The sequence below is a fragment of the Nerophis lumbriciformis genome, linkage group LG26 (genome assembly GCF_033978685.3).
Source record: "Nerophis lumbriciformis linkage group LG26, RoL_Nlum_v2.1, whole genome shotgun sequence".
Lineage (NCBI taxonomy): Eukaryota > Metazoa > Chordata > Actinopteri > Syngnathiformes > Syngnathidae > Nerophis > Nerophis lumbriciformis.
The window spans coordinates 40,050,737-40,173,715 of record NC_084573.2 but is presented as its reverse complement, the minus strand read 5'-3'; the positions used below and the strand labels follow the sequence as shown (position 1 = coordinate 40,173,715).

General features: G+C 39.1%; 3 protein-coding genes across 6 annotated transcripts in view; 1 reads left to right on the top strand and 2 right to left on the bottom strand.

Moving 5' to 3' along the window:
* Window positions 1-15,410: 15,410 nt before the first annotated feature.
* On the bottom strand, window positions 15,411-51,481 carry dglucy (D-glutamate cyclase). Of its 3 annotated transcripts, none has more exons than XM_061986883.1 (15): window positions 51,391-51,481; window positions 48,982-49,054; window positions 46,668-46,821; window positions 42,770-42,835; window positions 33,725-33,860; window positions 33,473-33,617; window positions 33,277-33,399; window positions 32,463-32,696; window positions 30,275-30,392; window positions 27,281-27,423; window positions 24,887-24,986; window positions 21,486-21,634; window positions 21,011-21,130; window positions 19,525-19,703; window positions 15,411-15,766 (listed from the first exon to the last, which is right to left on the bottom strand). In XM_061986883.1, exons 2-15 carry the CDS (start codon window positions 49,043-49,045, stop codon window positions 15,617-15,619), a joined length of 1,881 nt encoding a protein of 626 aa, XP_061842867.1. In that variant the 5' UTR covers window positions 49,046-49,054; window positions 51,391-51,481; the 3' UTR covers window positions 15,411-15,616. The 3 variants fall into 3 exon arrangements, with proteins under 3 accessions (XP_061842867.1, XP_061842869.1, XP_061842868.1); XM_061986885.1 differs by having other exon boundaries at window positions 19,525-19,682; XM_061986884.1 differs by having other exon boundaries at window positions 48,982-49,051; window positions 51,391-51,456.
* A 1,061-nt stretch (window positions 51,482-52,542) lies between these two features.
* tube1 (tubulin, epsilon 1) lies at window positions 52,543-97,651 on the top strand. 2 transcript variants are annotated; one of them, XM_061986700.1, is made up of 13 exons: window positions 52,543-52,586; window positions 54,028-54,179; window positions 56,013-56,086; window positions 62,892-62,944; window positions 63,035-63,086; window positions 67,738-67,853; window positions 69,800-69,921; window positions 78,058-78,245; window positions 78,314-78,483; window positions 86,321-86,455; window positions 89,369-89,509; window positions 92,955-93,129; window positions 97,394-97,651. In XM_061986700.1, exons 2-13 carry the CDS (start codon window positions 54,119-54,121, stop codon window positions 97,544-97,546), a joined length of 1,440 nt encoding a protein of 479 aa, XP_061842684.1. In that variant the 5' UTR covers window positions 52,543-52,586; window positions 54,028-54,118; the 3' UTR covers window positions 97,547-97,651. The 2 variants fall into 2 exon arrangements, with proteins under 2 accessions (XP_061842684.1, XP_072772251.1); XM_072916150.1 differs by lacking the exon at window positions 97,394-97,651 and adding an exon at window positions 93,232-93,597 and having other exon boundaries at window positions 92,955-93,199.
* A 9,996-nt stretch (window positions 97,652-107,647) lies between these two features.
* ccn6 (cellular communication network factor 6) overlaps window positions 107,648-122,979 on the bottom strand; it is a 17,429-nt gene continuing 2,097 nt past the window's right edge. Inside the window, exons 2-6 of the mRNA XM_061986886.1 lie at window positions 119,427-119,540; window positions 115,657-115,810; window positions 113,566-113,790; window positions 108,032-108,225; window positions 107,648-107,965 (exon numbers count right to left, since the gene is read on the bottom strand). Coding sequence (XP_061842870.1) covers window positions 107,681-107,965; window positions 108,032-108,225; window positions 113,566-113,790; window positions 115,657-115,810; window positions 119,427-119,540 — 972 coding nt within the window. The 3' untranslated portion in view covers window positions 107,648-107,680. The remainder of the gene's footprint in view (window positions 107,966-108,031; window positions 108,226-113,565; window positions 113,791-115,656; window positions 115,811-119,426; window positions 119,541-122,979) is intronic.

Below are 122,979 nucleotides of genomic sequence, written 5' to 3'. Positions count from 1 at the left end.
GTAACATACACACTCATCATATACATATATACAGGTAAAAGCCAGTAAATTAGAATATTTTGAAAAACTTGATTTATTTCAGTAATTGCATTCAAAAGGTGTAACTTGTACATTATATTTATTCATTGCACACAGACTGATGCATTCAAATGTTTATTTCATTTAATTTTGATGATTTGAAGTGGCAACAAATGAAAATCCAAAATTCCGTGTGTCACAAAATTAGAATATTGTGTAAGGCTAATACAAAAAAGGGATTTTTAGAAATGTTGGCCAACTGAAAAGTATGAAAATGAAAAATATGAGCATGTACAATACTCAATACTTGGTTGGAGCTCCTTTTGCCTCAATTACTGCGTTAATGCGGCGTGGCATGGAGTCCATGAGTTTCTGGCACTGCTCAGGTGTTATGAGAGCCCAGGTTGCTCTGATAGTGGCCTTCAACTCTTCTGCGTTTTTGGGTCTGGCATTCTGCATCTTCCTTTTCACAATACCCCACAGATTTTCTATGGGGCTAAGGTCAGGGGAGTTGGCGGGCCAATTTAGAACAGAAATACCATGGTCCGTAAACCAGGCACGGGTAGATTTTGCGCTGTGTGCAGGCGCCAAGTCCTGTTGGAACTTGAAATCTCCATCTCCATAGAGCAGGTCAGCAGCAGGAAGCATGAAGTGCTCTAAAACTTGCTGGTAGACGGCTGCGTTGACCCTGGATCTCAGGAAACAGAGTGGACCGACACCAGCAGATGACATGGCACCCCAAACCATCACTGATGGTGGAAACTTTACACTAGACTTCAGGCAACGTGGATCCTGTGCCTCTCCTGTCTTCCTCCAGACTCTGGGACCTCGATTTCCAAAGGAAATGCAAAATTTGCATGGTTGGGTGATGGTTTGGGGTGCCATGTCATCTGCTGGTGTCGGTCCACTCTGTTTCCTGAGATCCAGGGTCAACGCAGCCGTCTACCAGCAAGTTTTAGAGCACTTCATGCTTCCTGCTGCTGACCTGCTCTATGGAGATGGAGATTTCAAGTTCCAACAGGACTTGGCGCCTGCACACAGCGCAAAATCTACCCGTGCCTGGTTTACGGACCATGGTATTTCTGTTCTAAATTGGCCCGCCAACTCCCCTGACCTTAGCCCCATAGAAAATCTGTGGGGTATTGTGAAAAGGAAGATGCAGAATGCCAGACCCAAAAACGCAGAAGAGTTGAAAGCCACTATCAGAGCAACCTGGGCTCTCATAACACCTGAGCAGTGCCAGAAACTCATCGACTCCATGCCACGCCGCATTAACGCAGTAATTGAGGCAAAAGGAGCTCCAACCAAGTATTGAGTATTGTACATGCTCATATTTTTCATTTTCATACTTTCCAGTTGGCCAACATTTCTAAAAATCCCTTTTTTGTATTAGCCTTAAGTAATATTCTAATTTTGTGACACACGGAATTTTGGATTTTCATTTGTTGCCACTTCAAATCATCAAAATTAAATGAAATAAACATTTGAATGCATCAGTCTGTGTGCAATGAATAAATATAATGTACAAGTTACACCTTTTGAATGCAATTACTGAAATAAATCAAGTTTTTCAAAATATTCTAATTTACTGGCTTTTACCTGTATAGTTTGAGTTTGAGTTTGAGTTTGAGTTTATTTCGAACATGCAATCATACAACATGATACATCACAATCTCCAGTTTCTCTTTTCAACATGTTCGAAAAGGAGTAGGAAGAAGCAGAGCTTATTTAATCCTACCCCTTTTCTTTTACATAACAGTTGCTAAAACTTTTGTTCACTTCCTGTTCTCAATTTATTCACAATATACTCCATAAGCAATCACAATAAAAATAAGTAAATAAATAATCATTGGTGAAGTAAGTTACATTTCATATGTTGAGATAAGTAAGATTATTTTGTGAGTGAAAGAATGAAAGAATGGATGAGTTAAATAAATTCAGAATGTTTATCATGGTTCTTCTTCTTTGTACTTTGTAAACACTTTAAGTTTGAAGAGTTTCTTGAAGTGGATCATATTAGTACATTGTTTGATTGCTTTGCTTAATCCATTCCATCATTTAATTCCACATACTGATATACTGAAGGTCTTAAGTGTTGTACGTGCATTAGAGATGCGCGGATAGGCAATTATTTCATCCGCAACCGCATCAGAAAGTCGTCAACCATCCGCCATCCACCCGATGTAACATTTGATCAGAACCGCACCCGCCCGTTGTTATATATCTAATATAGACGATGCAAGGCATTAGTGAGGTTATAAAGCTTTTGCCTGTTAAAGAAAGGAGACTGATCCAATGCAGCACAGACATTCGCGTGCCACGCTGTCACGACCCAGACGCACACCAGTGCGCAATCATATGGGAGCCGCGCTGAGCGCACCTCCAAGCGCGTCTCGCTGCCGGCGACGGCCGGGTATGGGCCCGACGCTCCAGCGCCATCCATTTTCAGGGCTAGTTGATTCGGCAGGTGGGTTGTTACACACTCCTTAGCGGGTTCCGACTTCCATGGCCACCGTCCTGCTGTCTATATCAACCAGGGTGAGCCCCACCCCTTTCGTGAGCGCACTGCGCGCGGAGTGACCCCTGTTACGCGCCCCCGGCAACGGGGGTGGCGGGCAGGTAAGCTGCGCGGGCGGAGCGCGCGGAGTGACCCCTGTTACGAGCCCCCGGCCACGGGGGTGGCGGGCAGGTAAGCTGCTTACCTGCTGCGCGTGACGCCAGCCGCGGCGAAAGCGGACGAGGCGGGTTGTCGGTGCGGTGGGCGCGGTGGTGACCCTGGACGTGCGTCGGGCCCTTCTCGCGGATCGCCTCAGCTACGGCTCCCGGTGGGGCCCTCTCGGGGGAAGGGGCCTCGGTCCCGGACCCCGGCGAGGCGTCCCTTCTCCGCTCCGTAAAAGTGTCCATCTCTTTTTTTTTCTTCTTCTTCTGTTGTGGCATATGCTGCAGGTGCCTGCTCGTTTTTCGTATGTGGGTAACAACATTTAACTATGTATATATATTTACCAATTGGTTTAACTGCCACCCGCCTGAATCTATTTAAAATCTTTTTTTTTTTTTTTTCAACCGCCCGACCCGACCCGCGGATAAAATCTAATTTTTTAAAATTTCATCCGCCCGATCCGCGGATAATCCGCGGACTCCGCGGTTGTGCCCGCAAACCGCGCATCTCTAACGTGCATACAAATGTTTTAAATTACATTTCTCCCTAAGATTATATTTCTCCTCTTTTTTTGAGAAGAATTGTTGTATATTCTTGGGTAGCAGGTTATAGTTTGCTTTGTGTATCATTTTAGCTGTTTGCAAATTCACTATGTCGTAGAATTTCAGTATCTTTGATTCAATAAATAAAGGATTTGAGTGTTCTCTATATCCAACATTTTGTATTATTCTAACTGATCTTTTTTCCGAAAAGAAAGTCTGTCGAAAAGCCTTAAGAATGTCTGCTCGTTTCTTTTTTTTCCTATTCTGAACCATTGAAGGACCATATGTGGGTGAGAGTTGAATATATGGTCGGGCTGACCATTCTACAAAATGTTTTGATTGTTTGTTATGGCTAAAGGATTCATGGAGGTTGCAGAATAAACATTTCGTAGCCAGAAATTGTACTCAAGTAAGAGTACTGTTACTTTAGAGATTTATTACTCAAGTAAAAGTAAGGAGTAGTGTTGGAATAATTGTTTGTAAGTTATAACAAAAGAAAAGTTGTATTATGAATGCTGTATTTCGAGGCCTAACAAGAGGAAGAATGCTCGTGAAACGCCACTGTGATTTCAACACGGACAGATGGCAGGATCTGCTCAACTCCCAGAGGAACTCTCTTTGAAGTGTTAAACGAACTCTCTTTGAAGTATTTCACAAACTCTCTTCCAACTATTTGGTAACTGAAGTCAACGCTATTTACGACCCGCTGCCCTCTTGAAGTCCCTGTGGTCAGGAGACGGGAGGGGTTATCCATTGTCCTCCAACACCTGCCCCAGCTGGATCCAGGAAGAGCCCAAGCCCGAGAAATCCTCTTCTTGGACTTCAAAGCGACCGAAAACAATGACTCTTTTACACACTTACCATTCCTGCTGTGACATATGTTGGTGCGTGAACATGGAACATCTGAATTAAAAGAGGAGACGAAAACCTTCTTCGTCAGAGCGTGCTAAGACACTGTAAGAGGTTACAGGTTGACGCATGTCTCTCCTCAATTGAGTCCAAATTGAATTCTGTCTCTGTTTGATTCCTTGCCTTTTGTCTTGTTTAATAGATGTCCTGTGTTTGAACGTGACAAGTAGTCACCCAAATATTTACTTGAGTAAAAATAAAAAGTATGTTGTGAAACAGGGGCGTCACTAGCTTTTAAGGACAGGGGGGGCTTTGCCCCCAGGAGATGCACTTGATGCGAGCGAACGTTACGCACGAGCACAAAACTTCACAAACGGCTAACAAAGACTTAGAAATTATTCATTGTTGTTATTATTATTTTTTTTTAAAATGCACGGGACGAAATGAAATGCTCCCCGGGACGATGGCTTTTAACCATTTTTTTCTTTTTATGTATTTATTCATTTTACATTTTATATCAAATGTCTTGGTTTTTCCTCCCTCTGAAAATCCTATGAAATGTTTAACAAGCCATCCTATAATAATACAACAGCTATTAATGTAACAATACAATAAGACAAATATATTTAATGATGCTTTTTTCATTATTTTAACAATAGGCTAATGTATATTACTTTATATAGATTCTACAAGAAACACAAAACTTAAGAACTGAATGATTTACAATTGCACACACAAGGTTTCGTGCAGCTTCACTCATTGTAAAGGAAGATAATGTGCTTTGTACACCTGCAGGACCGCAAGCAAGGTCGCAGAGAAAATGCGGACTGGAATTTGAGTGATGTGGGCATTTTCTATATGAACAAGTGGAATGGATTTATTTTATATTGTTTTTAATTGTGTTTAATATTGTTGTGCAGCACTTTGGAAACATTTTGTTGTTTAAATGTGCTATATAAATAAAGTGGATTGGATTGGATTGGATTGGATACCGACGCACTAAAGGGGCTCTCTACCTTACGCTACGAAGTGAGGGGAAACTGAGTGAATAATAACAGGTTATATGATTATTTATTTAAACTCATATTCGGGCCACTTTATAATGAATATGTGTTTGTAAAAAAAAAAAAAATATTTAGGGGAGCTTAAGAATATTTTAGGGGGGCTCGAGCCCCCCTAAAATAGGCCTAACAACGCCAATGATGTGAAAAAACTACTCAAGTACTGAGTAACTGATGAGTAACCTGTTAAGTTTAATTATGACGGCAACAAATAATGCACAAAAACAAAAAAATAGCAATGAGCAAATTCAGAGCCAGGAATATCTCTTAAGCAACTAAAACAATAATATATATTAAATAATAATACATTAACATAAAAAAAAACAAGGCAAATTGAGCCACAATAACTTAACAGCACCATATGCGGTCCTCTCCAAGGTTTCTCATAGTCATTCACATCGACGTCCCACTGGGGTGAGTTTTTCCTTGCCCTTATGTGGGCTCTGTACCGAGGATGTCGTTGTGGCTTGTGCAGCCCTTTGAGACACTTGTGATTTAGGGCTATATAAATAAACATTGATTGATAGGCTCAGTAGGCAGAGATTACAAAGGAAAATAACAAGTTAGCCTTTACGCAAACCATAAGCTCATAGGTGTGGGCTGCACCTGAGAACACACTGTGCACTTCTGATTGGTGTTTGTATGCATGCGTGAGTGTGTGTGTGTGTGTGTGTGTGTGTGTGTGTGTGTGTCTATGAGGCTGCAGTGCGTTAATAAATGTCCCCACACGATGTACATTTGACAGTGATTCATAGCAGGGAAGCTAACATCAGCCTACGGTGACAGCCAAAATATCTACTAACGTTACTTACCGCCATGTGCTTCCTCAAATTTGACGTTGAGTTCATGTAAGCTTAAGCTTGTTGTTGTTTTGCCGCTGAAACTTTATGTTTTAGTGGCGGTCACATGACCGCCTGGCTCTGTTTGATTGGTGAAACGAAGTCAAACGTCACCAGTGACTGCATTTGATGGTGAAACGGAGTCAAATGTTGCCAAAATTCAGGCGGAGCTGGAGGCCACGCCCCCTCCAGCTCCATGCGGACCTGAGTGACGTGACGTCAGCCTGTTTTCACGTTCGCTTTCCCACAATATAAACAGCGTGCCTGCCCAATGACGTTATAACTGTAGAATGATGGAGGGCGAGTTGTTGGTTTCTTATGTGGGTTTATTGTTAGGCAGTTTCATTAACGTCCTCCCAGCGCGGCAACAACACACAACAACAGCAGTCACGTTTTCGTCTACCGTAAAGCAGTTGGTCTGCCGTAAACAGCAATGTTGTGACATTCTTAAACAGGACAATACTGCCATCTACTGTACATGCATATGTGACAATAACATCTAGGGCTTTTAGAGAGTGCAGTGCACAACAAGGAGACGAAGCAGAAGAAGGAGGAAGATACAGCCGTGGCGACGCAGACAAAGAGTAAGATGAAGAAATACGCTTGTAAGTTCCAAGCCGCAGCTGCGATTGGACCTGGATAGCCTCTGGGAAGAAGTAGTGGACTACCAAGTGCTTGGCAGTGAAGATCTTCCACAGGAAGCAAAGATTGACCGGTTTTGGGCCATGCTAGGGAGAGATGGAAGATTCCAGACTCTAGTGCATTTGATGAAAGCACTTTTGTGCGTGCCACACAGCAATGCATCATCAGAGAGGGTGTTCAGCATGGTTAGAAAAATAGTGACAGAGAATAGAACAAGGATGGACAATTCAACCCTTAACTCAACAATGAGTAGATGAGTGTTATGTGTGTGTATATGTGTAAATAAATGAACACTGAAATTCAAGTATTTCTTTATATATATATATATATATATATATATATATATATATATATATATATATATATATATATATATATATATATATATATATATATATATATGTATATATATATATATATATATATATATATATATATATATATATATATATATATATATATATATATATATATATATATATATACATATATATATATATACATATATATATATATATATATATATGTATATATATATATATATATATATATATATATAATAAAATAAATATATATATAGCTAGAATTCACTGACAGTCAAGTATTTCTTATATATATATATATATATATATATATATATATATATATATACACACACATATAAAAACACATATATATTTACACACACACATTATATATACACACGTATATATACATATATATATATATATATATATATATATATATATATATATATATACATACATACATATATACACCTGTACATATATATACATATATACATACATACATATATATATACAAACCCCGTTTCCATATGAGTTGGGAAATTGTGTTATATGTAAATATAAACGGAATACAATGATTTGCAAATCCTTTTCAAGCCATATTCAGTTGAATATGCTACAAAGACAAGATATTTGGTGTTCAAACTCATAAAAAAATGTTGTTGCAAATAATCATTAACTTAGAATTTCATGGCTGCAACACGTGCCAAAGTAGTTGGGAAAGGGCATGTTCACCACTGTGTTACATGGCCTTTCCTTTTAACAACACCCAGTAAACGTTTGGGAACTGAGGAGACACATTTTTGAAGCTTCTCAGGTGGAATTCTTTCCCATTCTTGCTTGATGTACAGCTTAAGTTGTTCAACAGTCCGGGGGTCTCCCTTCTGCTATTTTAGGCTTCACATTTTCAATGGGAGACAGGTCTGGACTACAGGCAGGCCAGTCTAGTACCCGCACTCTTTTACTATGAAGCCACGTTGATGTAACACGTGGCTTGGCATTGTCTTGCTGAAATAAGCAGGGGCGTCCATGGTAACGTTGCTTGGATGGCAACATATGTTGCTCCAAAAGCTGCATGTACCTTTCAGCATTAATGGTGCCTTCACAGATGTGTAAGTTACCCATGTCTTGGGTACTAATACACCCCCATACCATCACACATGCTGCCTTTTACACTTTGCACCTAGAACAATCCGGATGGTTCTTTTCCTCTTTGGCCCGGAGGACATGACGTCCACAGTTTCCAAAAACAATTTGAAATGTGGACTCGTCAGACCAAAGAACACTTTTCCACTTTGTATCAGTCCATCTTAGATGAGCTCGGGTCCAGCAAAGCCGACGGCGTTTCTGGGCGTTTCTGGGTGTTGTTGATAATCGGTTTTCGCCTTGCATAGGAGAGTTTTAACTTGCACTTACAGATGTAGCGACCAACTGTAGTTACTGACAGTGGGTTTCTGAAGTGTTCCTGAGCCCATGTGGTGATATCCTTTACACACTGATGTCGCTTGTTGATGCAGTACAGCCTGAGGGATGGAAGGTCACGGGCTTTGGCTTTCTAAGAGAATAAAACCTGCTGACAAAGGCCTTTAGTTTGACCCTGAAAAAGAGAATAATGAAGGCGGTGGTGTGGAGAAGATGGCTGTACGCTGCAGAAACATGGACACTTGGCAAAGAAGAGACCAGGGTTAGATTCAATAATCACTCCAATGGGAGAATTTGCCTTTCAAATCTATTTTATGAATGAAAAATGTAGCTTGCAACAGAATAATATTAATAATAATTTCTACGTTGCTATCGTCTATAAAAAAAAATGCAAATGTAATCTCTTCTCCATTAAATTGGGAAATCTCCATAAATGTCTCCCAACCAACTTCTTATCTCCTCCCAAAATAAATGTACATTGTCCCATTCCAAAAATTAATGACTCCCATTTCCAATATTATTACAAATATAACAGTTGTCAACCATAATGTTGTTATTAATATTAATAATGTCAAGTAGATATGGCGTACATCACAGGTGTCAAACTCAATAGTGTGTGTCAATAAAGTTCACTCATTCTTTACATTTGACAGCAAAACATGCAGTTGTTTAAGTTTTGTAGTATCTAATAATAAACAATATATTAAAATGTAAATAAATACTTAAAAATCTACTTGACCTATATTAACGATGACAATAGTTGTAGGTCAGTCGCCAGAATTTTACCGTAAAAAAAAAAAGATTTATTTTTTATTTTTATTTTTTTTGAATGGTGTATGTAAAAAATATACAATAAAAACGTACACAATCGTGTAATATTATAATGAGGGGCGTCCTTATTCATTTCTATTGGAATATGATTGAGTTACAAAGGTCCTTCCCTCCGCTCCAGCAGGTGGCGCATGCACATACTAACGTTGGTTGTCACGCGTTACAAAACGACGAAGAACTTAAAAAAAAAAAAAAAAAAAAAAAAAACATTTCCGGCGGAAGCAGCCGTCATCTGCGTTGTTGCATTTATCAGACTTCCTGTTTTGGACGGCAGTTTAAGTTTATATTACAACAATTCATGCTTTCTTTCAAAATACATTCAAACATGCACTTTGTATCACAAAGGAACTTCTTTTATTTAACGACTTAATGGTCCAAGTTTGTTATCAGAAGAAAAGTGACCGAAAGTGTGTCTCCACTGTACAATCTTACACACACACACACACACACACACACACACACACACACACACACACACACACACACACACACACACACACACACACACACACACACTCATATTTACTGTACATATTTACACACACACACACACACACACACACACACACACACACTCATATTTACTGTACATATTTACACACACACACACACACACACACACTCATATTTACTGTACATATTTACACACACACACACACACACACACACACACTCATATTTACTGTACATATTTACACACACACACTCATATTTACTGTACATATTTACACACACACACACACACACACATTCATATGTACTGTACATATTTACACACACACTCATATTTACTGTACATATTTACACACATTCATATTTACTGTACATATTTACACACACACTCATATTTACTGTACATATTTACACACACACACTCATATTTACTGTACATATTTACACACACATTCATATTTACTGTACATATTTACACACACACTCATATTTACTGTACATATTTACACACACATTCATATTTACTGTACATATTTACACACACACTCATATTTACTGTACATATTTACACACACATTCATATTTACTGTACATATTTACACACACACACACACACACTCATATTTACTGTACATATTTACACACACATTCATATTTACTGTACATATTTACACACACATTCATATTTACTGTACATGTTTACACACACATTCATATTTACTGTACATATTTACACACACATTCATATTTACTGTACATATTTACTCACACACACTCATATTTACTGTACATATTTACACACACATTCATATTTAATGTACATATTTACACACACACACACTCATATTTACTGTACATATTTACACACACATTCATATGTACTGTACATATTTACACACATATTCATATGTACTGTACATATTTACACATATTCATATGTACTGTACATATTTACACACACATTCATATTTACTGTACATATTTACACACATTCATATTTACTGTACATATTTACACACACACTCATATTTACTGTACATGTTTACACACACTCATATGTACTGTACATGTTTACACACACATTCATATGTACTGTACATATTTACACACATTCATATTTACTGTACATATTTACACACATTCATATTTACTGTACATATTTACACACACATTCATATGTACTGTACATATTTACACACATACTCATATTTACTGTACATGTTTACACACATTCATATTTACTGTACATGTTTACACACACACTCATATTTACTGTACATGTTTACACACATACTCATATTTACTGTACATATTTACACACACATTCATATGTACTGTACATGTTTACACACATTCATATTTACTGTACATATATGCACACACATTCATATTTACTGTACATATTTACATACACACACACACACACACACACACACACACACACACACACACACACACACACACGTCACATTGACTTCCATATGTACAGTGACGATACAAGTGTTTAGATGATGATATCACAGCAATATCAATCAGCCTTCTGACACGGACATCAATGTGGACAGTCTTGGAGACACTTGTGACTAGGAGCTATGTCGATACATCATCGACCGATTGATATCAGCACAAGTCATACTTGTATTGTCAATATAGTAGGCAGGTTTCTATATCAACACATCATTAATTGATTGATATCAGATGATATTTGTATCATCTATGTTGTAGTCAGGCTCTCTTCTAATTGGGACTTTTGAAGAATGTTGAATGATGATGATGATGATGATGATGATAATGATGACAATGATGATGATAATGATGATGATAATGATAATGATGACAATGATGATGATAATGATGATGATAATGATAATGATGACAATGATGATGACAATGATGAAGTGCACTTCCAATAAGGCTTGCAGTGATAAAAGGTGTGTTGAGCATAGCCAAAAAGCAAGGTGCACTCCCACTTCACGACAGCAGGTGGCAGCATTGACCAAGTTGTCAGAGTGATGGCACACCTGAGTCTTTGTTTTCTGACTCCAGCAGCAATGAGTCACTCACTGAAGTGACTCGGGTGACTTGAGTCGCTGGTCACAAAGCACACTGAATGAGTGCTACATACGTTACAAAGTATGAGAATGTGTGAGCTGCTGCCTGCTCTTCTTTACTTATACAATACCTTTGGATGACATCATTTCCATGTCCATCCATCTTTACAATGATACATACATTGGAATATATGTCATATATATACACAAACCCCGTTTCCATATGAGTTGGGAAATTGTGTTAGATGTAAATATAAACGGAATACAATGATTTGCAAATCATTTTCAAGCCATATTCAGTTGAATATGCTACAAAGACAACATATTTGATGTTCAAACTCATAAACTTTATTTCTTTTGCAATTAATCATTAACTTAGAATTCCATGGCTGCAACACGTGCCAAAGTAGTTGGGAAAGGGCATGTTCACCACTGTGTTACATGGCCTTTGCTTTTAACAACACTCAGTAAAGGTTTGGGAACTGAGGAGACACATTTTTGAAGCTTCTCAGGTGGAATTCTTTCCCATTCTTGCTTGATGTACAGCTTAAGTTGTTCAACAGTCCGGGGGTCTCCCTTCTGCTATTTTAGGCTTCACATTTTCAATGGGAGACAGGTCTGGACTACAGGCAGGCCAGTCTAGTACCCGCACTCTTTTACTATGAAGCCACGTTGATGTAACACGTGGCTTGGCATTGTCTTGCTGAAATAAGCAGGGGCGTCCATGGTAACGTTGCTTGGATGGCAACATATGTTGCTCCAAAAGCTGTATGTACCTTTCAGCATTAATGGTGCCTTCACAGATGTGTAAGTTACCCATGTCTTGGCCACTAATACACCCCCATACCATCACACATGCTGCCTTTTACACTTTGCGCCTAGAACAATCCGGATGGTTCTTTTCCTCTTTGGTCCGGAGGACACGACGTCCACAGTTTCCAAAAACAATTTGAAATGTGGACTCGTCAGACCACAGAACACTTTTCCACTTTGTATCAGTCCATCTTAGATGAGCTCAGGCCCAGCGAAGCCGACGGCGTTTCTGGGTGTTGTTGATCAACGGTTTTTGCCTTGCATAGGAGAGTTTTAACTTGCACTTACAGATGTAGCGACCAACTGTAGTTACTGACAGTGGGTTTCTGAAGTGTTCCTGAGCCCATGTGGTGATATCCTTTACACACTGATGTGGCTTTTTGATGCAGTACAGCCTGAGGGATCCAAGGTGTGTAATATCATGGCTTACGTGCAGTGATTTCTCCACATTCTCTGAACCCTTTGATGATATTACGGAGCGTAGATGGTGAAATCCCTAAATTCCTTGTTGAGAAATGTTGTTCTTAAACAATTTGCTCAGGCATTTGTTGACAAAGTGGTGATCCTCGCCCCGTCCTTGTTTGTGAATGACTGAGCATTTCATGGAAGCTGCTTTTATAGCCAATCATGGCACCCACCTGTTCCCAATTAGCCTGTTCACCTGTGGGATGTTCCAAATAAGTCTTTGATGAGCATTCCTCAACTTTATCACTCTTTTTTGCCACTTGTGCCAGCTTTTTTTGAAACATGTCGCAGGCATCAAATTCCAAATGAGCTAATATTTGCCAAAAATACCAAAGTTTGTCAGTGTGAACATGAAATATCTTGTCTTTGCAGTCTATTCAATTGAATATAAGTTGAAAAGGATTTGTTGTATTCTCTTTTTATTTACCATTTACACAACCTGACAACTTCACTGCTTTTGTGCTTTGTAATGTAAAAGATGTGTGTGCACGTCCAACACTTCAAACATTTAGCATGTCAGGATGTGGAATGAAATGATGGAATGGATGAAGTAAAGAAATGAAAGAAAGCAGCAATATGATTCACTTTAAGAGACTGTTCAAAGTACACACAACATCAATTATGATCAACATCTTCTATTTCTGGGGCTGAGGTTGCCGAGGTAGTTAAGAAGCTCCTCGGTGGCAAGGCCACGGGGGTGGATGAGATCCGCCCGGAGTTCCTTAAGGCTCTGGATGCTGTGGGGCTGTCTTGATTGACAAGACTCTGCAGCATCGCGTGGACATCGGGGGCGGTACCTCTGGATTGGCAGACCGGGGTGGTGGTTCCTCTCTTTAAGAAGGGGAACCGGAGGGTGTGTTCTAACTATCGTGGGATCACACTCCTCAGCCTTCCCGGTAAGGTCTATTCAGGTGTACTGGAGAGGAGGCTACGCCGGATAGTCCAACCTCGGATTCAGGAGGAACAGTGTGGTTTTCGTCCTGGTCGTGGAACTGTGGACCAGCTCTATACTCTGGGCAGGGTCCTTGAGGGTGCATGGGAGTTTGCCCAACCAGTCTACATGTGCTTTGTGGACTTGGAGAAGGCATTCGACCGTGTCCCTCGGGAAGTCCTGTGGGGAGTGCTCAGAGAGTATGGGGTATCGGACTGTCTGATTGTGGCAGTCCGCTCCCTGTATGATCAGTGCCAGAGCTTGGTCCGCATTGCCGGCAGTAAGTCGGACACGTTTCCAGTGAGGGTTGGACTCCGCCAAGGCTGCCCTTTGTCACCCATTCTGTTCTGAACTTTTATGGACAGAATTTCTAGGCGCAGTCAAGGCGTTGAGGGGATCTGGTTTGGTGGCTGCAGGATTAGGTCTCTGCTTTTTGCAGATGATGTGGACCTGATGGCTTCATCTGGCCAGGATCTTCAGCTCTCGCTGGATCGGTTCGCAGCTGAGTGTGAAGCGACTGGGATGAGAATCAGCACCTCCAAGTCCGAGTCCATGGTTCTTGCCTGGAAAAGAGTGGAGTGCCATCTCCGGGTTGGGGAGGAGATCTTGCCCCAAGTGGAGGAGTTCAAGTACCTTGGAGTCTTGTTCACGAGTGAGGGAAGAGTGGATGGTGAAATGGACAGGCGGATCGGTGCGGCGTCTTCAGTAATGCGGACGCTGTATCGATCCGTTGTGGTGAAGAAGGAGCTGAGCCGGAAGGCAAAGCTCTCAATTTACCGGTCGATCTACATTCCCATCCTCACCTATGGTCATGAGCTTTGGGTTATGACTGAAAGGACAAGATCACGGGTACAAGCGGCCGAAATGAGTTTCCTCCGCCGGGTGGCGGGTCTCTCCCTTAGAGATAGGGTGAGAAGCTCTGTCATCCGGGGGGAGCTCAAAGTAAAGCCGCTGCTCCTCCACATGGAGAGGAGCCAGATGAGGTGGTTTGGGCATCTGGTCAGGATGCCACCCGAACGCCTCCCTAGGGAGGTGTTTAGGGCACGTCCGACCGGTAGGAGGCCGCGGGGAAGACCCAGGACACGTTGGGAAGACTATGTCTCCCGGCTGGCCTGGGAACGCCTCGGGGTCCCACAGGAAGAGCTGGACGAAGTGGCTGGGGAGAGGGAAGTCTGGGCTTCCCTGCTTAGGCTGCTGCCCCCGCGACCCGACCTCGGATAAGCGGAAGAAGATGGATGGATGGATGGATCTTCAATCCTTTTTTTTGGGAGATAAAGATTATTTATGTATTTAATATTAGTTTACTTAGTATGTTATATTATTTATTTATTCACGGTACAGAGAACAAGAAAGTGCTGTGCTATGAGAAGAGGTAGGAGTAAATAAGCTCTGCTTCTTCCTACTCCTTTTCACTGGTGCTGTAATGACAGAAGTGATGATGTCATTGTAGTTGTAGGCGTGGTCCACACTCAACTCAACTCCTGAGTCAATATTTGGCAGAGTAAAAAGACATGAAGACACACACAGAAAGTTCAATGTTCTTTAATGCAGGAAATCATTGCTAGTTAACAAACATCAAAATAACTCCAAATCATACTTGATATATTCACTTTGTATTGGTGAGGAGGGTCAATTCTCTCCTAACAAGGCTGCAGTACAATTAGTGTACATAAACACGTCAATGTGCTCCATCAAAGGCAATCAGACCTCAAACTGTTTATTTATTTATTTATTAGTCTGAGTCCAAGGTGACCTCCAGTAGTTTGGTGATGATGTCAGAATGTGAGGGGTGAAAGGTCAGACCATCCACCTCCATGGCCAGGTTACCACTTTTACCACTTCGAATGCCAAAATCCACCAGCGTTGACAAGATAGACTCCTCCTGAAAGATAAATCATACTTGACTCCAGTTTCAATACACTTTCAATTACTAGTGTTGTCCCCATAACATTATCTTAGTACCAGTACCAACATCTATTTACATACTTTTATAAATAAAGGGGACCACAAAAAATGTCATTATTGTCTTTACTGTAACAACAAATGTTAGTGTACATGAAACATATGTTTATTATTGTCATTTAGTCCTTCAATAAAATGTTGAACATACAAGACAACTTGTCTTTGTCAAGACTTGGTTCGGGGTGTGTGCTTTTCCAGGATGCAACGGAAAGTTGGCTCGTGCGAGACGGGAATGAAGGTACATGATTTATTATTATCAAAAAAAAGGAATAAATGAAAGCGCGCACAGTGGCGGAGAATAAACTATGAAACCAAAAGACTATAGCAAAAAAAGTACAAACAAAAAACACGCACAATGGCGGAGAACAAACTATGAAACCAAAAAGACTATAAATATGGAACAAAAACTTACTTGGCTTGGACAAAAGTCGTTGCTTGAGGAATTGACATGGAAAGAAGTATCAGGCATGAACATAGCATAAATGTGTTGTGAGGTCGTCAGGACGAACAACAGAAAATGAATGAACTTAAATACTATGGACATGATTAACAACAGGTGCGTGACTCAAAACAGGTGCATGACATGACAGGTGAAACTAATGGGTAACTATGGTGACAAAACAAAACAAAAGTGCACAAAAAGTCCAAAAATAAAACTTGATCACACAGACATGACAGTCTTTTAGTAGTAAGTAAACAAACAAAGACTCCTAATTAGTCTATGCAGTAACATATTGTGTCATTTATACACCTATTATTTTCTACACTTTATAAAGGACAAACTGGACAATGTAAACAAATGCCATGGGTGGATCTACACCTGACATCCACTGTAATGATACCAAGCACAAGAGCATATCTAGTCGATACTACTACTTATTTTTTATCGTCACAAAACCTTTTTGCCTTTTTAAAAAAATTTATATAATGTTTATAAAGTCAGTAAATATGTCCCTGGACACATGAGGACTTTGAATATGACCAATGTATGATCCTGTAACTACTTGGTATCACATCCATACCTAAATGTGTGGTATCATCCAAAACTAATGTCAAGTATCAAAGAAGAGAAGAATAAGTGATTATTACATTTGAACAGAAGTGTAGATAGAACATGTTAAAAGAGAAAAGAAGCAGATATTAACAGTAAATGAACAAGTAGATGAATAATCCATTTTTACAGTTTGTCCCTCATAATGTGTACAAAATAATAGGTGTATAAATGACACAATATGTTACTGCATAGACTAATTAGGAGTCTTTGTTTGTTTACTTACTACTAAAAGACAAGTTGTCTATTTTATTGAAGGACTAAATGACAATAATAAACATATGTTTCATGTACATTAACATTTGTTGTTACAATAAAGACAAAAATTACATTTTTTGTGATCCCCTTTATTTAGAAAAGTATTGAAATACATTTTGGTATGGGGACAACACTAATATATACATATAGTTACTTTACAGACACTTTATGGCTGATAGTATCAGCCTCTCTCTGATAGTATCAGCCTCTCTCTGATAGTATCAGCCTCTCTCTAATAGTATCAGCCTCTCTCTGATAGTATCAGCCTCTCTCTGATAGTATCAGCCTATCTCTAATAGTATCAGCCTCTCTCTGATAGTATCAGCCTCTCTCTGATAGTATCAGCCTCTCTCTGATAGTATCAGCCTCTCTCTGATAGTATCAGCCTCTCTCTGATAGTATCAGCCTCTCTCTGATACTATCAGCCTCTCTCTGATACTATCAGCCTCTCTCTGATAGTATCAGCCTCTCTCTGATAGTATCAGCCTCTCTCTGATACTATCAGCCTCTCTCTGATAGTATCAGCCTCTCTCTGATAGTATCAGCCTCTCTCTGATACTATCAGCCTCTCTCTGATAGTATCAGCCTCTCTCTGATAGTATCAGCCTCTCTCTGATACTATCAGCCTCTCTGATAGTATCAGCCTCTCTCTGATAGCACAATCAAAGCAAACTTGGATCAGGCATCTTGTTAGTGTGTTGTTATCCTATTGTTATTGTGTTGTTATCCTGTTATCGTGTTGTTATCCTGTTATCGTGTTGTTATCCTGTTATTGTGTTGTTATCCTGTTGTTATTGTGTTGTTATCCTGTTATTGTGTTGTTATCCTGTTATTGTGTTGTTATCCTGTTATCGTGTTGTTATCCTGTTGTTATTGTGTTGTTATCCTGTTATCGTGTTGTTATCCTGTTGTTATCCTGTTATCGTGTTGTTATCCTGTTATCGTGTTGTCATCCTGTTATCGTGTTGTTATCCTGTTATTGTGTTGTTATCCTGTTGTTAGTGTGTTGTTATCCTGTTATTGTGTTATCCTGTTATTGTGTTGTTATCCTGTTATTGTGTTGTTATCCTGTTGTTAGTGTGTTGTTATCCTGTTGTTATTGTGTTGTTATCCTGTTGTTATCCTGTTGTTATTGTGTTGTTATCCTGTTATCGTGTTGTTATCCTGTTATCGTGTTGTCATCCTGTTATCGTGTTGTTATCCTGTTATTGTGTTGTTATCCTGTTGTTATTGTGTTGTTATCCTGTTGTTATTGTGTTGTTATCCTGTTGTTAGTGTGTTGTTATCCTGTTATCGTGTTGTTATCCTGTTATTGTGTTGTTATCCTGTTATTGTGATGTTATCCTGTTGTTATTGTGTTGTTATCCTGTTGTTAGTGTGTTGTTATCCTGTTATTGTGTTATCCTGTTATTGTGTTGTTATCCTGTTATTGTGTTGTTATCCTGTTGTTAGTGTGTTGTTATCCTGTTGTTATTGTGTTGTTATCCTGTTGTTATTGTGTTGTTATCCTGTTGTCGTGTTGTCATCCTGTTATCGTGTTGTTATCCTATTGTTATTGTATTGTTTTCCTGTTATCGTGTTGTTATCCTGTTATTGTGTTGTTATCCTGTTGTTATTGTGTTGTTATCCTGTTGTTATTGTGTTGTTATCCTGTTGTTATTCTGTTGTTAGTGTGTTGTTATCCTGTTATCGTGTTGTTATCCTGTTATTGTGTTGTTAGCCTGTTGTTATTGTGTTGTTATCCTGTTGTTAGTGTGTTGTTATCCTGTTATTGTGTTATCCTGTTATTGTGTTGTTATCCTGTTATTGTGTTGTTATCCTGTTGTTAGTGTGTTGTTATCCTGTTGTTATTGTGTTGTTATCCTGTTGTTATTGTGTTGTTATCCTGTTATCGTGTTGTCATCCTGTTATCGTGTTGTTATCCTATTGTTATTGTATTGTTTTCCTGTTATCGTGTTGTTATCCTGTTATTGTGTTGTTATCCTGTTGTTAGTGTGTTATCCTGTTGTTATTGTGTTGTTATCCTGTTATTGTGTTGTTATCCTGTTGTTATTGTGTTATCCTGTTATTGTGTTGTTATCCTGTTATTGTGTTGTTATCCTGTTGTTAGTGTGTTGTTATCGTGTTATCCTGTTATTGTGTTGTTATCCTGTTGTTATTGTGTTGTTATCCTGTTAGTGTGTTGTTATCGTGTTATTGTGTTGTTATCCTGTTATTGTGTTGTTATCCTGTTATTGTGTTGTTAGTGTGTTGTTATACTGTTATTGTGTAGTTATTGTGTTATCCTGTTGTTATTGTGTTGTTATCCTGTTATTGTGTTGTTAGTGTGTGTGTGTGTGTGTGTGTGTGTGTGTGTGTGTGTGTGTGACCTTGTCCACAGACGGCAGGTTGGCGGTCCAATGGCGTAACTCTTCAGAAGTCACGTGATCCTTTCCCAGTCCTCTGTGCAGATATCGCTGGTGTGTGGCACAGGTGTGCAGCAGGTAGAGGCCACACGCCACAGCGTAACCTCCCCAGTTGGACACACCTGATGAGGAGAGGAGGGTCGCTGAGAGAAGGCATCAGTCATACACACACACACAGGCACGTGCACACATAGGGCCCTATGGGTGCTTGAGCCCCTGCCCTTTTTTGCCTCGTCTTAAAAAGTGCCCTCTGCCTGTGTGTGTGTTTTTTTCCTTCTTTTTTTTTTCTTTAAACAGTAATAAATTCCTGTCAGGGATGTAAAAAACAAAACAAAAAAAACAGCGGTACAAAAACTCCACGTTTTCTTGTAATACCGGGTTGTTTAAGCCTGCCGCTTCCGCCCGAAAGAGATAGAGAGGGCGAGTGAGTGAGTAAGTGAGAGGAGAGAGAGCCAACTGCGGCGCTGAGGAGACGTGACAGTGGAGCAACTTGAACCTGTGAGTTATGGTCTAGTCGCCGTCCACTTATTCAGCATCTAATATGGGTCATATTTCAGAAAAACGCTGTATTATTCTATTATTCAGCGTGTCAGCTTCTGTTTTTGCCGGACGTCGGAGCACGGCGCATCAATTGAGCACGGCACATCAATTCCGCACAGAGCAGAGCGGATCGTGCGGGACAGGAAGTAGTGTACAAAATACAAAATAAAACACCGGGTTAATTTTCAAAAGAAAATGCACTGTGTCTAATAATAAACCAGTATTTTGTTGCTTTTCATGTCTTCCAAGACTATGATAATGTGAATTAACTCATTATGACAATAATTTGTTGACACAAAAGAAATGGCAATCACTTTTACCTACAAAGGACACACAGCTAAGTAGTTAGCTTCCTATTAGCAAATTTAATTTTACATTAATTTCCATATTGTGTAAAGGACCAAAAAACAATTTCCTTGCCCTTTTCTGACATTGAGCCCCTGCCCTTCTTTAATCATGTGCACGTCCCTGCACACACACCTGTATCATACACACACACCTGTATCATACACACACACCTGTATCATACACACACCTGTATCATACACACACACCTGTATCATACACACACCTGTATCATACACACACCTGTATCATACACACACACCTGTATCATACACACACCTGTATCATACACACACACCTGTATCATACACACACCTGTATCATACACACACCTGTATCATACACACACACCTGTATCATACACACACCTGTATCATACACACACCACCTGTAGCTTCATGTGTCACTCTGCTCATGTGGAACAGCCAGCATGAGCAGAACATGAGCAGAACCTTTTCTTTCAAGGCCTGGTGCAGAACCCTGACTAGACAAGGCATCAGGACTAGATGATGATGATGATGATGATGATGATGATGATGATGATGATGATGATGATGATGCACACCTGCAGTGATGGCGTAGTCCGCAGGAACGTCACAAGCTATCAGCTCCCCCTTTGGCATCAGGCTTTTCACCTTCTCCTTCACTTTGCCCATCCCCAACTCATTGCCTCCATCACCAATTCCTGCAGGACAGAACATCTACTGCATCTTACAAGTAGCATTATCACTGGAGGACGAGGAATATCTAAACATGCTTCACTACACAGCGTAGGAGGATACAATAGCTCACCACCGTCACAATGTAAACAAATGCCATAGGTGGATCTACACCTGACATCCACTGTAATGATACCAAGTACAGGAGCGTATCTAGTCCATACTACTATGATTACATCAATATTTTTTATTATCCCAAAATCTTTTGTCATTTTTTTTAATTGTTTATAAAGTCAGTAAATATGTCCCTGGACACATGAGGACTTTGTATGATCCTGTGACTACTTGGTATCACATCCATGTCCCTCAGGTGTAACATACCTGTAGTTGTCATTCCTGCCAGCTTGTCTGCAGCAATAAACAAATCATCAATTGGGTCCACGAGATGTTTGATGTTTATTCCTCTCATGTTGTAATAGTTCCCATCCGCAGCTCGCCCGCTGCGCTCTATCGCCACCATGTGGTCATACCTGCAACAAGTCCATAGTTCTTACAAACTATCGCCACCATGTGGTCATACCTGCAACAAGTTCATAGTTCTTACAAACTATCGCCACCATGTGGTCATACCTGCAACAAGTTCATAGTTCTTACAAACTATCGCCACCATGTGGTCATACCTGCAACAAGTTCATAGTTCTTACAAACTATCGCCACCATGTGGTCATACTTGCAACAAGTTCATAGTTCTTACAAACTATCGCCACCATGTGGTCATACCTGCAACAAGTTCATAGTTCTTACAAACTATCGCCACCATGTGGTCATACCTGCAACAAGTTCATAGTTCTTACAAACTATCGCCACCATGTGGTCATACCTGCAACAAGTTCATAGTTCTTACAAACTATCGCCACCATGTGGTCATACCTGCAACAAGTTCATAGTTCTTACAAACTATCGCCACCATGTGGTCATACCTGCAACAAGTTCATAGTTCTTACAAACTATCGCCACCATGTGGTCATACCTGCAACAAGTTCATAGTTCTTACAAACTATCGCCACCATGTGGTCATACTTGCAACAAGTTCATAGTTCTTACAAACTATCGCCACCATGTGGTCATACCTGCAACAAGTTCATAGTTCTTACAAACTATCGCCACCATGTGGTCATACCTGCAACAAGTTCATAGTTCTTACAAACCATCGCCACCATGTGGTCATACCTGCAACAAGTTCATAGTTCTTACAAACTATCGCCACCATGTGGTCATACCTGCAACAAGTTCATAGTTCTTACAAACTATCGCCACCATGTGGTCATACCTGCAACAAGTTCATAGTTCTTACAAACTATCGCCACCATGTGGTCATACTTGCAACAAGTTCATAGTTCTTACAAACTATCGCCACCATGTGGTCATACCTGCAACAAGTTCATAGTTCTTACAAACTATCGCCACCATGTGGTCATACCTGCAACAAGTTCATAGTTCTTACAAACTATCGCCACCATGTGGTCATACCTGCAACAAGTTCATAGTTCTTACAAACTATCGCCACCATGTGGTCATACCTGCAACAAGTTCATAGTTCTTACAAACTATCGCCACCATGTGGTCATACCTGCAACAAGTTCATAGTTCTTACAAACTATCGCCACCATGTGGTCATACCTGCAACAAGTTCATAGTTCTTACAAACTATCGCCACCATGTGGTCATACCTGCAACAAGTTCATAGTTCTTACAAAAAAGCACAAAGAAAAGAACATTTTAGTTAAATGTAAGTTGTGTCTTGGATCACAGACCCCATCTAATGCCCAAAACAGCAATTCAAATCTGCTGAAACAGCTACAAAAGCAACATGCTTCGGCGAAGCTAATAAAGAGGGACACAGACTCCATGCCACTTGCCCTCCACCTCCACCACTTAAGGATTAACTCTGCCTCTGCTCATCATTCAGCACTGAAGGTACACACTCTGTCAATTCTCTTATATACTCTTTCATTCTAGACTTTTAGAGTGTTTGATTATCACATCACTCTAAATGTATAGACTATAAAGTTCACAAACATAAAGAGGGATCCTAGTGGGCCAGGCTAATCTTTCCTTTTCTCTAAACTAAAACTGGGGAAAAGTGTAGAGTGTTCTGGGCTTAAGACATAATTTTATTTCACAATTCCTTGAGAGAAAAAAAGGCCTGGTTAGTCTTTGTGTATGTAGTGTGTGCCTTCCTTGCTTTACAGCTATGTTGTTATTATGCTGTTTGTTACTTATACATGTTACATTGTTTGTGTGTTGTATGTAGAGCACATTGTTTGTGTGTTGTATGTAGACCACATTGTTTGTGTGTTGTATGTAGACCACATTGTTTGTGTGTTGTATGTAGACCACATTGTTTGTGTGTTGTATGTAGACCACATTGTTTGTGTGTTGTATGTAGACCACATTGTTTGTGTGTTGTATGTAGACCACATTGTTTGTGTGTTGTATGTAGACCACATTGTTTGTGTGTTGTATGTAGACCACATTGTTTGTGTGTTGTATGTAGACCACATTGTTTGTGTGTTGTATGTAGAGCACATTGTTTGTGTGTTGTATGTAGACCACATTGTTTGTGTGTTGTATGTAGACCACATTGTTTGTGTGTTGTATGTAGACCACATTGTTTGTGTGTTGTATGTAGACCACATTGTTTGTGTGTTGTATGTAGACCACATTGTTTGTGTGTTGTATGTAGACCACATTGTTTGTGTGTTGTATGTAGACCACATTGTTTGTGTGTTGTATGTAGACCACATTGTTTGTGTGTTGTATGTAGACCACATTGTTTGTGTGTTGTATGTAGAGCACATTGTTTGTGTGTTGTATGTAGACCACATTGTTTGTGTGTTGTATGTAGACCACATTGTTTGTGTGTTGTATGTAGACCACATTGTTTGTGTGTTGTATGTAGACCACATTGTTTGTGTGTTGTATGTAGAGCACATTGTTTGTGTGTTGTATGTAGAGCACATTGTTTGTGTGTTGTATGTAGAGCACATTGTTTGTGTGTTGTATGTAGACCACATTGTTTGTGTGTTGTATGTAGACCACATTGTTTGTGTGTTGTATGTAGACCACATTGTTTGTGTGTTGTATGTAGAGCACATTGTTTGTGTGTTGTATGTAGACCACATTGTTTGTGTGTTGTATGTAGACCACATTGTTTGTGTGTTGTATGTAGACCACATTGTTTGTGTGTTGTATGTAGACCACATTGTTTGTGTGTTGTATGTAGAGCACATTGTTTGTGTGTTGTATGTAGACCACATTGTTTGTGTGTTGTATGTAGACCACATTGTTTGTGTGTTGTATGTAGACCACATTGTTTGTGTGTTGTATGTAGAGCACATTGTTTGTGTGTTGTATGTAGAGCACATTGTTTGTGTGTTGTATGTAGACCACATTGCTTAGCAGAGTTGAGTGATGCAAATGCATGTGAAGTTGATGAACAGATTGTATTATTGTCCAGTGCAATAACAGTACTGACATGAAGGCTAAAAGGGCATTAATGGGAGCTTTAAAAAAAAAAGAAGAAGTAACTAAATAGTTACTTTTCACAGTAACGCATTACTTTTTGGTGTATGTAACTGAGTTAGTAATTGAGTTACTTTTGAAATAAAGTAACTATATATATATATATATATATATATATATATATATATATATATAGCGCAGTAGCAGCTTAAATGAAGTGAGGACTAACATGTCTGGTGCAAGTCTCATTTTCAAACCTGGGCTTGGTCGGGTCGCCATGGTGACACAGAAAATGAAGTGCAGAGTTTGGAGCACTTTCTTCAAAGGTGACCAGTGGAATTGTGCTTTTCAGAACACCTGAGAGTGAAAGTACACAATTATTACTGTTGTGTGAACACTTTCACACGGTCTCTTCTGTCATGTCTGTGTAATCATGTTTTGTTTTAGTCATGTTTTGTTTAGTTATTGGACTCTTTGGTTTCTGGCTTTTCACTCCCTTGTCTTGTTTCCATGATTACCCCATTAGTTTCACCTGTTCCACGTTTGGACTCATTGTGCATTCTTGTTTGTCACCATAGCAACCCATTAGTCACGTCACACACCTGTTTCACGTTTTGAGTCACGCACCTGTTTTCGTTAATCATGTCTGTAGTATTTAAGTTCATTGTTTTCAGTTTGTCTTTCTGGTGACATCCCCACAATTACGCTCTACACACTCTTCATCCTCTTAGATCCTGCTTCATGCCCCATGCCAAAGTAAGTTTTTGTTCCATGTTTATAGTCTTTTTGGTTTCATAGTTTGTTCTCCGCCATTGTGTGCGCCTTTTGTTTACTTCCTTTTTTTTGTAGTTATAGTGTTTGAATAAAAATGTACTTACATTCCCGTCTCGCCCGAGCCAACTTTCCGTTGCATCCCGGAAAAGCAAACACCCAGGACCAAGTCATGACATCTTCTTATTGAATATAGTACTTGGACCAAGTACAAACAAATAATGGTGTAAGAGTATTCCATAATAGTACTTTTATGTTATACAGTAGAAGCAATCAGTGTTGATAACTTAGCCATTTGGTTGCTATATTTAATAGAGCTAAACTATTCATCAAAAATACTCATTTAGACTTTCAAACGGACATAAAACTGCCATGCCGGTATTTGTATATGTTCCCTCCTAGACCGGCGGTCAGCAACTCACGGCTCTTGAGTGCCGCCCTGGTGGCTCCATAGAGCGTCTACAAAAATGTATGGAAATGGGGAAAAAAATGGGGTGAAAAATATATATTTTGTTGTAATAAGGTTCGTGTAGGAGGACAAACACGACACAAACCTTCCTAATTGTTAATATGTTTAATATGTTTGTGTTTATGCATTAACTGATGACACTATTTGGCGAGCGCCGTTTTGTCCTACTCATTTCAGCGGCCCTTGAACTCACCGTTGTGTGGACTGTGACTCAACAGTTAGTTTGTTTACATGTACAACTTTCTCCGCCGCCGCCACAGAAAGACGTGTTTTATGCCACTCCTTCTTTGTCTCATGTTGTCCACCAAACGTTTTATACTGTGCGTGAATGCACAAAGGTGTTTGTAGCTATATTTGAGCTCATTTAATATCCTTTACTTATGTCCTCTGTGTATTTAATTTATATTTGCATGTTTCATGACACATTATCTGTATGTAATATTGGCTGCATTTCTGATAGTTGTTTGTGTGCCATGTTGTTCCAGACCACAGCAAATGTTACCCAACTTGCAAAGATTGTAATAAATCCATTAGACACACACATCTCTACCTTTGGCCATTCTAAGGACTTATCTCACCCTCTGAGAAGTTTTACTAATAGTAGGCTAATATAGACACTTACATCATGTGTTGCCATCATTATAACAATTATATAAGACTTTTAAAGTAATTTTGATAGTAGGCTAATATAACTAATATAGACACTTACATCATGTGTTGCCTTCATTATAACACTTATATAAGGCTTTTAAAGTCATTTTGATAGTAGGCTAATATAGACACTTACACCATGTGTTGCCTTCACTATAACACTTATATAAGACTTTTGAAGTCATTTTGATAGTAGGCTAATATGGACACTTACATCATGTGTTGTCTTCATTATAACACTTATATAAGACTTTTAAAGTCATTTTGATAGTAGGCTAATATAGACACTTACATCATGTGTTGTCTTCATTATAACACTTATATAAGGCTTTTAAAGTCATGTGTTGTCTTCATTATAACACTTATATAAGACTTTTAAAGTCATTTTGATAGTAGGCTATAGGGTTGGAATTGGGGGTTAAATCACCAAAATGATTCCCGGGCACGGCCACCGCTGCTGCCCACTGCTCCCCTCACCTCCCAGGGGGTGCTCAAGGGTGATGGGTCAAATGCAGAGAATAATTTCGCCACACCTAGTGTGTGTGTGACTATCATTGCTACTTTAACTTTAACTTTAACTTTACCACTGGCTTGAAAGTTTGCTGCTGTTTTTAAAAAGGGCATGTTGCATGTTCCAGTTGTGGGGTTAAATAGTTTTCAATGAATTTGAGTGGGCGGGGCTGCTTGAAGATAGGAGAGTTAGGAGGAACACAATGTGGACGTACCACTTCAATCTCAATCTTCACCACTAAACTCCCACCTTTCTTCACAGCTTCATCAATGATGGCCTGGTTCATCTCTAAGGCTCTCCTGTCCATCACCATCGTAACTTTCTTGCCCAGGGAAAGGAGCATGGTCGCCATGGCAATAGCTCCAGGTGGGCCATCAGTCTCATCCGGAGGGCTGAAGGCGAAAAGTCAAAACAAAGTTATAGCGATCGTTAACATTTTAAGACTATGAAGCATGCATCATAATTTGAATTTGAATTGCAAATATACAAACCCCGTTTCCATATGAGTTGGGAGATTGTGTTAGATGTAAATATAAACGGAATACAATGATTTGCAAATCCTTTTCAAGCCATATTCAGTTGAATATGCTACAAAGACAACATATTTGATGTTCAAACTCAAACTTATTTTTATTTTTTGCAAATAATAATTAACTTAGAATTTCATGGCTGCAACACGTGCCAAAGTAGTTGGGAAAGGGCATGTTCACCACTGTGTTACATGGCCTTTCCTTTTAACAACACTCAGTAAAGGTTTGGGAACTGAGGAGACACATTTTTGAAGCTTCTCAGGTGGAATTCTTTCCCATTCTTGCTTGATGTACAGCTTAAGTTGTTCAACAGTCCGGGGGTCTCCCTTCTGCTATTTTAGTTACGGCTCAGGCTTCTGCCAACGCCGCTCATCCGTCTGTGCGCACCTCGGGACACGCCCACGGGTGCGCACATCCAGGGACGCGCTGTGCGCGTCCCCGCCCTGCAGCAGCCACCAGCTGCAATCACTCGCCCTCATCAGTTCCAGGTGTGATGATCACACCTGGAACTGATGAGGGCGAGCTGGTTAAAAGACCAGTGGACCCTAGGATCGGCGCGGGAACTTAGTTTTTCTCATGGTGTACCGTAAGCAACAAGCTTTATGCTCTATTTGTGTTTCCTCTCCGTGCCTTGATTTGTCCCTTGTCTTCTCCCGTGTCCCCGCAGTACCCTTCGTCACCTGGAAAGTGAGCTGTGCGTCTCACTTTTTCCCTGGATCTCCCTCTGGACTCTGACTGCCTCCTTCGTTCCTCGACCTCTTGCTCGCCCCTGGATTCTGACGTCTCTCTCTGCCCCCGGATCATCTGCCTGCCCCCTGGACTTCCTTGTATCTCGTTCAACACGTTGGTAACACTCACTTCAGTTAAATTCTACACATAGTCTTACACCATTCCCTTTTGGATATAGTTCACACTCCATTTCTGTTTATTATTATTATTATTATATATATATATATTGAATTATTATATTTATATATAAATAATTGTACATACTGCCCCCTGGTCTCTGTTTGCCGTCACCTCCCCTCAGTAAACACAACAATTTTAGGCTTCATAATGCACCACACATTTTCAATGGGAGACAGGTCTGGACTACAGGCAGGCCAGTCTAGTACCCGCACTCTTTTACTATGAAGCCACGTTGATGCAACACGTGGCTTGGCATTGTCTTGCTGAAATAAGCAGGGGCGTCCATGGTAACGTTGCTTGGATGGCAACATATGTTGCTCCAAAAGCTGTATGTACCTTTCAGCATTAATGGTGCCTTCACAGATGTGTAAGTTACCCATGTCTTGGCCACTAATACACCCCCATACCATCACACATGCTGCCTTTTACACTTTCACCCTAGAACAGTCCGGATGGTTCTTTTCCTCTTTGGTCCGGAGGACACGACGTCCACAGTTTCCAAAAACAATTTGAAATGTGGACTCGTCAGACCACAGAACACTTTTCCACTTTGTATCAGTCCATCTTAGATGAGCTCAGGCCCAGTGAAGCCGACGGCGTTTCTGGGTGTTGTTGATAAACGGTTTTCGCCTTGCATAGGAGAGTTTTAACTTGCACTTACAGATGTAGCGACCAACTGTAGTTACTGACAGTGGGTTTCTGAAGTGTTCCTGAGCCCATGTGGTGATATCCTTTACACACTGATGTCGCTTGTTGATGCAGTACAGCCTGAGGGATGGAAGGTCACGGGCTTAGCTGCTTACGTGCAGTGATTTCTCCAGATTCTCTGAACCCTTTGATGATATTACGGACCGTAGATGGTGAAATCCCTAAATTCCTTGCAATAGCTGCTTGAGAAAGGTTTTTCTTAAACTGTTCAACAATTTGCTGACGCATTTGTTGACAAAGTGGTGACCCTCGCCCCGTCCTTGTTTGTGAATGACTGAGCATTTCATGGAATCTACTTTTATACCCAATCATGGCACCCACCTGTTCCCAATTAGCCTGCACACCTGTGGGATGTTCCAAATAAGTGTTTGATGAGCATTCCTCAACTTTATCAGTATTTATTGCCACCTTTCCCAACTTCTTTGTCACGTGTTGCTGGCATCAAATTCTAAAGTTAATGATTATTTGCAAAAAAAAAAAGTTTATGAGTTTGAACATCAAATATGTTGTCTTTGTAGCATATTCAACTGAATATGGCTTGAAAAGGATTTGCAAATCATTGTATTCCGTTTATATTTACATCCAACACAATTTCCCAACTCATATGGAAACGGGGTTTGTACAAAGCAATTAGCTACCTGCTGCCACCTACTGATATGGAAGAGTATTACAGGGTTACTCTGCCCAGCTCTAGACAGCACCGACACTCAACAACAACACATCATTTGCAGACTAGAATTACTGCTTTGCAAATAATATTTTCAACCCAAATAGGTGAAATTAGATCATCTCCCACGGCACACCAGACTGTATCTCACGGTACACTAGTGTGCCGCGGCACAGTGGTTGAAAAACACTGATGTAGATTACAGTAATAACTCCTAGAACACTCAAAAGTGCAGATTTCAACTATTGAAATACTTTCTATAGTTGAAGACTTAGTCATTTAAAAACATCATAATGACAAATACACTTTTCATCTTAAAGCTGTAAAAAAATAATGTAGAACGTCCGATTGAGAATCTTAATGCGGGCCCTATTTTGCTCAGGTCTGGTCTAGATGTTGTAACGGGATGATTGTGAAAGATGCATGTACCTGTGCATGTAGTGTGTGGGAAAGCCTGTTGTTATGGCAACAGATGACGCATGGGAGAGCGCCAGACAGGAGCGGATGAGTTCATCTTGGATGAACAAAGCTTTGATTCCTCGTTGACCTGTTTAAAAAAAAAAAAAAAAAGGTTAACAAAAGCAAACATTTACACTCCCTTTCAGAGTCGCCAATTCACCTAACATGCATGCTTTTTGGAGGTAGCATGAGTACCTGGAGAACACATGGAGAGGAGGTGCTTAGGGCACGTCAGACTGGTAGTAGACCACGGGGGCAGACCCAGGACACGTTGGAGAGACTATGTCTACCAGCTGGTCTGGGAACGCCTCAGAAAGACATGGACTAAGTAGCTGGGGAGAGGGAAGTCTGGGCTTCTCTGCTTAGGCTGCTGCCCCCGCGGCCCCACCTCGGATAAGCGTAAGAAGATAGATGGAAATATGTAAAAAATATACATACTGTATTTTTCGGACTACAAGGCGCACTTAAAATCCTAGACCATAGAGCACATGTGCTCTATGGTCATGATCACACATGTGCTCTATGGTCATGTGGGAGGGACTTAAATTTTACGCTTCAATCATTTTGCTTCATTAGCATTTACCAAAAAAAAAAACATTTTAAATGTCATTTGAATACAAAAAAAAAAAAAACAAGCGTTTTCTGGGTCTATCACGATAATGATGGTGAAGCAGCAAAGTTATTGAGACACAGACTTTTTAAATATTAGTCCGTGACTACAAATACTGCTACAGTACTACAAAGCCCTAAAGCAGTGAAGTTGTCAGGTTGTGTAAATGGTAAATAATAATAATCCTTTTCAACTTATATTCAATTGAATAGACTGCAAAGACAAGATATTTCATGTTCACACTGAGAAACTTTCTCATTTTTTGCAAATATTAGCTCATTTGGAATTGAATGGCAGCAACACATGTCAAAAAAGGCATTTTTACCAGTGTGTTACATGGCCTTTCCTTTTAACAACACTCAGTAAAGGTTTGGGAACTGAGGAGACACATTTTTGAAGTGGAATTCTTTCCCATTCTTGCTTGATGTACAGCTTAAGTTGTTCAACAGTCTCCCTTCTCATATTTTAGCCTTCACACATTTTCAATGTCTGGACTACAGGCAGGCCACTCTAGTACCCACACTCTTTTATTGTGAAGCCACGCGGCTTGGCAATGTCTTGCTGAAATAAGCAGGGGCGTCCATGGTAACGTTGCTTGGATGGCAACATATGTTGCTCCAAAAGCTGTATGTACCTTTCAGCATTAATGGTGCCTTCACAGATGTGTAAGTTACCCATGTCTTGGCCACTAATACACCCCCATACCATCACACATGCTGCCTTTTACACTTTCACCCTAGAACAATCACCATGCTTCTTTTCCTCTTTGGTCCATGGTTTCCAAAAACAATTTGAAATGTGGACTCATCAGACCACAGAACACTTTTCCACTTTGCATCAGTCCATCTTAGATGAGCTCGGGCCCAGCGAAGCATTTCTGGGTGTTGTTGATAAATGGCTTTGGCTTTGCATAGTAGAGTTTTAACTTGCACTTACAGATGTAGCGACCAACTGTAGTTACTGACAGTGGGTTTCTGAAGTGTTCCTGAGCCCATGTGGTGATATCCTTTACACACTGAAGTGGCTTTTTGATGCAGTAGCGCCTGAGGGATCCAAGGTGTGTAATATCATGGCTTACGTGCAGTGATTTCTCCACATTCTCTGAACCTTTTGATGATATTACGGAGCGTAGATGGTGAAATCCCTAAATTCCTTGTTGAGAAATGTTGTTCTTAAAAAATTTGCTCAGGCATTTGTTGACAAAGTGGTGACCCTCGCCCCGTCCTTGTTTGTGAATGACTGAGCATTTCATGGAAGCTGCTTTTATAGCTAATCTTGGCACCCACCTGTTCCCAATTAGCCTGCACACCTGTGGGATGTTCCAAATAAGTCTTTGATGAGCATTCCTCAACTTTATCACTCTTTTTTGCCACTTGTGCCAGCTTTTTTGAAACATGTTGCTGCCATTCAATTCTAAGTTCATGATTATTTGCAACAAATAATAAAGTTTGTCAGTGTGAACATGAAATATCTTGTTTTGTTGTATTGACCATTTACACAACCTGACAACTTCACTGCTTTTGTACTTTATAATGTTACTAAACTTACCTGGATCTTCTCCAATGATTGCTTCCAACTTCCTGATCTTGGACACGGCCCTCTGTGATGCCAAACTATAGAACAAGGGATTTGGGGATATCAGAAAGCAGAGTGGCGTCAGCTCCGGAGGAAGACTTGTGACTTCAGACCCCATGCTGTGAGGGGGAGGCCACATTGGGGAGCTTTCCCGGGCATCTGTCAAGTCCACACTGCCTGGTGAGTGAGTGAATGCCAAAGAAGGTTCTGAAAATCAGAAACATGAGACAATTTTGATCAGTTTTTTGAATGTTTTGCATCACAAACCAAGCAACGAGGGTTTGACTTGAGGAAGTGTGCTGCACAAAACTCAAAGTAATGATGAATTCTTAGCACACAAAACTGAGAAGATCACCATTTGTTTTCATTTAATAATTAAAAATATTATAAAACCGAATTTGCCTAAAATATAGTGTTTATTTTTCACTAAAAAGTGTCAGATGAGATGTAGAAAATATACTATTTACTGTACTTAATATAAGAATCCTAACAAGTCGGTCTGCTAGCTTCACCCTGAGATGTATTCACTTATTATAACAAATACAAAATGTGTTACACACAAATTAAACCAACTAAACCTGAAATCAGAGTCCTTTCATTGAATAAAGACATATTTCAAATTGACCTCTGTTTTTTCTCAAATAAATCAATAAATTGGTTTGGTTGAGCTTCCAGCGGATGTTCTTCTGGCTGAAAGATGCAGACTTTATAGTATAATGATAGTGTTGGTTATCAGTTACCATAGCAACACACATGAATGTAAGTGTTGTACTTAAGTGACACTGACTGCTGCTGATTATTGCTTCCTCAGCTGTCACGCCGCAGGCCCAGAAGACGGGAATATCCGCAGGCTGCAACTCAACTGGATGTCCATAATCTGGTCTGGATAGATCTTGTATGCCAAGCAAATCTGAACATGCACAGTCAAGATGTACATACTGTATATTTCAAACAATATTGTCTTAAAGAAGTCTTTTTCCTACCCGCATCCCCGATGTGCACAGGGGCTCCATGTGGGTGATGGTGCGTGCCTTGGACCGCTGCCTGGAGCGTAGCTGCTGGAATTGGACACATGGAGACCACAAGAGGGCAGCTGAAAACACCAACTTGAATGCAGGGAACTGCAGTCTGGACAAAGACGTGGAATCACCATCATGGATAGGACCTGTTTTCTTTGGAAGCGCTTACAAATAACCAAATGAGAAGCAGTAGAGAACATCTGTTCCATGCCATACCTTGTACATGCTGACCTTCCTGGCTGCGGCCAGAGCTTTCTTCAGGCCGGCCTCAAAGCCAAAGCTGGAGCCCAGATAGAAGCCCACCATGTCTGACCACTGGACTTGACGCCCACTTGACTGCTGTGATGCACTCCTACAAACAATTACAATCCATTCAAACAATTACAATCCATTCACCTCGGGATAGAAGCGCTTCACCTTCTGACTTTTCCAGGAAACATGCTGACTATTAGTTATACCTCAGGTTCAGAGGTGGGTAGTAACGCGCTACATTTACTCCGTTACATCTACTTGAGTAACTTTTGGGATAAATTGTACTTCTAAGAGTAGTTTTAATGCAACATACTTTTACTTTTACTTGAGTATATTTATAGAGAAGAAACGCTACTTTTATCTACATTCAGCTCGCTACTCGCTACTAATTTTTATCGATCTGTTAATGCACGCTTTGTTTGTTTTGGTCTGTCAGACAGACCTTCATAGTGCCTGCGTTTCAACAAATACAGTCACTGGTGACGTTCACTCCGTTCCACCAATCAGATGCAGTCACTGGTGACGTTGGACCAATTCAAACAGAGCCAGGCGGTCACATGACCTGACTTAAACAAGTGTAAAAACTTATTGGGGTGTTACCATTTAGTGGTCAATTGTACGGAATATGTACTGTACTGTGCAATCTACTAATACAAGTTCCAATCAATCAATCAAAAGTGTGAAGGAAAAAAGACCCTTTTTTATTTCAACCGTACATCCCGTCAAAAGCCTAAAGACTGACTACACAGTTCCTGTCTTCACAATAAAAGTGCCGCTCCATCGCGCCTGCGCTTTCAAAATAAGAGTCTCCGAAAGCCAGCGCAAACAAGCTAGCAAGCTACGGAGTTTGCCGCCAATGTATTTCTTGTAAAGTGTATAAAAACGAATATGGAAGCTGGACAAATAAGATGCCAAAAACCAACCACTTTCATGTGGTTTAGACAGAAAGGAGGAACTTTTTTTCTCCTCCATTTGAAAACGTGGACGTTATCATCACTACTGTCTGATTCCAATCAATGCAAGTCATCAGAATCAGGTAATACACCAACTTATATTCTTGTCTTCACGAAAGAAAGGAATCTATATGTGTTAAACATGCATGTATATTCATTAAAACACCTTTAACATGTAAACAAAAACGGCAAAATAAATAAATATAAATTATATACTGTATATATCAATGTATGTATGTATATATATATATATATATATATATATATATATATATATATATATATATATATATATATATGATATGTGTATATATATATATATATATATATATATATATATATATATAAATGATATGTGTGTGTATGTTACTCATCAGTTACTCAGTACTTGAGTAGTTTTTTCACAACATACTTTTTACTTTTACTCAAGTAAATATTTGGGTGACTACTCCTTACTTTTACTTGAGTAATAAATCTCTAAAGTAACAGTACTCTTACTTGAGTACAATTTCTGGCTACTCTACCCACCTCTGCTCAGGTTTGCAAGCAAAGATTCGGGTTGCAAGCCTCTCCACCGCTAGTTAGCGTAGAGAAGGCCACAATTTACCTCGTAAGATTTGACCAAAACATTCAGTCTTGCTCACAAGCATTAGGCTTACATCAGGCCTGCGCAATTATTTTGCCAGATTTAGAGGAAAAAAATGTGTCTGGGGGGCCGGAATATCTACTGTATGTTTAGGAACACTAGAACAAAACCTCACAATAATGTCTGATTGAATGCTAAAAACATTATGACAGACCGCCTTAAACGGAATGGAATTTTAAAATTTTTTTACTGAATGAGACACCCAGAATGTAGATGAAAATAAAGAATGTTACAATATTAACTATGAAGGATAAAACACTGAATATTGACAACAAAATGAACGTCACACCCCCTCTCCATCCACATGTTTTACAATCAACAAAAATGCAACAAAAACAGTGAAATATGAACATGAAGGGTAAAAATAAACCCACCTACAATCTGATACATCTGATCACTAAGCTTTAGAACTTTGTTTTAAAAATCTCCTTCCACGTCTGTGGAAACGCTCCCCACCCACACTGCTTGGTGCCTCGTCTGAGCTGCTGTCACTTACATGACCATAGTAACTAATTACATGACCATAGTAACTAATTACATGACCATAGTAACTAATTACATGACCACAGTAACTAATTACATGACCATAGTAATTAGATGACCATAGTAACTAATTACATGACCATAGTAACTCATTAGATGACCATAGTAATTTATTACATGACCATAGTAATTAATTACATGACCATAGTAATTACATGACCATAGTAACTAATTACATGACCATAGTAACTAATTACATGGCCATAGTAATTAGAAGACCATAGTAACTAATTACATGACCATAGTAACTCATTAGATGACCATAGTAATGAATTACATGACCATAGTAATTAGATGACCATAGTAATTAATTACATGACCATAGTAATTAGATGACCATAGTAACTAATTACATGACCATAGTAACTCACTAGATGACCATAGTAACTCATTAGATGATCATAGTAACTCATTAGATGACCATAGTAACTAATTACATGACCATAGTAACTCATTAGATGACCATAGTAATTAATTACATGACCACAGTAATTAGATGACCATAGTAATTAATTACATGACCATAGTAACTCACTAGATGACCATAGTAACTAATTAGATGATCATAGTAACTAATTAGATGACCATAGTAACTAATTAGATGACCATAGTAACTCATTAGATGACCATAGTAACTAATTACATTACCATAGTAACTAATTAGATGGCCATAGTAACTAATTAGATGACCATAGTAACTCATTATATGACCAAAGTAACTAATTACATTACCATAGTAACTAATTAGATGACCATAGTAACTAATTACATAACCATAGTAAGTCATTAGATGACCATAGTAACTAATTAGATGACCATAGTAACTAATTACATGACCATAGTAACTAATTAGATGACCATAGTAACTAATTAGATGACCATAGTAACTCATTATATGACCAAAGTAACTAATTACATTACCATAGTAACTAATTAGATGACCATAGTAACTAATTACATTACCATAGTAACTAATTAGATGACCATAGTAACTAATTACATTACCATATTAATTAATTAGATGACCATAGTAACTAATTACATTACCATAGTAACTAATTAGATGACCACAGTAACTAATTAGATGACCATAGTAACTAATTACATTACCATAGTAACTAATTAGATGGCCATAGTAACTAATTACATTACCATAGTAATTAATTAGATGACCATAGTAACTAATTACATTACCATAGTAACTAATTAGATGACCATAGTAACTCATTATATGACCAATGTAACTAATTACATTACCATAGTAACTAATTAGATGACCATAGTAACTAATTACATTACCATAGTAATTAATTAGATGACCATAGTAACTAATTACATGACCATAGTAACTAATTAGATCACCATAGTAACTAATTAGATGACCAAAGTAACTAATTACATTACCATAGTAACTAATTAGATGACCATAGTAACTAATTACATTACCATAGTAACTAATTACATGACCATAGTAACAAATTACATTACCATAGTAACTAATTAGATGGCCATAATAACTAATTACATTACCATAGTAACTAATTAGATGACCATAGTAACTAATTAGATGACCATAGTAACTAATTAGATGACCATAGTAACTAATTACATTACCATAGTAACTAATTAGATGGCCATAGTAACTAATTACATTACCATAGTAACTAATTAGATGACCATAGTAACTAATTAGATGGCCATAGTAACTAATTAGATGACCATAGTAACTCATTAGATGACCATAGTAACTAATTAGATGGCCATAGTAACTAATTACATTACCATATTAACTTGTATATCCAAGCATGTAAAGACTTAGTATGGTTGAAGGTCATTATAAAAGATGAGTGCACATCATAATGGCAGCTACACTTTACATCTTAAAGATCTAATATAATGATTTGGGAATGTCCGGCGGGCCAGATTGAAAAGCTTAACGGGCCGCATGTGGCCCCCGGGCCTTAGTCTGCCCAGGTCTGGCTTACAGCAAAAGATCGACATCACTTGGTTTTAACAAGCGTCTCTAAAAGTAAATGTAATAGACTGTGCTAAGAAGACGATGTTCTTTTAAGGGTCTGTTTGTGATTGTGTTAAAAGTGTTGACTAAGTGTTGTCCGGCCTGAATACAAGGATTAGTGTTTAAGGTGCTCAGTCACCCGGAGCGCGTGCACACATACGTACAAAAACAAAAATAGTTCAAGAGAAGCAACGAAGAATTTGCAGTCATGTTGTTGTTGTTATGATAGAATATACTTCCACTGATTAACCTTTTAAAATGTCTCAGAAACATGTCTCCATGCTAAAAAACAATATCAACATAAACACAACCAACAAGAACGGAGGATGAGGAGCTGTGTACGTGATGAAGAACCTGAACTACAAAGTGGTAAAAAAACATGTCATTTGCTATTGATGCAAATTAAATCAATAGCAAATTCCCACCGAGGCCTTCAGTGATGTCCTACTTCAATAAATACCTCTCAAAATGCCATCATTTATGTCGCCACATGATAAATACTATAGAGAAACACAGGTGTGCACTGCTGGCCATTCAATCACCTCTATTTGTCACTAGTGTACAAAGCGGGCTATTTTTTGGCACATTTAAAAATCAATAAAAGTGCATCGGAGGTGGTACTGTCAAAACTAAAATAATTGTAAAAAAAGGTATTGAATGTGAAAAAATATATTTGAACTCACAATTTGTAACGGCCATTTGATGGCGTATAAGCCAGGGGTCGGCAACCCAAAATGTTGAAAGAGCCATATTGGACCAAAAATACAAAAACAAATCTGTCTGGAGCCGCAAAAAATGAAAAGCCATATTACATACAGATAGTGTGTCATGAGATATAAATTGAATTAAGAGGACTTAAAGGAAACTAAATACAGGTAAAAGCCAGTAAATTAGAATATTTTGAAAAACTTGATTTATTTCAGTAATTGCATTCAAAAGGTGTAACTTGTACATTATATTTATTCATTGCACACAGACTGATGCATTCAAATGTTTATTTCATTTAATTTTGATGATTTGAAGTGGCAACAAATGAAAATCCAAAATTCCGTGTGTCACAAAATTAGAATATTACTTAAGGCTAATACAAAAAAGGGATTTTTAGAAATGTTGGCCAACTGAAAAGTATGAAAATGAAAAATATGAGCATGTACAATACTCAATACTTGGTTGGAGCTCCTTTTGCCTCAATTACTGCGTTAATGCGGCGTGGCATGGAGTCCATGAGTTTCTGGCACTGCTCAGGTGTTATGAGAGCCCAGGTTGCTCTGATAGTGGCCTCCAACTCTTCTGCGTTTTTGTGTCTGGCATTCTGCATCTTCCTTTTCACAATACCCCACAGATTTTCTACGGGGCTAAGGTCAGGGGAGTTGGCGGGCCAATTTAGAACAGAAATACCATGGTCCGTAAACCAGGCACGGGTAGATTTTGCGCTGTGTGCAGGCGCCAAGTCCTGTTGGAACTTGAAATCTCCATCTCCATAGAGCAGGTCAGCAGCAGGAAGCATGAAGTGCTCTAAAACTTGCTGGTAGACGGCTGCGTTGACCCTGGATCTCAGGAAACAGAGTGGACCGACACCAGCAGATGACATGGCACCCCAAACCATCACCCAACCATGCAAATTTTGCATTTCCTTTGGAAATCGAGGTCCCAGAGTCTGGAGGAAGACAGGAGAGGCACAGGATCCACGTTGCCTGAAGTCTAGTGTAAAGTTTCCACCATCAGTGATGGTTTGGGGTGCCATGTCATCTGCTGGTGTCGGTCCACTCTGTTTCCTGAGATCCAGGGTCAACGCAGCCGTCTACCAGCAAGTTTTAGAGCACTTCATGCTTCCTGCTGCTGACCTGCTCTATGGAGATGGAGATTTCAAGTTCCAACAGGACTTGGCGCCTGCACACAGCGCAAAATCTACCCGTGCCTGGTTTACGGACCATGGTATTTCTGTTCTAAATTGGCCCGCCAACTCCCCTGACCTTAGCCCCATAGAAAATCTGTGGGGTATTGTGAAAAGGAAGATGCAGAATGCCAGACCCAAAAACGCAGAAGAGTTGAAGGCCACTATCAGAGCAACCTGGGCTCTCATAACACCTGAGCAGTGCCAGAAACTCATGGACTCCATGCCACGCCGCATTAACGCAGTAATTGAGGCAAAAGGAGCTCCAACCAAGTATTGAGTATTGTACATGCTCATATTTTTCATTTTCATACTTTTCAGTTGGCCAACATTTCTAAAAATCCCTTTTTTGTATTAGCCTTAAGTAATATTCTAATTTTGTGACACACGGAATTTTGGATTTTCATTTGTTGCCACTTCAAATCATCAAAATTAAATGAAATAAACATTTGAATGCATCAGTCTGTGTGCAATGAATAAATATAATGTACAAGTTACACCTTTTGAATGCAATTACTGAAATAAATCAAGTTTTTCAAAATATTCTAATTTACTGGCTTTTACCTGTATATATATATATACATCCTGAAAATATGCAAACAAAACTGTGTTTAGATAATTGATACTTCAAACTTGCATAAATAAATATTAAGGAATATAACATAACTTGGCTTCTGAGAGCTTCAAAATGTAATGAATAAAATGCTAAAGTTGTTGATAAACAAGCAATTATTTTAATAATTAAATATGGTCATTTTAAATGAATTATTATGATAATTTAAAATGAATTATTTCAAATATGTTTATTTTAATTCTATGGCTGGATGTAATAAGGAGTCAGAAAAAATACAAATAAGAATACAATTAATTTTGATGTTTTTAGCAAAATATAAAAAAAATGTATTTAGTTTTTTTTTTTTTAAATTAATAAATATATTTATTTTTTAGGTAAAATGAACATAATAATACAATGTATCTCTAGTCTGGATGATTTAGTTCTTGTCACCCTGTTGTCCTCCCGTCATGAAAAAAGGCTGTCCTCACTCAGGTCCTCATGGAGCTGGAGGGGGCGTGGCCTCCAGCTCCGGCTGAAAATCGGGAGATTTTCGGGAGAATATTTGTCCCGGGAGGTTTTCGGGAGAGGCGCTGAATTTCGGGAGTCTCCCGGAAAATTCGGGAGGGTTGGCAAGTATGGATGTAAACAAACTACGGTGAGTTCAAGGACCGCCAAAATTAGTAGGACAAAACGGCGCTCGCCAAATACTGGAATCAGTGAAGCTGACAGTGTGCTTTATAACAATTAGGGAGGTTTGTGTCATGTTTGTCCTCCTACAGAAACCATATTAAAACAAAAAATTTTTTTTTTTCCTCTCATCTTTTTCCATTTTTCATACATTTTTTCAAAAAGCTCCAGAGAGCCACTAGGGCGGCGCTAAAACGGCTCTAGAGCCGCGGGTTGCCGACCCCTGGTATAAGCCATTGGTACTGGTTGATTCCAGTGGAACTATTTCACCGCCAGGACAGCTTAACTCCTTTCTGGGCTCGGCCGACCTCGTTTCACAAGATCTAGTTTCTCTTTAAACATCCTTCTTGAAAATGCCCTCGCAAATATATATCTGCCACCCAATCAACGTTTTGCTCTGCTTATTTGTTGGTTAAAAAAGTGAGTGCCGCTTATTTCTCCGCTGGCCGGGTATGGCTCCGGTGCCCCTTTCTGCTTTCCTAAATCCCAACTTGTGATTGGATACTTGGGAGTGACAAGTGAGTATCCAATCACAGTCACGTTCAACGTAAGGCTACCTAGATGTGCTACTGTCAACAACTGGTGATATGATCGCAACTGTCTATCAACTGTATTAGCCGTCGCTAATGTTGGTTCAGAAGGCTTCTGGCAGAATTCACACAGCGCTGGCAACTAATTAGCTGAATTCTGATTGGATAAAAGCTCTAACTTAAAAACAGCAAAACTGGAGCCTAATATGACATGAAGAGAATATGATGAATACTTTTATATATGTATGGAAAGTCAATCAAAAACTAAAATTAACTTTTATCAATTTATGATGATGATTTATTTTAAGCCATCAGAGAAGGCACACCGCTGTTTAGAATGTAGTACCATTGAAAAACGTCATGAAAAAACCCTAAATGTATTGATCAGCTGTTTATATAAGAAGTCCTAATTGAAGTGTTGAAACGTTGAAGGACTGGATTGTTTATATAAGAAGTCCTAATTGAAGTGTTGAAACGTTGGAGGACTGGATTGTTTATATAAGAAGTCCTAATTGAAGTGTTGAAACGTTGGAGGACTGGATTGTTTATATAAGAAGTCCTAATTGAAGTGTTGAAACGTTGGAGGACTGGATTGAGGCAGGTGTCATGTCTGTGTAATCATGTTTTGTTTTAAGTCATGTTTTGTTTAGTTTCTGGCTTTTCACTCCCTTGTCTTGTTTGCATGATTACATAGTTTCACCTGTTCCACGTTTGGACTCATTGTGCACTCTTGTTTGTCACCATAGCAACCCATTAGTTTTCACCTGTCACGTCACGCACCTGTTTCACGTTTTGAGTCACGCACCTGCTTTCACTAATCATGTCCATAGTATTTAAGTTCATTCATTTTCTGTTGTTCGTCCTGCCGACATCCCCGCATTTATGCCCCCTGTCACACTCTGTCCACCTCTGCGCACTTCATGTCCATGCCAAGTAAGTTTTTGTTTATTAAGCCACAGTTAGTGTTTTGTTTAATTGTTCATAGTTTCTGCCAATGCGCAAGTTTTGTGTTTATAGTCTAGTTTTGTACCTCCGCCCCTGTGCGCGCTTTTCGTTTATTCCTTTTTTTGATAGTTTAAATAAATCATGTACCCACCTTCAAGCCTTGACCAGTCCAATTCACTTGCACCTCGGGAGAACAAACCAAGCCATAGTCCCAGTCATGACAGCAGGTAATATTTACCTGGCTGAAACACTGGACTTCTGCAGGCTGGAGACATTTTCCACCACAACACCGTCTTGATACATTCTGTATTGGGAAGATGGAGACACAGAAGAAGTCATTAATTTCCCACCAAGACAAGGATGCTTATTACAGTGTTATTAAGCTCTTTCTATTCATGCCTACTGCTCTATTTGTACTCTTTTTTTGCTGGCTGTTATTTTGTTCAATGTTATTTCTCCAATGTGCTGCGGGGCCAAAAGATAAACAGGCCGCAGGACCGAATGGCCTCTGCACCACGATGGTCTTCTTCAGGGTTCCGTGGGTGACTTGACTTGGACTTTGAGCTTATTAAGCCTGCTTACTTCCCAGGGAAAATGAACGTTGGTGATTGACAAGAAGAGAAGAAGAAGTGGAATTATTAGAGGTGAAATAAATCAGCCTGAAGCATTTATGTGGCCTTTAGCTGGAGTAGTACATTGTTGTGCCACACATCACTATATCATATAACATACACAAGACTACTATTATACAGAGTGTTATTATACAGACTACTATTATACAGAGTGGTATTATACATAGTATTATTATACAGTGTTATTATACACAGTATTATTATACAGAGTGTTTTTATACAGAGTAATATTATACAGAGTGTTATTACACAGAGTATTATTATACATAGTATTATTATACAGAGTGTTATTATATAGAGTAATATTATACATAGTATTATTATACAGTGTTATTATACAGCAGGGGTGCTCACACTTTTTCTGCAGGCGAGCTCCTTTACAATTGATCAAGTCGTGGGACTCTACCTCATTCATATATATAATTTATATTTACTTATTTATGAAATATATGTTTTTGTTAACAAGTTAAAGGTGTTTAATGATAATTCAAGCATGTTTAACACATATAGTTAATATTGTTAATAAATTAAAGGTGTTTAATGATAATACAAGAATGTTTAATACATATAGTTAATATTGTTAATAAATTAAAGGTGTTTAATGATAATGCAAGCATGTTTAACACTTATAGTTAATATTGTTAATAAATTAAAGGTGTTTAATGATAATACAAGAATGTTTAATACATATAGTTAATATTGTTAACAAATTAAAGGTGTTTAATGATAATACAAGTATGTTTAATACATATAGTTAATATTGTTAACAAGTTAAAGGTGTTTAAAGATAATGCAAGCATGTTTAACACATATAGTTAATATTGTTAACAAGTTAAAGGTGTTTAAAGATAATGCAACCATGTTTAACACATATAGTTAATATTGTTAATAAGTTAAAGGTGTTTAAAGATAATGCAAGCATGTTTAACACATATAGTTAATATTGTTAACAAGTTAAAGGTGGTTAAAGATAATACAAGCATGTTTAACACACATAATTAATATTGTTAACAAGTTAAAGGTGTTTAAAGATAATGCAAGCATGTTTAACACATATAGTTAATATTGTTAACAAGTTAAGGTGTTTAAAGATAATACAAGCATGTTTAACACATATAGATTCCTTTCTTTCATGAAGACAAGAATATAAGTTGGTGTATTACCTGATTCTGATGACTTGCATTGATAGGAATCAGACAGTGGTGATGATAACGTCCGCATTTTCGAATGGAGGAAAAAAAAAAGTCCTCCTTTCTGTCCAATACCACATGAAAGTGGTTGGTTTTTGGCATCTCATTTGTCCAGCTTCCGTACTCCTTTGTATACACTTTACAAGAAATACATTGTCGGCAAACTCCGTAGCTTGCTAGCTTGTGCACGCCAGCTTTCTGAGACTCTTATTTTGGTAGCGCAGGCAGGATGAAGCAGAGCTTTTATTGTGCAACTGTGCAGTCGGTCTTTGGAGTTTTGACGACAGGTACGGCGCCAGAGTCTGTTGAAATAAAGTGTTTCTCGCCTTCCAGTCGGTCATTTTAATGAGCTGGCAGCAGCCAGCGTCATCTCAGAAGACCCTCGGGTGCCGTGAATGTCAATCAAGTGACGAAAGTGACGTCATAGTGAAGATTTATGATCGCTCATTTTTAGGACTATTTTTTTAATGCCTGGCTGGTGATCGACTGACACACCCTCCGAGATCGACCGGTAGCTCGCGATCGACGTAATGAGCACCCCTGTTATACAGAGTAATATTATACATAGTATTATTATACAGATTATTATTCAGAATGTTATTATACATAGTGTTATTATACAGAGTGTTATTATACAGAGTACTAATATACAGAGTGTTATTATACAGAGTACTATTATATAGAGTGTTATTATAGAGTGTTATTATACAGAGTGTTATTATACAGATAATTATTATACAAAGTATTATTATACAGAGTGTAATTATACAGAGTAATATTATACAGAGTGTAATTATACTGTATAATACCGGTACACAAGTACTGGTATTTGCATAGTACCGTTTTAGATTGACTAGTTAAGTTCAAGTTAAAGTAGCAATGATTGTCACACACACACACACACACACACACTCGGTGTGGCGAAATGATTCTCTGCATTTGACCTTGGTACTTTATTAGTAGCAGTGTACCGTACAACCCTATGCAGAACAAAATTGATTTTAAAACACGACAACAACTAAGAATCAAAATACGGAAGGTCATTTGCAGTTCTATTTCTAATTAAAATGTTACTTTTAATCACTCCCACAGCAGCCATTGCAAGAAACTATGCAAATGAGGCGATGATGTCATCTAGCGACTTTTAGGACAGCCAATAGCTACTTTCCGTGCGGAGGAGTTGGGGATGGCTATGGTTTGTTTACATTTCCAGTACAATACAACCCCCTTTATTTATATCGCACTGTTGACAACACAACTGTCTCCAGAGTGCTGCACATAAACAAGAATGCAAAGTAATCAAATTACAAGCATTTCAAATGAAAATGAAAATGTTGACCAATATGACAATGGGTGTCAAAGTCACGTTAGCTCAGGGGCCACATGGCGGAAGATCTGTGCACACGGACTATTAAAATCATGGCATTAAAAGTAAAAAAAGAAAGACAACTTTGCATTATTTACTTTGGCCAAAAATAGAACAAACACATTATGGAAATATTAAAATGATTAAAATATAGAATAAAATACCGGCGGCCGTAAAGTTTAGATCCCTGGGACCCCATTTTGAAGATTCCTAGCGCCAACACTGATGGAGTATTGGTGCGTGCAGGCGGCTGTGGTTCTAAAACTAATCAAATATCATCCTGGGGGCCATAGATCATTCACTCGCGTGCCGCATCTGGCCCGCGGACCTTGACTTTGACACCCCTGCAATATGAGGACCAAATGGGTCATTTTGACACAGTACTGGTGCTAAAACGTTGCCCGAACCATCCATCCATTTTCTACCGCTTGTCCCTTTTGGGGTCGCGGGGGGTGCTGGAGCCTATCTCAGCTGCATTCGGGCGGAAGGCGGGGTACACCCTGCACATGTTGCCACCTCATCAATACTTAAAAAATGTAAAACAAAAAGAAACAAAAAAACATATTTGTGACATTCAAACCGAACACATTTGAATCATCTGAATGAAATAACTAAGTAATACATTCAAAAATAGGAACATCAATTAGTCAAACATATTGCAGCGGATAGAGAAAACGTGCAAACGTGCTTGTGTTGAAATGTTGATAGCCATAATTCCAGGGGTTCTTGAATGCACCTCGTAACTGTCATTGGTGCGTAATAAGGAAGTGCTGTGTTGTTGTAGTTGCTAGTCCAGCGCTGTGTTACAAGGCCTCAAAAAGGATAAATATTGTCTTCATATTGAAAATACTTTGTAGTTTCTTTTAATCAGACAGGATTTGGGTGTAACACATGGAATGTTTTGACCTCACATGCCGGCTTCATCAATAGCAAGAAAAAAAGTGTTACCTGATGACATCATCTTTAGCCAGAGGTGGCCATGAGTTGTCCCCCCACTGTCTGCGGTCCAGAAGTGGCAAAGGAGCAGGATTACTGTGACAGAACGCTTCAAAGTCATCGGCCAAATGTTTAGGGAGGATGACTAGGTGGGCCTGCCGGTACCCTGAAACACAGTTCATACACCACAGATCATCCATTTATTCATCCATTATGGAGCAAGACAGCGCCCAGCTTTTATTTTCATTTACGGGATCCGAAAAGGGATTTCTCAATTGAATTTGCAGCTGATGGAGAGATGAAAAGTAGAGTGAGTAGTCCTGGTGAACAATATCATTAGTAGCTAACCACTTAACACCATCATGTCTGGAACAGGGAGGGGGAATCTTTAGAGGGGAAATGCACTTTTGTTTCTTATCCTTCACAAACCTTAGGTAAGACATGCATTCTCTTAATAAGTAGTAGTAGTAGTAGTAAATAAAAGTCAGCAAGTCGCTCTATTCTGCCTATAAAGTGCTTAAAAACATTCAAGCCCCTCCATTAAGGTTTTATGTACACGCTGTAAGTATATATGTCATGTAGTAACATTCATAATAACATGTAGTATATACATGATGTAAGTATATATGTCATGGAGTAACATTCATAATAACATGTAATATATACATGATGTAAGTATATATGTCATGTAGTAACATTCAAAATAACATGTAATATATACATGATGTAAGTATATATGTCATGTAGTAACATTCATAATAACATGTAATATATACATGATGTAAGTATATATGTCATGTAGTAACATTCATAATAACATGTAATATATACATGATGTAAGTATATATGTCATGTAGTAACATTCATAATAACATGTAATATATACATGATGTAAGTATATATGTCATGTAGTAACATTCATAATAACATGTAATATATACATGATGTAAGTATATATGTCATGGAGTAACATTCATAATAACATGTAATATATACATGATGTACGTATATATGTCATGTAGTAACATTCATAATAACATGTAATATATACATGATGTAAGTATATATGTCATGTAGTAACATTCATAATAACATGTAATATATACATGATGTAAGTATATATGTCATGTAGTAACATTCATCATAACATGTAATATATACATGATGTAAGTATATATGTCATGTAGTAACATTCATAATAACATGTAATATATACATGATGTAAGTATATATGTCATGTAGTAACATTCATAATAACATGTAATATATACATGATGTAAGTATATATGTCATGTAGTAACATTCATAATAACATTTCATATATACATGATGTAAGTATATATGTCATGTAGTAACATTCATAATAACATGTAATATATACATGATGTAAGTATATATGTCATGTAGTAACATTCATCATAACATGTAATATATACATGATGTAAGTATATATGTCATGTAGTAACATGCATAATAACATGTAATATATACATGATGTGAGTATATATGTAGTATCTAGTAACATTCATAATAACATGTAATATATACATGATGTAAGTATATATGTCATGTAGTAACATTCATAATAACATGTAATATATACATGATGTAAGTATATATGTAGTATCTAGTAACATTCATAATAACATGTCATATTTACATATTTTGATCATTTTAACCAAACGGCGGCACATTAATTTCACAAACGCATCACAAGGTTTGCTTTTTCTTTCAACGGCATCACTGACTCACTGCAGACTTCATGAGATACATCAAATATGATAAAACATCACCTACTGCACAAGGTCTGCTCTCCCTGGGAGGCCGACTGATAAAATGTTGATATACTCCCGTCTAGATGAGGAATGACTCATATTTCTCACAAAGAAGGAAACGTCTTCGTGTTGCAACATATCTGTCTGAGACTCAATGTTATAAGTAATAATGATAATAATCATTTTGATGATGATTTGAGGATTTACTTTGAAGAAGAGAAGTAAATATGTCATGTTCAGTGAGTGACTCCAGTCGGTCAAAAGAATCCCGTTAATGCTCTGGGGTTGACTTCCTCATTGTTTGGAGTCTCTCAGAAGATACTAACTCATGCAGAAGATACTAACTCATGCAGAAGATACTAACTCATGCAGAAGATACTAACTCATGCAGAAGATACTAACTCATGCAGAAGATACTAACTCATGCAGAAGATACTAACTCATGCAGAATATACTAACTCATGCAGAAGATACTAACTCATGCAGAAGATACTCACTCATGCAGAAGATACTAACTCATGCAGAATATACTAACTCATGCTGTGTTTTACCTTTGCTGCAGTTACTGCTGAAGAATCTCAGGCCAAGACGTGCTCCTTTGACAGCAGTCAGCATGATTCACTGCTACACAAGAACACAATCATTTTGAATCCAGAAGATACTAACTCCTGCAGAAGATACTCACTCATGCAGAAGATACTAACTCGTGCAGAAGATACTAACTCGTGCAAAAGATACTCACTCGTGCAGAAGATACTAACTCGTGCAGAAGATACTAACTCGTGCAGAAGATACTAACTCATGCAGAAGATACTCACTCGTGCAGAAAATACTCACTCGTGCAGAAGATACTAACTCATGCAGAAGATACTAACTCATAAAGAAGATACTAACTCATAAAGAAGATAGTAACTCATGCAGAAGATACTCACTCGTGCAGAAAATACTCACTTGTGCAGAAAATACTCACTCGTGCAGAAGATACTAACTCATAAAGAAGATACTAACTCATGCAGAAGATACTAACTCGTGCAGAAGATACTAACTCATGCAGAAGATACTCACTCATGCAGAAGATACTCACTCATGCAGAAGATACTAACTCATGCAGAAGATACTAACTCATGCAGAAGATACTAACTCATGCAGAAGATAATAACTCGTGCAAAAGATACTAACTCCTGTAGAAGAAGGAAAAAACGGTGCCTTGTGACAGAATTACTAACTCATGCAGAAGATACTAACTCATGCAGAAGATACTAACTCGTGCAGAAGATACTAACTCGTGCAGAAGATACTAACTCGTGCAGAAGATACTAACTCGTGCAGAAGATACTAACTCATGCAGAAGATACTAACTCATGCAGAAGATACTAACTCATGCAGAAGATACTAACTCCTGTAGAAGAAGGAAAAAACGGTGCCTTGTGACAGAATTAAAGTCAAATGTATTGAGAAAAGTATTTTTGGGCTCCTCCCACCTCCAAAGACATGCACCCGGGGATAGGTTGATTGGCAACACTAAATGGTCCCTAGTGTGTGAATGTTGTCTATCTGTGTTGGCCCTGTGATGAGCTGGTGACTTGTCCAGGGTGTACCCCGCCTTCCGCCCGAATGCAGCTGAGATAGGCTCCAGCACCCCCCGCGACAAGCGGTAGGAAATGGATGGACGGCGTATATATATATATATATATACATATATATATATATATATATATATATATACATATATAAAAATTTTTATATATATATATATATATATATATAAATAAATAAAGGTATTTACAGTATAGGTATATATATATATATATATATATATATATATATATATATATAAATAAATAAAGGTATTTACAGTATATATATATATATATATATATATATATATATATATAAATAAATAAATAAATAAAGGTATTTACAGTATATATATATATATATATATGTATGTGAAGGAAAAAAATCACAAGACTACTTCATCTCTACAGGCCTGTTTCAGGAGGGGTTCCCTCAATCATCATCAAAAAAAAAAAATCTCCTGATGATTGAGGGAACCCCTCATGAAACAGGCCTGTAGAGATGAAGTAGTCTTGTGATTTTTTTCCCACACATACATACATTGTGCTCTACTACGGTATCGAGCACTATTTTTTGGATAACCTTATTAAGACATATATATATATATATATATATGTATATATATATATATATCCCGCCCGAATGCAGCTGAGATAGGCTCCAGCACCCCCGCGACCCTGAAAGGATGGATATATATATATATATATATATATATATATACATACATACATACATACATATATATATATATATATATATATATATATATATATATATACATACATACATACATACATATATATATATATATATATATATATATATATATATATATATATATATATATATATATATATATATATATTTACCTATATATGTATATATAGCTATATAAAGGTATATACAGTATAGGTATTTATATACCTCTCTCTCTCTCTATATATATATATATATACACACACCTATACATGTATATATACATATATAGGTATATAAAGATATATACAGTATAGGTATATAAAGATATATACAGTATAGGTATATAAAGGACCAGTCTCACTAGCGCCCCTAGTGGTAGTGATCATTTTACTTCATCTCATTGTGCTGCATATCTTCAAGGTTGAAACTGGCAGGTGAGATTGAAAAAGAACAAGAAATGGATTTCAAATTGTGTATTACTGAATAAACAACTCATGATTTGCTTCCTTTAACAAATGCATTGCGTTTAAAGGGAACTTGGAAAGTGTTGCTACTGCGTCACCGTGACTATATTCCACACACGTACATCCATGAAGAAACAGGTGGTGTCACACCTGGCGTGTCATTAGACAGAAGAAACAGGTAATGTCACACCTGGCGTGTCATTAGACCAAAATACTTACACAAATATGTCAGCAAAGTTGCAGCACCGGAAATGACGTCAGACTGTGTTTCTTCTTCGCGGTGATTTAAAGGCGGTTGCAAACTACGTTAGTGCAACAGCGCCACTCCCCGGATGTCAATTATTTTCTTGTTTCTTTTTTTTAAATATAAAAACTTAGACAAACTTTATTGATCCACAAGGAAATTATTATTATTTTTCTAAACCAAAAGTGTCACCCTGTGCTGTATACATTAGCCTCACATCAATAAGTGTCTACATTTTGCTTTATATTTATTATTTCACTCATTTTTTGTCTGGATTTGTATTTGCTTTGTATCATCCCGTGAAGTGTATATTGTTTTTTTGTTCGGTTTGTACTTCATGAAGTTTTGCACTTGTTGTTTTTTTTGTGTGTGTTTTTTTTGTTTGTTTTCATTATATTTGGATGCATTTGTTTGGTTTGTATGCTTGTGAATCTGGACTGTCCATTAACTACTTTATTATGTTGAAGGGGGGCAGGAAATGTAAGATTTTCTTCATCCTGTTCCTTCTCAAGCATAGGTGTGTAAATATGTGTTTAGTTGCTAAAGGTTATTTGTCTATTGATCAAAAATGCACATCAATTAAGGTGATAAATTAAACATTTTTAAAAAAAAACATCAAGCAATCACTTTATTTCCCCCTTGTGGTGACGTCATCTGTCACCACCGCCTGCACTTTTTAACATGACAAATATTTTCTGTCGAAGACCTTCGATGCCACTTAAACGATTATTTGTAGTCGTTCTGTCTTTTTGTCTGTTCTGCACAGTTGACGACGTATGCTAGAAATATGATAATTGTATCTGTACTTTTTGCTGTAATTGCTGACTCTTGTGTCGTGTCCGCTTGGATTCTGTCACTCCTTTGCACTGCTACATTTTCCTCTTTATTTACTCTCACCGCATATATGCATGTGTCATATTTCATTCACAATCTTGCTTTGTATCACTTCCTTTCGAAAAATTACTTTAAGGTTCATTGCTGCTTCTTTTTCTTCTTCTTATTTAAAAATGTTTTTATTTTTATTTTTTGGAATTTTATAAACCTTTATTTATATCTTCTTCTTCGTTACGTTCTTACGTGGGTTTGGTGTGCGTCCTCTTGGACGTGATGACGTCATCATGCGTGATGACGTCACAGCGCGTTCCATGTGCTTCTGTTATGACCGTTGGAGGTAAGTTGCAGTTTTCGCTCCTGTGAGTTGATTTAAGTCATGTAAAGTTATTATTCAAGTTGAGAGACTTTAGCTTGCTGGAACTAAAAGTTCCCGTAGAGCATAGTTCATACAAATCAAGCTACAGTATATTTCTACGTTGTAAAACAGACATATTTATGATAGTAAGGTGTAAGTAAATAACAGACAAATCAATATAGATACAAAACGGTGTTATTTAAAAAAAAGTGTACCGAATTTTACATGAAAAGTCCGACTTTATTCCACAGTGTAACATAAAGAGTACATTAGTACACAAACACATTAGATTTAGCGTTAGCCTGTTAGCATTAGCTTGGGTTCACTGCGGTTGAGGCTAATAACTACCGGTACACACATTGTTACACACATTGTTACACACATTGTTACACACATTGTGACACACACTGTGTGTAATGTGTGTCCCTGTAATGTTACCTATTAATATTGTAGAATTTGGCACAATCTGTTATTGTTGTAGTTGGCCTGGCTTCACATGGACCAAGTCTTCATGAGTTTTTTATTTTATTTATTTTTATTTTATTTTTTTAATTTTATAAACCTTTATTTATAAACTGCAACATTTACAAACAATCGCGAAATAATAATAATTAAAACAAGTACAAAAACAGTACAAATCAGCGCCAGGGAGTCCAAGTCTTTGAGTTGTTTTTAATTTTTTTTATTTGAAATGAACTTTTTATAAAAGGCAATGAGTGCTTTTGCATAATAAGATGATAATAATTAGAATCATTAATAATTGTAAAGTAATTAAATTGTGTAACAGTTATTATGCTATTATTATTTTTATTTAATTTTTTATTTATTTTAATTTTTTATTTATTTTATAAACCTGTATATAATTAAATGTATAATAATTTACAAACAGTTGAGAAATAATAATGAAAGTAAGTACAAAACTGCGCCAGGGGGTTGTAAATTCAAAGTAACTAAAATAGAATGCAAAATATATATATAAACAAAGTGCAAAGCCATAGGCTCACTCAATTTCAGTAAATACTTTTAAATTTGGAACACAGCATCATCGTTTTCACAGCTTTTTGGTTGTTAGAGGTAGAGAGTGTTTTAACATAGAGTTGTAATTCTTTTTTAAAGGCACAAAAAACAGGTCGGGTATTGAGAAACTGACATTTATGAATATAAAACTTAGCCAATAGTATAATGAGGTTGCAAAGGTCAAATTCATTTTCATCCAGTGTAAATCCAAATAGCACATCTTTAAAACAAAGCACAAATGTGTCATGAATATTGTCCAGGATGAAGCGACAGATAGTGATGGAGTGCTTTCACAAGTCCAAAACAGCTGGTAAAAGTCTTTATGATGACGTCATCCTCAGTATTTGTCCAGTTCCTTGATGTCTTTGATAAGTTCATCTTCTCTCTGCCTGTGTCTGCCACACAGATGATGCGTCCAGGCATATCAGTGACCAAAGTCTGACTCCTTGCTTCTGAAGAAACCCACAACACATCGCAGAAATAAACATGGATTCCACATGACTTTCAACATCCAAGTAACGTTGGGAATTGCCATGACGCAGTCGGTTGTTGTCCAAGGTGAGTTTTCAATGGACAGCTATCCATTGTAATAAAAATAACAACCTTTTTGCCACCAATAGGATTATATATTGAATTAGATTTTGGATTTTTTTTTTAATACAAAGTCTGTTCTAATAAGACCAAACTTTATTTAAAAAAATTAAGAAGAATATTGTTAAGACTAGTGAAGTGAATTAGGGCTAAAGTAAGATAAGAGTAAGATTCAGTGCACTACTAGTGTTTGATCAAATTAAAGGGAAACTTGTTTGGAATTATCTCTTGTCATTTGTATTCATTGGTTTCTTTAAAAAGTAGGGAAACATTTTTTGGACCAAAATATAATTTTTTCATCAAAAAACCTTGACAGGCCTAGTTTAACGTGTATTTTTCTCTTTTATTCCAATTGACATTTGTAATAATATTGTTAGAGCTATAATCATAATACCATAGCATTATACCGTGAAACCGGGATTTGTTTGCCTTAGGTTTATACAAAGCCCAAAAGCAGTGAAGTTGTCAGGTTGTGTAAATGGTAAATAAAAAGAGAATACAACAAATCCTTTTCAACTTATATTCAATTGAATAGTGTCATGACTGGGACTTTGGCTTGGTTTGTTCTCCCGTGGTGCAAATGAACTGGACTGGTCAAGGCTTGAAGGTGGGTACATGATTTATTTTAAACTATCAAAAAAGGAATAAACAAAAAGCGCGCACAGTGGCGGAGAATAAAACTAGACTTTAAACACAAAACTTGCACATTGGCAGAAACTATGAACAATTAAACAAAACACTAACTGTGGCTTAACAAACAAAAACTTACTTGGCATGGAACCGGCATGAAAAAAAGAGTAGCAAGGGTCATCAGGGTGTGGAGAGTGTGCAGGAGCATAAATGTGGTGATGTCGTCAGAACGAACAACAGAAAATGAATGAACTTAAATACTATGGACATGATTAGTGAAAGCAGGTGCGTGACTCGAAACGTGAAACAGGTGCGTGACGTGACAGGTGAAAACTAATGGTTGCTATGGTGACAAGAGTGCACAATGAGTCCAAACGTGGAACAGGTGCGTGACGTGACAGGTGAAACTAATGGTTGCTATGGTGACAAAACAAAACAAAAGTGCACAAAAAGTCCAAAATTTAAACCGAACATTACTAAAACAAAACATGATCACACAGACATGACAAATAGACTGCAAAGACAAGATACTTAACGATCAAACTGGAAAAGTTAATTTTTAGCAAATATTAGCTCATTTGGAATTTGATGCCTGCAACATGTTTCATAAAAGCTGGCACAAGTGGCAAAAAAGTCCATAGCGTTCCTACTCCTATGGATTCTTCATTCATCTCTCCAAGCAACATTTGTAAGTTTTACAATATAACTAAAACCATTCTTACTTACTAAAGCATCCCATGTGTGATGTCTGTAGGAGTGTTTACATGCATATTTGTACGTGCTAGCGTCGTTAGCATTAGCTAATGTGCTAACACATTTACAAGTGTGTGTTATTAGCTTACAAACTACAAAAGCAGTGAAGTTGTCAGGTTGTGTAAATGGTAAATACAACAAATCCTTTTCAACTTATATTCAATTGAATAGACTGCAAAGACAAGATATTTCATGTTCACACTGACAAACTTTCTTCTTTTTTGCAAATATTAGCTCATTTGGAATTTGATGGCTGCAACATGTTTCAAAAAAGCTGGCACAAGTGACAACTTTTTTTTTGCACTAAAAGGGGACCTATGATGATTTGAATCTACATTTACCACACTTCCTTGTGGTCTAGATATGATGTATTTGATGTGAGTGACAAGGTGATTGACATTTGTCTCTGCTTCACAGTTGGCCAGTGTGGAAACCAGATTGGTTGTCGGTTTTGGGATCTTGCTTTGCGAGAGTATGCCCAGTTCAACAAGGTAAGTGAATTTGTACACATTAAAATGGACTTTTCAGGTGACTCATCAAGTCACCAGCTTCACTGTTTAGTGATGAAATATTAATGGTGAGACTTTATTAAAATACTTACTTACTTAATTGCTGTATCTGATACCACACATGAACAATATTTCCACTTCAAATAATATTGCGGTTGATGACTGAATCAATAAATAGACTTATAGTGACTTTAAAAAGTATTCATTACCTGTGAACTTTTTCATGTTTCAACTAAGGCTGAAACGACGCGTCGACGTAGTCCACGTCATCGGTTACGTAAATACGTCGACGCCGTTTTTGTGCGTCGGCGCGTCGCATATTTACGTCACACTACTGTCATGGCGGAGCGCAAAGCAGACGATGCGAGCGAGGGGAAAAAAGCACGCCAAAAGTCGTCAAAAGTGTGGGAGTATTTCACCAAACGGCCTAATAATGTTGTTGTATGCACACTGTGTCGAGCGGAAATGGCCTATCATAGCAGCACAACGGCTATGAACGAACATTTGAAAAGAAAACCCCCGACAGCGTTCTTGCCATCACCATCAACAAGTCAATCGTCCGCGTGCGTATACGTTGTCATTATTACACAAAAACATGAATGTGTCATTTGTATCTGCGTTGTAAATTCATAAACTAAAGCACCGTTTGCTCTGAGAGGCGCGTTTGGCGTGCCTGTTCAGTGTTTACAAAGACGCGCTCCTCTTTAACGCTGTGGGGAGGCGGCGGGGGCGAGCGAGCGGCGAGGCGGGGCGCGCCGGGAGCGACGCCGCAAGAGACAGGGGACGACGAGCGAGCGAGGAAGAGGAGCTGAAAAGCGAGGAAAGAAAGAGAAAAGAGTTGGAAGAGAAAAGACTTTGTGTAAAATTAAAAGATTGTAAACCTGACAAAGCCGTCTGGCGTTCAGTCTGTCGGTCCTGAAAGAACCCCACGGCACAAGACGTGTCACAAACGCTAACGTTAATTAGTTGTGCAAATACCTTTTACAACATTAACAGTTACATATACTATGTACAAACCAACAATTAACTTTCACTTTAATCATACTATCATTGTTGTGTTATTAAGCAAAATAAGCAATACTTTTACTTTTGTTGAAATGTTTACACTGTACACTTTTTTGTATTGGATGTTTAGCTTTATTTTTGCACATTTTAGCAAATAAGCAATACTTTTACTTTTGTTGAAATGTTTACACTTGTTACAGAATATTTCCGTTTTGCACTTTTTTGTATTGGATGTTTATCTTTATTTTTGCACATTTTAAAGCAAAATAAGCAATACTTTTACTTTTGAAATGCTTATACTATTCCAGAATATTAAGATTTGCACTGGATGTTTACTTTTATATTTGCACATTAAAAAGCAAATAAGCTACTTTTAATTTTGTTAAATGTTAAAAGTTTTAAATGTTTACATTGTTACAGAATATTTTGTCATGTTGTTGTCAATGTTGACTGAGTGGCCATACTTTTTTTTTTGTAAATAAAAGCCATGCCTTTTGAAAAAACTGGCCTACATTTATTTTTTCCTCTTCATTTTAAATAAAAAAAATAATCGGTAAAAGGAAAAATAATCTATAGATTAATCGAAAAAAATAATCTATAGATTAACCGATTAATCGGAAAAAATAATCTATAGATTAATCGATAGAAAAATAATCGTTAGCTGCAGCCCTAGTTTCAACCACAAACAACGTATTTATGGAGAATTAAAACAAAACAAAGCAGCACACAATTGGATGTAAAAAGAAAATGAAAATTATAAAAAAAATTTACAAATAAAAATCGGAAAAATGTAATTTACCAACGTATTTAGACCCCCAGAGTTCGTGGAACCGCCTTTGCTGCATTTTTAACTGCCAGTATTTGTTGCTAACTTGTGGAAATATTATTGTAGCAAAATGATTTGCAAACGTGTAAGGTGTGTGTAATCTAATTCACGTGCATGTGTACTAATAATGTGTGTCTGTATATCAATCTGTGTGTGTCTGTAATCAGATCTGTGTGTGTTTTTTTTTTAAGTTGTTAGTCCGTATTATGATTTGTCTGCGTGTAAAAAATGTCTGTCCGTATTTCCATCTTGTTTGTAGAAAAAAAAGTGTGTGAAGCAGGAAGTCCTTGTGCTGAACAATGGACTTTTCATCACTTGCTGAAATACAAGTTCATGTTTTAGCAGTAACTTAGTGGTCAGAAGTATTTTTCTAACATATGATGGCGTTTCCTCTCCCCATGTGTGAGTGAAGATGAATCACATCTATGACTTAAAATGCAGAACAAAACTGCCGAATAAGAGGCCAACTTACAGCTGATTAAGGGCAGAGAAGACGATCATTGCACTTCAAATACCTAATGAGACAAAATTGGAATGTGGTGTACAAACCCCGTTTCCATATGAGTTGGGAAATTGTGTTAGATGTAAATATAAACGGAATACAATGATTTGCAAATCATTTTCAAGCCATATTCAGTTGAATATGCTACAAAGACAACATATTTGATGTTCAAACTGATAAACTTTTTTTTTTTTTTTGCAAATAATCATTAACTTTAGAATTTGATGCCAGCAACACGTGACAAAGAAGTTGGGAAAGGTGGCAATAAATACTGATAAAGTTGAGGAATGCTCATCAAACACTTATTTGGAACATCCCACAGGTGTGCAGGCTAATTGGGAACAGGTGGGTGCCATGATTGGGTATAAAAACAGCTTCCCAAAAAATGCTCAGTCTTTCACAAGAAAGGACGGGGCGAGGTACACCCCTTTGTCCACAACTGCGTGAGCAAATAGTCAAACAGTTTAAGAACAACGTTTCTCAAAGTGCAATTGCAAGAAATTGAGGGATTTCAACATCTACGCTCCATAATATCATCAAAAGGTTCAGAGAATGTGGAGAAATCACTCCACGTAAGCGGCATGGCCGGAAACCAACATTGAATGACCGTGACCTTCAATCCCTCAGATGGCACTGTATCAAAAAGCGACATCAATCTCTAAAGGATATCACCACATGGGCTCAGGAACACTTCAAAAAACCACTATCAGTAACTACAGTTGGTCGCTACATCTGTAAGTGCAAGTTAAAGCTCTACTATGCAAAGCCAAAGCCATTTATCAACAACACCCAGAAACGCCGCCGGCTTCTCTGGGCCCGAGATCATCTAAGATGGACTCATGCAAAGTGGAAAAGTGTTCTGTGGTCTGACGAGTCCACATTTCAAATTGTTTTTGGAAATATTCGACATTGTGTCATCCGGACCAAAGGGGAAGCGAACCATCCAGACTGTTATCGACGCAAAGTGTAAAAGGCAGCATGTGTGATGGTATGGGGGTGTATTAGTGCCCAAGGCATGGGTAACTTACACATCTGTGAAGGCACCATTAATGCTGAACGGTACATACAGGTTTTGGAGCAACATATGCTGCCATCTAAGCGCCGTCTTTTTCATGGACGCCCCTGCTTATTTCAGCAAGACAATGCCAAGCCACATTCAGCACGTGTTACAACAGCGTGGCTTCGTAAAAAAAGAGTGCGGGTACTTTCCTGGCCCGCCCGCAGTCCAGACCTGTCTCCCATCGAAAATGTGTGGCGCAATATGAAGCGTAAAACACGACAGCGGAGACCCCGGACTGTTGAACGACTGAAGCTCTACATAAAACAAGAATGGGAAAGAATTCCACTTTCAAAGCTTCAACAATTAGTTTCCTCAGTTCCCAATCGTTTATTGAGTGTTGTTAAAAGAAAAGGCGATGTAACACAGTGGTGAACATGCCCTTTCCCAACTACTTTGGCACGTGTTGCAGCCATGAAATTCTACGTTAATTATTATTTGCAAAAAAAAAAAAAAGTTTATGAGTTTGAACATCAAATATGTTGTCTTTGTAGTGCATTCAATTGAATATGGCTTGAAAATGATTTGCAAATCATTGTATTCCGTTTAAATTTACATCTAACACAATTTCCCAACTCATATGGAAACGGGGTTTGTAATAAAAACTGTCCATAAAAGCAATACATTAGAATCAAAAATATACCAATTGCACAAAGTTTACAATGGGACTAGAAAATGCCTGTAAAAAGGAAAAACTCTCTTTAGAGAATGTGTAAAACAAAGAACTAGAGAGGCTAATAATAAATATAAAAAGTTGAGCAGTATTATGTGGGACTATTATACCAAAATATTACATGATAACAATAACAAGGTTAAAGGAATATTAAACATCACCATTAAAAATGGTTACCCTAATTATTTAATGGCTAGCAATGTTGAAAGGGACAATATGGATGATATAGCTGATAGTTTAACGCTTTTTTTGTAAATGCGGGGCCACATTTGGCAATTGAAATGCTTGATCAATCAACATCCGAGGACTGGAACGGAATCCCAAGCTAATGTTCCTTCGCAGTTACTGAAAAGAAAATGATAGATATTGTAAGTTATTAAAGTCGTAAAGAAACGTACATCTAGAATATCTCCAGACTGTAAAAGGTCATTGAGGAGATTTCAAAACCATCAACATTCATCAATAACCCATCATTCCATTCAGAGAAAATGAAAATAGCTAAAGTTGTCCCGCTTTCTAAAATTGTGACCAGAAATTACTTTTTCAATTAAGAAATAAATTGAGAGAAGTTACTTACCGATTGATCAGAGAAATTCATTGACAAACATACATTGCTCTTATTTATATGTATTCATTTGTTTATAAATAAATGGTAGGGGTGCTCACACTTTTTCTGTAGGCGAGCTACTTTTCAATTGATCAAGTCGTGGGGATCTACCTCATTCATATATATAATTTATATTTACTTATTTATGAAACATATGTTTTTGTTAACAATTTAAAGGTGTTTAATGATAATACAAGCATGTTTAACACATTTAGTTAATATTGTTAATAAATTAAAGGTGTTTAATGAAAATACAAGTATGTTTAATACATATAGTTAATATTGTTAACAAGTTAAAGGTGTTTAGTGATAATGCAAGCATGTTTAACACATATAGTTAATATTGTTAACAAGTTAAAGGTGTTTAATGATAATACAAACATGTTTAACACATATAGTTAATATTGTTAACAAGTTAAAGATGTTTAGTGATAATGCAAGCATGTTTAACACATATAGTTAATATTGTTAATAAATTAAAGGTGTTTAATGATAATACAAGAATGTTTAACACATAGTTAATATTGTTAACAAGTTAAAGGTGTTTAAAGATAATACAAGCATGTTTAACACATTTAGTTAATATTGTTAATACATTAAAGGTGTTTAATGAAAATACAAGTATGTTTAATACATATAGTTAATATTGTTAACAAGTTAAAGGTGTTTAATGATAATACAAGCATGTTTAACACATATAGTTAATATTGTTAATAAGTTAAAGGTGTTTAAAGATAATGCAAACATGTTTAACACATATAGTTAATATTGTTAACAAGTTAAAGATGTTTAGTGATAATGAAAGCATGTTTAACACATATAGTTAATATTGTTAACAAGTTAAAGATGTTTAGTGATAATGCAAGCATGTTTAACACATATAGTTAATATTGTAACAAGTTAAAGATGTTTAGTGATAATGCAAGCATGTTTAACACATATAGTTAATATTGTTAATAAGTTAAAGGTGTTTAAAGATAATACAAGCATGTTTAACACTTATAGTTAATATTGGTAATAAGTTAAAGGTGTTTAAAGATAATACAAGCATGTTTAACACATATAGATTCCTTTCTTTCATGAAGACAAGAATATAAGTTGGTGTATTACCTGATTCTGATGACTTGCATTGATTGGAATCAGACAGTGGTGCTGATAAGGTCCGCATTTTCGAATGGAGGAGAAAAAAAGTCCTCCTTTCTGTCCAATACCACATGAAAGTGGTTGGTTTTTGGCATCTTATTTATCCAGCTTCCGTACTCCTTTGTATACACTTGACAAGAAATACATTGTCGGCAAACTCCGTAGCTTGCTAGCTTGTGCACGCCAGCTTTCTGAGACTCTTATTTTGGTAGCGCAGGCAGGATGAAGCAGCGCTTTTATTGTGCAACTGTGCAGTCGGTCTTTGAAGTTTTGACGACAGGTGCGGCGCCAGAGTCTGTTGAAATAAAGTGTTTCTCGCCTTCCAGTCGCTAATTTTAATGAGCTGGCAGCAGCCAGCGTCATCTCAGAAGACCCTCGGGTGCCGTGAATGTCAATCAAGTGACGAAAGTGACGTCATAGTGAAGATTTATGATCGCTCATTTTTAGGACTATTTTTTTAATGGCTGGCTGGTGATCGACTGACACACCCTCCACGATCGACTGGTAGCTCGCGATCGACGTAATGAGCACCCCTGGTATAAACAAACACAAACGCCACAACCCAAGAACTCAAAGTAATAACACGAGCCAAACACAAAAACAAAACAGAAGTGACAGCGGATCAGTTTGGGCGACTTACAGACTTCCTGAGGCGCAAATTTGAACATGTTGTAGTGAAGGAAGTTGGAAAAGTAAGTGACGTGTGACCACTTTTTCAGTTGAATTGCCTTTATTTGCAATTTTTCCTAAAATGACGCCAAATTTTGTCAACTGCTTTTTGAGCCCCCGAAACATTAGGTACTATATATAAAATATGATTAATGAATTGTAAATACAGGGTGTATATTTTTGTAAAACCTGTTTTTATGTCTGAAAGTCTACACGTCCTGATTGACCGATTTAAAACCACATGTGTTGGAACAGGATTCACCTATAAAAAAAATGATGTGATATATCTTTACTCTCTTATTCAGAGTGCCTTATATGACGACGCCGTTGGTACATTTTTCCGTAATGTGGACTCAAGGTAGTAATGTTTGCTTTAATTCTGCTAGTGTTACCGTATTCATGCGCTTGCCATATGTCAACTTATGCACTTGTTTCCCCCAATTAACAGTGATGGAACTCATCTGGCTGGTGGTGGAAGAATACAACTGCTGAAAGCTAGGGTAGGTTCCCAAAACTTTTTTTTAGGGCTGTTTTCAGAGTGGCAGCAAAGGCCACTGACATACTCAGTGGCCTAGTGGTTAGAGTGTCCGCCCTGAGATCGGTAGGTTGTGGGTTCAAACCCCGGCCGAGTCATACCAAAGACTATAAAAATGGGACCCATTACCTCCCTGCTTGGCACTCAGCATCAAGGGTTGGAATTGGGGGTTAAATCACCAAAAAATGATTCCCGGGCGCGGCCACCGCTGCTGCCCACTGCTCCCCTCACCTCCCAGGGGGTGATCAAGGGTGATGGGTCAAATGCAGAGAATAATTTCGCCACACCTAGTGTGTGTGTGACAATCATTGGTACTTTAACTTTAACTTTAACATATACTACTGTACTGCACATTGCATCTACAGTGTAGCCATTTGAGTGCCAATTTAAATTCCATGTTTAAATGTCATAGAGCAGGGATGTCAACGTGATGTTGGGCCACATGGCAGTTATGGCTGCCATCAGAGGGCCACTTGTAACAGTAAATAATGTAGGAACTTGCCTCTGGATTTCATTTTTAATTAGGGCCCGCATGGCCCATTGCATAAGGACTCCCAAAGGGAGTCCTTATGCAAAACTCACCAAATTTTACACACACATCAGTAATATACGGCAAAACTTTTTATCAAAAAACCAAACCCCAAAACTCAAAATTGCGCTCTAGCGCCCCCTAGAAAGAAAACTGCTTATAACTCCCAGTACGAATGTTGTAAAGACATGAAACAAAAACCTCTATGTAGGTCTTACTTAGACCTACTTTTCATTACCGGTAATTAATTTCCTCGGGCAAAAATCAACAGCAAGTTGGCAATTCCCCCTTCAAGACAAAAAAGTACCAAAAACAGTAACTTTTGCCTCTTTGAGCTGTATTTTCACCCTCTTAACATGCTTCAAAACTCACCAAACTGAACACACACATCAGGACTGGCAAAAATTGCGATCTAATAAAAAAACCTAACACCAAATCTCAAAATTGCGCTCTAGCGCAATTTTTGAATAAAACGCAGAAAAAACTGCTCCTCGGAAGAAAAACATGACAAAACTGCATGTAACTCCCACTGGGAAGGTCGGAGAGACATGAAACAAAAACCTCTATGTAGGTCTCACTTAGACCTACATTTCATATATTGACAACCCCCAGCAAAAATCAACAGGAAGTTTGCAATTTCCCCTTCAAAACACATTTTTTTTATAAACCGGTCACTTCTCTTCAAACATTATCCCCTCTGAGCGCGTTTGTCGTATCAGCTTCAAAATAACACAGGAGAGAGATTGAACCCTTCCAAATAAAAGTTATCGAAATAATTTTTCTAACTGCTCCGGTTTTGATTTTATGAGCCTTCAAAGAACCGCTGCGCTGATGCTGCTGCGCTGCTGTTTTTTTAAGATGGCTGCTTAAAAGCAGGAAGCACCAACGTGCCCACACAATGTAGACAAGGTAGGTACACTAGACAAAAGTCTTGGGACACTTCAGACTAAAAGTAGACAAAAGTATTGGGACACTTGGGACTAAAACTTGACAAAGGTATTGGGACACTTAGGACTAGTTATATAAATTGTTCTAAGCAGACTGTCCATTTTACAGTAAAATATTGCATTTTTAAATTATTTTACAACATTTTACAGTAACTGGAAAAACAGTACCACTGTTTTGGGGGAGGTTTTAACGGAAAAAGCCTAGTTGCCAGAATTGTACTATTAAATTGACATGGGTTTTTCCAACATTATATTGTTCATGGAAAAACAGTACAAGTTCTTTTTTATACTGGCAACTTAGCTGCCAGTTTTTCTACCGTTAAAAACAAATGTATCGTTTTTCCATTTACAGTAATATACCGTTAAGAACAGCAACCGCAGATTTTACAGTCAAAAACTGGCAGCTCAGTCAACAGAATTTTAACGCAGAAAACAGTAGTAGTTTTTGTTCAATTTACAGTAATATGCTTTAAAGAACAACGTAAAATGTATTGTCATTTGTATTCATTTGATGGGTAGTTTGCTGTAAAGTGAAGTGTTTTTATTTAGACAAAAACATGTTTGGAAAGTGTAATATTTGTTGCGATATTGGATACTATTAAAGTTTAAAAGGTGTGCAATTTCAAGCAGTACATATATTTTTTCTGTCAAAATGAAAAAAATCTATTACATGTAGTGAGAAAATATGAAGTACTTTATTGACACATACTTTCCAGGTGTTTGGGGGCCAGATAAAATGATCTCTTGAGTTTGACACCTGTGTCATAGATTATAGAGTGTAGGAAGTGTTGTAAGGGCATAGGAAATGTTTATAAGTGTGTGTGTGGCGGGCTTATAAAGATTTTAAATACGTATAATATTCATATAAATTATAAAATAGTGTCCCCACTTCAGGCAAATACAACTTTGATACACATACCACTATAAAGAGAGTATGGCCAACTCGCTTTCAGAGTTGGTCCTCAACATGGCGCCCTGTAAACATGTGAGGGGCTATTGACCAATCATTTAGGAGATTGTCTGGCCATACTCTTCTCTGATTGGTCAACGCCCCCTCACTTGACTACAGTGCGCCAAGTTGGGGACCAACTCTGAAAAGCAGTTGGCCATACTCTGGCTCTGCGACTGCTGGTACGTGGTCTCCATCTAGTGGTACGCCAGAGAAGTGTGAATATGTACCGTGTAATGGAGTATCATTGTTGATGATGTTTGTGTCATGTCACGGTGGCCAAAAATATTAAATATACCTGTTAAATAAAACCTCTGCTTTGTTTTTAATTCATACTTAGGCCTACTACGCTATGTGCTTAGGCCTCCTTCACTACTGTATTTTAAATTTGGTCATTATGGCGGTGCATGGAGAGCCAGGTGTTAAGTTAGCTATTGACCTGTGCACCAGGAGTGTGAGACCCCTGTTAAGTTAGCTATTGACCTGTGCACTAGGAGTGTGAGACCCCTATTAAGTTAGCTATTGACCTGTGCACCAGGAGTGTGAGACCCCTTCGTCGTCACAAATATTGTACGGTTACTCTTTTGCATTTTCTCCGATGTTTTGAGGCATTTTTGTTCATGGTATTTGTCGTGCAGATATTAATAACATTACATTTATTTCGTGTAGTGCCCTTTAAATAATTTCGATCACATCTAGGAATTGATATCTTGAAGATCTTGAGATTGTGTGCTTGGTGCTGCGATACACTGAACGCATCACAATTTGCCACCTCAGTAAAATGCATGTCCACCTCTGGCACAGTCACTGGAGAAAAACATGATGTGGGTTATGTATTATTCTAGGAAAAATGCTACGTGTGCTGGAATTTTCCAGCCTGGCGCTGGTTAGTTCTAGCTTAACTGACTCCTCACCCGGACTAACAGAGACTGTAATTACCTGTGACCGGGCTTGCTCTAGTGTAGTTAGTCAAGTGTGACTCAAACAATAATCTATGTTCCTAGTAAGGATAATGGCGCCTTCCTGGTTAGGGTGAAGCAAGCCCGGTTTGCCCCAGAAAGAGAGCCAATTATCAATAAATGTTAGTCCCTGTTGTCTACAGAAGCTAGCCAGCCACTTTTTAAGCGAGACTAATCTGTTATATCTCTCATCATTGCCTCTCGCAGGCAGGGGGCCAGAGACAAGTACAGTACTTGATGCCTGGACATCTTTCTAGGCAGATTACAAGTCCTAGCTATGTTCCTCTTTGTAATCTCTGACTGGCTCATCCTAGTGTCATTGGAGCCGAGGTGTGCAACTATGTTCGAGTAGCTAGTGGTGCAATTAGCCTGTCGTACATGTTTGCTAGGCCTGTTGCAAGTCAGCTCCCTAAGATTAGCTTCAATATCGGAAGTTCAGGCCCCGGAAATACATTTAATTGTTGCTGGTTTACTAAACTACTAAACTGCCCCTCCCACCTCCAAAGACATGCACCTGGGGATAGGCCCCTCCCACCTCCAAAGACATGCACCTGGGGATAGGTTGATTGACAACACTAAATGGTCCCTAGTGTGTGAATGTTGTCTATCGGTGTTGTCCAGTTTGTACCCCGCCTCCCAGCATCCTCCGCGGCCGCGAGAGGGACAAGCAGTAGAAAATGGATGAATAGATGGAGTTCTTGCTGTCTTCGGCGCGCAGTAGCTTTGGACCAGGATTAGCTTAGCTTTGCTAGCTTAGCAGCTAGCTAGCTGAAAGTGAAGTGGTGAAACAGAGATGGGATGCTTTGCAAGTCCAATAAAACTACTAAATGTGTGAGAGAAGGAATAAAGACATCTGTTATAAGCACACAGATATAAAGAGAGCAGAAACTGGGTATTGTAGGACGGCATCACTAGTTCTTGTTGAGAATCGGTTTCTGGGGTTTGGATTCCTGGTAATCATTTGCCAGTTTTGTTAAAGATTCCCTTATTGATTCCTGTGGGCATAAACACTGGAGTACTTGAAAAGTGGACATTCCATCAAAGGGAGCAGTTCTGTGTAGAACAGGCAACTGTTGACTAGATTGAGCACCTAGCTGCAAGTTTGGGTATGGTTCCAACATGAATACTGGAGTGTAGTCCTGACCCACTATTTGAGAATGACTGTGTTAGCCACGTCATAAACAATGCATAAAGACTAATACCCAATATTGTGTACTATATGGCATCTGCAGGCAGTGCTGGTGGACATGGAGGAAGGTGTGGTCAGTGAGATCCTTCAGGGCCCTTTGAGAGATGTGTTCCACAGCACTCAGCTTCTCACAGATGTGTCAGGTGCAGGCAACAACTGGTGAGACATCCAATTTTATTCTGTAAACAAGCAACAACCAAATGGAGTTTGCATATTTCTACATACAGTACATTCCTTGGTTTTCTTGGGCTATTCCAGATTCCTCACACATTACAAAACATCCATGTAAGGCTAGTAGGAGACTGCAGCTGGGATAGGCTCTACAGTAGCGAGGCCTTGGCCCATAGTCAATAAACCAATTAATCAAACAATAAATGAAAATGAACTCAATACATTTGTCGACGTCGATCGTTTTTGAAATTTTTTTAAATGTTGTCCTGTCCAGCTACTCGGACAAATCATATAGTTGATGTAGATCAGGGGTGCTCATTACGTCGATCGCGAGCTACCGGTCGATCTCGGAGGGTGTGTCAGTCGATCACCAGCCAGGCATTAAAAAAATAGTCCTAAAAACGAGCGATCATAAATGTTCACTATGACGTCACTTTCGTCACTTGATTGACATTCACGGCACCCGAGGGTCTTCTGAGATGACGCTGGCTGCTGCCAGCTCATTAAAATGACCGACTGGAAGGCGAGAAACACTTTATTTCAACAGACTCTGGCGCCGTACCTGTCGTCAAAACTCCAAAGACCGACTGCACAGTTGCACAATAAAAGCTCTGCTTCATCCTGCCTGCGCTACCAAAATAAGAGTCTCAGAAAGCTGGCGTGCACAAGCTAGCAAGCTACGGAGTTTGCCGACAATGTATTTCTTGTAAAGTGTATACAAAGGAGTACGGAAGCTGGACAAATAAGATGCCAAAAACCAACCACTTTCATGTGGTATTGGGCAGAAAGGAGGACTTTTTTTCTCCTCCATTCGAAAATGCGGACCTTATCATCACCACTGTCTGATTCCTATCAATGCAAGTCATCACAATCAGGTAATACACCAACTTATATTCTTGTCTTCATGAAAGAAAGGAATCTATATGTGTTAAACATGCATGTATTATCTTTAACCACCTTTAACTTGTTAACAATATTAACTATATGTGTTAAACATGCTTGTATTATCTTTAACCACCTTTAAGTTGTTAACAATATTAACTATATGTGTTAAACATGCTTGTATTATCTTTAACCACCTTTAAGTTGTTAACAATATTAACTATATGTGTTAAACATGCTTGTATTATCTTTAAACACCTTTAAGTTGTTAACAATATTAACTATTTGTGTTAAACATGCTTGTATTATCATTAAACACCTTTAATGTATTAACAATATTAACTATATGTGTTAAACATGCTTGCATTATCATTAAACACCTTTAACTTGTTAACAATATTAACTATATGTATTAAACATACTTGTATTATCATTAAACACCTTTAATGTATTAACAATATTAACTATATGTGTTGAACATGCTTGCATTATCATTAAACACCTTGTTTACTTACTACTAAAAGACAAGTTGTCTAGTATGTTCAACATTTTATTTAAGGACTAAATGACAATAATAAACATATGTTTCATGTACACTAACATTTTTTGTTAAAGTCAATAATGACATTTTTTGTGGTGCCCTTTATTTAGAAAAGTATCAAAATACATTTTGGTAGCAGTACCAAAGTATTGGTATCGGGACAACAGTAGGTAGAGGTTGACTGAAACAATTGATAGCTTGACAAAAACAAAAAATAATCATGATTTCACTCACCGGAACAGCAACATTGCAACAATATCATCCATTTTTTAAATAATTCCGTTCATGAAAATGTCCAAAGCAGCTCTGATTGACAGCTATGAACACCAATCATTGCATTGTGCCTTCAATCGGGGGCTCCTAATTGGGTGGGGGCCCTAGGGCTTCAGCCCGGCCGGATAAGCCCGTGCATTAAAGCGGCCTTGGGCATAACTTCTCTTTAATGCATGTTTCCAAAATGCAGAGACAATGTATTACTATCTACAACGTATCTACTCTTCTTTCCTATCAGGGCCGTTGGACACATGACGTATGGCTCAATCTACAGAGACAAGATAGTGGACAAGCTGAGAAAAGCAGCAGAACAATGTGACTGTCTGCAGTCCTTTTTTCTTCTCAACTCTATGGGAGGAGGTAAGACTCTGCAACTCCCTGCTTGCCAACGACCACATCCTGTCATGTGACTTACAGGCACTTCCAGCTTTCAGTCCCGTTAGGCTACAGTATATTTACCTGCATCACTGCAGAGTTGGGCATTTTTTGAAAAGTATATATATATATATATACACATATATATATACCGTATTTTTCGGACTATAAGTGGCAGTTTTTTTTCATAGTTTGGCCGGTGCGACCATACTTGCCAACCCTCCCGAATTTTCCGGGAGACTCCCGAAATTCAGCGCCTCTCCCGAAAACCTCCCGGGACAAATATTCTCCCGAAAATCTCCCGATTTTCAGCCGGAGCTGGAGGCCACGCCCCCTCCAGCTCCACGAGGACCTGAGTGAGGACAGCCTTTTTTCACGACGGGAGGACAACAGGGTGACAAGAACTAAATCATCCAGACTAGAGACAAATTGTATTATTATGTTTATCTTACCTAAAAATAAATATATATATATATATTTTTTTTTTTTTAAATAACTAAATACATTTTTACTATATTTTGCTAAAAACATCAAAATTAATTGTATTTTTATTTGTATTTTTTCTGACTCCTTAGTACATCCAGCCATAGAATTATACATTAAAATAAACATATTTGAAATAATTAATTTTAAATTATCATAATAATTCATTTATAATGACCATATTTAATTATTAAAATAATTGCTTGTTTATCAACAACTTTAGCATTTTATTCATTACATTTTGAAGCTCTCAGAAGCCAAGTTATGTTATATTCCTTAATATTTATTTATGCAAGTTTGAAGTATCAATTATCTAAACACAGCTTTGTTTGCATATTTTCAGGATATATATATATATATATCCTGAAAATATGCATATATATATATAAGTATTCAACAAGAACAACATTAAATTGAGCTACAGCTGCATGAACAATATACGACAAATCATCTCAAACCACAACAAAACAATTGCAAATGAGCCGTCGACCCCCAGTCAGAGCGACTCCAAAACCAACAAAGCATGTAACTGTCGAAAGAAACCTGATTGCCCCCTCAACGGGGGGTGCTTACAAACATCAGTTGTCTACCAATCTAAGGTAATACGCAAGGACATTAACACATCCGACACATATGTAGGATTAACCGAGGGTGAATTCAAAACCAGATGGAACAACCACAAGGCTTCTTTCAGGAACAAAAACCTGCGAAATACCACAGAACTCAGCAAACACATTTGGGACCTCAAAGACAATAATGTTGAATATTCAATAACATGGCGAATTCTTGCATCCAGCACACCTTACAATAGTGGTAATAAAAGATGCAACCTATGCTTGAAAGAGAAACTGTTTATTATTTACCATCCAGACCTGTCATCCCTCAACAAGCGCAGCGAAATTGTAGCAACATGCCGCCATAGACGGAAACACCTCCTAGGTAACACATGAGCCAATCACCACGCCCCTAGGCCAGCCTGTACCCACCCACTCTGTGCCCTATATAAACCATGGTATGCGAATGCTCCCATTAAAATCTCCTGATGATTGAGGGTACCCCCCCTCATGAAACAGGCCTGTAGAGATGAAATAGTCTTGTGATTTTTTTTCCCACACATACATATATATATACACATATATATATATATATATATATATATATATATATATATCAAATCAAATCAAATCAACTTTATTTATAGAGCACATTTAAAATTTACCACAGGGGTAGCCAAAGTGCTGTACAATGAACAGGTTAAAAGATAAAACGAGTACCGAGCAAACACAACACAATACAAACAGAACACGATAAAAAATAAATAATTAAAATAGAATTAATAAAAACATAAAAACATAAAAACAGGATCACAGCAGGTGTATTATGGGGCGCCATTGCAGGATGGATATCACTCAGTGTTAAAAGCCATGGAATAAAAGTATGTTTTTAAGAGAGATTTAAAAACAGGAAGAGAGGAGGCTTGTCTAACACTCAGGGGTAGGTCGTTCCAGAGCTTGGGAGCAGCAACGGCAAAAGCTCTGTCACCTCTAAGCTTCAGCCTTGTGTCAGGGACCGTCAACAGCAGCTGATCGGCTGATCTTAAGGATCGGGTGGGGCAGTAAGGCTGAAGGAGGTCGGAGAGATAGGTTGGCGCGAGGTTGTTTAGACATTTAAAAACAAATAAAAGGAGTTTAAAATGTATTCGGTAACGCACAGGGAGCCAGTGAAGGGACGCTAAAATAGGGGTGATGTGCTCACGTCTGCGGGTCTGTGTTAGCAGACGAGCAGCAGAGTTCTGCACGAGCTGCAGGCGGGCGAGGGAGGCCTGGCTAATGCCAACATACAGGGCATTGCAGTAGTCAAGACGAGTCGAGATAAAAGCGTGGATTAATTTCTCAAGATCATGTCTTGATAGAAGCGGTTTCACTTTCGCTATTTGGCGTAATTGATAAAAGCTTTTTTGAACGACGCTGCTGATTTGTTTTTCGAATTTAAAATCTGAGTCAAACTTTACCCCCAGGTTTGTGACAGAGTCGCTGAGATACGGGGTCAGAGTGCCGAGGTCAACGTTGGGGGAGGGAGAGCGACTTGGACCGAACAACATAACTTCTGTTTTATCTTCATTTAGGCTCAGGAAGTTAGCTGAAAGCCAGACTTTGATGTCGTGCAGGCAGTCAATAAGACGTTGAACCGTGTTATTTTGTGCCATGGGAAAATAAATCTGGCAATCATCGGCATAAAAATGAAATGCAATACTGTACTTCCTAAAAATAGAACCAAGGGGGAGAAGGTAAAGTGCAAATAAAATTGGGGCAAGGATTGAGCCCTGGGGGACCCCATGTGGTAAAGGAGCTGTGGACGACATAAAACTGTCTACTTTTACACAAAAACTCCTGTCGGTTAGGTACGACCGGAACCAGTTGAGGGCGGCGCCCTTAATGCCCACACAGTTCTCAAGACGAGTGATTAAGGTGGCGTGGTCGACGGTGTCGAACGCAGCAGACAGATCTAAAAGCACCAGGACAACATATTTACCAGAATCAGTGGACAGGAGGACATCGTTAAAAACTTTTAGAAGCGCTGACTCTGTGCTGTGGAGGGCTTTAAAACCGGACTGGAACAGCTCAGTGATACCATTATCCTCTAAGAAGGGCAACAACTGACTGTAGACAACCTTCTCTAATATTTTGGAAATGTATGGAAGATTAGAGATAGGTCTGAAGTTAGAGAGGAGAGAGGGGTCGAGGCTGGGTTTTTTAAGTAGAGGTCGTACCACTGCATGTTTAAACTCTACTGGAACTATTCCAGAAGAGAGGCTACTATTGATAATGTTAAGGACACTTGGTCCAATAGTAGCAAGTACCTCCTTAAACAGGCGAGGTGGGAGGGCATCTGCAGGAGAACCAGAGGGCTTCATATGACTAACTGTGTCACTTAAAAAAGAAAAGGACACCGGCTCAAACTGATGGAAAACAGAAGAGAAATGCAGGGGAACAGAAGGGTCATATGAAGGCTGAGATAGACTGGCTCTAGTTGACACAATTTTGTCAGTGAAAAAATGGAGACAATTTTCACAGAATTCAAAAGAAGCATCAAAACCAGCAGATTTGGGAGCATCAATGACAGTGTTAATAGTTTTAAACAGAACTCTGGGGTTGTTACAGTTAGAAGATATAATCTGAGATAGATATATATTCATTTCTGCTTTTACAGTCATCTGAAAGGAAAACAGGCTTTCTTTAAAAATGGCAAAGGACACATGCAGCCTGTCTTTTTTCCATTTTCTCTCTGCTCTTCTACATACGCGCCTGGCAGCCCGAGTGACGTCATTCAACCAGGGCTGAGGCGTGGTTTTAGCGCGGCGGCATTTGAAAGGGGCGATCGTGTCCAGTGTTTGTAAACAGATAGAGTTGAACCCAGAAACCAACTCTTCAGTATTCAGACACACAGATGCTGCAGAATTATCATCACAACGAGTCGAAAAAATAGAGGAGAACCGAGCAGGAGACGAAGAATTAAACATGCGAGAGCGTTGGGGCGGTGCGCACAATTTAACTGGACACTGCGTGGCAATATCAAACAGGATCGGCATGTGATCAGAGAACACAGCGTCGCAAATGTCCAAATTAAAAACACACAAACCATACGAGAGCACTAAATCGAGTGTATGCCCGCGTTCATGTGTAGAACCACACACAGACTGTACAAAGTTAAATGAGTCGATTATATTCAGGAAGCTCCTGGAAAGCGGCTCGTCTGGACAGCAGGTGTGAATATTAAAATCACCCACAATAAGGACACGATCATATTTGGGCAGGATTTCAGCCAGAAATTCAGAAAAGTCAGTTATAAAGTCTTTGTGGTACTTGGGTGGTCGATAGATGACGGCACACAGGACGACATCAGAAAGACCCAGTTCAAACATGCACAGTTCGAAGCTTGAAAAGGAGGATTGTAGGCGGATCTGACGGCATTTAAAGTCATTTTTAAAAACGACTGCTAATCCTCCTCCTTTTCGACCGGACGGCCGTGGGGAATTAAAGTAGGAACACTCCGGAGGCAGAAGTTCATTAAGAGGGGCGGACTCACCGGCTCTCAGCCATGTCTCCGTCACACAGAGGAAGTCCAGTCCGCGGGAAGTGAAGAAATCCTTCAGGATAAAAGTTTTGTTTGTCAAAGATCTTGCGTTCACAAGACCGAACCTGGCGGGGGCCAGCACGTCCAAGGCCGCAATTAATCCGGGTGGGGCCCGACACACAGCCCGCAGGTGGCGGTGATCCACCCCGCGCCTCCGGGGGCGGGGACAGCAGGAGCGACGACGGCAAGCTTCTTCCTCCAAACCAACGATAGGAACCAGCCAGGAGCCGATCGGATCGAGCGAGCGTGGGTGCAGGAGGAGACCGGATACCGCACCATTCCTCCTTCGGGGAGCCACGGGAAGCCGGGCCAGGAGTGCCCTAACTTTCACCAGCTGGCCGCCACGTTTACCGCGGCGCCGGAGACGCTTCCGCCGGGGGAGAGGAGCCAGGGGGCGGGAAAGGAAGGCAGGAATCCGGCCAGGTGAAAAAGCTGACTGGGACGTCGAAAAACCAACGTCGAAGTTGATCATATCAGTGGGAGAGGGGCAAAGATCCAACAGTGTTTGGCGGTCATACACAAGCAGTGAGCTGACAGAAACGAAAATAGACGCAAAAAACACAAAAACGAACAGAGCTGACAGCGAGAGACGGCAGGCCAAAGCACATACTGGCGCCATCTTGCATATATATATATATATGTGTGTGTGTGTATTAAATACTTGACTTGGTGAATTCTAGCTGTCAATATACTCCTCCCCTCTTAACCCCACCCCCGACCACACCCCCCACCCTCCACCCCCCACCTCCCAAAATCAAAGGTCTCAAGGTTGGCAAGTATGGGTGCGACTTATACTCAGGAGCGACTTATGTGTGAAATGATGAACACATTAGCGTAAAATATCAAATAAAATCATTCACGTAAGAGACTAGACGTATAAGATTTCATGGGATTTAGCGATTAGGAGTGACAGATTGTATAGCATGTTCTATATGTTATAGTTATTTGAATGACTCTTACCATAATATGTTACGTTAACATACCAGTTGGTTATTTATGCCTCATATAACGTACACTTATTCAGCCTGTTGTTCACTATTCTTTATTTATTTTAAATTGCCTTTCAAATGTCTATTCTTGCTGTTGGCTTTTATCAAATACATTTCTCCAAAAAATGTGACGTATACTCCAGTGCGACATATATGTTTTTTCCTTCTTTATTATGCATTTTTGGGTGGTGCGACTTATACTCCGGAGCGACTTATACTCCGAAAAATACGGTAGGTGGATCATCTAAGTCAGTGGTCCCCAACCACCGGGCCGTGGCCCGGTACCGGGCTGCACAAAAAAAACATTTTTTAATTTTTTATTTTTTTTATTAAATCAACATAAAAACCACAAGATACACTTACAATTAGTGCACTAACACAAAAAAAACTCCCTCCCCCATTTACACTCATTCACACTCATTCGCACAAAAGGGTTGTTTCTTTCTGTTATTAATATTTCTGGTTCCTACATTATATATCAATACAGTCTGCAGGGATACAGTCCGTAAGCACACATGATTGTATTTTTTTATGACAAAAAAAAAAAAATTAAAAAAAAATTACCATATGCTCCCCCCCGGTCCGTGGAACAATTTTTCAAGCGTTGACCGGTCTGCAGTTACAAAAAGGTTTGGGGACCACTGATCTAAGTAATTTAGTAGGTGATTCACTACACTAACTTCACAACTTTCTTATTATTTATTCCAACTGCTGCTCATCTGTGTGTGTGTGTGTGTGTGTGTGTGTGTGTGTGTGTGTGTGTGTGTGTGTGTGTGTGTGTGTGTGTGTGCGCTGATTAAGGCTGAAACGACGTCATCGGTTACGTAAATACGTCGACGCCGTTTTTGTGCGTCGGCGCGTCGCATATTTACGTCACACTACTGTCATGGCGGAGCGCAAAGCAGACGATGCGAGCGAGGGGAAAAAAGCACGCCAAAAGTCGTCAAAAGTGTCGGAGTATTTCAATAAACGGCCTAATAATGTTGTTGTATGCACACTGTGTCGAGCGGAAATGGCCTATCATAGCAGCACAACGGCTATGAACGAACATTTGAAAAGAAAACCCCCGACAGCGTTCTTGCCATCACCATCAACAAGTCAATCGTCCGCGTGCGTATACGTTGTCATTATTACACAAAAACATGAATGTGTCATTTGTATCTGCGTTGTAAATTCATAAACTAAAGCACCGTTTGCTCTGAGAGGCGCGTTTGGCGTGCCTGTTCAGTGTTTACAAAGACGCGCTCCTCTAACGCTGTGGAGAGGCGACGGCGGCGAGCGAGCGGCGAGGCGGGGCGCGCCGGGAGCGACGCCGCAAGAGACAGGGGACGACGAGCGAGCGAGGAAGAGGAGCTGAAAAGCGAGGAAAGAAAGAGAAAAGAGTTGGAAGAGAAAAGACTTTGTGTAAAATTAAAAGATTGTAAACCTGGCAAAGCCGTCTGGCGTTCAGTCTGTCGGTCCTGAAAGAACCCCACGGCACAAGACGTGTCACAAACGCTAACGTTAATTAGTTGTGCAAATACCTTTTACAACATTAACAGTTACATATACTATGTACAAACCAACAATTAACTTTCACTTTAATCATACTATCATTGTTGTGTTATTAAGCAAAATAAGCAATACTTTTACTTTTGTTGAAATGTTTACACTGTACACTTTTTTGTATTGGATGTTTAGCTTTATTTTTGCACATTTGAGCAAATAAGCAATACTTTTACTTTTGTTGAAATGTTTACACTTGTTACAGAATATTTCCGTTTTGCACTTTTTTGTATTGGATGTTTATCTTTATTTTTGCACATTTTAAAGCAAAATAAGCAATACTTTTACTTTTGAAATGCTTATACTATTCCAGAATATTAAGATTTGCACTGGATGTTTACTTTTATATTTGCACATTAAAAAGCAAATAAGCTACTTTTAATTTTGTTAAATGTTAAAAGTTTTAAATGTTTACATTGTTACAGAATATTTTGTCATGTTGTTGTCAATGTTGACTGAGTGGCCATACTTTTTTTTTTGTAAATAAAAGCCATGCCTTTTGAAAAAACTGGCCTACATTTATTTTTTCCTCTTCATTTTAAATAAAAAAAATAATCGGTAAAAGGAAAAATAATCTATAGATTAATCGAAAAAAATAATCTATAGATTAACCGATTAATCGAAAAAATAATCTATAGATTAATCGATAGAAAAATAATCGTTAGCTGCAGCCCTAGCGCTGATAAGTTTACACAACTGTTTTCACACGTGATCACAATGATTTCAGTTAGCATATTCATTTAATACCAAATTGAATAGGGATGGGTCCCATATACATTGAAGCTATGCTCGTATACACGTATCACAATATTATTGATCAGTTATTCTAGCACAGGCCTGTATCAGATCAGTCAGTATACAGTGCAAAATGATCAGGAGAGATCCACCTAGGAATGGGGCCGTATGAATCCCCTCCCAACTGTATAATTCATGAAAACATCAAGAAAGCACACATTCTTTGTGACTCCAGGTACAGGTTCCGGGCTAGGGACCAAAGTGCTCTCCCTTCTCAAGGATGAATTCCCTGGAGTGTGTCGTATTGTCACCCCCGTCTACCCGTCCATAGAGGACGATGTCATCATATCCCCCTACAACAGCATCCTGGCTATGAGAGAGCTCACAGAGAACGCAGACTGTGTCCTGCCTGTTGAAAATCAGGTTTGTTTTTATACAAACATCACGTCATCTTGTCTGTTTTTCTAACCTGCTTCTCCTTCCTTCCTCAGGCACTGATTGACATTTTGAACAAGATCACACATACGTGCCATGGCCAACAGTCCAGGTCCATCCCAAAAGGCGACGTCCTAGTCCCAAGAAAGGATGGGCTGACAGGGTCCGAGAGGCCTTTTGATGCCATGAATAACATTGTGGCTAAAATGTTGCTGGACATTACCAGGTACGTTTCCCCCAACAAGATAACCCTCTACACCAGAGCTGGGCAAATATTTGGACCTGGGGGCCACATTGAGAGAGAAAATGTGTCTGGTGGGGCCAATGTGTATGTGTGTATAAATGATATATTCACTTTTAGATGTAAAAAGCTGCTGTACAGTATGTGTGTTTGGCTCCCTTCTTTCCAGGAACACTAACACCAAATGTCACAATGTCCCATAGAGTTCTAAAAACATTATGACCATACTTGCCAACCTTGAGACCTCCGATTTCGGGGGGTGGGGGTGAGGGGCGTGGTTGGGGCGTGGTTAAGATATATATATATATAAAAATACTTGACTTTCAGTGAATTCTAGCTATGTATATATATATATTTTATTACATATATATATATATATATATATATATATATATATATATATATATATATATATATATATATATATAAATAAAAGAAATACTTGAATTTCAGTGTTCATTTATTTACACATATACACACACATAACACTCATCTACTCATTGTTAAGGGTTGAATTGTCCATCCTTGTTCTATTCTCTGTCACTATTTCAGAACACACACACATTATACAAATATACATTATAAAATCAATAAGAAAACGGGAGCTCTAATTTGGGAGTCTGAATTAGGATCAGAAGTTCCTATATAAACATTGCGCACTCACGTCGCCTTTTTGTATTGATTACTGCAGCTGTGCACTGGATTCATTCACAAATACAAACTACAACTCACAAACACTTTAGAGTTAGGCTCCACCATCAGAATGTGCACTTAAACTTATAAAGATCACATGGATATTATTCAGTGAGTTGATTCACCAAAACTAACCTGTTATACAGGAGGAAAAAGCACACAGGACGTTTCAATTGTTCACAGACTGGTCGCGCTCATCAGAATGACAAGACACTTCCGGTCTGCAGGTGATAGCATTCAATTGGGAAGAAACGCCCTACTGCCCCCTACTGACCAATGTGAATACTGATAAATGTGTAATGACAGCTCCAAAAACAAATTCAAACCACAAAATAAAATAAATAAATCAACACAAAAATGTGACACATTATGGGTGGGTCACATATGCATGTACAGTAGATGGCAGTATTGTCCTGTTTAAAAGTGTCACAACATTGCTGTTTACGGCAGATGAACTGCTTTACGGCAGACGAAAACTTGACTGCTGTTGTTGTGTGTTGTTACCGCGCTGGGAGGACGTTAATGAAACTGCTTAACAATAAACCCACATAAGAAACCAAGAACTCGCCCTCCATCATTAGCTGTTTATATTGTGGGAAAGCGGACGTGTGAACAGACTGTCAACACGTCACTCAGGTCCGCATGGAGCTGGAGGGGGCGTGGCCTCCAGCTCCGCCTGAATTTCGGGACATTTTCGGGAGAAAATTTGTCCCGGGAGGTTTTCGGGAGAGGCGCTGAATTTCGGGAGTCTCCCGGAAAATCCGGGAGGGTTGGCAAGTATGATTATGACAGACCACCTCAAAGAAACCGAATAGAATTTTACAGTTTTTTACTGAATGGGACACTCAAAATGTACATTAACATAAAGAAAGTGGGATTTAAAATATTAATTATGAACAACAAAAGACTGAATATTAACAACATATTTTACTCCTCAGAGCAGCTTCTCCATAGTTGTGTATCTTTTACAATCAAGCAAAACACAACAAAAATGTAACAAACAGCAAAATATGAATGAAAAGTGTAATAAACAGCTACAATATGATAAATTATCATGTAAAAATCTGCTTCCACATGTGTTCCTGACACATGTGTTTGGGGCTGGCTGGGGGGGTTGAGTTGGGGGGGGGGGGGGTATGGGGTAGCGGGGGTTATATTGTAGCGTCCTGGAAGAGTTAGTGCTGCAAGGAGATTCTGGGTATTTGTTCTGTTGTGTTTATGTTGTGTTACGGTGCGGATGTTCTCCCGAAATGTGTTTGGTGTGGGTTCACAGTGTGGCGCATATTTGTAACAGTGTTAAAGTTGTTTATACGGCCACCCTCAGTGTGACCTGTATGGCTGTTGACCAAGTATGCATTGCATTCACTTGTGAGTGTGAAAAGCTGTAGATATTATGTGATTGGGCCGGCACGCTTCTCCCTACGTCCATGTACACAGTGGCCTTTTAAAAAGTCATACATTTTACTTTTTGAAACCTATACCGATAATTTCCGATATTACGTTTTAAAGCATTTATTGGTCGATAATATCAGCAGTCCGATATTATCGGACATCCCTAATAGGCAATATTCCAAAAGAAGAGTGCATTTTCCCTTAAAGACTTGATCAGGTGGTTATTGATTGTGGCCATTCCTTATCAATGGCTGTGTGCAGTCCATAATAGTGCCTTGACTTCAATATGTATTTCATCTGAACATGACAAGTGTACTGAAGAACATGACGCAACCATTTGGAGTTCATAAATAAGGTGCATGATTTGAAAGCAAAGTGAGATCGTAGCAGCTGAAAGGCAGTGGAGTGTTTCAAGAGAACACACACACCAGTGTTACAGGCATAGCCTCGGACAGCTATTGACTTTTGGGGGCACATGTGAACTTTAACATGTGCCGAGGGGAGGGAATACATGTTGTATAGTTACAGACTGCACACTTCTTTTCAACAGTAAGATCTGGATGGCCTTCACACTGTACCATGACCACAAATACACACAAGATGTATGTCAACAAACACAAATATGACACCCAGAAGGTGAAATACTCAATGAATGCTCGTGTCTGAGGACAACATACAAAAGGACTTTGACCCAAAACTACTCTTAATCTCGGAAACAGTTCTCTCTAGTTTATGGCAACGGCAGATACAATGGCTAGTCCAAATATAAAATAGATGTGTGACAAATGTAAAGATACGTTAGCAATGTAGTATTGTAGCTGTACGTCAGGGGGGTCCAAACTTTTTGACCTGTGCTGGAAATAATTGTCTCTTCTAGAGTTTACAATCATTTCTACAACTCTTATGCTTTTGTGATGTAGTGATTGGAGCACATACTTGTTGCTCACTAAAAACATTCATGAAGTGTGCTTCTTTTATGAATTTATTATGGCTCTACTAGGGATGTCCCGATCCAGGTTTTTGCACTTCCGATCCGATACCGATACTGACCGATACCGATACTGACCGATACTGGCCTATCCGAGCATGTATTAAAGTTTAAAGTTATTTAGCCTACTTAGTTGTCAGAATCATGTTGAAAAGGGTTTTAGTACTCTTGATAACAACTAGCCAGCTGAATTAGGGGAGTTTGAATAATACACAATGGTTGGTAACAAGAAACTGACCTGTTTATTCAAGGATAAACACAAAATAGACAAAATTGTACATGACAAACAGAAATGGCATCATTGAACTAGGGCTGGGCGATATGGCCTTTTTTTAATATTGCGATATTTTAAGGCCATATTGCGATACACGATATATATCTGGATATTTTGCCTTAGCCTTGAATGAACACTTGATGCATATAATCACAGCAGTATGATGATTCTATGTGTTTTGATTGATTGATTGAGACTTTTATTAGTAGGTTGCACAGTGAAGTACATATTCCGTACAATTGACCACTAAATGGTAACACCCCAATACGTTTTTCCACTTGTTTAAGTCGGGGTCCACTTAAATTGATTCATGATACAGATATATACTATCAGATGTATACTATCATCATAATACAGTCATCACACAAGATAATCACATTGAATTATTTACATTATTTATAATCCAGGGTGTGGAGGGGGGCGCCGGATGTAAGTGTCAAAAAGACAGCCAAAAGAGTTTGATATGAGAATAAATCTAAAGTTAAAATATAGGGTAGAAATGCACCCATTTGCAGGAAATGTAGTCTTGATTTTTAAAATGTTCTTTCAAGGCTTGCATGTCTACATTAAAACATTCTTCTTCATACTGCATTAATATATGCTACTTTTAAACTTTCATGCAGAGAAGGAAATCACAACTAAAAAAATCACTAATTTTTTCATACGGTGTTGATGTGGACATTTTTTGCCATTTTGATGGTGTGGACGTGTGGCACCGAATGGAGATAAGCGTCTCGACAGACGTCACAATATTTGAACAATGATGACGAAAACTGTTGTCTCTGTCGTGTCCGTGTGTCGAAAATTGTTATGCGCTTATTTTTTTTATTTGATTTTGTGCGTGGCATAGATTTGCCGTGCGCAGAGGACGCTTGAGCAGGCGCGCACCTTAGCGGCTGCGCTAGCATCACAGCTAACGTTAACCATGCCGCTACCTCGCTCTCTGCTGGGAGAGGACGTATACGTATGTGACGTATGACGTGACAGTATGTGACGTGTGTAAGAAGGTGCGCTCGCTGTCTGTGAGAGGGAGACACAGGAAAGAGTGAGAAGAGCCTGTCGTGTAATGCCAGCAGCTAAAAGCAACTGCGTGAGAATCGTGGATGTGTTGAAGGTGTGCTGGAAAATGCGGAACGGAAATTACGGAGCAGCAGAAAAGTGGAATGTATTATTTAAATAGGTGCGTTGGAAAACACTGAGTTTTTTTTTAAACTGGATCTGGATCGGCATTTTCCCATGCCTTGCCGATACGCAATTTTTGGCAAATATCGGCAGCCGATCCGATCCAAATATCGGATCGGGACATCCCTAGGCTCTACTGAAAATGTGAGCAAATGTGCTGGGTCAAAAGTATACATACAGCAATGTTAATACATACCTGCCAACTACTCCGGTTTTCCCGTAATTAGTACGGTTTTCATCAACCTATTCCGGGTTACGGTTGCAGTGATGAATTTAAAAAAAAAAAGTTTTATTCACGAAATCGCGTAACAACAATGACAATCGACACTGCTTCCCGTAACTTCCTATCGAGCCATTCCGAATGCCATGCGCGAGGCTATTTATAGCACCGCTGCCAAGCACGAGGCACCAGTTGCCATTGTTTCCAAACGAGCGAACGATCATGGAATCAGCCGGAGAAAAATCGCAAACGAGTCTTAAACCGAAAAGAAAACCGCAGTCATTCCGTGAAGAATATTCAAAAGCCTATCCGGGAATAATTATCCGTTCCAAAAAGGGTGAAAACTACGCGAATTGCACCTTTTTCGATCGGACACGGAGGAATTAGCGATGTAAAAGACCACGTTGGGACAAAAAAACACAAGTCTAATGCCGTTGCTAGCGATACAAGTGGAAAACTTTCAACGTTTTTCGTCGCCCAAACAGATTCTTTGGATGTGATAAATGCCGAAGTTTTATTTACGGAGGCAATAATTGAGCATGGACTTCCAATCGCACTGGCTGATCACATGGGACAGTTATTTCGGAAAATGTTTCCCGACTCGAAAATCGCCAAAAAAATATGGATGTGGTCGAACCAAAACATCAAACATTATTCAGTGTCTTGGAACAGAATCCTAAAAAAAAACTGTCTTGATTGCTACAATTCATTTTCATGAATTCTTCTTCAATTCTTTTGAAAGGCTTACAGAAAACTGCAATTGAATTGTAGTTCCATGCTAATGATGCTATTGAATTACATTTTAATGAAGTCAACTTATCATAAAGTTACCATATCATTTTTGCAGTATGATCAATCTGATAGAATACATTTGGATTTTAGCCACAAAAAGGTAATGACACCAATGTTATCTATTGGAATTGTTTAGTACTGTTATACTGTTAAAAGTGTTTATACTATTTATGCTTTCAAGTCCAAGTTGAAGAAATCTTGTTAAATGTTGACAGCATAACTACCAAAATACAGAAGTATGTCCTTAATATTTTTGCAGTGCTATTTCTGTTGAAAAGTTCAAATGATTACATTAGAGATGTGATGTGCCACTTTTCAAGTGTCTGATGGCTTCAATTCATTTTCATTAATTTTTCATATTTTGAATTCTTTTGAAAGGCTTACAAAAAAACTACATTTGAATTGTAATTCCATGCTATTGACAGGACTATTAATTTTAATGAAGTTAGCTTACCATGTTTACAGTACGATAATTGTGATAGAAATGTGAATTTTAGGCACAGAATATTTTTTACAATTGAACAAGGCAGTAGATTATACAAGCTTGGACAGAAAGTTAATAATGACACCAATTTTTTTTGTAATGGAATTGTTTAGTACTGTTTTACCATTTGTTTACTGTAAAAAGTGTTTATACTTTCAATGAACAAATTGAAGTCTTGTGAAAGGTTGACAGGATAACTGGCATTAACTGTCAAAATAATTTCAAACTATTGAAGTTAGCTTACAGAATAAACATGTCAATCAACCCATATGATTTTTGCTGTAATATTTTTGTTTTGAAAAGTCACTGTGACTGATAGAAAAGTGATGGTTTTAGCAACATTTTAACCTGTCTGAATGCTAATAATCATTTTGCGGACAATGACCCCAAACACACCTCAAAAGTGGTAAAGGAATCAAATCAAATCAAATCAACTTTATTTATAAAGCACTTTTAAAATTTACCACAGGGGTAGCCAAAGTGCTGTACAATGAACAGGTTAAAAGATCAAACGAGTACCGAGCAAACACAACACAACACAAACAGAACACGATAAAAAATAAATAATTAAAATAGAATAAATAAAAACATAAAAACAGGTTCACAGCAGGTGTATTATGGGGCGCCATTGCAGGATGGATATCACTCAGTGTTAAAAGCCATGGAATAAAAGTATGTTTTTAAGAGAGATTTAAAAACAGGAAGAGAGGAGGCTTGTCTAACACTCAGGGGTAGGTCGTTCCAGAGCTTGGGAGCAGCAACGGCGAAAGCTCTGTCACCTCTAAGCTTCAGCCTTGTGTCAGGGACCGTCAACAGCAGCTGATCGGCTGATCTTAAGGATCGGGTGGGGCAGTAAGGCTGAAGGAGGTCGGAGAGATAGGAATGGCTAAATCAGGCTAGAATGAAGGTTTTAGAATGGCCTTCCCAAAGTCCTGACTTCAAGGTGTGGACAATGCTGAAGAAACAAGTCCATGTCAACACATTTAGCTGAAGTGCAGCAATTTAGTGGTCAAGTGGTCAAGCAGAAGCTTGTGGATGGCTACCAAAAGTGCCTTATTGCAGGTAAACTTGCCAAGGGACATGTAAGCAAATATTAACATTGCTGTATGTATACTTTTCACCCTCACATTTTCAGTAGAGCCATAATAAATTCATAAAAGAAGCAAACTTCATGAATGTTTTTAGTGAGCAACAAGTATGTGCTCCAATCACTACATCACAAACAAATAAAAGAGTTGTAGAAATGATTGACAGCCATGACATGATGTTCTTTACAAGTGTACGTACACTTTTGACCACCACTGTCAGATTGAAGTAAGTGTTTTTCTTATGTGTTGAGCTTCATGACTCCTCGTTCTAGTCTTGTCAAGGAATACATTGCAGGCTAACTCTGTTGCACGCTAGCTGATTTCCTGAGACCTTTATTTTGTTAGTGCAGGCAGGATGTAGCAGCACTTTTGTTGGTCTTTGCCCTTCTGAGGTGTTAGGACAGAGACTCTGTTAAATAAGAATATTTTCCTAGTCCCTGCTGGTCATTTCACACTGAGCTCACCTGACACAATCCTCACCTGGCCGTGTTTGTCACTAGTGAAGATTGATAGTATTTGTGTAGTGGAGCCACACCCCCTTTGTAGCTTATGATGTGTAAATAGTTACATGTGCTGCAGGTGACAATGATGTTGTTTGTCTCGTGCCTTCCAGCTTCCATTAAGATCATTCTGTCTCCCACAACAATCAACAACCAGCTTCCATTAAGATCATTCTGTCTCCCACAACAATTGTTTCTCTTTTCTCCAGTTCAGCACGTTTTGGGGGTACACTAAACATGGATCTGAATGAAATCCCAATGAACTTGGTTCCTTTCCCTGGATTACACTACCTGGTGCCAAGCCTTAGTCCGCTCTACTCGGATGTCAGTGGTCCTGCCAGAAGGTTTGCTTTTTCCCCTTACTATAGATCAGTCATGTGACTTTTCTGTCTACAGTCAGAAATCCATATTTTTTATCCCTGTAAAAATATTTTAAAATTTCTTCGCTTTTTCCAACCTAATATGTGTTCAAATCTTGATCCGTCTCTTTGTCATACCTGCCAACAATCACGGCTTTCCCGTAATGAGTAGGGGTTTTGATCATCCAGTGGTAAAAACTACAGTTATGATGAAGTTAAAAATGGAAGCTATGTTAAGATAGATCATACTTGCCAACCCTCCCGAATTTTCCGGGAGACTCCCGAAATTCAGCGCCTCTCCCGAAAACCTCCCGGGACAAATATTCTCCCGAAAATCTCCCGATTTTCAGCCGGAGCTGGAGGCCACGCCCCCTCCAGCTCCATGCGGACCTGAGTGAGGACAGCCTTTTTTCATGACGGGAGGACAACAGGGTGACAAGAACTAAATCATCCAGACTAGAGATAAATTGTATTATTATGTTTATCTTACCTAAAAATAAATATATTTATTAATTAAAAAAAAACAAAAAAAAAAACTAAATACCTTTTTACTATATTTTGCTAAAAACATCAAAATTAATTGTATTTTTATTTGTATTTTTTGTGACTCCTTATTACATCCAGCCATAGAATTATACATTTAAATAAACATATTTGAAATAATTAATTTTAAATGATCATAATAATTCATTTAAAATGACCATATTTAATTATTAAAATAATTGCTTGTTTATCAACAACTTTAGCATTTTATTCATTACATTTTGAAACTCTCAGAAGCCAAGTTATGTTATATTCCTTAATATTTATTTATGCAAGTTTGAAGTATCAATTATCTAAACAGTTTTGTTTGCATATTTTCAGGATATATCTATCTATCATATATATATATATATATATATATATGTATATATATATATATATATATATATATATATATATATATATATATATATATATATATATATATATATATATGTATATATATATATGAAATACTTGATTTGGTGAATTCTAGCTGTCAATATACTCCTCCCCTCTTAACCACGCCCCGCCCCACCCCCCACCCCCCCACCTCCCGAAATCGGAGGTCTCAAGGTTGGCAAGTATGAGATAGATAGATAGATGAAGATAATTATATTTATATAGCGCTTTTTCTCTAGTGACTCAAAGCGCTTTACATAGTGAAAGACAATATCTAAGTTACATTTAAAGGCCTACTGAAATGCGATTTTCTTATTTAAACGGGGATAGCAGGTCCATTCTATGTGTCATACTTCATCATTTCGCGATATTGCCATATTTTTGCTGAAAGGATTTAGTAGAGAACATCGACGATAAAGTTGGCAACTTTTGGTCGCTGATAAAAAAAGCCTTGCCTGTAGCGGAAGTAGCAGACGAGTAGCGTGACGTCACAGGTTGTGGAGCTCCTCACATCTGCACGTTGTTTACAATCATGGCCACCAGCAGCGAGAGCCATTTGGACCGAGAAAGCGACCATTTCCCCATTAATTTGAGCGAGGATGAAAGATTTGTGGATGAGGAAAGTGAGAGTGAAGGACTAGAGGGCAGTGGGAGCCATTCAGATAGGGAAGATGCTGTGAGGACCTGATATTCAGCTGGGAATGACTAAAACAGTAAATAAACACAATATACTCTATTAGCCACAACACAACCAGGCTTATATTTAATATGCCACAAATTAATCCCGCATAACAAACGCCTCCCCCCTCCCGCCAATACAACTCAAACACCTGCACAACACACTCAATCCCACAGCCCAAAGTACCGTTCACCTCCCCAAAGTTCATACAGCACATATATTTCCCCAAAGTTACGTACGTGACATGCACATAGCGGCACGCACGTACGGGCAAGCGATCAAATGTTTTGAAGCGTACTCACGGTACCGCGTCTGCGTATCCAACTCAAAGTCCTCCTGGTAAGAGTCTCTGTTGTCCCAGTTCTCCACAGGCCAATGGTAAAGCTTGACTGTCATCTTCCGGGAATGTAAACAATGAAACACCGGCTGTGTTTGTGTTGCTGCTGCAGTCGGCCGCAATACACCGCTTCCCACCTACAGCTTTCTTCTTTGCTGTCTCCATTGTTCATTGAACAAATTGCAAAAGATTCACCAACACAGATGTCCAGAATACTGTGGAATTTTGCCATGAAAACAGACGACTTAATAGCTGGCCACCGTGCTGTCCCAAAATGTCCTCTACAATCCGTGACGTCACGCGCTGACGTCATCATACCGAGATGTTTTCAGCGCGAAATTTAAATTTGCACTTTAGTAAGCTAACCCGGCCGTATTGGTATGTGTTGCAATGTTAAGATTTCATCATTGATATATAAACTATCAGACTGCGTGGTCGCTAGTAGTGGCTTTCAGTAGGCCTTTAAAGCAGTGTGGGTGACACTGGGAGCAGGTGGGTAAAGTGTCTTGCCCAAGGACACAACAGCAGTGACTAGGATGGCGGAAGCGGGAATCAAACCTGGAACCCTCTACCAACCGAGCTATACTGCCCCATGTAGCAAAGAAACTCCACGGGCAGATTGGCTGGTTTACGTATAAGAACATCCATGGTTGTTTACGATGATGAGTCACCATTGGTTAAGATTAGGGCCAAACATTAGGGACAGGCCAATCAGAGGGCGGGTGATGGAAGCAGGAAGTGACATCACAACAGACATCCCAAATGATGATGAGAGAGTGGGAGAAGAGAAGATGGAATATTCCAGATGGATGGATGGATGTATGTGTAAATATATATATGTCTATATGGGGAATGGGGCACTAACAGTCTTTTAAAATGGTTCTGAAGTGTGCACTTTGTGTGTGTGTGTGTGTGTGTGTGTGTGTGTGTGTGTGTGTGTGTGTGTGTGTGTGTGTAGCCTGGACCAGATGTTCACAGATGTGTTCAGTAAAGGCCATCAGTTGCTGAAAGTAGACTTAATGCACAGTCGCCACCTTGCCTGTGCCCTCATGCTGCGAGGGAATGTTCATGTGTCTGACCTGCGCAGGAACATTGACAGGTCAGGAACTTTCCTCACTCTGCACTAATACATCTGGAACTTTCCTCGCTTGGGAAATTGTGTTAGATGTAAACATAAACGGAATACAATCATTTTCAAGCCATATTCAGTTGAATATGCTACAAAGACAACATATTTGATGTTCAAACTCATAAACATTTTTTTTTTTTTTGCAAATAATCATTAACTTTATAATTTGATGGCAGCAACACGTGACAAAGAAGTTGGGAAAGGTGGCAATAAATACTGATAAAGTTGAGGAATGCTCATCAAAGACTTATTTGGAACATCCCACAGGTGTGCAGGCTAATTGGGAACAGGTGGGTGCCATGATTGGCTATAAAAGTAGATTCCATGAAATGCTCAGTCATTCACAAACAAGGATGGGGCGAGGGTCACCACTTTGTCAACAAATGCGTGAGCAAATTGTTGAACAGTTTAAGAAAAACCTTTCTCAAGCAGCTATTGCAAGGAATTTAGGGATTTCACCATCTACGCTCCGTAATATCATCAAAGGGTTCAGAGAATGTGGAGAAATCACTGCACGTAAGCAGCTAAGCCCGTGACCTTCCATCCCTCAGGCTGTACTGCATCAACAAGCGACGTCAGTGTGTAAAGGATATCACCACATGGGTTCAGGAACACTTCTAGAAACCCACTGTCAGTAACTACAGTTGGTCGCTACATCTGTAAGTGCAAGTTAAAACTCTCCTATGCAAGGCGAAAACCGTTGATCAACAACACCCAGAAACGCCGTCAGCTTCGCTGGTCCTGAGCTCATCTAAGATGGACTGATACAAAGTGGAAAAGTGTTCTGTGGTCTGACGAGTCCACATTTCAAATTGTTTTTGGAAACTGTGGATGTCGTGTCCTCCGGACCAAAGAGGAAAAGAACCATCCGGATTGTTCTAGGCGCAAAGTGTAAAAGGCAGCATGTGTGATGGTATGGGGGTGTATTAGTGGCCAAGACATGGGTAACTTACACATCTGTGAAGGCACCATTAATGCTGAAAGGTACATACAGCTTTTGGCGCAACATATGTTGCCATCCAAGCAACGTTACCATGGACGCCCCTGCTTATTTCAGCAAGACAATGCCAAGCCACGTGTTACATCAACGTGGCTTCATAGTAAAAGAGTGCGGGTACTAGACTGGCCTGCCTGTAGTCCAGACCTGTCTCCCATTGAAAATGTGAAGCCTAAAATAGCAGAAGGGAGACCCCCGGACTGTTGAACAACTTAAGCTGTACATCAAGCAAGAATGGGAAAGAATTCCACCTGAGAAGCTTCAAAAATGTGTCTCCTCAGTTCCCAAACCTTTACTGAGTGTTGTTAAAAGGAAAGGCCATGTAACACAGTGGTGAACATGCCCTTTCCCAACTACTTTGTCACGTGTTGCAGCCATGAAATTCTAAGTTAATGATTATTTGCAAAAAAAAAATAAAGTTTATGAGTTTGAACATCAAATATGTTGTCTTTGTAGCATATTCAACTGAATATGGCTCGAAAAGGATTTGCAAATCATTGTATTCCGTTCATATTTACATCTAACACAATTTCCCAACTCATATGGAAACGGGGTTTGTACATGTGGAACTTTCCTCACTCTGCACAAATACATGTGGAAAGTCCGTTTTATTGAAAGTGTGTACATGCAATTGACATGGAGGTTAAATAAAGTAAATTTTCCCCAAATTCCAGGAATTCCATAATACTATTTCTTAATTAAAAATTTTACTATATCAACATTTCTCCACCCATTTGAAAAATTCCAACACCACCCAAAAAACCTCATTTAGAACATTCACTTTTTTTCATCATTTTCCAAAAAATTCCCCCTTTTCCCGAAATTTCCATCAAATTCCCATTGAAATGAACGGAACATTTTTCAAAGTTCCACAACTCCCACATTTTTTATCCGATTCAAACTGTTCCAACTTCAAAATATTCCGCCTGTTCAGGAATTGTGTGTTCCCTTTCAACAATTATAAAAAAAAAATCCCGGATTTCCTAGAACTTCCAGTTTTTAGGGACATTTCCCCCATTCAAAATGAATTATTCATTTTTCAAACTTCCACAATCCCCACATTCTTCAACCCATTCAAACCATTCCCCCTTCAACACATTCAATTCATCCTGGACATTCAAACAACCATTTTTCCATGTTCAACACATTTCCAGGAATTCCTGGGGTTTTATTTCCAACCTTTTTTAGTGCGCTGACTCCTTTTACATTTTTCAACTGTCAAACATTCCTCTTAGTCAGGACAAAAAACCAAGTTGGTTTAAGAACTTGAAAAATTCCCCGTTTTCCCAAAATTCCGTAATACCATTTTTCAATTCAAAAAGTGTTACTACTTCAACATTTCTTGACCCATTTAAACAATTCCAACACCACCCAAAAAACCTCATTCAGAACATTCACTTTTTTTCATAATTTTCCAAAAAATTCCCCCTTTTCCCGAAATTTCCATCAAATTCCCATTGAAATGAACGGAACATTTTTCAAAGTTCCACAACTCCCACATTTTGTATCCGATTCAAACTGTTCCAACTTCAAAATATTCCGCCTGTTCAGGAATTGTGTGCTCCCTTTCAACAATTATAAAAAAAAATCCTGAATTTCCTAGAACTCCCATTTTTTAGGGACATTTCCCCCATTCAAAATGAATTATTCATTTTTCAAACTTCCACAATTCCCACATTCTTCAACCCATTCAAACCATTCCACCTTCAACACTTTCAATTCATCCTGGAAATTCAAACAATCCATTTTTCCATGTTCAACACATTTCCAGGAATTCCTGGGGTTTTATTTCCAACCTTTTTTAGTGCGATGACTCCTTTTACATTTTTCAACCCATTTCAACTGTCAAACATTCCTCTTAGTCACGACAAAAAAACCAAGTTGTTTTAAGAACTTGAAAAATTCCCTGTTTTCCCGAAATTCCATAATACCATTTTTCAATTCAAAAAGTGTTACTACTTCAACATTTCTTGACCCATTTAAACAATTCCAACACCAACCAATTCAGCTCATTCATGCTCCTAATCATTTACAAAAACATCCCGCTTTTCGCAACATTTCCAAATTTCCAGGAAGTTCCCATTGAAATGAATGGGACATTTTTCCAAGTTGCACATTTCCCACATTTTTCAAGCTATTGAAAGCATTCCAACATCAACACATTCCACTCATCCTGGACATTCTAACTAACACTTTCCCAACTTCCAAACATCATTCTGCTTTTCCTGGAAATTCTAACTCTTCCACATTCCAACTATTCTTCCATTCAGACTACATTCTGTCAGCAGTTCACTTCAACTTCAGCATTGGAACATTCATTGATTGGCCTGACCAATCTATATATGCTATTGTTAGATGAAATCCTTTAAATGAGGAATAACCTGATCCAAATACTGAGTGTTGTCTTGTTTCTCACAGGATGAAGCCTCGATTACCTTTTGTGTCCTGGAAGCAAGAAGGCTGGAAGACCAGTCTTTGTTCTGTTCCCCCTGTAGGACTCAGCCAATCCCTGCTGGCCTTGTCCAACACCTGCGCTATAAAGTCCACTTTTGTAGAGCTGAGAGAACGCTTCACCAAGCTTTACAAGAAGAAGGTACATGACCATTTAATATGCTTTACAAGAAGAAGGTACATGCCCATTTAATATGCTTTACAAGAAGAAGGTACATGACCATTTAATATGCTTCACAAGAAGGTACATGCCCATGTAATATGCTTTACAAGAAGAAGGTACATGACCATTTAATATGCTTTACAAGAAGAAGGTACATGACCATTTAATATGCTTTACAAGAAGAAGGTACATGCCCATTTAATATGCTTTACAAGAAGAAGGTACATGCCCATTTAATATGCTTTACAAGAAGAAGGTACATGACCATTTAATATGCTTTACAGGAAGAAGGTACATGCCCATGTAATATGCTTTACAAGAAGAAGGTACATGACCATTTAATATGCTTGAATGCAGCAGGTGTTTGTTTACACAGGACACCTGCTCAGGTGTGCACTCACAAAACTAAATCACACCTAAACCGGAAACACAATGAACACATTCCATATTTATTCTGGAACATTTTGTGATGTGACTCTGTGAGTGACAGCTGTCAACAGGTGTGTGTGTGAGTGACAGGTGTCAACAGGTGTGTGTGTGAGTGACAGGTGTCAACAGGTGTGTGTGTGTGTGAGTGACAGGTGTCAACAGGTGTGTGTGTGTGAGTGACAGGTGTCAACAGGTGTGTGTGTGTTTGTGAGTGACAGGTGTCAACAGGTGGTCTGTGAGTGACAGGTGTCAACAGGTGGTCTGTGAGTGACAGGTGTCAACAGGTGTGTGTGAGTGACAGGTGTCAACAGGTGGTCTGTGAGTGACAGGTGTCAACAGGTGTGTGTGTGTGTGAGTGACAGGTGTCAACAGGTGTGTGTGAGTGACAGGTGTCAACAGGTGGTCTGTGAGTGACAGGTGTCAACAGGTGGTCTGTGAGTGACAGGTGTCAACAGTTGTGTGTGTGTGTGAGTGGCAGGTGTCAACAGGTGTGTGTTTGTGAGTGACAGGTGTCAACAGGTGGTCTGTGAGTGACAGGTGTCAACAGGTGTGTGTGTGTGTGTGTGTGTGTGTGAGTGACAGGTGTCAACAGGTGTGTGTGTGTGTGTGAGTGACAGGTGTCAACAGGTGTGTGTGTGAGTGACAGGTGTCAACAGGTGTGTGTGTGTGAGTGACAGGTGTCAACAGGTGTGTGTGTGTTTGTGAGTGACAGGTGTCAACAGGTGGTCTGTGAGTGACAGGTGTCAACAGGTGGTCTGTGAGTGACAGGTGTCAACAGGTATGTGTGAGTGACAGGTGTCAACAGGTGGTCTGTGAGTGACAGGTGTCAACAGGTGGTCTGTGAGTGACAGGTGTCAACAGGTGTGTGTGTGTGTGTGAGTGACAGGTGTCAACAGGTGTGTGTGTGAGTGACAGGTGTCAACAGGTGGTCTGTGAGTGACAGGTGTCAACAGGTGTGTGTGAGTGACAGGTGTCAACAGGTGGTCTGTGAGTGACAGGTGTCAACAGGTGTGTGTGTGTGTGTGAGTGACAGGTGTCAACAGGTGGTCTGTGAGTGACAGGTGTCAACAGGTGTGTGTGTGTGTGAGTGACAGGTGTCAACAGGTGTGTGTGTGAGTGACAGGTGTCAACAGGTGGTCTGTGAGTGACAGGTGTCAACAGGTGTGTGTGTGTGTGTGTGAGTGACAGGTGTCAACAGGTGTGTGTTTGTGAGTGACAGGTGTCAACAGGTGGTCTGTGAGTGACAGGTGTCAACAGGTGGTCTGTGAGTGACAGGTGTCAACAGGTGTGTGTGTGTGTGTGTGTGAGTGACAGGTGTCAACAGGTGTGTGTGTGTGTGTGTGAGTGACAGGTGTCAACAGGTGTGTGTTTGTGAGTGACAGGTGTCAACAGGTGGTCTGTGAGTGACAGGTGTCAACAGGTGTGTGTGAGTGACAGGTGTCAACAGGTGGTCTGTGAGTGACAGGTGTCAACAGGTGTGTGTGTGTGTGAGTGACAGGTGTCAACAGGTGTGTGTGTGTGAGTGACAGGTGTGTGTGTGAGTGACAGGTGTCAACAGGTGGTCTGTGAGTGACAGGTGTCAACAGGTGTGTGAGTAACAGGTGGTCTGTGAGTAACAGGTGTCAACAGGTGTGTGAGTAACAGGTGGTCTGTGAGTAACAGGTGTCAACAGGTGTGTGAGTAACAGGTGGTCTGTGAGTGACAGGTGCCAACAGGTGTGTGAGTGACAATGTTGTTTATGAAGTAAATGTTGTTTATGAAGTTCAAACCCTGTTTCCATATGAGTTGGGAAATTGTGTTAGATGTAAATATAAACGGAATACAATGATTTGCAAATCCTTTTCAAGCCATATTCAGTTGAATATGCTACAAAGACAACATATTTGATGTTCAAACTCATAAACCTTTTTTTTTTTTTTTTTTGAAGAAGTGTGACTCCCACTCAGGCAACAAGTGGACTGTAGTCTGATGACATGAAGTGGACTGTAGTCTGATGACATGAAGTGGACTGTAGTCTGATGACATGAAGTGGACTGTAGTCTGATGACATGAAGTGGACTGTAGTCTGATGACATGAAGTGGACTGTAGTCTGATGACATGAAGTGGACTGTAGTCTGATGACATGAAGTGGACTGTAGTCTGATGACATGAAGTGGACTGTAGTCTGATGACATGAAGTGGACTGTAGTCTGATGACATGAAGTGGACTGTAGTCTGATGACACGAAGTGGACTGTAGTCTGATGACATGAAGTGGACTGTAGTCTGATGACATGAAGTGGACTGTAGTCTGATGACATGAAGTGGACTGTAGTCTGACGACATGAAGTGGACTGTAGTCTGATGACATGAAGTGGACTGTAGTCTGATGACATGAAGTGGACTGTAGTCTGATGACATGAAGTGGACTGTAGTCTGATGACAACAAGTGGACTGTAGTCTGATGACATGAAGTGGACTGTAGTCTGATGACATGAAGTGGACTGTAGTCTGATGACATGAAGTGGACTGTAGTCTGATGACACGAAGTGGACTGTAGTCTGATGACATGAAGTGGACTGTAGTCTGATGACATGAAGTGGACTGTAGTCTGACGACATGAAGTGGACTGTAGTCTGACGACATGAAGTGGACTGTAGTCTGACGACATGAAGTGGACTGTAGTCTGACGACATGAAGTGGACTGTAGTCTGATGACATGAAGTGGACTGTAGTCTGATGACAACAAGTGGACTGTAGTCTGATGACATGAAGTGGACTGTAGTCTGACGACATGAAGTGGACTGTAGTCTGACGACATGAAGTGGACTGTAGTCTGACGACATGAAGTGGACTGTAGTCTGATGACATGAAGTGGACTGTAGTCTGATGACAACAAGTGGACTGTAGTCTGATGACATGAAGTGGACTGTAGTCTGATGACATGAAGTGGACTGTAGTCTGATGACATGAAGTGGACTGTAGTCTGATGACATGAAGTGGACTGTAGTCTGATGACATGAAGTGGACTGTAGTCTGATGACATGAAGTGGACTGTAGTCTGATGACATGAAGTGGACTGTAGTCTGATGACATGAAGTGGACTGTAGTCTGATGACATGAAGTGGACTGTAGTCTGATGACATGAAGTGGACTGTAGTCTGATGACATGAAGTGGACTGTAGTCTGCTGACATGAAGTGGACTGTAGTCTGATGACATGAAGTGGACTGTAGTCTGATGACATGAAGTGGACTGTAGTCTGATGACATGAAGTGGACTGTAGTCTGATGACATGAAGTGGACTGTAGTCTGATGACACGAAGTGGACTGTAGTCTGATGACACGAAGTGGACTGTAGTCTGATGACACGAAGTGGACTGTAGTCTGATGACATGAAGTGGACTGTAGTCTGATGACATGAAGTGGACTGTAGTCTGATGACATGAAGTGGACTGTAGTCTGATGACATGAAGTGGACTGTAGTCTGACGACATGAAGTGGACTGTAGTCTGATGACACGAAGTGGACTGTAGTCTGATGACATGAAGTGGACTGTAGTCTGATGACATGAAGTGGACTGTAGTCTGATGACATGAAGTGGACTGTAGTCTGATGACATGAAGTGGACTGTAGTCTGACGACATGAAGTGGACTGTAGTCTGATGACACGAAGTGGACTGTAGTCTGATGACATGAAGTGGACTGTAGTCTGATGACATGAAGTGGACTGTAGTCTGATGACATGAAGTGGGCTGTAGTCTGATGACATGAAGTGGACTGTAGTCTGATGACTTGTTGCAAAGACTTTCAACTGAATGGTATGTGTTGTGTAGGCACACCTGCATCATTACCTGCAAGTAGACGGGATGGAGGCCAGCTTGTTCTCAGAGGCCATCACTTCCCTCAACTCTCTGATAGACGAGTATCAACATCTGGACTCAGCAACATTCTTACCTGACCCACCAAGACTTAACATCGCTCAATAAAAGAAAGCAAACCATTCCAAACAACAATGCATTCATTCACACTTGTCAACAATTGGAATGTACCTCTGTTGAAATCCACCATTTGTCATTAAAAATATCATTTGACATTTGGAAGCATTTCAAAGGAGGTTTTTTAATCATTTTGTGAAGCAGAGTATTTTCCCGACTAAAGAGTGTATAAGCTGCATGTTGGGGGAAACTATTTGTACATATCGATCTATAAGGTGCAGATATATACGTTGTGAAATGAGTTATTTACACAGGAATATTATGTAAATGTTTACATTAATTGTTTCCACATGAAGCAGTGTAGTATCTGTTAGTCTACAAAATAACATGTTTCCCCTCCCATTTGGTGGAAGACTTCTGTATTTTCCAGACTACAAAGCGCACCGGTTTATAAGCCGCGCCCACAACATTTTACAAGAAATAAATGTTTTTCCATATATTAGCTGCACCGGACTATAAGGTGCAGATATATACGTTGTGAAATGAGTTATTTACACATGAATATTATGTAAATGTTTACATTAGCCTCTAAAGGCAGTAGTGGCCACATGCGTGGACAGCACCTTTTAGCTCTTATTTCCAAAATTGTGTACACTACTGAATTGGGGTCTTATGGCCACTTATGTGGACACTTATACTGCCATCTGGTGGTGTCAGAAGAGTATAACATACAATGGAATTTGGGGGGGGGGGAAAAATTAGCATGTCACTAAACATGAAGTACACGTTTGTGTACTTATGGACTAAGTACATCATATCAAAAGATGATTCTTAGTTTCTATTCTAATTAGGGTCCAATAAGCCCAAATAGCAAAGAGAAATAAAACAATCATGTAAACAAACAGTTTGGGCCTTAAGAGGTTAATTGTTTCCAAATGAAGCAATGTAGTATCTGTTAGTCTACAAAATAACATGTTTCCCCTCCCATTTGGTGGAAGACTTCTGTATTTTCCAGACTACAAAGCGCACCAGTTTATAAACCGCGCCCACAACATTTTACAAGAAATAAATGTTTTTCCATACATTAGCTGCACCGGACTATAAAGGTGCAGATATATACGTTGTGGAATGAGTTATTTACACAGGAATATTATGTAAATGTTTACATTAACCTCTAAAGGCTTAGTGGCCACATGCGTGGACAGCACCTTTTAGCTCTTATTTCCAAAATTGTGTACACTACTGAATTGGGGTCTTATGGCCACTTATGTGGACACTTATACTGCCATCTGGTGGTGTCAGAAGAGTACAACATACAATGGAATTTGGGGGGGGGGGAAATGTAAAAATAAGAATTAGCATGTCACTAAACATGAAGTACACGTTTGTGTACTTATGGACTAAGTACATCATATCAAAGATGATTCTTAGTTTCTATTCTAATTCGGGTCCAATAAGCCCAAATAGCAAAGAGAAATAAAACAATCATGTAAACAAACAGCTTGGGCCTTAAGAGGTTAATTGTTTCCAAATGAAGCAATGTAGTATCTGTTAGTCTACAAAATAACATGTTTCCCCTCCCATTTGGTGGAAGATTACTGTATTTTCCAGACTACAAAGCGCACCAGTTTATAAGCCGCGCCCACAAAATTTTACATGAAGCTGCACCGGACTATAAGGTGCAGATATATACGTTGTGAAATGAGTTATTTACACAGACATATTCTGTAAATGTTTATTTACATACCTTAATTGTTTCCAAACAGTGTCTGTAACACGGCAGTAAAACGACTGATCAAACAAAACAGAAGTCATGGTGATGGACCTACTAGCTGCGTAAGCTAGCTCTCAATCAGATAAACAGACTCAATAACTCCACGCTGACGTTTTGCTGAATTTACTGAGGAATTTGTGAAAGTGAAACAATACCATTGTAATGTAATGATACTAACACAGACACTAGCTACTGCTAACAACCCCAGCGTCATTACATCACTATAGCAGGTAGAAATATGCATGAAAACACTCCTACAGACATCACACATGGGACGCTTTAGTAAGTAAGAATTGTTTTAGTTATATTGTAAAACTGAGAGATGAATGAAGAACCCTTATCCATTTTCCTCTAAGGTCATATTAGTTGAGAAGAATTGTTGTACATTCTTGACTAGCAGGTTATAGTACATCATTTTACATGTTTGCTAATGCACCAAGTCATTGAATTTCAATAATTGTGATTCAATAAATAAAGTGTGTACATGATGTATTATTATAACTGATCTTTTCATCAATTATTTCCCATATTTCTACACAATAAGTCAGATATGTAACACTAGTGAGCAGTAGACAATATGAAGTCATTTTTGCTCTAGAACAGGGGTCGGGAACCCAAAATGTTGAAAGAGCCATATTGGACCAAAAATACAAAAACAAATCTGTCTGGAGCCGCAAAAAATGAAAAGCCTTTTTACATACAGATAGTGTGTCATGAGATATAAAGTGAATTAAAGCTGCAAGCAGCGATGGACGGGATTGACTTTGAGGGCTCATAAAATCCAAACCGGAGCAGTAATTCATCTTTTAATCAGAAGGGTTCAATCTCTCTCCTGTGCTAATTTGAAGCCGACACGAGAAACGCACTCAGAGGAGATAATGTTTAAAAAAAAAAGGTGACTGTTTTTACACAACTTTTGTTTTGAAGGGGGGATTGCAAACTTCCTGTTGGTTTTTGATGGGGGTTGTCAGTGTATGAAATATTGGTCTAAGTGAGACCTACATAGGGGTTTTTGTTTCATGTCTCTACGACATTCCTACTGGGAGTTACAGGCAGTTTTGTCTGTGTTTTCTTCCTAGGGGGCGCAATTTTGAGTTTTGGGGTTTGGTTTTTTGATTAGATCGCAATTATTGCCAGTCCTGATGTGTGTGTGTCCAATTTGGTGAGTTTTGAAGCATGTTAAGGGGGTCAAATTACAGCTCAAAGAGGCGGCGGTATAATAATAAAACGCTAGAAATACAATAGGGTCCTCTGTCCCAAAGGGACTCGGTCCCTAATTAAGAGGACTTATTCCATCCATCCATCCATCTTCTTCCGCTTATCCGAGGTCGGGTCGCGGGGGCAGCAGCCTAAGCAGGGAAGCCCAGACTTCCCTCTCCCCAGCCACTTCGTCCAGCTCTTCCTGTGGGACCCCGAGGCGTTCCCAGGCCAGCCGAGAGACATAGTCTTCCCAACGTGTCCTGGGTCTTCCCCGCGGCCTCCTACCGGTCGGACGTGCCCTAAACACCTCCCTAGGGAGGCGTTCGGGTGGCATCCTGACCAGATGCCCGAACCACCTCATCTGGCTCCTCTCCATGTGGAGGAGCAGCGGCTTTACTTTGAGCTCCCCCCGGATGACAGAGCTTCTCACCCTATCTCTAAGGGAGAGCCCCGCCACCCGGCGGAGGAAACTCATTTCGGCCGCTTGTACCCGTGATCTTGTCCTTTCGGTCATAACCCAAAGCTCATGACCATAGGTGAGGATGGGAACGTAGATCGACCGGTAAATTGAGAGCTTTGCCTTCCGGCTCAGCTCCTTCTTCACCACAACGGATCGATACAGCGTCCGCATTACTGAAGACGCCGCACCGATCCGCCTGTCGATCTCACCATCCACTCTTCCCTCACTCGTGAACAAGACTCCGAGGTACTTGAACTCCTCCACTTGGGGCAAGATCTCCTCCCCAACCCGGAGATGGCACTCCACCCTTTTCCGGGCGAGAACCATGGACTCGGACTTGGAGGTGCTGATTCTCATCCCAGTCGCTTCACACTCGGCTGCGAACCGATCCAGTGAGAGCTGAAGATCCTGGCCAGATGAAGCCATCAGGACCACATCATGTTTAAAAAGCAGAGACCTAATCCTGCAGCCACCAAACCAGATCCCCTCAACGCCTTGACTGCGCCTAGAAATTCTGTCCATAAAAGTTATGAACAGAATGGGTGACAAAGGGCAGCCTTGGCGGAGTCCAACCCTCACTGGAAACGTGTCCGACTTACTGCCGGCAATGCGGACCAAGCTCTGGCACTGATCATACAGGGAGCGGACTGCCACAATCAGACAGTCCGATACCCCATACTCTCTGAGCACTCCCCACAGGACTTCCCGAGGGACACGGTCGAATGCCTTCTCCAAGTCCACAAAGCACATGTAGACTGGTTGGGCAAACTCCCATGCACCCTCAAGGACCCTGCCGAGAGTATAGAGCTGGTCCACAGTTCCACGACCAGGACGAAAACCACACTGTTCCTCCTGAATCCGAGGTTGGACTATCCGGCGTAGCCTCCTCTCCAGTACACCTGAATAGACCTTACCGGGAAGGCTGAGGAGTGTGATCCCACGATAGTTAGAACACACCCTCCGGTTTAAGAGGACTTAAAGGAAAGTAAATATAGCTACAAATGAGGCATAATGATGCAATATGTACATACAGCTAGCCTAAATAGCATGTTAGCATCGATTAGCTTGCAGTGACCAAATATGTCTGATTAGCTCTCCACACGAGTCAATAACATCAACAAAACTCACCTTTGTGCATTCACGCACAACGTTAAAAGTTTGGTGGACAAAATGAGACAGAAAAAGAAGTGGCATAAAACACGTCCTAGAAAGTCGGAGAAAGTTATACATGTAAACAAACTACGGTGAGTTCAAGGACCGCCAAAATTAGTAGGACAAAACGGTGCTCGCCAAATACTGGAATCAGTGAAGCATGTTTGATATAAACAGTGTGCTTTATAACAATTGTGTCATGTTTGTCCTCCTACACAAACCATATTAACACAAAAAACATTTTTTTTCTTCTTCCATTTTTCATACATTTTTGAAAAAGCTCCAGAGAGCCACTAGGGCGGCGCTAAAGAGCCGCATGCGTGTTGCCGACCCCAGGTCTAGAACATGTTTTGCTTTATTCATTATTGACGTGTTACTTGTTACATGTGCTACTTTATGTTGAATATTTTTTTACATGAGATTTCATTTGATCATCTATTATTACATGTTTTATTTCACCTTTCAATGTCTACTCCGTCTATTTGTGTTTGTGTTGGACTTTCTCTTCTACTTTTACCAAATAACATTATTTGACTTTTACTGACATTCAAAGATAGTCTGTTTTTGTCAAAGCATCTTTTTCATTTGTTATTATTAGGGCCCGCATGGCCCATTTTATGCAATGGGACATAAGGACCTATTGTATTTGTAAGGTTTTATTATTCTTTATTCTTCCGCCGCCACAACAAACTGTAATATGACCCACTTAACATGCTTCAAAACTCACCATATTTGACCCACACATCAGGACCTGCGAAAATTACCTTTTTTAAAAAAAAACCGAACCCCAAAACGCAAAATTGCGCTCTAGCGCCCCCTAGGAAAAAAAAAAAACTAGACTGCCTTTATCTCCCACTAGGAAGATCGGAGAGACATCAAACAAAATCCTCTATGTAGGTCTGACTTAGACCTAGTTCTCATAATTGTACATCCTCGGGCAAAAACCTACTCAGTGGCCTAGTGGTTAAAGTGTCCGCCCTGAGATCGGTAGGTTGTGAGTTCAAACCCCGGCCGAGTCATACCAAAGACTATAAAAATGGGACCCATTACCTCCCTGCTTGGCACTCAGCATCAAGGGTTGGAATTGGGGGTTAAATCACCAAAATGATTCCCGGGCGCGGCCACCGCTGCTGCCCACTGCTCCCCTCACCTCCCAGGGGGTGATCAAGGGTGATGGGTCAAATGCAGAGAATAATCTCGCCACACCTAGTGTGTGTGTGACAATCATTGGTACTTTAACTTTTTAACTTTAAAAATCAACAGGAAGTTGGCAATTCCCCCTTCAAGACAAAAAAGTACTAAAAACAGTCACTTTTGCCTCATTGAGCTGTATTTTGACCCCCTTAACATGCTTCAAAACTCACCGAACTGTACACACATCAGGACTGGCAAAAATTGCGATCTAATAAAAAAACCTAACCCCAAATCTCAAAATTGCGCTGAAAAAACTGCTCCTCGGAAGAAAAAACTGACAAAACTGCCTGTAACTCCCACTGGGAAGGTCGGAGAGACATGAAACAAAAACCTCTATGTAGGTCTTACTTACACCTACATTTCATAAATTGACAACCCCCAGCAAAAATCAACAGGAAGTTTGCTATTCCCCCTTCAAAACCACTTTTTTGTAAAAACCGGTCACCTTCCTTCAAAAACTATCTCCTCTGAGCGCATTTGTCGTTTCGGCTTCAAACTAACAGGAGAGAGATTGAACCCTTATGTATAAAATAACAGAACAGCTTTTTAATACCTGCTCCGGTTTTGATTTTATGACCCTTCAAAGACCCGCTGCACTGATGCTGCTGCGCTGCTGTTTTTTTAAGATGGCTGCTCAAAAGCAGGAAGCACCAACGTGCCCACACAATGCAGACAAGGTAGGTACACTAGACAAAAGTCTTGGGACACTTCAGACTAAAAGTAGACAAAAGTATTGGGACACTTAGGACTAGCACCTTCCAAATACGCGGGCCCGACCAATCCTGCTTGCAGCTTTAATTTGTATTATCTTGTGTGTGTTCTCTCCTGAACAAAACACTGTTGTATCATCTGCAAATAAAACTAACTTGAAGTCCTTTGTAACTTTACAAATGTCGTTTTTATAAAAGATTGAACAATTTTGGTCCAAGTATTGAAGGAGCCTCCTCATTGGCTGACATCATATATGGTGAAATGCGTACACAGTGTGAACTTGTTTGCCGTAAATCAGGCCTAAGCAATTATTTGGACTCGGGAGGCCAGATTTAGAGAAAAAATAATACAAAATACAAAACCTCACAATAATTTTCTGATTGAATGCTAAAAACTTTATGACAGACGCCTTAAACGGAATTTTACATTTTTTTACTGAATGAGACACCCAGAATGTAGATGAAAATAAATAATATTACAATATTAACTATGAAGGATAAAACACTGAATATTGACAACATACGAACGTCACTCCCCCTCTCCATCCACATATTTTACAATCAACAGAAATGCAACAAACACAGTGAAATATGAACGTGAAGGGACTTACGCTTTGAATTCTGCCCGGCGACACAAGATTGACGTAGCCCAGCTTTAATAAATACAACATCTTGACTCATTCGACTGTGAAAGAAGACTTTCCAAATAAAGGAGGACATAAGGAGCACAAGTTTGAATCCTGAAGACAAACAAACAGACTTACTTAGTTGTGGTGTGTGACTGTGACTTACCACAGCAGGACTCATACTTGGTGTTAGTCCTGAAGGTGGACCGCTTACATCAGGGCTCCCCAAACTTTTTCACCCACGTTGGATTAATATCCATCCATTTTCTACCGCTTGTCCCTTTTGGGGTCGCGGGGGGTGCTGGAGCCTATCTCAGCTGCATTCGGGCGGAAGGCGGGGTACAACCTGGACAAGTCGCCACCTCATCACAGGGCCAACACAGATAGACGGACAACATTCACACTCACATTCACACAATAGGGACCATTTAGTGTTGCCAATCAACCTATCCCCAGGTGCATGTCTTTGGAGGTGGGAGAGGCCTATCCCTACGTATATGTATATATATATATATATATATATATATATATACATACATATATATATATATATACACATATATATATAAATACACATACATACATATATATATATACATATATATACACACATATACATATATATATATATATATACACATATATACAGTCGTGCTCATACGTTTACATACCCTGGTGTCAAGACTGGGTCCGGGGTGTGTGCTTTTCCAGGATGCAACGGAAAGTTGGCACGGGCGAGACGGGAATTAAGGTACATGATTTATTTATTAACTATAAATACAAAAAAAGGATCAAACAAAAGGTGCGCACAGTGGCGGAGAATAAACTATGAACAATTAAACAAAACTTGCAAACTATGGCTTGAATAAAGAAAACTTACTTGGCATGGACAAAAAAGGAGCAGCGTGAACATGGACATGAAACAATGGACAGAGCATAAATGTGGTGTGAGGTCGTCAGGACGAACAACAGAAAATGAATGAACTTAAATACTTATGGACATGATTAACAACAGGTGCGTGACTCAAAACAGGTGCGTGACATGACAGGTGAAACTAATGGGTAACTATGGTGACAAAACAAAACAAAAGTGCACAAAAAGTCCCCAAAAAAACCCTGATCACACAGACATGACACCTGGGAGAATGTATGATTTCTTGGCCATTCTTCAGAGAATATGAATGATAACACAAAAGCCTTTCTTCCACTCGTGCTTAATGGTTGTGTGAAGCTATTTATTGGCAAACAACTGTGTTTACTCTTTTTAAATCAAAATGATAAAAGAAAGTACCCAAATGACCCTGATCAAAAGTTGACATACCTCAGTGACTTTGATCCGATAACATGCACAATAGTTGACACAAACAGCTTTGAATGGCTAATGAAGGTTCCAATCCTCACCTGTGACATGTTTGTTTGTAATGAACGTGTGTGTATAAAAGGTCAGTGAGTTTGTGGGCTTCTGACAGACCATCGCATCTTTCATCCAGTGCTGCACACATGTTTCTGGATTCTGAGTCATGGGGAAGGCAAAAGAATTGTCAAAAGGATCTGCGAGAAAAGGTAATTGAACTGCATAAAACAGAAAAGAGGTATAAAAAGATATCCAAGGAATTGAGAATGCCAATCAGCAGTGTTCAAACGCTGATTAAGAAGTGGGAAATGAGGGATTCAGGTAGACCAGCAAAGATTTCAGCCACAACTGCCAGGAAAATTGTTTGAGGTGCAAAGAAAAATCCACAAATAACTTCAGCTGAAATACAGGACTCTCTGAAAAATGGTGGTGTGGCTGTTTCAAGATGCACAATAAGGAGGCACTTGAAGAAAAATGGGCTGCATGGTCGAGTGGCCAGAAGAAAGCCATCACTCCAAATTACTTTTGAGGCTTGTCTCTGTGCTGTTTGGCGTAATGTAAGCGATATACTTTGTAACATTTGCGTAGAAATGGCTTTTTTCTGGTGACTCGACCATGCAGCCCATTTTTCTTCAAGTGAGGCTTGTCTCTGTGCTGTTTGGCGTAATGTAAGCGAGATACTTTGTAACATTTGCGTAGAAATGGCTTTTTTCTGGTGACTCGACCATGCAGCCCATTTTTCTTCAAGTGAGGCTTGTCTCTGTGCTGTTTGGCGTAATGTAAGCGAGATACTTTGTAACATTTGCGTAGAAATGGCTTTTTTCTGGTGACTCGACCATGCAGCCCATTTTTCTTCAAGTGAGGCTTGTCTCTGTGCTGTTTGGCGTAATGTAAGCGAGATACTTTGTAACATTTGCGTAGAAATGGCTTTTTTCTGGTGACTCGACCATGCAGCCCATTTTTCTTCAAGTGAGGCTTGTCTCTGTGCTGTTTGGCGTAATGTAAGCGAGATACTTTGTGACATTTGCGTAGAAATGGCTTTTTTCTGGTGACTCGACCATGCAGCCCATTTTTCTTCAAGTGAGGCTTGTCTCTGTGCTGTTTGGCGTAATGTAAGCGAGATACTTTGTAACATTTGCGTAGAAATGCCTTTTTTCTGGTGACTCGACCATGCAGCCCATTTTTCTTCAAGTGAGGCTTGTCTCTGTGCTGTTTGGCGTAATGTAAGCGAGATACTTTGTAACATTTGCGTAGAAATGGCTTTTTTCTGGTGACTCGACCATGCAGCCCATTTTTCTTCAAGTGAGGCTTGTCTCTGTGCTGTTTGGCGTAATGTAAGCGAGATACTTTGTAACATTTGCGTAGAAATGGCTTTTTTCTGGTGACTCGACCATGCAGCCCATTTTTCTTCAAGTGAGGCTTGTCTCTGTGCTGTTTGGCGTAATGTAAGCGAGATACTTTGTAACATTTGCGTAAAAATGGCTTTCTTCTGGCGACTCGACCATGCAGCCCATTTTTCTTCAAGTGCCTCCTTATTGTGCATCTTGAAACAGCCACACCACCATTTTTGAGAGAGTCCTGTATTTCAGATGAAGTTATTTGTGGATTTTTCTTTGCACCTCAAACAATTTTCCTGGCAGTTGTGGCTGAAATCTTTCCCTCGTTTCCCACTTCTTAATCAGCGTTTGAAGACTGCTGATGATGAGAGGTGAAGGTCAGATGAGATGCAGGTGAGAAAACATGTCCCCTGACTGAGCACAAGTCTTGAGACAAACACAGGAAGTGATCCACTGCATCTTCCACTCCACCTGAGTGCCACCTGAGCAGGTGAAGGTGACCTTGATGATGCGTGACTTGTTGGGTGAGCAGCAGCGGTGCAGGTGTGTGCAGGTGCCACAGTAGGTCGGTCTGAAGCTCCTGGTGCTGGTGCAGCCTGACAGTCTCAACACCTCTGCTCTTGTGGCCTGGAACTGAGCTTGGCATCTTTTGCCTTTTGCCACCTGTGTGCCACAATTCACTCTTACTTCACTTCTACTCACACAGGAGACTTTTATTTTGGTAAGCACCTTAGCGCCGCTCCTGGTGTTCTTCCTGCATGGGCGGAGCTGACACAGGCGCCGCTCTTTGGTCATCTCACATTTGCGGTTGTCGTTGGTGACGCGCACAGAGATGCCCAGGCCACAGGACTTGGAGCAGGGGCTCCAGATGGTGGTCTGGATCAGACAGTTCTTCTTCCAGGCCACGTTAGGATCCCTGTAAGCTTCAGTCACAAGTACACAACAGCATCTTATTTGGGACTCATCGAAATAACAATGGAAAATTAAAGCTGCAAGCAGCGATGGACGGGACCGACTTTGAGGGCTCATAAAATCCAAACCGGAGAAGTAATTAAAACTTTTTGGTCAACTTTTAATCAGAAGGGTTCAATCTCTCTCCTGTGCTAGTTTGAAGCCGACACGACAAACTCGCTCAGAGGAGATAATGTTTGAAAAAAGGTGAACGGTTTTTACAAAACTTTTGTTTTGAAGGGGGAATTGCAAACGTCCTGTTGATTTTTGCTGGAGGTTGTCAATATATGAAATGTAGGTCTAAGTGAGACCTACATAGAGGTTTTTGTTTCATGTCTCTAAGACATTCCTACTGGAAGTTACAGGCAGTTTTGTCTTGAGTTTTCTTCCTAGGAGCAGTTGTGTCTGTGTTTTCTTCATAGGTGGCGCTAGAGTGCAATTTTGAGTTTTGGGATTGGGTTTTTCATTAGATCGCAATTTTTGCCAGTCCTGATGTGTGTGTCCAGTTTGAAGCATGTTAAGGGGGTCAAATTACAGCTCAAAGAGGAAAAAGTGACTGTTTTTACAAAACGTTTGTTTTGAAGGGGGAATTGCAAACTTCCTGTTGGTTTTTGCTGGAGGTTGTCAATATATGAAATGTAGGTCTAAGTGAGACCTACATAGAGGTTTTTGTTTCATGTCTCTACGACATTCCTACTGGAAGTTACAGGCAGAGTTTTCTTCCTAGGAGCAGTTGTGTCTGTGTTTTCTTCCTAGGTGGCGCTAGAGTGCAATTTTGAGTTTTGGGATTGGGTTTTTCATTGGATCGCAATTTTTGCCAGTCCTGATGTGTGTGTCCAGTTTGAAGCATGTTAAGGGGGTCAAATTACAGCTCAAAGAGGCAAAAGTGACTGTTTTTACAAAACGTTTGTTTTGAAGGGGGAATTGCAAACTTCCTGTGGATTTTTGCTGGAGGTTGTCAATATATTAAAATGTAGGTCTAAGTGAGACCTACATAGAGGTTTTTGTTTCATGTCTCTAAGACATTCCTACTGGAAGTTACAGGCAGTTTTGTCTTGAGTTTTCTTCCTAGGAGCAGTTGTGTCTGTGTTTTCTTCCTAGGTGGCGCTAGAGTGCAATTTTGAGTTTTGGGATTGGGTTTTTCATTAGATCGCAATTTTTGCCAGTCCTGATGTGTGTGTCCAGTTTGGTGAGTTTTGAAGCATGTTAAGGGGGTCAAATTACAGCTCAAAGAGGCAAAAGTGACTGTTTTTACTAGAATTTTGTTTTGAAGAGGGAATTGCCAACTTCCTGTTGATTTTTGCTGAAGGATGTTAATGTATGAAATATAGGTCTAAGTCAGACCTACATAGAAGTTTTTTTGTTCATGTCTCTACGACATTTCTACCTGGAAGTTACAGGCAGTTTTGTCTTGAGTTTTCTTCCTAGGAGCAGTTGTGTCTGTGTTTTCTTCCTAGGTGGCGCTAGAGTGCAATTTTGAGTTTTGGGATTGGGTTTTTCATTAGATCGCAATTGTTGCCAGTCCTGATGTGTGTGTCCAGTTTGAAGCATGTTAAGGGGGTCAAATTACAGCTCAAAGAGGCAAAAGTGACTGTTTTTACAAAACGTTTGTTTTGAAGGGGGAATTGCCAACTTCCTGTTGATTTTTGCTGAAGAATGTTAATGTATGAAATATAGGTCTAAGTCAGACCTACATAGAAGTTTTTTTGTTCATGTCTCTACGACATTCCTACCGGAAGTTACAAGCAGTTTTTTCTGTGTTTTTTCCTAGGGGGCGCTAGAGCCCAATTTTAAATTTTGGGGTTTGTTTTTTTTATTAGATGGCAATTTTCGTCAGTCCTGATGTGTGTCAAATATGGGGAGTTTTGAAGCATGTTAAGGGGGTTAAATTACAGCTCAAAGAGGCAAAAGTGACTGTTTTTACAAAACGTTTGTTTTGAAGGGGGAATTGCCAACTTCCTGTTGATTTTTGCTGAAGGATGTTAATGTATGAAATATAGGTCTAAGTCAGACCTACATAGAAGTTTTTTTGTTCATGTCTCTACGACATTCCTACCGGAAGTTACAAGCAGTTTTGTCTGTGTTTTTTCCTAGGGGGCGCTAGAGCCCAATTTTGAATTTTGGGGTTTGTTTTTTTATTAGATGGCAATTTTCGTCAGTCCTGATGTGTGTGTCAAATATGGTGAGTTTTGAAGCATGTTAAAGGGGTCCAATTACAGCTCAAAGAGGCGGCGGAATAATAATAATTAAAGCTGCAAGCAGCGTTGGACGGGCCCGTGTATTTGGCAGGTGCTAGTCCTAAGTGTCCCAATACTTTTGTCTACTTTTAGTCTGAAGTGTCCCAAGACTTTTGTCTAGTGTACCTACCTTGTCTGCATTGTGTGGGCACGTTGGTGCTTCCTGCTTTTAAGCAGCCATCTTAAAAAAACAGCAGCGCAGCAGCATCAGCGCAGCGGGTCTTTGAAGGGTCATAAAATCAAAACCGGAGCAGGTATTAAAACGCGCTTCTGTAGTTTTAATCGCAAGGGTTCAATCTCTCTCCTGTGTTAGTTTGAAGCCGAAACGACAAACGCGTTCAGAGGAGATAGTTTTTGTAGGAAGGTGAACGGTTTTTAAAAAAAAGTTGTTTTGAAGGGGGAATAGCAAACTTCCTGTTGATTTTTGCTGGGGGTTGTCAATTAATGAAATGTAGGTCGAAGTGAGACCTACATACTGGTTTTTGTTTCATGTCTCTCCGACCTTTCCAGTGGGAGTTACTGGCAGTTTTGTCATTTTTTTCTTCCGAGGACCAGTTTTTTCTGTGTTTTATAAAAAAATTGCGGTAGAGCACAATTTTTAGATTTGGGGTTAGGTTTTTTCATTAGATCACAGTTTTAGCCAGTCCTGATGTGTGTGTTCAGTTTGGTGAGTTTTGAAGCATGTTAAGAGGGTCAAATTACAGCTCAAAGAGGCAAAAGTGACTGTTTTTAGTACTTTTTTGTCTTGAAGGGGGAATTGCCAACTTCCTGTTGATTTTTGCCCGAAGATATACAATTATGAAAACTAGGTATAAGTCAGACCTACATAGAAGTTTTTGTTTCATGTCTCTCCGCCCTTCCTAGTGGGAGATAGAGGCAGTCTAGTTTTTTTTCCCTAGGGGACGCTAGAGCGCAATTTTGAGTTTTGGGGTTTGGTTTTTTGATAAAACGTTTTGCCGTATATTACTGATGTGTGTGTAAAATTTGGTGAGTTTTGAAGCATGCTAAGGGGGTCAAATTACAGCGCAAAGTTGCGGAAGAATAATAATAATAATAATAATAATAATAATAATAAAACCTTACAAATTCAATAGGTCCTTATGTCCCATTGCATAAGGACTCCCTGTGGGAGTCCTTATGCAATGGGCCATAAGGGCCCTAATAATAATAAAACCTTACAAATTCAATAGGTCCTTATGTCCCATTGCATAAGGACTCCCTGTGGGAGTCCTTATGCAATGGGCCATGCGGGCCCTAATAAAACCTTACAATTACAATAAGGTCCTCTGTCCCAAAGGGACATTGCGGTCCCTAATAAGTTACAAAAAAATGACAGTATTTTCCCGACTATAAAGAGTTCTGGTATATAAGCCACGCCCACTACCTTTTAAGGAGAACAATTTGTTACATACATTACCCGCACCTGACTATAAGCCGCAGATATATACCTTCATTGTTTACAAACGGTGTCTGTGACACGGCAGTAAAACGGCTGATCAAACAAAACAGAAGTCATTGTCATGGACCCAAGCTAGCTCTCCAATCAGCTAAACGGACTCAATAACTCCACGCTGACGTTTTAGTGAATTTACTGAGGAATTTGTGAAAGAGAATTTGTGAAAAGAATGTTGTTGTACAAAAGCAGTGAAGTTGTCAGGTTGTGTAAATGATAAATACAACAAATCCTTTTCAACTTATATTCAATTGAATAGACTGCAAAGACAAAATATTTAATGGTATTTATGATTTTTTTGCAAATAATCATGAACTTAGAATTTAATGGCAGCAACACATTGCAAAAAAGGCATTTTTACCAGTGTGTTACATGGCCTTTCCTTTTAACAACACTCAGTAAAGGTTTGGGAACTGAGGAGACACATTTTTGAAGTGGAATTCTTTCCCATTCTTGCTTGATGTACAGCTTAAGTTGTTCAACAGTCTCCCTTCTCATAGTTTAGCCTTCACACATTTTCAATGTCTGGACTACAGGCAGGCCAGTCTAGTACCTGCACTCTTTTACTACACCCCCATACCATCACACATGCTGCCTTTTACACTTTCACCCTAGAACAGTCACCATGGTTCTTTTCCTCTTTGGTCCACAGTTTCCAAAAACAATTTGAAATGTGGACTCGTCAGACCACAGAACACTTTTCCACTTTGCATCAGTCCATCTTAGATGAGCTCGGGCCCGGCGAAGCGTTTCTGGGTGTTGTTGATAAATGGCTTTGGCTTTGCATGGTAGAGTTTTAACTTGCACTTACAGATGTAGCGACCAACTGTAGTTACTGACAGTGGTTTTCTGAAGTGTTCCTGAGCCCATGTGGTGATATCCTTTACACACTGATGTGGCTTTTTGATGCAGTAGGCATCAAATACCAAATGAGCTAATATTTGCAAAAAAGAAGAGAGTTTCTCAGTGTGAACATGAAATATCTTGTCTTTGCAGTCTATTCAATTGAATATAAGTTGAAAAGGATTTGTTGTATTCTCTTTTTACACAACCTGACAACTTCACTGCTTTTGCTTTTTGTAAGCTAATAACACACACTTGTAAATGTGTTAGCATATTAGCTAATGCTAACGACGCTAGCACGTACAAATATGCATGTAAACACTCCTACAGACATCACACATGGGACGCTTCAGTAAGTAAGAATGGTTTTAGTTATATTGTAAAAAATCCAATTGTTGCTTGGACTGATGAATGAAGAATCCATAGGAGTAGAAACGCTATGGACGGCTTGAAGGCTAAAGGGCACTTAGTTGGAGTCCAAAGCACTAAATGGAAGGACACTGTCCAAAGGATGGCACCATAGCACAAACAATAACACTTTTTTTTTTAAAAGCAAAGAAAAATCCATCCATTTGCTGCACTGATTTATAAGCCGCAGAGTTCAAAGTGTAGGAAAAAGGTCGTGGCTTATAGTTTGCAATTTACAGTAGCGCTTTTTTGACAGCAATGTGATGAGTCATTGACAAGTACAGCAAGATAAGCGGTCTGGATGAGCTCACACTGACTGCTACTGGTCTGGGTGCTGTTGACTATATTTGGAGGTTACCTGGAGCACACACCTGACATGTAGACAGTATCCTGGGCATGTTTCTGTGGACTCAGGCTCGCTGCTTTGTTTCCTATCAACGGGGCGGGTCCCAGAAGAGCTGCAGGCTTCTGCAAGAATGCCGGAGTACATCCGATGACTCCTGCGATGCACGTGCACTTGTACAGAGGACTGGGCTGGAACGCTTCTCCATTCTCATACTGGCCTCCATTCAGGTCACATCCAACCCCCAACAGGTCTACAACACATACACACATTCTCATACTGGCCTCATCAAGTCTACAACACATCAAACCTTCATTTTAGCTCTCCTGCCCTCAATCACTGACTGAACACACACTTACACTATATGTGTGTGTATATATACATGCAAACACATACATAAATGTGTTTATAGATATATACACATACATATGTACATTTATACATGAGTGTACATCTGTTTATGTATATATATATATATATATATATATATATATATATATATATATATATATATATATATATATATAATGTGTGCACATATATATATATATATATATATATATATATATGTATGTGTGGGAAAAAAAATCACAAGACTACTTCATCTCTACAGGCCTGTTTCATGAGGGGGGGTACCCTCAATCATCAGGAGATTTTAATGGGAGCATTCGCATACCATGGTTTATATAGGGCACAGAGTGGGTGGGTACAGGCTGGCGTAGGGGCGTGGTGATTGGCTCATGTGTTACCTAGGAGGTGTTTCCGTCTATGGCGGCATGCTGTTACAATTTCGCTGCGCTTGTTGAGGGATGACAGGTCTGGACGGTAAATAATAAACAGTTTCTCTTTCAAGCATAGGTTGCATCTTTTATTACCACTATTGTAAGGTGTGCTGGATGCAAGAATTTGCCATGTTATTGAATATTCAACATTATTGTCTTTGAGGTCCCAAATGTGTTTGCTGAGTTCTGTGGTATTTCGCAGGTTTTTGTTCCTGAAAGAAGCCTTGTGATTGTTCCATCTGGTTTTGAATTCACCCTCGGTTAATCCTACATATGTGTCGGATGTGTTAATGTCCTTGCGTATTACCTTAGATTGGTAGACAACTGATGTTTGTAAGCACCCCCCGTTGAGGGGGCAATCAGGTTTCTTTCGACAGTTACATGCTTTGTTGGTTTTGGGGTCGCTCTGACTGGGGGTCGACGGCTCATTTGCAATTGTTTTGTTGTGGTTTGAGATGATTTGTCGTATATTGTTCATGCAGCTGTAGCTCAATTTAATGTTGTTCTTGTTGAATACTTTTCTTAGGGTGTTGTCTTTGGGAAAGTGTTTGTCAATCAGATTGAGGAATTTGTGTCCAATGTTCGTTGAGACGTTTTTGCTGTATGGGGGGTTGTACCAGATGATGTCGTTTCGTTTTCTGTTCTTTTTTGGCTGGTTTCCTGGCGTGGGTTCATAGGTGAGGGTGAAATTGTATCCGCTTTCATCAAGGGCTTTTTGGTACGGGGGGGTTGCTTGGTCAAATTCAGCTTTGCTAGATGACAGCATCGATAGCCTTTTATTGATTCCGGTAGGTATTCTTTTCGTGGTGGTGGGTGGGTGGTTGCTGTCATGGTGCACGTATTGGAGTGTTGTGTTGGGTTTCGTGAATGGTTGGTAGCTGTTATTTCTCAGGTTGAAAGTGACGTCAAGGAAGTTGACGGTTTGCTTGTTGGCTTCAATCGTGATCCGTAGGCCGTTCTCTTTGAAAATTTGGCATATGCGCTTCTTGGTATTCTCGCTGCTCCTTGGCGAGGCGCGACACACTGCCAGTCCGTCATCACGGTAAATACCAATATATATATATATATATATATGCAATGTACAGCAACATACTGGATGACAACCACCATCCAACCTAGTACAAGGAGCTGTAGGACTAAAAGTGTCCTAGAAGAAGGACATGTAGGACTAAAAGTGTGCTAGAAGAAGGACATTTAGGACTAAAAGTGTGCTAGAAGAAGGAGATGTAGGACTAAAAGTGTCCTAGAAGGACATGTAAGGCTAAAAGTGTGCTAGAAGAAAGAGTTGTAGGACTACAAGTGTGCTAGAAGAAGGAGATGTAGTGTGTGAGACTCACAGGCACAGACTCCCAGTTGAAAGTTGGGTGTGTCAGCAGAGAAGTCACAGTACATGCCCTTGTGAGGGTCACACACATCCCTCTCGTTGCACACCTCTCCTATTTGTTTGGCACAACTCTTGCAGCAGCCACAGCCGTCCAGCACAGAACTCACCTGTGGAAACATTAGTGCACCAAACATGAACTCACCTGTGGAAACATTAGTGCACCAAACATGAACTCACCTGTGGAAACATTAGTGCACCCAACATGAACTCACCTGTGGAAACATTAGTGCACCAAACATGAACTCACCTGTGGAAACATTAGTGCACCAAACATGGATCTCAATATGTGTGTGTGTGTGTGTGTGTGTGTGTGTGTGTGTGTGTGTGTGTGTGTGTGTGTGTGTGTGTGTGTTTGACGTGGGTCAGTATTATGACTTGTCTGTGTGTAAAAATATATTTGTCTGTCCGTATTTAAAAAAAAGGTAAAGTAAAGTAGCAATGATAGTCACACACACACTAGATGTGGGGAAATTATTCTCTGCATTTAACCCATCACTCTTGATCACCCCCTGGGAGGTGAGGGGAGCAGTGAGCAGCAGCGGTGGCCGCGCCCGGGAATAATTTTTGGTGATTTAACCCCCAATTCCAAGCCTTGATGCTGAGTGCCAAGCAGGGACGTAATGGCTCCCATTTTTATAGTCTTTGGTATGACTCGGCCGACCTACCCATCTTTGCTCAGCGTGTGTGTAAAAAAATATGTCTGTATTATGATTGGTTTGTGTAAAAAAAAATGTCTGTCTGTCCGTATTATGATTTTTCTGTGTGTAAAAAAAAAGTCTATCTGTACGTATTATGATTTATGTGTGTAAAAAAAAAATATCTGTCTGTATTATGATTTGTCTGTGTGTAAAAAAATATTTGTCTGTCTGTATTACGATTTGTCTGTGTGTAAAAAAAAAAATTCTCTGTCCGTATTATGATTTATGTGTGTGGAAAAAAAAAAAAAAAATGTCTGTATTATGATTTGTTTGTGTGTAAAAAAAAAAAGTCTGTCTGTATTATGATTTGTCTGTGTGTAAAAATATATTTGTCTGTATTTTGCTCGGCGTGTGTGTAAAAAAATGTCTGTCTGTCCATATTATGATTTATCTGTGTGGAAAAAAAAATGTCTGTCTGTCCGTATTATGATTTATGTGTGTAAAAAAAAAAAAAATCTGTCTGTATTATGATTTGTCTGTGTGTAAAATAATATATTTGTCTGTCTGTATTATGATTTGTCTGTGTGTAAAAAAAAAAGTCTCTGTCCGTATTATGATTTATGTGTTTAAAAAAAAAAATATATCTGTCTGTATTATGATTTGTTTGTGTGTAAAAAAAAAAAAAGTCTGTCTGTCCGTATTATGATTTATCTGTGTGGAAAAAAAAATGTCTGTCTGTATTATGATTTGTCTGTGTGTAAAATAATATATTTGTCTGTCTGTATTATGATTTGTCTGTGTGTAAAAATATATTTGTCTGTATTTTGCTCGGCGTGTGTGTAAAAAAATGTCTGTCTGTCCGTATTATGATTTATCTGTGTGGAAAAAAAAATGTCTGTCTGTCCATATTATGATTTATGTGTGTAAAAAAAAATTATCTGTCTGTATTATGATTTGTCTATGTGTAAAATAATATATTTGTCTGTCTGTATTATGATTTGTCTGTGTGTAAAAATATATTTTGTCTGTATTTTGCTCGGCGCGTGTGTAAAAAAATGTCTGTCTGTCCATATTATGATTTATGTGTGTAAAAAAATATGTCTGTATTATGATTGGTTTGTGTGTCTGTCCGTATTATGATTTTTCTGTGTGTAAAAAAAAAAAAGTCTATCTGTACGTATTATGATTTATGTGTGTAAAAAAAATATATATATATCTGTCTGTATTATGATTTATGTGTGTAAAAAAAAAATATCTGTCTGTATTATGATTTGTCTGTGTGTAAAATAATATATTTGTCTGTCCATATTATGATTTATCTGTGTGGAAAAAAAAATGTCTCTGTCCATATTATGATTTGTCTGTGTGTAAAGTAATATATATGTCTGTCTGTATTATGATTTGTCTGTGTGTAAAAATATATTTTGTCTGTATTTTGCTCGGCGTGTGTGTAAAAAAATGTCTGTCTGTCCATATTATGATTTATCTGCGTTTAAAAAAAAAGTCTGTCTGTCCGTATTATGATTTTCCTGTGTGTAAAAAAAAAAAAAGTCTGTATTATGATTTGTCTGTGTGTAAAAAAAAATGTCTGTATTATGATTGGTTTGTGTGTCTGTCCGTATTATGATTTTTCTGTGTGTAAAAAAAAAAGTCTCTGTCCGTATTATGATTTATGTGTGTAAAAAAAATAAATCTGTCTGTATTATGACTTGTCTGTGTGTAAAAAAAATATTTGTCTGTCTGTATTACGATTTGTCTCTGTGTAAAAAAAAAAGTCTCTGTCTGTATTATGATTTGTGTGTGTAAAAAAATATATATATATCTGTCTGTATTATGATTTGTTTGTGTGTAAAAAAAAAAAAGTCTGTCTCTCTGTATTATGATTTATGTGTGTAAAAAAAAAAATATCTGTCTGTATTATGATTTGTCTATGTGTAAAATAATATATTTGTCTGTCTGTATTATGATTTGTCTGTGTGTAAAAATATATTTTGTCTGTATTTTGCTTGGCGCGTGTGTAAAAAAATGTCTGTCTGTCCATATTATGATTTATCTGTGTGGAAAAAAAAAATGTCTGTCTGTCCGTATTATGATTTGTCTGTGTGTAAAAAAAAAAAGTCTGTCTGTCCATATTATGATTTGTCTGTGTTTAAAAAAAAAAGTCTGTCTGTCCGTATTATGATTTTTCTGTGTGTAAAAAAAAAAAGTCTATTATGATTTGTCTGTGTGTAAAAAAAAATGTCTGTCTGTCCGTATTATGATTTATGTGTGTAAAAAAATATCTGTCTGTATTATATATTTTTTTACACACAGACAAGTCATAATACAGACAGATAATTTTTTTACACACATAAATCATAATACGGACAGACAGACATTTTTTTTTACCCACAGACAAATCATAATACAGACAGACAAATATTTTTTTTACACACAGACAAGTTGTATTTGTCTGTCTGTATTATGATTTGTCTGTGGGTAAGAAAAAATGTGATACATTATACATGTCTGTATAATGATTTGTTTGTAAAAAAAAATATCTGTCTGTATTATGATTTGTCTGTGTGTCAAAACAATATCTGTTTATATTTTGATTTGTCTGTGTGTAAAAAAAAAAGTCAGTATTTTGCTCGGCGCGTGTGTAAAACAAAAAAAACAAAGTGTGTGTGCGTATTTAGATGTGTGTGGAGCAGGAATCCTCGAATGCTGTCTTTTTACACGTGTACGACTTGTCTGCACAGCCATTTGAACGCAGACAAGTCGTACACGGCAGAAGAGGGTTCCTGCTTCACACACATCTAAATACGCACACACACACACACACACACACACACACACACACACACACACACACACACACACACACACACACACACACACACACACACACACACACACACACACACACACACACAGTTTAAAGTGCGCACAGATTTTTTTCCACACACAGACAAGTCAAAACACAGACACATGACATAAAACACACACATGGATGTAGTTACACACACACAAATGGTATTACACACGCACAGATTGAAATAGAGCTTTATAAATAATGTTGCCAGAATAAGAGTTGCAGACTCACCCCAGGCTGACACTGCGGGCGTTGACCACACTTACAGGGCCAGTGACAGAACTGAAGCCTCTTAGCCGGACTCTTCTCCCGTCTCTGCCCATGGACCTCAACCCTGCTCACACCCTGAAGGAACATCATCTCTTAAATGCACACTTTCCTTCATCAACAGCAGGGCTCCAAACATTGGACTTGGGGGTCGCATTGATTTTAATGTAAAATAACAATAAACACACATTATATATATATATATATATATATATATATATATATATATATATATATATATATATATGTCCATCCATCCATTTTCTATCGCTTATCCCTACGTATTTTCCGCACCATAAGGCGCCCTGGGTTATAAGCCGCGCCTTCAATGAACGGCATATTTCAAAACTTTGTCCACCTATAAGCCGCCCCGTGTTGTAAGCCGCATCTAACTGCGCTAAAGGAATGTCAAAAAAACAGTCAGATAGGTCAGTCAAACTTTAATAATATATTAAAAACCAGCGTGATGTGGGCGCGCATGGAGTCGTATATCAACATGGACGAAGCTGCGTAAAAAAAGCCACCCGGCCTCTTCGCGTAAACTTAAACTTACCTTAACCACTCGCTCACCTTTTCTTCATCCATCCATCCCTTCGAGTTAGCTTTTATGATGACGCCGGCTGGAAAGGTCTCTTTTGGCAAGGTCTTCCTTTTGAATATCACCATGGGTGGAAGTTTCTGGCCATTAGCATGGCAAGCTAGAACCACAGTGAAGGATGACTTCTCATTCCCTGTGGTGCGAATATTCACCGTACGTGCTCCCGTTGTATCCACAGTGCGGTTCACAGGAATATCAAAAGTCAGTGGAACGTCGTCCATGTTGATAATGTTCTCTGGCCGGATCTTTTTTTCAGCTATCTTGTTTTTACAATATGCACGGAAAGTAGCCAGCTTTTCTTGAAAGTCTTTAGGCAGTTGCTGTGAAATAGTAGTCCGTGTGCGGATGGAGAGATTGCGTCTTTTCATGAACCGGTCGCTTAGTAGGAGCCATTTTGTGGTCTTTACAGATGTAAACACACAAAGGAAATGAAACGTACGGTAATATCCGCGCGCTTTTCCTTCTTCTACGCGGGCGGGTGGTTGCTTACAGTAGAAGAAGAAGCGCTTCCTGTTCTATGGGGGCGGGTGCTTACCTTGGCGGTTGCTTGCGTAGAAGAAGAAGCACTTCCTCTTCTACGGGGAAAAAAGATGGCGGCTGTTTACCGTAGTTGCGAGACCGAAACTTTATGAAAATGAATCTTAATATTTATCCATATATAAAGCGCACCGGGTTATAAGGCGCACTGTCAGCTTTTGAGAAAATTTGTGGGTTTTAGGTGCGCCTTATAGTGCGGAAAATACGGTATACATATATACATATACATGTTGGTCACATAAAACATTCATGAAGTTTGCTTCGTTTATGAATTTATTATGGCTCTACTGAAAATGTGAGGGTGAAAAGTATACATACAGCAATGTTAATATTTGCTTACATGTCCCTTGGCAAGTTTACCTGCAATAAGGCGCTTTTGGTAGCCATCCACAAGCTTCTGCTTGACCACTTGACCACTAAATTGCTGCAGTTCAGCAACATGTGTTGCTTTTCTGACATAGACTTATTTCTTCAGCATTGTCCACACTTTTGGAAGGCCATTCTAAAACCTTCATTCTAGCCTGATTTAGCCATTCCTTGACCACTTTTGAGGTGTGTTTGGGGTCATTGTCCTGTTGGAACACCCAACTGCGCCCAAGACCCAACCTCCGGGCTGATGATTTTAGCTTGTCCTGAACAATTTGGAAATAATCCTCCTTTTTCATCGTCCCATTTAAAGCAGCAGTTCCATTGGCAGCAAAACAGGCCCAAAGCATAATACTACCACCACCATGCTTGACGGTAGGAATGGTGTTCCTGGGATGAAAGGCCTCACCTTTTCTCCTCCAAACATATTGCTGGGTATTGTGGACAAACAGCTCCATTTTTGTTACATCTGACCACAGAACTTTCCTCCAGAAGGTCTTATTTTTGTCCATGTGATGTCGGACCCAGCAGATGTGCTCACATTTTCATAATAAATTCATAAAAGAAGCAAACTTCATGAATGTTTTTTGTGACCAACAAGTATGTGCTCCAATCACTACATCACAAAAAAATAAGAGTTGTAGAAATGATTGTAAAGTCAAGACAGTCATGACATGATGTTCTTTACAAGTGTATGTACACTTTTGACCACCACTGTATATATATATATATACATACGTGTGTGTGTGTAGAGAGAGAGAGAGAGCACCAATATATAAACCGCACCCATTAGAAGAATTGTTTCCCCATATAATAGCCGCACCAGACTAAAAGTTGATAAAAATAAGCATTTACAAAATATTTCTGTGTAAAAAACTCATTTACATACCTTTTTTCCCCACAAACAGTGTCTGTAACGGCAGTAAAACGGCTAAACAAACAAAACAGAAGTCATGGTGATGGACCCACTAGCTGCCAAGCTAGCTCTCCAATCAGCTAAACAGACTCAATAACTCCACGCTGACGTTTTAGTGAATTTACTGAGGAATTTGCGAAAAAGAATGTGATTGTAAGTTAATAATACTAACATGTAAGCGTACTAGCTCATGCTAACGATTACAATAGCATGTGCCTATATGCCTAAAAACACCCCGATGACACATGGGAGGGTTTAGTGAGTAAGAATTGTTTTGGTTATATTACAAATTAGAAAGCATAAAAGAAGGAAAACATGAGTGTTGTTGTCTAACAGAGATTGTACATGAAAAAAGTGCAATTCCCCTTATACGATGTACTTGCATAGTAAATATGCTGCATTCCAGACTACTTTTTATACACTTTAACCCTGCGGCTTATCAAACAATGCGGCTAATTTAGGGATTTTCTATTGCTGAAGGCCATAATACAAATAGTTTCAAATAAAAATACAAAAACAAGCAAATACACTGAGAAGGTCTTTTACTGTTTGTGCTATGGCGCCATCTTTTGGACGAATTTGCTCACTGCAAGGGCTGCAGTGTCCTTCCATTTACTGCTTTCAACCGGAAGTAGAGTGTGGTTCAGATTTCTAGCCGTTCATAGCGTTTCTACTCGTTTACAAGTTTCTGTCAGTATTATTACCGATTTTTCGGACTATAAGGTGCACTTAAAATCCTTTCATTTTCTCAAAACTCGACAGTGCGCCTTAGAAGCCGGTGCACCTAATGTACGGAATAATTCTGGTTGCACTTACTGACCTCAAAACTATTTTATTTGGTACATGGTGTAAAGATAAGTGTGACCAGTAGATGGCAGTCACACACAAGAGATACGTGTAGACTGCAATATGATGGCAGTCACACATAAGAGATACGTGTAGACTGCAATATGATGGCAGTCACACACAAGAGATACGTGTAGACTGCAATATGATGGCAGTCACACACAAGAGATACGTGTAGACTGCAATATGATGGCAGTCACACACAAGAGACACGTGTAGACTGCAATATGATGGCAGTCACACATAAGAGATAC

What these genes read in the sequence shown, in the direction of transcription:
- dglucy (XM_061986883.1), bottom strand. Translation starts at nt 49,045, where the DNA reads ATGCTGACTGCTGTCAAAGGAGCACGTCTTGGCCTGAGATTCTTCAGC. An exon ending in CAGCAGTAACTGCAGCAAAG is followed by an intron (nt 46,822 to 48,981) that starts GTAAAACACAGC and finishes ACTGTGTTTCAG; the next exon opens with GGTACCGGCAGGCCCACCTA. An exon ending in GGAAGCAATAATCAGCAGCA is followed by an intron (nt 32,697 to 33,276) that starts GTCAGTGTCACT and finishes TCTGATTTTCAG; the next exon opens with AACCTTCTTTGGCATTCACT.
- tube1 (XM_061986700.1), top strand. Translation starts at nt 54,119, where the DNA reads ATGACTTTCAACATCCAAGTAACGTTGGGAATTGCCATGACGCAGTCG. An exon ending in AGTATGCCCAGTTCAACAAG is followed by an intron (nt 56,087 to 62,891) that starts GTAAGTGAATTT and finishes TCTCTTATTCAG; the next exon opens with AGTGCCTTATATGACGACGC. An exon ending in TCCTGCCTGTTGAAAATCAG is followed by an intron (nt 78,246 to 78,313) that starts GTTTGTTTTTAT and finishes TTCCTTCCTCAG; the next exon opens with GCACTGATTGACATTTTGAA.